Source organism: Bos mutus, chromosome 20, assembly GCF_027580195.1.
Source record: "Bos mutus isolate GX-2022 chromosome 20, NWIPB_WYAK_1.1, whole genome shotgun sequence".
Taxonomy (NCBI): domain Eukaryota; kingdom Metazoa; phylum Chordata; class Mammalia; order Artiodactyla; family Bovidae; genus Bos; species Bos mutus.
In genome coordinates, this window is record NC_091636.1 from 65,038,148 (window position 1) to 65,164,038 (window position 125,891).

General features: G+C 44.7%; 2 protein-coding genes across 7 annotated transcripts; one reads left to right on the plus strand and one right to left on the minus strand.

Annotated features, from left to right (window-relative positions):
• Nucleotides 1-71,362: 71,362 nt before the first annotated feature.
• Nucleotides 71,363-108,871, minus strand: MTRR (5-methyltetrahydrofolate-homocysteine methyltransferase reductase). Of its 4 annotated transcripts, none has more exons than XM_070357738.1 (15): nt 108,797-108,871; nt 106,511-106,675; nt 104,407-104,506; nt 101,631-101,748; nt 98,207-98,579; nt 92,669-92,791; nt 90,683-90,836; nt 89,490-89,578; nt 86,913-87,093; nt 84,546-84,588; nt 83,815-84,001; nt 81,630-81,748; nt 80,361-80,453; nt 80,064-80,246; nt 71,363-77,507 (listed from the first exon to the last, which is right to left on the minus strand). In XM_070357738.1, exons 2-15 carry the CDS (start codon nt 106,637-106,639, stop codon nt 77,366-77,368), a joined length of 2,034 nt encoding a protein of 677 aa, XP_070213839.1. In that variant the 5' UTR covers nt 106,640-106,675; nt 108,797-108,871; the 3' UTR covers nt 71,363-77,365. The 4 variants fall into 4 exon arrangements, with proteins under 4 accessions (XP_070213839.1, XP_005905190.1, XP_070213838.1 ...); XM_005905128.3 differs by having other exon boundaries at nt 104,393-104,546; nt 108,797-108,869; XM_070357737.1 differs by lacking the exon at nt 108,797-108,871 and adding an exon at nt 108,699-108,719 and having other exon boundaries at nt 104,393-104,546.
• Nucleotides 108,872-108,942: 71 nt separating this feature from the next.
• FASTKD3 (FAST kinase domains 3) lies at nt 108,943-121,020 on the plus strand. Of its 3 annotated transcripts, none has more exons than XM_005905129.2 (7): nt 108,945-109,063; nt 111,419-112,902; nt 114,236-114,321; nt 116,522-116,696; nt 117,951-118,020; nt 118,357-118,471; nt 119,576-121,020. In XM_005905129.2, exons 2-7 carry the CDS (start codon nt 111,465-111,467, stop codon nt 119,672-119,674), a joined length of 1,983 nt encoding a protein of 660 aa, XP_005905191.1. In that variant the 5' UTR covers nt 108,945-109,063; nt 111,419-111,464; the 3' UTR covers nt 119,675-121,020. The 3 variants fall into 3 exon arrangements, 2 of the variants coding, with proteins under 2 accessions (XP_005905191.1, XP_070213842.1); XM_070357741.1 differs by lacking the exon at nt 108,945-109,063 and adding an exon at nt 109,094-109,194; XR_011461477.1 differs by lacking the exon at nt 119,576-121,020 and having other exon boundaries at nt 108,943-109,063; nt 117,837-118,020; nt 118,357-118,435.
• The last annotated feature ends 4,871 nt before the right edge of the window (nt 121,021-125,891 follow it).

The following is a 125,891-nucleotide window of genomic DNA, read 5'->3' on the forward strand; positions in this document are numbered from 1 at the left end:
GCCTTCTCCAATGACCAACCTAGACAGCATATTAAAAAGTAGAGACGCTACTTTGCCAACAAAGATCCGTATAGTCAAGGCTATGGTTTTTCAAGTAGTTATGTATGGATGTGAGAGTTGGACTATAAAGAAACTTGAGTGCCAAAATATTGATGTTTTTGAACTGTGGTGTTGGAGAAGACTCTTGAGAGTCCTCTGGACTGCAAGGAGATCCAACCAGTCCGTTCTAAAGGAAACCAGTCCTGAATATTCATTGGAAGGACTGATGTTGAAGCTGAAACTTCAATACTTCAGCCACCTGATGGGAAGAGCTGACTCATTTGAAAAGATCCTGATGCTGGGAAAGACTAAAGGCAGGAGGAAAAGACGATGAGAGAGGATGAGATGGTTGGATGGCATCACTGACTCAATGGACATGAGTTTGAACAAGCTCCAGGAGTTGGTGTTTGGACAGGGAAGCCTGGCGTGCTGCAGTCCATGGGGTCGCAAAGAGTTGGACACAACTGAGCAACTGAACTGAACTGAACTGAACTGATGGGTTAGAATATGTAAGGTTTGTAATATTTATGATGCCAAGAAGGAGTGATCTGGGGCAGAGCCATCAAACGCTGTCTGGCTAGTGAGTGGTGGTGCTCACGGGATGGTCAGATGAGCCCCCTGGAGAAGGCTCTAGTGTAGCTGCTAAGGCTGCTAGTGCATCTTCTCTGGGTGTCCTGGGAGGAGAGTGGGTGGGAGAAAGGCAGGAGGTGACCTTGGAGAGTAGGGTCTCTCTCCAGGAGAGGGAGAATGATATACGTAACCATGATGAAGGCTCACTTCTGCATGGGGCTTCAGATACCACGTCACTATTTCCCTTGATACCATGTTCATCAGAACAGAGTGTACTTTCCTGAAACCCTAAAATCAAAATAGTGTCTACTTTCTCCACAAGACACTGCTGACCCCAGGAAGGCAAGTGATTATTGTTATAAACACGAAAATACCTCCACCGTGTGCTGATACTGAATAAGGCTTTTTAATGATCTTGCAGCAGATCCCATCCGCTGTTAGGTTCTTTACATTTCATTTGCGTGAATACGTAGTCAAAAATACGTCCTCTTGTCACTGCCTTTCATGGTAACTGAAAATATCATTTCTCTCCCCCTTGACCAGAACTTCCTCTGCTTAAACTTAGCATCTGTCAAGGCTGAAATTAACAGCAAAATTACAGGCTCTATTGTTTCCACTTCTAACTAGCTCTGTGCCAGGCTACCCATTGTTAAGTGCAACAATTGAACTAAATTACTGCTGCAAATTATCCTCATTTTATCCCCATTTCATCCACGCTATTGAAACCACACTCAGTGATTTGTTCTGTTTTGTCTTTCTTTCCTCTGCGTTTAGGGACTGAAGAGGTGAACAGATTACATGAGAACCAAATCGGGTTTTGATCTTGTTCATAAGGGAGTTGTGCATTACAGTTGGTTGGAGGTCTAGTCCTCCAGATTCTGGTTGTTTCTAAGCTGGGAGGTTGTAGGATAGAAAGGATCAGACGTGGGGTGTCTTCTGCAAAATGTGTATCTGTGTTTTAGCTTCTTAATGTCACTGAAAACATTTGTGTGTAGGCTAACTAACCTTGGGGTTTCTCTCACAGCTCAGCTGGTAAAGAATCCGCCTGTAATGCAGGAGACCCTAGTTCGATTCCTGGGTCAGGAAGATCCACTGGGGAAGGCATAGGCTACCCACTCCAGTATTCTTGGGCTTCCCTGGTGGCTCGGCTGGTAAAGAATCTGCCTGCAATGCAGGAGACCTGGGTTCAATCCCTGGGTTGGGAAGATCCCCTAGAGAAGGGAAAGGCTACCCACTCCAGTATTCTGGCCTGGAGAATTCCATGGACTGTATGATCAAAGGAGTCGCAAAGAGTCAGACACGACTGAGGGACTTTCACTTCACTTCACTTAACTAACAACCATGGGGGCTAAGAATTGTGACCATGTAGGTTAATTTTGTTTTCAGCAGTTATGGGAAAAGCAGATAGGATCCAAAAGATTAATAAAGCATAGAAAAGTGATGCATTTCCTTCACATAATGGGGGGGGGGTGGAAATCTCTAAAAGGAAAAGCTTCAGAAATCTAGACATGAATAGCTCAAGTTCTCTGCCCATTAAAATGCCCATCCAATGTCCATTATTGGATGAATCATCGAAGAATTCATTTGTATGCAACTCTACAACTACAAGGGACTAAGCCAAGAAATTCACGGGGCTTTGTGAAGAATGTATTCAGGACCTCAAACCAATTTTCTCCTGAGCTTTGTGACAAGCCTCAAAGATTGGGAGAAGCAAAAGATAGGATCTGGTTTGTTGTGAAAGCCACTGTCGCTTCCTGCATGAGCTTCAGTCTCGAGTAGCACGTTAGGAGGTTGGGATCTTGGAAGGGAGATGCAGACTCACTGTAAAGTTAACCACCAGAGCAAGCCAATAAGTAGGCAAGGTAAACCAGACAAAATTCCCATTGATAAATTACCTGGAAAATCAAGATTCAGCAAAGTAAAATGAATTTAAGATAAGAACTCTAGTAAAACCAAGAAAAATAGGAACATGCAATGAGCTAATTTAATACAAGTCTGAGTCACCTAGAAACGTAGTCATTGATCTCATATTTAATTCTGCAACCATTCTGTTATTATGATTCATAATATTTATTGAATAATACTGTGGAAATGTATGAAAATCAATGGCATGAGAAAAACATAGGTTATTTATGCAGAGTTTTCCATTGACAAGGGAGTCAGTACCATCACTCGTGTTTGGAAGAGACTCAAAGGCAGGCAGAGGAGTGCGAAAGGTTTTGTGGGGGAAGGACAAGAGACAGCTCAAAGGTGCCCATTGGACGATGTTGGTCTGGGGGGCGGGACGAAGCAGAAGGAGAGCATCCTGTGTGATTGGTTAGGGGTGCACATTTGGCTTTCTGTGTGTGTTTGTGCGCGCGTGTGCCCAACTTTGCAACACCATGGACTGTAGCCCTCCAGGCTCCTCTGTCTGTGGGATTCTCTGGTCAAGAATACCGGAATGGGTTGCTATTTCCTCCTCCAGGGGATCTTCCTGACCCAGGGATCGAAACTGTGTCTCTTGTGTCTCCTGCATTTGCAAGCAGATTCTTTACCACTGAGCCACCCGGGCAGCCCACGGCTTTCTCTGGCTTGTTCTAAGTTGGAAGCAGGGCAAAAGTTAGGGAAGCTGCTTCTTTAGAGCAGATGGTTCCAGGAGTTATTGTATGGTTATTGTGTGGTTGCCAGCATCAGTCCCTAGAGGTAGTCTGACTTCCTACCAGTCTGACACAGAGAGCAGACGCTTTCATAGAAAATGGGTTGGTTTCCTGAGTTGGCTACTGCAAGTTGTGGGTCGGAGTGCTATCTTTCTATCTGGTTAGCCCTTGTCCACTTGTATACTATCTCCCATTTTTCTATATTGTTGTGAAAATTCCAGTTTTACAGGGTAAGAAACAGAGGCTTCATCAGTTCAGGTTATGCGGCTGACCCACAGAGTAAGTGATGGGCTCAATGATTAGATTCAGGTCATCTGACTCAGAAGCCTGAGTTGGACACTGAGCAGGGCTCACAGGTGAGGTTGGTGGTACTTTATGATGAGGACATCGAGAGGTAACTGAGACCAGCTTGTCTGCCTGGTTCTTCGTTCTCCATTCTATTGGGGATTTTACTCCAATCCTCTCTCTCAGTGTGTCTTTGTTTTCAGAAGAGTAAATCAACTTCTACTGCAGTAACTAAGTAAGTATTAAGTGCTTCAGTCATGTCTGATTAAATGCAACCCCAAGGACTATAGCCTTTCCCAGGCAAGAATATTGGAGTGGGTTGCCATTTTCTTCTCCAGGGATCTTCCTGATCCAGGGATCAAACCCAGCTCTCTTATATTGCAGGCAGATTCTTTACCATCTGAGCTACCAGGGAAGCAGTGTGTTGATGTCTATAGCAAGGAAATGACCTGAATGCATGAGTCTCTTGAATAGAAGGCCATGGTAGGGAAGGGCTCATATCTTCCCAGGGAAAGAATGCCTCATGCCCACCCCAGGCTTCACCTTTCATTTTATCAACAATGAACGAACAACACCTTCTAGGCAGGAGCTCACGACACCCAGCACTAAAGTCTGCAGTAAAATTAAGTGAGAAAAGTGCTCAATTAAAAGTTTGGTAGAAAGTATAGTTGTTTCAGAAGAATGTGAGGACCTTTTAATGCCCCTTCTGAATAAATAGACCTTAAGTTGATATCCTTTAAAAGAGATATTAGAGAATATTAGAACTTGCCGTGCCTGGGAACGTGTGGCATGTAAAACAGAGGCTGGAGAAGAACACTGGCAGTGTGATTGATTTTGCTGCTCATTTACTAAACTTCTCTGAAGAAGACTTTGGAAGTGATCTAATTCAACCTCACTGTCTACATGTTAGTCTTAGGAAAGGTCAAGGTTGAACATAGGCGTACAACTAGCTAGCTTCAGAGATAGTACTAGAAATCACTCTTGACTCCTAGCACTTTGTGCCTTAGCGATCTCCCACTTATTATTTCATCCATTTCATCGAATTCCTTGCATGTCTTCAGTGTGACAACTATCCTGGGATCTGGATGTTAAAATGAGCAAGGAAGACAACTTCCCTGCGCTGAATCAACTCTTGACGTTCTGTCTCCAAAACTGCTCTTCCCTGGTTTGGACTGTTAGACCCAATATCTTCAGATTCTGTCCAGTACAATTTTCATTTCTTACAAAGGCTTTCTGTTTGTCTGTTTTTCTTATATATTATCATTTCTCCAAGATTAACCCGTAAGAATCTAAATAAAGCTAGACATTTCATTAGGCAAAAGAACTGCTCCTTGGCCCTTTGCTACCACTCACCTGTGGCCAGGTACTATTCCGTTTTCTTTTTGAAGTTTCAACAGTTGTTGATCTAAGGGCTCTGTCATTGAAGCCAGTTTAAATAAATATTATAAGGTATAGTGGTTTAAATGTTTTTTGTATCAGAGTCATAAAGACATGCAATGTCTATTTTTTTACCATCTTCTTGTTGCTTTGCTGCTGCTGCTGCTGCTAAGTCGCTTCAGTCGTGTCCGACTCTGTGCCACCCCATAGATGGCAGCCCACCAGGCTCCGCCATCCCTGGGATTCTTCAGGCAAGAACACTGGAGTGGGTTGCCATTTCCTTCTCCAATGCATGAGAGTGAAAAGTGAAAGTGAAGTCGCTCAGTCTCAGTCATGCCCGACCCTCAGCGACCCTATGGACTGCAGCCTTCCAGGCTCCTCTGTCCATGGGATTTCCCAGGCAAGAGTACTGGAGTGGGGTGCCATTGCCTTCTCCGTCTTGTTGCTTTAGGGGCAGAATAAGAAACTAAGCTGTTGAAGGAATGTAATATCTTTTTTAAAGTCATTTTGATGCTAAAATCCTTCATGGTTAAATGGAAATTTACTTTCCAAAATTAAAAACATATGCCTCTAAAGGCTTTATGGTCATTTCTCTTCCCTGTTGGAACCTCACCATTTGCTCTGAAGGACACCTGTCATTTTTGCAGTTCACCAGCCATCACCCCTCATTTTAATAACAGCTTTTTCAGGGATAAAATGAATGACTCTTTGTGACCTCACGGACTGATGTACGTCAGGCTTCCCTTCATCGGACACATGTGGACCAAACCAGATTGATCACCCCTCTTACCCTGGAGTGATACCCTGGAGCAGAGGGACACTCAGGGTCAGAGCTTCCCAGAGAGGTCTCTGGAGATGCTGAACCCGTTAATTCAGTTTCCTCTTAAATCACATCGTTTAAGTCATAGCCTTATAAAAACTTCCTTTATCCCTGATTTCACCAAGTGTATTTCCATCTCTTAAAACTGAAAATACTTCATCCATAAAGTATTTATGTATTTAAGTATGTACTTAGATACTATTACTTAAAATGAATGTTAACAGTACCTAAAATGTGCCAATCTGAGTTAAATGGAATGAAAATATTTGATATAGGTTATTTTTTATCTTTGTAACTTGGTACACCCATTACTTCATGGCAAATAGATGAGGAAACAGTGGAAACAGTGGAAACAGTGACAGATTTTATTTTGGGGGGCTTGAAAATAACTACAGATGGTGACTGCAGCCAGGAAATTAAAAGATGCTTACTCCTTGGAAAAGTTATGACCAACCTAGACAGCATATTAAAAAGCAGAGACATTACTTTGCCAACAAAGTTCTGTCTAGTCAAGGCTATGGGTTTTCCAGTAGTCATGTATGGATGTGAGAGTTGGACCATAAAGAAAGCTGAGCACCAAAGAATTGATGCTTTTGAACTGTGGTGTTGGAGAAGACTCTTGAGAGTACCTTGGACTGCAAAGAAATCCAACCAGTCCATCCTAAAGGAGATCAGTCCTGAATATTCATTGGAAGGACTGATGTTGAAGCTGAAACTCCAATACTTTGGCCACCTAATGAGAAGAACTAACTCACTTGAAAAGACCCTGATGCTGGGAAAGATTGAAGGCAGGAGAAGAAGGTGACAACAGAGGATGAGAAAGTTGGATGGCATCACCGACTTGATGGACATGAGTTTGAGCAAGCTCCGGGAGTTGAGGATGGACAGGGAGGCCTGGTGTGCTGCAGTCCATGGGGTCACAAAGAGTCGGACATGACTGAGCGACTGAACTAACTAACTAACTTGGTACAAAGAGAGAAAGTCTTTTTTGCAATTCTGCTGTATAAAAATGATCATTTACCTCTTTGCAAAACCCAACACAAATGTTGAATATTTTATAAATCCCCTTACTGATTCTCCAGTTAAAATAAAACTTAGGAAGAGTTAAGCAGCAAACTTTAAGACAATAGAATTACTCAAAGTATCTATGCAGTCACCATAATCACTACTGCTGCTGAAGCCACCACAGACTAGATGAGATAACCCATCGGTCAACTGTGGGGTGCTTTGCTGCTGTTGTTCAATCACTAAGTCGTGCCTAACTTTTTGTGACCCCATGGATGGCAGCACGCCAGGCTTACCTGTCCTTCACTATCTCCCAGAGTCTGCTCAAACTCATGTCCATTGAGTCAGTGATGCCATCCAACCATATGTGCTTAGTATTATTCTAAATACTCCAAGGGTACAAAATTGTAGGCTTAGCTCATAAGCTCAAGGAACTTTCACTGACTAAAAGGGGAAAAAATAGTATAAAAGCAGGGACATGTTGAGTTTGAAAGTTGAAAAGGACATTTTTATAAGTAAAAATGTAAATTGGTTTTCCTATGTTGAGTACATTAAGTTAGACGGAGGAGATACTACTTACAAAGGCAGTGTCTATGAATGAAGGATTTGAGATTTAATGATTTAACTGCCACTCCACAACACTGGGATTCCCAGGTGGCTCTAGTGGTACAGAACCCACCTGCCAAGGCAAGACATGTAACAGACATGGATTCAATCCTTGGTTTGGGAAGATTCCCTGGAGGAGGGCTTAACAACCCACTCCAGTATTCTTGTCTGGAGAATCTCATGGACCAAGGACCCTGGTGGGCTACAGTGCATAAGGTTGTCCAGAATCAGACATGACTGAAGCGACTTAGCACCCACCCATAAGATTCAGTTCAGTTCAGTCACTCCATCATGTCCAGTTCTTTGCTACTCCATGGACTGCAGCGTGCCAGGTTTCCCTGTCCATCACCAACTCCTGAAGCTTACTCAAATTCATGTTCTACAAGTCAGTGATGTCATCCAACCATGTCGTCTTCTGTCGTCCCCTTCTCCTCCTGCCTTCAATCTTGCCCAGCATCAGGGTCTTTTCAAATGAGTCAGTTCTTTGCATCAGGTAGCCAGATTATTGGAGTTTCAGCATCAGTCCTTCCAATGTATATTCAGGACTGACTTCCTTTAGGATGGATTGGTTGGATCTCCTTGCAGTCCAAGGAACTCTCAAGAGTCTTCTCCAACACCACAGTTCAAAAGCATCAATTCTTCAGTGCTCAGCCTTCTTCACAGTCCAACTCTCACATCCATACATGACCACTGGAAAAACCATAGCCTTGACTAGACGGACCTTTGTTGGCAAAGTAATGTCTCTGCTTTTCAATATGCTATCTAGGTTGGTTATAACTTTCCTTCCAAGGAGTAAGCATCTTTTAAATTCATGGCTTCAGTCACCATCTGCAGTGATTTTGGAGCCCCAAAAAATAAAGTCTACCACTGTTTCCACTGTTTCCCCATCTATTTGCCATGAAGTGATGGGGCCAGATTCCATGATCTTAGTTTTCTGAATGTTGAGATTTAAACCAACTTTTTCACTCTCCTCTTTCATTTTCATCAAGAGGGTCTTTGGTTCTTCTTCACTTTCTGCCATAATGGGGGGAGGATGTCATCTGCATATCTGAGGTTATTGATATTTCTCCCAGCAATCTTGATTCCAGCTGTGCTTCATCAAGCCCAGCATTTCTCATGATGTACTCTGCATTTAAGTTAAATAAGCAGGGTAGCAATATACACCCTTGATGTCCTCCTTTCCCAATTTGGAACCAGTCTGTTGTTCCACGTCCAGTTCTAACTGTTGCTTCCTGACCTGGGATCACAAGGAGTCAGACACTACTTAGGGACTAAGCAACAACAATTGAATGTCAGGAAAGTACATGGCATGAAGTCAGACTCCTTCTAATAAGCTTCTTTCTCCACTTTGCTGAAATCAAGACCTGAAGAAATGATCTCTCTTCTTTCCTTCTACACCATCCAGTGGGAAGCTGGCTGCCCCTCCTCTGAACTAAGCTATCACTTTCTACCACTCTTTTGGAACTCATCAATGACATCCTGGAATGTGAAGTCAAGTGGGCCTTAGAAAGCATCACTATGAACAAAGCTAGTGGAGGTGATGGAATTCCAGTCGAGCTATTTCAAATCCTGAAAGATGATGCTGTGAAAGTGCTGCACTCAATATGCCAGCAAATTTGGAAAACTCAGCAGTGGCTACAGGACTGGAAAAGGTCAGTTTTCATTCCAATCCCAAAGAAAGGCAATGCCAAAGAATGCTCAAACTACCGCACAATTGCACTCATCTCACATGCTAGGAAAGTAATGCTCAAAATTCTCCAAGCCAGGCTTCAGCAATATGTGAACCGTGAACTTCCTGATGTTCAAGCTGGTTTTAGAAAAGGCAGAGGAACCAGAGATCAAATTGCCAACATCCACTGGATAATGGAAAAAGCAAGAGAGTTCCAGAAAAGCATCTATTTCTGCTTTATTGACTATGCCAAAGCCTTTGACTGTGTGGATCACAATAAACTGTGGAAAATTCTTCAAGAGATGGGAATACCAGACCACCTGATCTGCCTCTTGAGAAATTTGTATGCAGGTCAGGAAGCAACAGTTAGAACTGGACATGGAACAACAGACTGGTTCCAAATAGGAAAAGGAGTACATCAAGGCTGTATATTGTCACCCTGTTTATTTAACTTCTATGCAGAGTACATCATGAGAAACGCTGGACTGGAAGAAACACAAGCTGGAATCAAGATTGCTGGGAGAAATATCAATAACCTCAGATATGCAGATGACACCACCCTTATGGCAGAAAGTGAAGAGGAACTCAAAAGCCTCTTGATGAAAGTGAAAGTGGAAAGTGAAAAAGTTGGCTTAAGGCTCAACATTCAGAAAACAAAGATCATGGCATCCGGTCCCACCACTTCATGGGAAATAGATGGGGGAACAGTGGAAACAGTGTCAGACTTCATTTTTCTGGGCTCCAAAATCACTACAGATGGTGACTGCAGCCATGAAATTAAAAGACGCTTACTCCTTGGAAGGAAAGTTATAACCAACCTAGATAGCATATTGAAAAGCAGAGACATTACTTTGCCAACAAAGGTCCGTCTAGTCAAGGCTATGGTTTTTCCAGTGGTCATGTATGGATGTGAGAGTTGGACTGTGAAGAAGGCTGAGCGCCGAAGAATTGATGCTTTTGAACTGTGGTGTTGGAGAAGACTCTTGAGTGTCCCTTGGACTGCAAGGAGATCCAACCAATCCATTCTGAAGGAGATCAGCCCTGGGATTTCTTTGGAAGGAATAATGCTAAAGCTGAAACTCCAGTACTTTGGCCACCTCATGCAAAGAGTTGACTCATTGGAAAAGATTCTGATGCTGGGAGGTACTGGGGGCAAGAGGAGAAGGGGACAACAAAGGATGAGATGGCTGGATGGCATCACTGACTCGATGGATGTGAGTCTGAGTTAACTCCGGGAGTTTGTGATGGACAGGGAGGCCTGGCGTGCTGCAATTCATGGGGTCGCAAAGAGTTGGACACGACTGAGCGACTGATCTGATCTGATGTGAATGTCTCCTGGGGTGGCATAAACACAGAATAAAGTACGAGCCTCTGGAAGGCACAGTCTGTGGTCATCTCAGATCCCAAACAGCCCCTGTGTCAGTCCTTCCCCGCAGTTGCTCACCCACGGTGTCTTCTTGAATGTAGAAGGATTAGTTCCAGGATCCTCACAGATGCTTCTTCCTCATCTCCATCCTCACCTGGACAGTGGCAGCCTATGAACAGCTCCCTCATGTCTAAGAGAGAAAATTCTTTCAGAACTTGGGAGGGAAAAAAAGCTGATATTTTTACTTGTCCCAATGCACAATTATGCTCCATAGGTCGGCTTTCTGCTTTTTTGATAAAATACCCTTGGCTCAGTCTATGGATGTTTATTAATGGCATGTCTTTGCTTCAGCACTCCTCGTTCCCTAGAATACTCCAAACCCACATCAAGTGCAGCAGAGCTCCACAAACTTATGCACGACCCAAAAGACAAGCACTGACACATCTCCTTGGTCCAGCTGGAAGATCAGTCTTAGGCAGTTAGGTAAGCGTGAGGACAGAGCCCTGCACGGGTCTGACAAATGGGTGTCTGTTGTTTCCTGAGGCTCAGAGCATTGCACGCCCTCTGCCTGGCTGAACTGGGGTGGGGGCCTTAGGGACCTGAGTGGCACTGATGGGGGGACAAGCCTGCTCAGACCCTCCCACATGGGCTGCTACAGCGTGTGTTAGGAAGGACGCGCACACAAAGACCCTATCCCAGGACACTGGATGTAAGAAGGGACCCCAGCCCTGACTCTGCCCCCAGTGAGACCTGGAGCCTGGGAAGTCACTTTGCCCTCCTGCCTCAGTTTCCCCAGGGGTGGGATGAGAGGGGCTGTGAACAGACTAGCTCCAAAGACAACACAAGCTGTATTAACTTTGTTCCTTAAAAATATTAGGGACCAGTACAGGTCAAATTGAGATTCATAACATTGTAAACAGGTCCAAGGGTTTCATAATATTGTAAAGGATGTGCCTCTGTCCGGAAAGACAGTTAAAATGAGATGTTTGCAGCGGCAGCCAGTCTCCTAGGATTGAGGAGCTTGTAGATGATCATAAATGCTTGTATGACAGGAAACACAAAGCAGAAGGCATCCCAAGATATCTACTCTTCTCCAGAGCATGGAAGCCAGAACCTGTGGAATTTTACATAGGGGTGTGGAATGACCCAGTGCAGTACAATCTAGGATTCCAGGTAGTTATTGGAGTAGAGCTGTGAATACGATTTTTGTCTGTTTTGTGCTTTGGGAAGATACACATTTTTAGTTCCTATCAATTATACTATCTTGAATCCAGGAGGAAATAACAAGGTGACAGGAATCATAAAGGCTTTTATCAAAACATGTTTCGATATAGCCACTGTAAAGCACAGAAATATTTTACATTGATTTTGCCAAAGATATTTTCTGAAAGATTATAAAAGTTTTATAAAGCTCTCATTGCAGTTCAGTTTCCTTTAATGGTACAATTTTCTAAAATCTAGAGTATATAAGTGCTGTTAGACACAGCTATCCTTCAATTATAATCTTCTCTGATGGGTTTATTGAAGCAGTAGAGTGTATGAAAGCCCCTTTGTGTTCAAGACAGTGGTCTATAGGATACTGTTAGGACATGGCCACCCCAGACTTCCCCTGGAGAAGCTACAGTCTGTGAGAGATGATACCCACATACCAATAACCACCAAATCAGGCAGCAATAGAGAAGCACTGTTGCAAATTTTCAGTCTACAAAGTCTTCTCTTAAATTCCTGCTTAAACTGCATAAGCTATTGCTGATTTTTCTCACCAAGTCTACAAAATAGAAGAAGGTGGGTACTATCACTCCAAATTAACCCACAGAGGCGCCAACTCAAGTCACCAACACCACGGTCATCAATTGAGAAATGCAGATTTTTACTTCCTCCTAATACATCAAGCTGTTCTTAGGACTAATGGGAGATACATGACATCCCCCAAGGTCAAGATGAGAAACTCAAGATGGTTTATTGAAGGTCAGCCTTCTGATTTGAGTCAGAAAGAGCAGGTGTGAGTTCTCTCAATGGAGTTGAGGCTGGTGAGTGTCTCAGAGGAGGAAGTGCATGGACAGAGGATGGACAGGAGGCAGTAAGGGATGCTCAAGGGACCTACGAGCAGTGAGCTCTGCCGGAAGGACTGGGTTCCTGCAGAGCATGGAGAGGAGACAGCAGGTCAGAGTCTGCAGTGTCCAAGGAGGAGCCTGGGCTGAGCAGTTTATTCTGCAAAAAGTTGGAATCACTGGAAATATTTACGTAAAAGACAGTGATAGATGGAACGGGTAATTTAGAAACAGTAACCTTGAAGAGCCTTATGTTGTGTTTGTTTAGTCACTAAGTCACGTCGGACTCTTTGCAACCCCATGGACTGTAGCCCACCAGGCTCTTTTGTCCATGGGACTTCTTAGGCAAGAATACTAGGGTGGGTGGCCATTTCCTCCTCTAGGGGATCTTCCCGACCCGAGGATGGAACATGCATCCTCTGTATTTGGCAGGCAGATACTTTACTGCTGAGTCACCTGGGAAGCCCAAAGAAAGATTAGAGTGTTAGTGTGTTAGTCACTCAGTTGTGTTTGACTCTTTGCGACCCCATGGACTGTAGCCCACCAGGCTCCTCTGTCCATGGGATTTTCCAGGCAAGAATACTGGAGTGGGTTGCCATTTCCTTCTCCAGGGGATCTTCCCGACCCAGGGATCAAACCCAGGTCTCTGGCATTGCAGGCAGATTCTTTACTCTCTGAGCCACCAGGGAAGCCCTTTCTCCTTTCAGTTCAGTTCAGTTCAGTTGCTCAGTCATGTCCGACTCTTTGCGACCCCATGAACCACAGCACGCCAGGCCTCCCTGTCCATCACCAACTCCTGGAGGTTACCTAAACTCATGTCCATTGAGTCAGTGATGCCATCCAACCATCTCATCCTCTGTTGTCCCCTTCTCCTCCTGCCTTCAATCTTTCCCAAGGAAGATCAGTTCAGTTCAGTCACTCAGTCATGTCCGATTCTTTGCTACCCCATGAATAGCAGCATGCCAGGCCTCCCTGTCCATCACCAACTCCCGGAGTTCACTCAGACTCACATCCATCGAGTCAGTGATGCCATCCAGCCATCTCATCCTCTGTCGTCCCTTTCTCCTCCTGCCCCCAATCCCTCCCAGCATCAGAGTCTTTTCCAATGAGTCAACTCTTCACATGAGGTGGCCTAAGTACTGGAGTTTCAGCTTTAGCATCATTGCTTCCAAAGAAATCCCAGGGCTGATCTCCTTCAGAATGGACTGGTTGGATCTCCTTGCAGTCCAAGGGACACTCAAGAGTCTTCTCCAACACCACAGTTCAAAAGCATCAATTCTTCGGTGCTCAGCTTTCTTCACAGTCCAACTCTCACATCCATACATGACCACTGGAAAAACCATAGCCTTGACTAGACAGACCTTTGCTGGCAAAGCAATGTCTCTGCTTTTCAATATGCTATCTAGGTTGGTCATAACTTTCCTTCCAAGGAGTAAGCGTCTTTTAATTTCTTGGCTTCAGTCACCATCTGCAGTGATTTTGGAGCCCCCCAAAATAAAGTCTGACACTGTTTCCACTGTTTCCCCATCTATTTCCCATCAAGTGATGGGACCAGATGCCATGATCTTTGTTTTCTGAATGTTGAGCTTTCAACATTTTCACTCTCCACTTTCACTTTCATCAAGAAGCTTTTTAGCTCCTCTTCACTTTCTGCCATAAGGATGGTGTCATCTGCATATCTGAGGTTATTGATATTTCTCCCGGCAATCTTGACTCCAGCTTGTGCTTCTTCCAGCCCAGCATTTCTCATGATGTACTCTGCATAGAAGTTAAATAAGCAGGGTGACAATATACAGCCTTGACGTACTCCTTTTCCTATTTGGAACCAGCCTGTTGTTCCATGTCCAGTTCTAACTGTTGCTTCCTGACCTGCATATAGGTTTCTCAAGAGGCAGGTCAGGTGGTCTGGTATTCCCATCTCTTGAAGAATTTCCCACAGTTTATTGTGATCCACACAGTCAAAGGCTTTGGCAAGGAAGATTATTGAACTCAAAATGTCCAGAAGTCAGATGGAAATGTAACCCTAGGGCATCCTACAAGGTCACTGTCAGAAGAGTTCAACAGTGGAGACTCTTGTGAGCTGAATGGTGTCCTCTCAAAATTCAGACCCTAAAATCCTAGCCCCAGGTGACTCTATTTGGAGAGAGCATCTTTTAAAAAATATTTATTCACTTATTTGACTATATCCAGCCTTAGTTTCTGCATGTGGGCTCTTCACTGTGGCATGTGGGCTCTCCAGCTGTGGCTTGTGGGCTTAGTTGCCCTGCAGTATGTGGGCTCCCAGTTCCCTGACCAGGGATAAAACCCACATGCCCTGCACTGAAAGGCTGATTCCCAGCCACTGGATCACCAGGGACATCCTGGAGATAGCATCTCTAAAATAGTATTTAAGGTACAGTGAGGCTTCCCTTGTGGCTCAATCAGTAAAGACTCAGCCTGCAATGCAGGAGACTCGAGTTCTATCCCTGGGTCAGGAAGATCCCCTGGAGAAGGAAATGGCAACCCACTCCAGTATTCTTGCCTGGAAAATTCCATGGGCAGAGAAGCCGGGTGGGCCACAGTCCATGGGGTTGCAAGAGTCAGACACGACTCAGAGGCTAAAACACCAACCACCACCAGGTACAGTGAGATCACTAAGGTGGACTCCGATTCATCTTATTGGTGTCCTTATAGGAAGAGGAAGTTAGGACACAGATAAGGACAGTGAGAAGACCATGTGAAGATACCAGAAAGTGATCATTGCCATGCTCAGGGAGAACCTTCAGAAGAAACCAGCTCTGTGACAACTTAGTCTTGGACTTCCAGCCTCCAGGACTATGAGAAGATGAATTTCCATTGTGTCAGCTGTCCAGTCTATGGTTTCTTACCGTAACAGCCAGAATGGACTTACACAGCAACTTCAGAAAGACTCTCCCAGGGATCACACTGGAGTTTGAAATTAGAATCTTGTGATTTCACATTTGTACCATTTTCACATTCCTGCAGAAGCTGTGTGAGATGCTCTGAAACTCTGTTCAAGTTGCAGCTTGATTTGAGCTTCACTGGAGCTCACTGTGCTGTCATTATTTGCCCTCAACTACCCCTTAAGTGACTCAAATTCTTTAACCTATATTTAGAGGAAAATTGCTGATCAGAAGAGGCAAAGAGGCCCCTGAAATGGGGCAGTTTGCTGGCAAGCCGCAGGGAATACCAATGGCTCATCAGTGCTATAGGTGTTATTTTTTCCCCATGAGGCTGCAGTCGTGGTTCTGGTCTCTCGTGAGTTTTTCTAGGACTTTGCTGCACCCCCTGCTTAGCTGGAGCAGTGTTCTCCTTCCCTTGACCGTGGGCTATTGCAGACACCACCTCTACGAATAGTGTGAGATGAAAGCGGAACTTTGGGGCCTGGGTGTCTAACTGTCAGACGCTCACCCTGGGAACCCAGCTGCTAGGTTGTGCAGAAGCTCAGGTCACATGGAAAGGCCACATGTAGATGTTTCAGGCCAACAGCCTGGGTTCCATGAGACAGTCACGCATGTGGGTGAATGAAGCTTCAGATGGTCCCATCCCAACCCTGCTACTTCCTCGCTCCCCCATCTTGAGCTGCACAGACTCATGCCAAGATTTTTCCTTGAAAATTCAACGTTCTAAGGCCACCTTTGAGGAAGGGGAAAGGCACCTTTTCTCTTGGCCTCTGGCCAGCACCAGACGGCAACCTGGAGGTCCGACAACCCTGAGACCTGGTGGGGGGTCTTCAGTGTCCCTGTGAGTCTAGGGCAGCAAGAAAGTCCTTCAGGGGCATTGCAGGCAGAGTTCGTGGTCCAGTGGTAATTGGCCCTCCAAGAGGCAGGTTTATTTGCGGGAACACATGGAGCACTCTAAAGACTTCCAGAAGTCATAAAGCATCCTCAGGGGAAAGAACTGAAGCTCCATTGCTCACACGGTGGGGACTTAAACCAGGGATGAGCCTGCTACCTGCTCTCCCACAAGCATGCTTCTGCCCCTGGCAGCTCCCATAATCCCTGAGTTGAGAGGTTTACACTGTCCACGTGGGCCTCACCTTGTGCAAACTATACACTCTCATATTCTCAGACTCAAGCAGAATTCTAGATGGTTGCCACCAGGAAAGCCATCAAACTTTAAAAACATAATCCCGATAAAGCTGACAGTATGCTCAGTAAGCATTTTGACACACTGCAGATGGAGAGAACTTTGCTAAGGAACAATTTAGCGATGACACCAAAAGCCTGACATAGATGCACACAAAAAATAATTTTTTCCCAGCAACTCTTTTATTTTTTTTTATTTTTTAATTAAACAAAATTCTTCTTACATAAATTACAGGTACACAAAATACTGATTCACAATTTTTAAAGGTTATACTCCATTTGTAGTGAAATAGATGTATCAATTCAATCCCGTAACTTCACTCACAGGACTGAATCTTAAGAATCTAGTCATGGATGTACACAAAAAAATCCTACAAAGACATTCACTGAAATTTGTTTTCAATAGTGGCTGTTGGAAACTAACTAAATCTCCAAAACAGAGATTGGGCATTCATGTAAGTGAAATCAATACAGGCACTGAGAGTGATCAGAATACCTATGCACACCTGCAGGGGGAAAATGCCTGCTCTAATGTCAGGAAGGACAGTACCTGGTAGGAAGCACTCTGAATCCATATGAACAGCTGCAACAGAGCAGGACGCTATGGTCCTTCCACCATGGCCTCTGCCTGTCTTTTGTCTGCAGAAAAACTTGAACCAAAGAACAAGTTTAATCAGAGAAGTGGGAACATGCAGAAACAAAGGAAAAGTCAAACAAGACCTAATAATAGCAGTTTAGCCGTTAAATACAATTCAGGACTTTAGCTCCTCCACTTCCCTGGTAACTCAGATGGTAAAAGCATCTTCCTGAAATGAGGGAGACCTGGGTTCGATCCCTGGGTGGGGAAGATCCCCTGGAGAAGGAAATGGCAACTCACTCCAGTACTCTTGCCTGGAGAATCCCATGGATGGAGGTGCTTGGTAGGCTACAGCCCACGGGGTCACAAAGAGTCGGACATGATTGAGCGACTTCACGAGAGCTGTAGCTAATATTCTGACCGTATCCTGTGAGCGCTATCTTGTAGACACTGTAACCCCCCACCAAGTGGAGAAGTTTACTACAGGATGGCCAGCCTGCAGCCAGGTCATAAGCTGCCACCATTCTGAGAACTGGCCTCAAAGGATGAAAGGAATGAATTGACCCTGGAACGGAAGACTAACTGTACTTAAAACAATCAAGATGACGCTGATCAGACCACAACATGACCGATTTCAAGACGACCTTTGGTGCTGACTACACTATTTCTGCACATAGCCCCTTCCCTCCACATAGAAAAATTCTTGTCCACTGATTGTGGGTGGGGGGAGTCAGCCTTTGTACAAGAGTCCACCCTTCTCCCCCCTTACCCCTCCACCCCTGGTGCCCACCTCTGAAATAAACCAAATTTCCTTTCCACTAACCTTGCCTCTGGAGTATTGGCTTTAAAGCGATGAGTCTCCAGACCGCATTTTTGGTAACACAGCCTCCTTATCGTAAGAAACACAATCAAACAGTTTGCCATCACCTTCCTCAGGGCAGGAGGAGAGCCCAGCCAGCTCGGCTGCTGGTCTTCACGTTCTTCTTTCCCACCCTCTTCCTCACTAACAGTCCCAATCGTGCTTGGATCACAGTGTGCAAAGCACAAAGGCCTCCACTTCCCAGACCTCCCCAAAGCTAGTCAAGCAGATGAAGCAGAAGGCAGCTGCAGACTTCTGAGAAAGCCCTGCTTTAGTGAAGGGCCCCCTTTTCTCCTTGATTTCTCTGAATTCCCATCCTTCCTTCTCTCCCTTTCTAAAATGCAAACATAATACTTAGAGCAGCTGTCTTTTGTCCAAAAGAGCGGATATCTTCAGGGGCCGGAGGATGAAGGAGCCCTGGTTTCTGAAGGCATTGCACTGGCCCTGGACCAATTATATGAGAAGGACAACCCCTCAGGACATCAGGCCACCATTTCTTGAGTCTCTGTTGTTGTCGTTCAGTCGCTCAGTCGTGTCCGACTCTTTGCAACCCTGGGGCTCTAGCCAGCCAAGCTCCTCTGTCCAAGGGATTCTCCAGGCAAGAATACTGGAGTGAGTTGCCATTATCTACTCCATGATTTCTGTTACTGCCTCACATTTTAAACCAATTTTAAAAAATGGGTAAAATGTTAAATGCAGAGTCAGTTTAAAAGATTTTTAATAAAATGTGCACAGGGCTGCCCTGGTAGCTTAGACAGTAAAGAATCTGCCTGCAATGCAGGAGACTCTGGTTTGATCCCTAGATCAGGAACATCCCCTGGAGAAGGGAATGTTCTTTCATGCTATGCTATGCTAAGTCACTTCAGTCGTGTCCGACTCTGTGTGACCCCATAGACAGCAGCCCACCAGGCTCCCCCGTCGCTGGGATTCTCCAGGCAAGAACACTGGAGTGGGTTGCCATTTCCTTCTCCAATACATGAAAGTGAAAAGTGAAAGTGAAGTGGCTCAGTCGTGTCCGACCCTCAGTGACCCCATGGACTGCAGCCTACCAGGCTCCTCTGTCCATGGGATTTTCCAGGCAAGAGTACTGGAGTGAGGTGCCATTGCCTTCTCCATGTTCTTTCATAATAGTGTTAAAATATATCATTTTCCTAAATATCTTTCTTATCAAATGTCTCTACTGTGTAAGCACCTCATTTAAAGAGTGTGTGATGGTTGGAATAAAAATGGACATTTCTGTTAGTACATGAAGGGTGATGTTTGCCATTTCCAGGCATGTTAGCTGCCAGGCAGCTGGAAAGCAATGACGACCCTCTTGTACAGTTTAATTGCTTGATCTGGAAAAAGAGAGCTACTTTAGCACAAGGCTCCGGAGCTAGCCGAAATGTACAAACACCATATCAGCAATGCTACCAAATTCTCTATACAAAACTGGAAAACGTTTTGTCTGGGTTGAAAACAAACAAAATATATCTATGGCTTTAGCATCCTGTGACAAACAAGTTGAAGTGTTAGGTTTCTCGGTGTTTATTCCATCTACGGAGCTGAAAACCGTACAGTTAGGAGTAAGCCCCACGGCACTGCCTTCAGACTGAAAGCAGCTCATTCCTGATTGACGTCAAGTAGCATCTCCAAACTCCCAGGCTCCTTAAATCTGAGACCGGAAAAGCGTTTAAGAACTTCAAGTACCGTTGCCCCCACAGGGCTGTCTCTCAGCCCCTCCTCCACCATATCTTTCAGTCTCCCTCTTCCATCTCCTTTGTCCCGTTACCAGTCATCAACCAATCCCCTCTTTCCTGGAGGAAGGAGGAGTGAGCAAATACTTATTAGTATTAAGACCCTGACGTTGGGAAAGATTGAAGCCAAAAGGAGATGGGGCAACAGAGGATGAGATGGCTGGACGGCATCACCAACTCGATGGACATGAGTTTGGGCAAACTCCAGGAGAGAAGGAAGGACAGGGGAAGCCTGGCGAGCTGCAGTCCATGGGGTCGCAAAGAGTCAGTTATGACGTAGTGACTGAACAGCAACAATGAACAATGCAAAGTCGAGTATCTGTTAACTCAGATTTCCGATGTTTTGGTGGCAGCTTCTACTCCCAGAATCTGTGTTTTAAAAACACTAAGTGACATTCTGCATCTTCAATCACCTGGTGGCCATCTTTATTGTACAAAGTAACATTTGACGAGTATTTTGAATATCCTAGGAGAAAGCCTGGACTCTTATACAGTCTGTATGAAATTTTCCATGTAACTGGGACCTAAATGCATTCCTTCCAATAGAAACTACATAATACGTGTCACTGCAAAATTTTTTATAGGTCTGAGTTGATGTCATATCAAAAGGCAAAAATGCACAGTTTCTGTCCAGCCCATGTTCTGGAAGTATACAAATCTATCTGTGTAACTGCCAGTCACATTTCCACCCAACAAAGTACAGTAAGCCCGCCACACAGGCTTAGCACTGCATGCTGAGAAAGTGGGGTGGGGGCTTGTGAGTATCCCCTACCAACCTTCAGATCATAACTTTTGCACAGTTTAAGGTGAATTCTCTGGTGAGTTCTCAGGGGCTTCAGTTTCTTTATGATAAAGGACTTGAAACAAGAGAGGAGCTGGCCCTGGGAGTATTAGAAGGGAGTGGGCAGTTCAAAAAGAAAGTCATGTGTGTGCTCCTTAGACGTGGAGCCCAAGACTGTCTTGTTTTGTTGCTGTTGCTCAGTCACTAAATTGTGTCTGACGCTTTGTGACTCTCATGGACTGCAGCATGCCAGGCTCCCCTGTCCTTCACTATCTCTGATAGTTTGCTCAAATCCGTGTTCTTTGAGTCTGTGATGCTATCTATCTCATCCTCTGCTGCCCCCTTCTCCTTTTGCCTTCAATCTTTCCCAATATCAGGGTCTTTTCCAGTGAATCGAATCTTCACATCAGGTGGCCAAAGTATTGCGGCTTCAGCTTCAGCATCAGTCCTTCCAGGGAATATTCAGGATTGGTTTCCTCTAGGACTGACAGGTTTAATGTCCTGGTCTGATAAATATTTATAAATATGCTTAGGGAATTTTTTCCCACAAATTTCACAAAGACCCACCAGGAATCAATTATTCAAAAAAATTTAAATATATAGGTCCCAAACAATTTCCCTTAGAAATGTTACTTCAACAAAACATACAGTTCAGAATTTTAACACATAAATCCATCATTTTTACTCTATTAATATTTCTGAATATTCAGTAATATACCTCTAGGCATGATTAGTTGCTGACATTTATTTTATTTGACCTGATGCATTTGTCAACATGTAGGGCTAGTATTAATTAATCCTTTCCTTCCTTCACTTCTGGCATTCCACATACCCTGCTGCATGCATATTCTTCAACACTTATGAACAAGTGCAGGGCAAGTAGCTATGTACATAAACAATTTGAAATTAATCATCATGCTCAACTGTTTAATATAAATTATATCTATGAACTTTTCAATACAGTTAAATTAAATGTTTTGAGTTTGAAGTCATTTAGACCAAAGAAATCATCAAAACTGTAAAGGTTTATCTCAAGGATTATGAAAATTGCTACTAGACAATTTTAGTTCAGCTGATGGAGATATCTCTGTTTAAGTGCCAGATGATTTTAGTTCTAGGCACTTTGTTAACTGAGGGTCTGGGGTGGAAAAAAATCAGTATGATTTTTTTTGTTTGTTTGTAAAATACAGAAGATGAAAATACTATCTACTGTCATGTCTGATCAGGAGGTTATTTTGAAACTAACAGGAAATGGAGAAGAAATCTTTAAAAATGTAAAGCATTAAGGGCATGTGAGATACAACTATGATAATCCCCTTGCTCTTTGTCATCAAATGTGTATGCTTTATGTCCTACATACAAATGCGGATTCACAGGTAATGATGGGGGCTGAGAAAACACAGAGGGAATTTTTGAATTCAAGGTCCTGGGTTACATCTTCATGAAAGTACTTTTGTCAGTCAAACCTTCCATTGCCTTTCCCTGGGCACTGGCCTTTTCCTACCAGCCACTCAGGCTTCCCCATTTCTGACAGCAGAGTCAATATTTCCATGGACTGATCCAGCACCATAAACCTTAAAGTCAATGGGGTTCAACTCCAGGACTTTGGTATTGGAATAAGCAAGGCTTCTTCCAGTGGGTGCTCAAGAGGAAGGGGTGTCCCTGAGGAGGGTACAGCTGCAGGGGACACTGCAGGAAAGATGACAGGAGCCTCATGCAGACGTGTGTGTCAGGGCACGAACACCAGGCTCTGGACATTTGAAACTGACAGATTTTTGCTCTCACAAGTCTGAGATGGGGGCCCTTGAACTTGCAGTAAAAGATCCCTATCTATTAATAACATGCATCTTAAGACACTACCAATTTTTTAAATAAATGTATTCTTTTTAGAGACTGTTATTAGTAAAATGATAGGTAATAATACTTAGGCCACCAAAATTTAATAGGGTAGGTCCTAAATTCATTCTAAAAATATACATGAAAACTCTCCCAAATGCCAAATAGAGCGCTACATTCAAGGCCATTTAAACATGTGGTTGGCAAAGGGATGAAGTTCAGAGTCATAAAAATCAGGACCATCTAAGGGCCCCTAGAGAGGAAATTTGCACTGAAACTGCTTTGTCCTGCCTTCCCAGCTACTAATGGCAAGTGTGTGTCAACTGATAAATGCAGGGTGTGCCCAGAGAGGGCCTCCCAGATTCCAAGTGCAGTGAGCTGGCTCCATTTGTATGCCCTGATGACCTTCAGGTACCAGCTACAAATCCAAGATACGGAAGAAGGGCACCAAATTCACCCCTGCTTTGTGGACAAGAAAGACAAAACAGAAGAAATCCCATAGCATGTTTTCTAGATCTTACATATGCATGTCTATGTACTTAGAATGTAGCTTGCCCAGGCATCCCACCTTTGGCAGTCCATCTAATGTTCCAGTTGGCTACTGGTCCCAGGTCATTAAGAAGGGAAATTTGATAGTAGAGTTTTGGTTTTGGTACTTGACAAAGACTGAGGGGGTGTCCCTCGTGGCTCAGTGGTAAAGAATCTGCCTGCCAATGAAGGAGACATGGGTTTGATCTCCTGTGTCTAGAATCCTAGACATAGACTCTATACAAGAAGATCCCCTAGAGAAGGGAATGGCAACCCACTCTAGTATTCTTGCCTGGGAAGTCCCATGGATGGAGGAATCTGCTGGGCGACAGTCCATGAGGTCTCAAAGAGTTGGACACAACTTAGCAACTGAAGAACAGCAACATGAGTGATGAGACCTGTCGGCATATCACAGACCAACACACACTTTGAACCAATGGTTCATAAACATCTAAACCAAGCATTTCATCTGAATCTGCAGTCAGACTCTCAGACATTTCAACTATATCATGAAATTTGATTTGAATGGCTCTAGTTTTCTAGGTAACACTGAAAAATCAAAGTATTAAAATTTCTAAGGCAGGCTATTCAACCTTCCCACAGAGAGTTATTATGTTTTCATATTCTACACAACTCATTAAAACTTCTTTATCCTCTTTTAATCTTAAGATGTTTGTTTAGGATCTTTCTTCAGCTCATGCATTTATTTTCTAGAATTAGGTTGACTTTTTTATCATTTGTTGCTTTTGTTTCAAATTGGAAATGGCTTTATTTTTCTTATTACAAATTTAATGGACATTTTCAGAAAGAAATCATATATGAAAATACTAAATATCTAATCTATCTTTCCAAAGTTTTTTCAAGCACACATACATTCATATACATGTAATTATACAATGGATTACAATACAATGTTATGAAGTGACCTTGGCCACACTGTGAGACACTCGGAATTTTAGTTTCCCAACTAGGTATCAAACCTGCATTCCCTGCATTGAAAGTGTGGAGTCTTAACCATATGACTGCTCGGAAAGTCTAGAACAGTATTCTCTAAAATTTTTCTATGGATCTTTGAGTTCTCATATTGAGTTTCAAGATGCTAGACTGATACATATGCATTTGCCTCCACCGCCCTCCAAATCCCCCTAAAATTACTGTTAAGCCATAAAAAGAAAAAAAAAAGCCAGAGAGATATACCTGGGAGGCATCTCCAAAAGTTTGGAGACTCAAGATGCTGATAGCCAGGTACCTGTAGTGAAACACACAAAGAACAAGTGAACTCACACCACAGAGCCCCAGCGCTAAGTGTGTGCCAACTCTTCAGGGGTGTTTGCCTCTTTGCCTACTCTGCTTCGTTGTTCACGAAGCTCTTCCGTCCATGGGATTCTCCAGGCAAGAGTACTGGAGTGGGTGGCCATGCCCTCCTCCAGGGGATCTTCTTGACCCAGGGACTGAACCTGCATCTCCTGTGTCTCTTGCCTTGGCAGGCAGTTTCTTTACCACCAGCACCACCTGGGAAGCCCCATATAGACCCCAAGATGGTCCAGGAATCAGTAGTGAGTGTGAGTGGGGCTGAAGAGAGGGATTGGTTATAAGTCTGTACAAGAAATGATTAAAGTCCCAAATTGCCTTCTTTACACAATGCAGTCAAACAAACACCAAGACCCCAAACCAGTAGAATATTCGCATTTCAATCCCCTGAGTAGTTGAATAGGAGACATCCTGAGTTCATGACAAGAGATGGCTGTAGGAGTGAGTATCATTATGAAAACAGGAGAGCTGAATGAAAATCTACTCTAAAAATGGTGAGTCATCCGCATCCCTTTCTATCTCAACTCGGAAAGCACAGGGAAAAGGCCTCATGGTCTAGGCAGGACCTGGAAGAATTCTCTTGGAGAACGCCTGCCCTGCTAAAAATCCTCCAGCTAGAAATTAGGTCTTTTGCTGCATTTACAACAGAAGTTAGGCTCCTACATGACTACCCTGTAGTGAAGTCCACCACTCAATAAGCCCTGGCTTACAGAACTTCCCCGGACTTCCCTGCAGGCTCAGACAGAAAAGCACCTGCCTACAATGTGGGACACCCGGGTTCGATCCCTGGGTCGGGAAGATCCCCAGGAGAAGGAAGTGGCACCCCACTCCAGTACTCTTGCCTGGAAAATCCCATGGAAGGAGGAGCCTGGTAGGCTACAGTCCATGGGGTCGCAAAGAACTGGACACGGATGAGCGACATCACTTTCTTACTTTCTTTTCTTTCACAGAACTTCCCAGTTCTGTAAGTTGCACGATGAGTATGTAAATTTATTTTTTAAAAACTGTCCATTTGTTTTGAAAGTAGTTAATCCATTTTTTTTTAAATCACCAATGACTTTGTACCACGTGTGACCACATATGTGTGGGCCTATTTCTGGATCTACAATGGTAACTTGAATTTTCTACCTTCAGGTCCTACTGGTCATTGTCATCCTACCCATGTTAAAACTCTTCAACATGTTATGATTTGAACACTCAGTTTTCTTTTGATGAGTTTAAACAATGAGAATATTTTTCTCTTTTTTTTTTACTATTTCCAGCATGTCTTATTAATTTATGTAGATCCATATTTCCACTGGGCTTCCCTGGTGGCTGAGATGGTATACCTGGGTTAGGAAGATCTCCTGGAGAAGGGAATGACTACCCACTCCAGTATTCTGGCCTGGAGAATTCCATGGACAGAGGAGCCTGGCGGGCTACAGTCCAAGGGGTCACAAAGAGTCAGACACGACTGAGTGACTTTCACTTTCATATTTCCATCTGGGAATATTTTTATTCTTCCTGAACAAATTTCACATCTTTTTTTATTGCAAGTCTACTGGTAATTAATTCTCAGCTTTGTCTGAAAAAAAAAATCCTTTATTTCATTTATAAAAGATCTTGTGGGGAAAATTAGAATTCTACCTGGAAAACTTTTTTCTTCCACCACTTTGAAAATGCCGTTCCATATTCTTCTGCTTCACATAGTTTCTGGAAAGAAATCTGGTGTAATCTTAGCTTTGTTTCTCTGTATGTAAAGTGTTTGTTTCTCCAGCGTCTTTAAAATATTCTTGTTATTACTAGTTTCAGAAATTTGATTATAATGTCCCTTTGTATGTATGATTTGCTTCATTTTTCTTCTGCTTGGGTTCCATTAACCTTCTTGAATGTGTAGGCTTATCATTTATATTAAATTTGAAAGAATTTTTGCCACTTATTTCTTCAAGTGCGTTTTTTCCTCCCCTTCCTCTCCTCTCTTCTGAGACTGCAGTTATAAATAACCACTTTGCTGTAATGCCATTATCCTTCAATTAAAAAATAAATAATAAAAAATAACCACTTTGTACCAGCCACCAGAGTTCTGTTATTTCTTTTCCAGTCTCTTTATTTCATTTGGAATAATTTCTATTAGTATGTTTTTTCTTCTGCAGTGAGTAATTTGGTTATAGATTTTTAATTTCGGGTATTGCAGTTTTCAACTCTAAAAATTCTATGTAGATCTTTTCAAATTTTTTACATTTCTCTCCTCATCATATTCATGTTCTTTTACATGCTCTCAAACATATGAGGAATATTTATATTCCTTTAACATTGTCTGGCAATTTCAGCATCTCTTTCATTTCTAATTATTGGGTTTCTTTTGGTTTGGGGGTCATATCTTCCTGCTTATTTTTATGTTTAATAGTTTTGAGTGAATCCTAGAAATTATGAGTTTTACTTTATTTTGTTATTTTATTACATTGTTTAGGTTTCTTTTTTAACATTCCTCTATGGAGGGTTGGCATTTGGTTAAGTTCCTTTAGATCAGTCTGATTGTCTTGAGATTTGCCTTTTGAACAATTTGATTATGGTGTCCCTTGATGTGTTTGATTTTCTTCATCTTTCTTCTGCTTGGGTTCCATTGACCTTGAATGTGTAAATTGATCACTTATACTACATTGGGAAAAATTTTTGCTACTTATTTCTTCATATTTTTTAAATAAATATGACCCCAAACCAGTTTTGGTAGTTTTATGGCCTATATGGACTAGTTTTTAACAATATATTTTTTAAAAACCATATATAGACTAGTGTTTAACAATTATTTCTATATTAATCTCTTTGATTACATGTAGTATGAATTAAGAACCCCAAACCAATGCATATTACAGGCTGGAATTTCTGTTTTCTCCTGGGCTCCTATGAGAAGCTTCTAAACGTAGCTTCAACTAGAGCTCCACATGGCACCGGGTCCCTGTTGTTGTTCAGCTGCTAAGTCATGTCCAGCTCTTTGTGACTTCATTGACTGCAGGACACCAGGCTTCCCTGTCCTTCACTGTCTCCTGGAGTTTGCTCAGACTCATGCCCATTGAGTCAGTGATGCTATCCAACCATCTCATCTGCTGGCATCCCCTTATCCTCCTGCCTTCAGTCTTCCCCAGCATCAAAGTCTTTCCAATAAGTCAGCTCTTCGTATCAGGTGGCCAAAGGATTGGAGCTTCAGCTTCAGTGTCAGTCCTTCCAATGAATATTCAGGACTGATTTCCTTTAGGATTCATTGGCTTAGTCTCCTTGCTGTCCAAGGGACTCTCAAGAGTCTTCTCCAGCACCACTGTTCGAGGGCATCAATTCTTCAGTGATCAGCCTTTTCTATTGTCCAGCTCTCACATCCATACATGACTACTAGAAAAACCATAACTTTGACTATAAGGACCTTTGTAGGCAAAGTGATATCTCTGCTTTTTAATACTCTGCTTTTAATAGGTTTGTCATTACTCTTTTTCCAAGGAGCAAGTGTCTTTTAATTTAATGGCTGCAGTCATGGGTCCCGAAGCATTGGGTCTCTAAGTTAAGGTATTTCTAGTCTTTTTATTCTGGCCTTTTTTAAAAAGTGGGCTTCCAGTTCCACCCACATGAAAGGAATATTGTCCTTGCAGGGGCAGTGAACACCTAGTATGTAGACAATATGTGTTTCTGATTATCTCATGCTTAATACTCTCAATGCTCACTCAGGCTCTGCATTTAAATCTCCCTTCATTTTAGGCACTTTGTTTCTTTTTTTTCCAATCTCAGCTCTGCATTCAGTTTTACATTGATCATATTTATTCAGGCTTCCCAGGTGGTGCTAGTGGCAAAGAATCCACCTGCCAATGCAGGAGACACAAGAGACGTGGGTTTGATCCCTGAGTCAGGAATATCCTCTGGAAGAGGAAATAGCAATGGTGACCCACTCCAGTGTTTCTACCTGGAGAATCCCTTGGACAGAGGAGCCTGGCAGGCCACAGTCCATGGGGTCACAAAGAGTCGGACATGACTGAGTGACTAACATTTTCACATTTTCATTTCCATTGTAATACAACTTAGTTGACGAACCTTTCAGTTCAGTTTAGTTGCTCAGTCATGTCCGACTCTTTGTGATCCCATGAATCGCAGCATGCCAGGCCTCCCTGTCCATCACCAACTCCCAGAGTTCACTCAAACTCACGTCCATTGAGTCGGTGATGCCATCCAGCCATCTCATCCTCTGTCGTCCCCTTCTCCTCCTGCCCCCAATCCCTCCCAGCATCAGAGTCTTTTCCAATGAGTCAACTCTTCGCATGAGGTGGCCAAAGTACTGGAGTTTCAGCTTTAGCATCATTCCTTCCAAAGAAATCCCAGGACTGATCTCCCTTAGAATAGACTGGTTGGATCTCCTTGCAGTCCAAGGGACTCTCAAGAGTCTTCTCCAACACTACAGTTTAAAAGCATCAATTCTTCAGTGCTCAGCTCTCTTCACAGTCCAACTCTCACATCCATACATGGCTACTGGAGGCATTTTTTAATAAGCACTTTGAGTGGTAAAGTGTTAGATGTCTGAATTTTTCCTGACTTTGCTTTTATTTTTATTTTCTTAAGGCTAGCCTTTGAGCCTTAGTAGAGTGAGCTGAGGGAAATGGAAGGCTTAGGCCCAGGACACACTGGTCACAGTATTTTGGAGGTGATACAAAAGCAATGTAGACAGCTTCCCCACAGGAACTAGTTTATCTCCTCAAAATTCAGCCTATCGCAAAAGAGAAAATCCAGTGTCACTTAGCAGACACAGTAAACTTATTCTCGAAAGAGACAAACACTGCAACCTTCTTTCTAACCTATCCATTTGAGAGTTAGACACATTAACCCAGTTTTCTGCTTCAGGCTGTCAGAATTTTGTAAACATCCATGTCCAGTTCTGGAAGGATGAATGGAGGATTGAGATGCGTTCTGGATTTTTGCACTCAATTCCTTCCCTTCTTTTGTTTCCCAAAATCTCAACTTTTTCTTCATATTCATAGGATTAAACTTGGGCAAAGTGGGTTAAACTCTGAGCCCTCCTGGACTGGATAATGACTCATTGTTGACTCCGAATGCTGGTGACCCTCCCTCACAAAGAATCACCTCCACAAACTCCAACACCTCATGCTGGCCCACAAGAGGACCCACTATTACCCAAACCCCAGATTAATTTTGTTACACTGCTGAAGCTTGCTTTCTGAAAAATCTTCCAGAAAAGAACCTGACTACACTATAGAGTTCACAGTGCTGGGTGAATGGATAAAGAAGTTGGGGTACACATGCACGATGGAATATTACTCAGTCATAGAAAAGAACGCATTTGAGTGTGTTCTAATGAGGTGGATGAACAGAGAGCCCGTTATATGAGTAAAGTCAGAAAGAGAAAAACAAATATTGTACAGTAATGCATATATATGAAATCTAGAAAGACGGTACTGATCAACCTACTTGCAGGGCAGTGGAGACACAGACACAGGGGACAGGCTTCTGGACACAGCGTGGGAGGGGAAGGGCGAGCAAATGGAGAGAGCAGCGTGGAGACACGTACACCACCGCACGTAGAGTACATAGCCAGTGGGAATTTGCTGTATGAGGCAGAGAGCTCAGATCCAGTGCTCTGGGACATCCTAGACAGGTGGGATGGAGGTTCAAGAGGGAGGGGACATACATGTACCTATGTAATATTTTGTGTGTGTGTTTACCAGCACAATATTATATAGCAAATATCTTCTAATTAAAAATAAATAAATTAAAAAAATAAAGTTCACAGTGATGCATTTTAAAATAAACTGGACAGTTGGCTATTTTCTAAGCACTGAGAGCTCACCCTGCATCCTGGTCTCAGGTCTGGCAATCTGACCTTTATTGGCTGCCAAGGCCAGATCTCCCATCCTTAACGAAAGTCCCATTCCTACCCAAGGGGCCTTTCACATTCCCAAGACAGCCACCATCTCTCCTTCTTTCTCTGCCTCTAGATTACAAAGCCCTTTTCACCAGCTTCACTGCATTTATTGCCTCCAGGTCTATGGAAGGACCATCTTCCCAGTGATGACTTCCGGGTGCTGTTCCTCCCGGAGTAGCAGTCTGGTTGGGGGTTTGGACAGTACCAGCTGCCCCGGGCGTGGGGAACAGCCTGGGAGAGGCAGGTGTCTCCACGTTCCAGCCCTGCCAGCTCCACTGATAACTGTCCTAAGTGTGCTGCACATACACTTTCATTTAAAAAGAAAGGAGCCACACAACGTAGAACAAAAGCAGGGACTTGCTTGGCGGCCCTGTGGTTGGGATGTCAGGATTTCACTGCGGTGGTCTGGGTTCCATCCCTGGTCAGGGAAGATCCCACAATCATGCATGGCACAGCCAAAAAATTAAAAGTTTTTTTTTTTTAAACTTTACATAATTGTATTAGTTTTGCCACATATCAAAATGAATCCGCCACAGGTATACACGTGCTCCCCATCCTGAACCCTCCTCCCTCCTCCCTCCCCACACCATCCCTCTGGGTCGTCCCAGTGCACCAGCCCCAAGCATCCAGCATCGTGCATCGAACCTGGACTGGCATCTCGTTTCATACATGATATTTTACATGTTTTTTAAAAAGAAGAAGAAAGAAAGAAAAGAAATTAAAGCCACTCCTCCAAGGGAGTAAGAGCTGCTTGTGATTTTGACAAAGCTTCCCAGAGCCCTGCCTGGGGCCCCCTCCTGACCCATCTAGCTTCTCCCCTCTCACCTCGCTCTACAGAAATGCTCTGTCCTGTCAAACTCTGCCTGTCCTCCCAGCCTCCCTGCAACCTGCCCCGAGCATCCTCGCCTCCCTTCACGATCAATACTGTGTGCTCTGCTACAACGTGAAGATGTTGGTCCTTCCTCTGCTCCGTTGCCACCTTTGGGGAGAGCGCCGCATGCCCAGGCTCTCAGGAGTCTCCCTTCCTCCTCCCTGGTTCTGGCAACTTCATGCAGAGCCCAGGTGCCTCCCCCTTCCAGATGTCCCAGGCTGTGTGCAGTACACTCAGCCCCTCCACACCCGACAGCTCCTCACCTGGTGCAGAGGAGCTACGTCTACTCAGGGACAGAGGAGAGTCCACCCAGGATCCAACAGAGTTGTCTCAGCATCATAAAGTCCCATTTTCCATTATTTTCGATGAAGATTTGCATTTTCAAGAAGGCATCTTCCTATAAGATTGCTCCTATGATGGAGGAGGTTTGTGTTTCGATTCAGCTGCTATAAGAGCGATCATTTTTGCTGAATTCCATTTATCCAAAGGCTTCCCACATGGCTCAGTGGTAAAGAATCTGCCTGCCAATGTGGGAGACCTGGGTTCAATCCCCAGGTTGGGAAGATCCCCAGGAGGAGGGCATGGCGACGCACTCCAGTATTCTTGCCTGGAGAATCCCATGGACAGAGGAGCCTGGCGGGCTACAGTCCATGGGGTCACAAAAGAGTCGGACATGACTGAGTGACAAAGAACAGCACATAGCACAGTACACGTCCCTATAAGTATTATAATTATCCCCATTATGCAGATGGGAAACTGAGGCATGTAAAGGTCAACTAGCATCCCAAGGTCACAGTAAGTGGCAAGGTCAGAGGATGAGCCCAGGCAGTCCCACCTGTGCCCACCCATTCAGCTGACCAATCTCCATTCCTACAAGAGGGCAGTTATAATTCCCTTGCACAACTTGCCAGATTAGTTTGAGGATATCAGTTTCTGAAGGGCAAAAGCACACTTTAGAAGATGTGTAAGTCAATATAAAAATGCAGAATATTACGCTGACACTTTGTACGATTGAGGGCTTTTTGCACTGCTTTCTCTAATGTTTACATGGTAAGTGCTTAGTTGTGCTTAGTTGCTCAGCTGCGTCCAACTCTTTGTGACCCCATGGACTGTAGCCCACCAGGCACCTCTGTCCATGAGGATTCTCCAGGCAAGAATACTGGAGCGGGTTGCTGTGCCCTCCTCCAGGGGATCTTCCCAACCCAGGGATGGAACCCAGGTCTATTGCAGATGGATTCGTTACCATCTGAGCCACCAGGGAAGCCCTTAAATGTTAAGGGATAAGTTAAATAATTTTTGAAATACTACTGAGTATATATAACAAAAGTTTGGAAAAAATGTTTCAGACTATGTGATCATAATCTCTCAGACTACCAAAATGTGAAATAGCCCCTTGGCCTGAATTCCTCCCAAAGATGTAGGAAATTACACTGAAGGTCCCAAAACCCACCCCCAACTCCCACGGCTTCCCACGTTGCATGGTTCACACTTCAGTTCAGTTCAGTTCAGTTGCTCAGTCGTGTCTGACTCTTTGTGACCCCATGAACCACAGCATGCCAGGTCTCCCTGTCTATCACCAACTCCCAGAGTCCACCCAAACCCATGTCCATTGAGTCAGTGATGCCATCCAACCATCTCATCCTCTGCCATCCCCTTCTCCTCCTGCCCTCAATCTTTCCCAGGATCAGGGTCTTTTCAAATGAGTCAGCTCTTCCCATCAGGTGGCCAAAGTACTGGAGTTTCACCTTCAACATCAGTCCTTCCAATGAACACCCAGGACTGATCTCCTTTAGGGTGGACTGGTTGGATCTCCTTGCAGTCCAAGGGACTCTCAAGAGTCTTCTCAGCGGTGCCTAATTCTGACCATGTAGTCATAGTTAATCCATAGGATCTATTTTTCCTAGCTGTATTGTGACCTTGAGAGTAGGTAGTGGAAATCCTTTATTTCTTTATATTAGCACTGCATCTCCAGGATTAATAAAAGTCTGTGGATCTGAGCTGGCTCTGTCTCCCTCTCCTCCACACACCCCAAGCTAGGAATAGTGAGTTTTCTGCCATATATTAGCATAGTGTGGTTGACAGATTCAGACACAAAATTGTATTTTCACTTCAAGGGGAGGCTTGCGTGGGTGTCTCCATTTCTACTGCTCTAGGCGCTTTGCTGGTACATGCTGGTTTTCAAATATCTTCAGATTTAGTCAGGTCAAAAATCCACTCAGAAGCAAAGCCAGACGGACCTCACAACTGATGGATGCTGGTCTTGCCCTGAGCATTTGGCTTTTGTTCTTAATAGAACGGCAGTCTTCTTGCTGTTTCTAAGCACAGATACACTTGCCCCAGGGGCTGCTGAATGCTGAAGTCATTGAGGTCAAAAGCTTGTCCTGGGAGGCTGAACTGATGGAAATGCCCCAGCCTGGCCCACAGCTTAGAGGCCGCCTTCCCACATGCATTGTTATATATTTGGTTATTTTGCCATCCACCTGCCGGTTCCCTGAATTATGACACACTGGGATCTAGGTACCCACTCTGTTCTTCTCTTTGGTCCCTTCTTTCTGAAACACTGCTTGCTATCAGCAGACTTGACCATGATAAAGCCTGTCCCTTCTCCTAAGTCCTTAGAAAAAGCATTGACGCCATCCATCAACAAAACCCCAGAGAACTCTCACTGTTCACCTTCGTAGGAATTGGCTGTTCACTCAGACCCTTCGTCCCCCTCACAGACAGCTGCGCTCATCTCTTTATGAACCATGTCTTCCTTAGCTTTTCATGAGCCAGTTAGAAAAAGCCTTTCCCATTTAGGAAATGTTGAGTGAATGAGGGAGTGAAGTCACTCAGTCGTGTCCAACTCTTTGCAACCCCATGGACTGTAGCCTACCAGGCTCCTCCGCCCATGGGATTTTCCAGGCAAGAATACTAGAGTGGGGTGCCATTTCCTTCTCCAAGGAAATGGTGCACATCTAAATAAATTACGTCTCCTGATATGTCAGCCATACTACATCAACTTCAAAAGTCCTGTGATGGATTAATTTTGCAAAAATTGGCATTCTCTATTTTTCCTGTTAGTATTCAATCTCTATTGGCTAAGGATTTACTTTATTTTCTCTGTCCCTTTTTTTCTCTTGTTCCTCCTGACATTAGACTTCAATTCTAACCGTGTCCGCTGGATTCATGCTCACTTCAGATTCTTTTTCTCTCTCTTTTTTTTTTTAAGCATTTCACTCCTCATTGAATTTTTATTCTCATACAAAACCAGTCAGTGACATCTTTGGATGCCTTTTGTCAGGGTCTGTAGAATAATTACCAGGACATCTGTGTCGGTCTTTAGAGTTTATTCACGAAAGAACATCTGTACTCTAGATGGACATCTGGTCACCCCAGCATAAGAGCTGACATTTCACACCTCTGCCCTTAGGCCTGATTGCATCTGCAGTAATGAGGGTCCATCCTGGGGTGACATTAAAGCCCCATTCAATTTTTTATCCAAAGACATCAAGTTCACATTTCACTCTAGAAACTTAAGCACCAGCAGCTATTAAATTGGGAAATATCCATCAGGAAAAGTTCAAATTAGCTCTCTCGTGACCCATATATCACACAGACATGTCCAACGGGCAGTAACTCCGTGTGGAGCTGCCCTGAGGACAGGTGTGGGTGGAGATCAAGACCATGCGGCAGTGACAGGGTCAGCGTCATGGATTCCGTCCACACTGTACTATTACTGTGGTAGCCATGCGTACGGGGAAACAAACTCACTCAGAAGAAGAATGCAGAGAGTGGAGTGCCATTTGTTACACCCGCAGGCCCAAGGCAGAGTCTCCTCTTAGCCAAGGACCCCGACCAGTTTTTGTGAAAACCTTATATACCGTAAGCGATCATGCCCAAACCCACCTCCCCAAATTCCCTGAAACTAGTCTGAACAAAGGAAAAAGAAAGATACAATCAAAGTTAACTCATGATTCATATGCCTTAAGCCTAGGTAGTTAACAGTAAACAATTCTCAATAGGCTTACAGTCATACCCCAATAAGCATAATAGAATGTCTGATTCTATTCGGTTACACAGATAATTAGGGTATTCTTTTAGGCGATGGAGATTCCTGGGGCTCTTCTTCCGGGGGCCTAGTTTTCCAGTTGGTATGTCATTTCCATAGGTACTGGGCATATAGCTTAACGTCCACAGTCCGGCCCAAGATGGAGTCCTGCTTTCAAGATAGAGCCTGTTCTGTTTCCTCCTTCATTGCAGCTGGAGAAGACCTAGGAAAGGCAAGGGCATATAAGCACACAGGGTTGCCCTAGAAAGAGTCAGTGTCCAGGACTGAAGCTTCAAGAGAAGGAGGCTCAGGTTGGTGTTCTAATCAGTTGTTGTTGTTCAGTCGCTGAGTTGTGTCCAACTCTTTGTGATCCCATGAACTGCACGCTGTCAGGCTTCCCTGTCCTTCACCATCTCCCAGAGTTTGCTCAAATTCATACCCACTGAGTCAGTGATGCCATCCAACCATCTCATCCTCTGTAGTCCACTTCTCCTCCCACTCTTTCCCAGCATCGGGGTTGGCTCTTCTCATCAGGTGGCCAAAGGATTGGGGCTTCCACTTTAGCATCAGTCCTTCCAATGAACATTCATGGTTGATTTCCCTTAGGATTGAATGGTTGGATCTCCTTGCAGTCCAAGGGACTCTCAAGAGTGTTCTCTAATCAGAGTGGCTGCCCACACCCAGATGGCTCAAAGGTCTCACAAGTCCCTGGTGGCAGAAGCAAATCCTCTTTCAGGCACACTTCTCTCTCCTCCCAGGTCAGATATCTGGTGCTCACCTGGCCAGGAACTACATCAGCACTATGAGGAGCCACAGTGCTGGTCTCAGCTTAGGGATGACCAGGAGAGCAAATCAAAACAGAAAGGAGGAAGTTGTTCTGCCTGGAAGTCTTATGGGAGCAGCACCCCAGAGAGGACCAAGTTTAACTTAGACTGAACCTCATGACCTCAACAGATCAGAAGAGCCTCTTAAAGGAGGTGACACAACCTCACTTTTTATTCCTCATCTGATGGCGACCACAAAGCAGCTCTTAGGCTCAACTAACCTAATGCAAATGAATTCGTTCACTTAACCACAGAATCCAGTGGTCAAGAGGAAGAGCAAAGAGAAGTGGAAAGAGAGAAGAGGTAAGGATGGTGGGAGGCAGGGATAGCATGGGAAAGACCACAAATGGTGAGTTTTAAGGAGTAGCTAATCCCTAAAATGGTCAGTGGGGAGCACTGTAGAGCCAAGCGTACTTGGCATCTAGGAGCCCTTGGTTTGGGGAGCTCTCTGGATGTCTCTGCCCATCAGCTCCCACCTGCTGTCATCTCAGAGTCCCTGACTATCCCTTCCCCTGCCTACCAGGATCAGCACCATCTTGCTTTGCTGTTCTGCCCTTCCACCTGGTCAAAGCCCAAAGGAGGATAATTTCATATTCTGTGTGTGTGCATGCTCAGTCGTGCCTGACTGTGAGGCAGCCCCAAGGACTCTGGCCTGCCAGGTTCCCATATCCATAGGATTTTCCAGGTGAGAATACTGGAGTGGGTTGCCAATTCCTCCTCCAGGGGATCTTCCAGACCCACAGATCAAACTCACATCTCCTGGGTCCCCTGCATTGGTGGGCAGATTCTTTACCACTGAGCCACCTGGGAAGCCCAGTTTCCCATCAAGCACCCTTAAAGTCCATATATTAATGCATATCTATGGAATCTAGAAAAGTGGTACAGGTGAACCTCTTTGCAGTGCAGGAATAGAGACGCAGACATAGAGAATGGATATGCGGACACAGTGGGGAAAGGAAGGCGAAATGAATTGGGAGGTAGACGTATATGTTACCATATGCAAAATACACAGCTAGCGGGAACCTGAAGTATAGCACAGGTGCTCTGTGATGACTCAGCTCAGTGCTCTGTGAGGACCTAGATGTTGGGTTGAGGGTGGGAGGGAGGTCCAAGAGGGAGGGGATATATGTATACATATAGGTGATTTGCTTCTTGTACAAATCACCTAACTAACACAACATTTTAAAAGAAACTAACACAACATTTTAAAGAAATTAACACATTTTAAAGCAACTATATTTTAATTAAAAAAAAAAAAAAGACAACCGGCAAGTTTGAAAGAAAAAAAGAGAAAAGCTATAAAAACACATTAGAATAGTTGTTTATATGATAAGAAAATGCCAACATCTGTTTCGGCGTATCCCCAGAACTGGCAGACTAATTTGCTTAGCAGTTTTCTATCAGGAGTTGATGATATTTGAAAGGTTAAATGAAAACAATGAGACTGTGTTTTCCATAGCTTGACTCAATCGCTAGAATGGAAAACAAGGTAAGATATTTAAATTCTGATGTCTGAGCTTGATCGTTTTGGTTTATTGATCAATAGTGCCATGTCCACAATTTTATAATTTCTGAATTGAGATTTTTTATTTTAAAAATTGATATTTTTAATACAAGCCATCAGGTTTTATAACACTTATGATAAAATCTTAAAGCTCAATCAGTTAAAGGTAAAAGCAATGACAATCTCTTACAAATGTCTCAAAATGTCAATCTAGACCTGCATACTATTTTACCTTATATGGAAAAGTTTCCAACCCTCTATGTACTTTGTTGTGTAAAACAGGCCTAAAATCTCTCAACTTATTTTTTAGCATTTTGATAGATCAATGTAATACTTTTAACTCTTTAGAATAAAAATTATACAGAAAGCCCAAATCTCTCTTTGGAAACACAGGTACAATCTCCAGTGTTCAAGAGGATATTTCTGTATTGTTTAGTCACTCAGTTGTGTCTGACTCTTTGCGACCCCATGGATTTCAGCACGCCAGGCTTCCCTGTCCTTCACCAGCCCCCAGTTTGCTCAAATTCATATCCGTCAAGTCAGTGATGCCATCCAACCATCTCATCCTCTGTTGTCCCCTTCTCCTCCCGCCTTCAATCTTTCCCAACATTAGAGTCTTTTCAAATGAGTCACCTCTTCACATCAGGTGGCCAAAGCACTGGAGCTTCAGCTTCAGCATCAGTTCTAGGATTTGTCTTATATCTGGGAAAGATTTCAGGCCATCACCATAATTTAGAAAAACAGAACAGTTTACTGGTTTCTTGAAAGGAGTTCAGAAGTAGATACTGCATTTGAACTAAAAATCTGTATGCAATTAATGAGACAAAATAATGACGCTGGGGCTGGTTTCAGTCTCTCTCTCTCTCAGCTGTCTCCCTTGGGTTCAGGAATAAGGATGCCTGCCTCAGTTAGGGTCCTTACAGCCGCCTTTTCCCGTCCTCTCCCCTCTCTAGGTCACCTAATTCTGGGACCCCCACACCTCCCTAAGCCCTTCACTCTATTTTATGGAAATCTCCTGAAACCCCTTACCCTCCCTGGACTGATCCCTCAGCCATTGCACGTTTACCAAAACCCCAAGGTCTGCTGGCGCCTGCTTTCCCACCTGACTGCTTCCCCACCCGGAGGAAGGAGGGGAAGTTTCTTCCTCCTGCTGCCGGTGAACAGTGTCCGCACATGGCATCATCGCCTTTCCCACTTGTCTCTTGGAAATCCCAGGCCACACGATGACTCCCTCTTTTCTCTCCAGCAGCGCCGGCACCTGTGTTTGTGCGCATGCTCAGACTTATCCGCTTCTTCCCGACCCGATGGACTGTAGCCCCCCAGGCTCCTCTGTCCATGGGAATTTTCAGGCAAGAATACTGGAGTGGGTTGCCATTTCCTCCTCCAGGGGATCTCCCTGACTCAGGGATCGAACCCCCGTCTCACGTCTCCTGCATTGACGGACAGGTTCTTTACCATTAGCACCATCTGGGAAGCCCTGTGGATTACTCCTCAATTCACTGTTCCTCTCTTGTTTGGAGATCTGCTTCTTGGCTACTTCTCATCTAACCTTTCTAACCCTAACCCTAACCCTAATTTGCCAGCATGAGTTCTAGCACCTCCGCCTTTATGCTTCACCAGTGATATGACATCAACTCCAGTGACAACTAGCCCAGGTGTTTATTGTCTTCAGATGGCACGGTCACACCTCAGGTGTCATTACCCAGGATGGTTCCACCTTGAAAGAAAGAGACCTAAAATTCCCTACTATGGTAACAGCCCTCTTTCTGCACTCTCTCCCCGTGCACTATAGCCTACTCTTAACTGGCTGAAATTGATTCCTTATATTCTCTGGGCACTCTTCCTCTCTAGCAGTCCTTCTTCTATTAACTATCTTTTCAACTTCATTCTTACAAATTGCACACGAGCTTTGTTTCAAGGGTTGTACTTCTTACCTTCATGGTGGTGATGACTTCACAGTGCGTACATATGTCCAAACTCATCAAATTGTATACACTAACCATATACAGTTTTTTTGGTTTATAAATTATACCTCAATCAAAGCCATTACAAAACAAAGAGATAAATGTTTTTATGCAAGGAAGAACAGAATATGGCTTTCTGGAATGAGCTTATGGTTACCAGGGTTGGAGGGGAGAGAAGGCGGGGATGGGATAGTCAGGGAGTTTGGAATACACGTGTACACACTACTATATTTTAAGTGGATAACAAGCAAAGACCTGCCATACAGCACATGGAATGCTGCTCGGTGTTATGCGGCAGTCTGGATGGGACAGGAGTTTGGGGGAGAATGGGTACACGTATGTGTATGGCTGAGTGCCTTGTCTGCTTACCCGAAACTATCACAACATGGTATACCCCAATATAAAAAAAAAAAAAGAATATGGTGTGCCGGAGACAGGGTGAGTGTAACAGGACTTAATAAATGAATCATCAACAGGACCAGATACCAACCTCTTGTAAATTAAAAATCTGATTGGCTTTGTTTATCTAGTATTTCCTTTTGCCTCTGAAAATAACTGCAGAAGTTGTTTACGACATCGCAGAACCATCACAGAGCTGGTTGGTCACGTCGGAGCCTCACCCAGGAGGCCTCATTCCTGATTCCACAGGTGCACAATGTGGGGTTTACCCCGGAAGGCAGCTGCACCTTCGCTCTGACAAACGTGCTTTTTAAAGGTAAACCAGGATCTTTAAGCTGTGGTCATGCCTCAGTGAATCTGGGGATACTGGGGCCACTGAGGAGACGCAAGGGGAAGAACCATCAGATTGCTTCCTAAATGGTAGGATTTATTTCAATGCTCACACACAATGCAATGAGACAACCTGTTTACATAAAAGATAAGTACAAAGATATAATACAACTTTTTCTGTACATATCAGGTACATATCTAGTACATTACTATACATATTGTATCCCCCAAAGGTTGGCAGATAGAGATGAGGAGGGGGCCGCTGTGGAAGGAAGCTTGGGGGACTATAGGACCTGGGATCGTCCTTCATGAATTGTTTATAAAGTGTAACACAATGCAGCAGCTTGGGTTCTAGAACCTGACAATTTGCCAGGAGCAGCGAGTGAGCAGGATACTTGCGCTTTTAGGGTACCAGCTCATTTTTACCTTGTACACATGCTTCTTTTCCTCAGTGTTAAAGCTGGGAGCTGGCGAGAGTCGGTCTCCACTGACTGGCTGTGTGTCCCCCATCCACCTCGCCCCTGAATGTCTATCACTGATCCAGGGCAGCGGGCAATGGGCTTCCTGCCTGGGCTGCCATACCGGTGTCTTATTCTGATTTTGAAAACAGTGTTATCTGTCTGGTGTCATTAGACAACTTTCTTAGATTTAGACCCGGACAGTCTCCAGTGAGCATTTAAGACCAGCGAACTGATGAACAGCAAAGATGAAAGTGAAGATCACTGGAAATCTGGATAGCACACAACCTGGTTTCCAATGACTGACAATTAAGATCACAAGAACCGAGAGTGAACAGTACCTCCAATGCCCCGGTGAGGAAATACCAGGCAAAACTGTCACATTCCAACAAGACGAACACAGTTCCGTTCTCTCCTTCAGTTGAAGGTGAAAGGCAATGCTATTTCATTCCACAAAAGCTCCACTGTAACTAATAGAGACTGCATTTTTGTTTAATGCAATTTTTGAGAAAAGTGAAGTTAGTAGTTTCTTGTGCTTTTCACCAAGGGTCGAAATTGGCTTTAGAAAATGTTCAATAACAAAGTAAAACAATTCCAAACAGATTTACTGTGTCACAAAACAGGAACAGAATTAATACAGAAAGCATTTAGTGGGCCTTCCCTGGTAGCTCAGATGGTAAAGAATCCACCTGCAATGCAGGAGACCCAGATTTCGTCCCTGGGTCAGGAAAATACCCTGGAGAAGAGAATGACAGCCCACTCCAGTATTCTTGCCTGGAAAATCCCATGGATGGAGGAACCTGATGGGCTACAGTCCAAGGGGTTGCAAAGAGTTGGACACAACTGAAGCAATTTAGCAAGCATGCATGCATGGATTTGCCTGAGGAGAACAGTAATAAAGCTTTTAATTTCTATGTACACCGCACTGACATCCCTACTACAGAACCTACACTAAAGGGATGTGGGGATTGTCTTGTTTGTTGGTTTGCTTTGGAAGATACAAAAGTTGGAGGGATGTCAGATTCTGGAAGACAGTCTGTGTTAGTCTAAATCCTGAACAGCCCATGACATCTCTTCTGGGGCCACAAGGTGCAGAGAGATGACGGGCACATGGGTGGTTGTCTGTTCCTGAGTTCAAGGAGAGTAACAAGAACAAAGTTATTTAAAGTACAGCCTGACTCTTTGCTTCTGATTGATACCAATAACATCCAAGTGGAATGATCAATCATCATCTTAAACAAGGCACTGCCAACTTTTTATAAGAAATTAAACTGCTGCTGCTGCTAAGTTGCTTCAGTTGTGTCCGACTCTGTGCGACTCCAGAGATTGCAGCCCACCAGGCTCCGCCATCCCTGGGATTCTCCAGGCAAGAACACTGGAGTGGGTTGCCATTTCCTTCTCCAATGCATGAAAGTGAAAAGGGAAAGTGAAGTCGCTCAGTCGTGTCTGACTCTTAGCGACCCCATGGACTGCAGCCCACCAGGCTCCTCCGTCCATGGGATTTTCCAGGCAAGAGTACTAGAGTGGGGTGCCATTGCCTTCTCCGAAGAAATTAAACTATTTACATTAAAAAGAAGGAAGCTAATAGAAGAATAGTTTGGATTTTCAGAATTCAGATCTCCTTCTGAGCTTGTGAGCCTTTAACACTGAGCTTTTTAACTTGCAATCACTTTTCAAAATCCAGATGCATATCCAAATTATCTTGGAAGTTTTTGAAAAATACAAATGCCCAGGTATTGTTTTTTTCTCTAAAGCTCCGGATATGCTTCTAATTAGCAGCTGTGTTTAAAAATGACTGGACTGTATGATGATCTTTTACTTTTATTTAGTTTGTTTCACTTTTTCTATTTCGTATTCAGAGCTCTCATTTCATTTAGTTTATGTTTTCTAATTTCTCCATCTCTTTTCTTTTTATATTCTTTATCAAGCATAGTAGAAAAGGCTATATATATGTGTGTGTGTGTTTATAAATAAATATATATATATATATATATATATATATACACCATGTATAATGGTGATTTGTTTTGGAAGATATATATATTCATCATATATATATATATATATATATCAAGCTTATTTTTATATATATACATAATAAGCTTGACTTTTTCACTGGCAGATCTAATATGATCTTTCAAAAACACTATATGTGAGGTGAATTTTCTGGGAACTGAACAAGGGGTGTCAGGCTCCAATTAGCTTTTTATGGGGCTCTCAGTCATTTTGCTATGGGGACTATATTTTCAAAAGAGAACAGGTCTCTATTCCTGTTGCTTCTGATACAAAATTTCCACTAATAAAACTGTATTAAAGTTGAATCAAACCTTATTCCATCTGCTAAAATGTATAATTCATCTTTAATATAAGTTTATTTTTAAAAGAGCATGGGATACAGTCATTAAAAAAAAAATCACTGCTGACACTTCAGCATCACAGAGAGGCAACTGAGCAGGGATAATATACCTCATTCATTGTTTTCCAGCATCCAAAAGAGCAAAGAAGCAAAGATTAGAGCAATATATTTTCTCTGATTTTGTCATTTCAAAACAAGTAACCTGAATGCCTTGGTTCAGTATTTATTGAGTTACAAAACATCCTTAAATCAATTACCAACCAATTATTATTAGTGATCTCAATAAGGGAGAACAGCAGAAATAAATTCCAAAATAGTGCTCAGGCTGCAAATATTTTTAACCTACATGGTAATGCCCTGTGCAATATTTCATTTCCCCTTTTGTGCATTTCTGAGGTCAAAGTAAATATTATTGTACTTTCTCTCATTTCACAACCACTGACCAGAGAAGCAAGGAAGTCAGAAAGGCTTTCTGGCATCTACTATAGATAATTCACTAGTGGGTAATCAAACATTCATCAATATTAGCTCTGTTGTGTCAACAGACATCTCCAAATACACCATGAATGAATGGACACACTGGACATGCAATCATTTTTAAAAGAATAGCAAAGACTCTGCATAGGAGTTGATTTAAGGGCACCATCTGAATAGCCTACTTGTATGGAAATTTACTGCTGGAGCTGTGGTACTTGAGCAGCACCCCCATCCGATATGCAGAAGGGTTGCCTTGAAGCCGATGCAATTGAGTCATTGTAGCCACTCAAGGTAGCTCCTGATACTATCTACTGTACCCCAGAGCCAGTCTTTTGGTAGAGAAATGCTGCATTTGGACAGAAGCCATGAAGCTACCTTTTAAATGCAGGCACTATAAACCTCGATGGCGTGTAAAAGACATCCCGGGATTAGAGATAGTTGATGACCATGGGGCAAAACTCAAAGCTGAAAGTGGCTTGACAGTGTTGGGAAAATGTTTGTGATTGATTCTCAAAGTGAGGAAAATGTCAAAAAGGAGCATCAGGATATTTGTAAATGCAAACACTATGAAGGCGGCACCTCCAATGTGCATTAAGGGAGTGTTTACACAAAATGACTAGCTGAGCACAGACTTGACACATTTTTTAATAAAATTTCTTTTGACCTGTGGTTCCACTAACACATCCTTTCAGGAAGCCCCTGGGCTGAAAATTTGTCCATAACTCTGAAGGCATCTGACTCACTAACTCAGCCAAGGACTCCTGTGTGAACTCTGACCACACAGGCTTTGATGCCCATGAATTCACCCTTTTCAGATAAATGAGGAAACAGAGGCACCTTCACCTGCACTCTGGGCAGCTGATCCCGGAAGATGCAGGAATCAGACACAGGACTGTGTGAGATGATCACAGTCTCCACCTGGGATCATCCACAGCCCTGGGCTGCGAGGGACCAGAGTCCCTTCTTCACAAGGCCACTTTCTCCCGAATTCACTTCCTTTCTCTTTGACATCACTTGTGAGTCAAGGGGCCAGACCCCTGGCTCTCGCTGACCCCGTGGGCTGACCATCCCTGGGCACAGAGGTTTCTCCATGTAGGAGCCCTCACATCCGCTCACCGCTTACCCCTCTCGGTTCCTTTAGGCTCTCTGTCCACCCTCCACACACACAGGGAGCCATCTTTTCCCCCAGGATTACTGCCAATTCTAGTCGGAATCGAAAGGCTTAGTGACATGTCCCTGAAAGAGCAGGAACCTTCAGATCCTCCTGTAAGTCCCAGGGGCAGCAACACAGAAGCAGGCCTAGAGCAAATCAGGCAATCGGGGAAGAAAAATCCCAAGTCCGGGGATCCTGGGTCTTCACGCAACACAGCTTGATTCTGTGTCCCCAGAATCCACAGAGTCAAGGTCGTCCAGGGAGACAAATCCCTCAGTGTCATCAGAGCCATCATCTGCAGAGCTACTCTGAGAGGCCACCTGCTATGCTGTGAGCAGGGAGCCTGGGGCAGTGTGGGTTGGTGTTAGCCAGTGACTAGTCTAATCTAGACAAAGCACCCAACACTGGGAATCAGATTCCAAAGAATTTCAGTGTGAGACTGAAGCCCGTTTCCTAATGAGAACCAGCCAAACGTCAACTATATCTAGAAGCAACCCTAGAAATTAAACTGTGATTAATGCCACTTGACATTTAGTTCCTTTAGCATGATCAACATGCTTGATGCAGCTTAACAGTATTTATCTCTAACTGTTCTTCTTATAATAAAAATGAAAAAAACAAAACAAAAACAAAAAAAGCGGAAAGCTCACACAGAAATTTGAAATGTGACAAGCATCCCCAGAAGGTTTTGGCAGGAATCCCAAACATCTCAGCCCGAGGAAGAGCTGCTGTGTGAAGAAGGTTCCAGCAAAAGTGGTAGACGCCACGGTGAAAGCCCACCACCACGAGGGGCTTAATGAGGGGTTCGGAGGGGAGGCGAGACACGTGAGCAGCAGCTGTACACGGACGGGAAAACAGGAGGCTAAGATGCTTAGACCATAGCTAAAATTATTCTAAACCAGTTGATCCTCTGTTAAGTAATTATTTAAAATGGTAGCAACAACCACTCCATTAAGATGGCTAAACTCCAAAGCTTGACAAGACTGATTACAAGGAAGAATGTGAAGCAACAAGAACTCTCACTCATTGCTGGTGGGAACGCACAGCCATCCAGCCAATCTGGAAGACAGCTTAGCAGGTTTTATAAACCTACCAGATCGACCAACAGGAAGAAGCAAACTGATTGGAAGGAGGTTTAATTACAAAAGGACATGACATGGGAAGAACGGGAGACAGGATGGCCAGTCATTTCCTTTTTTTTTTTACTATGTGGAATAATAGATTTTATTTTATGATTTTTTTTTGTTATTGTGAAGAGCTAATTCTTTTTTTTTATTTTAATTGGAGGCTAACTACTTTACAATATTGTATTGGTTTTGCCATACACTGACATGAATCTGCCACAGGTGTATATATGTTCCCCATCCTGAAACCCCCTCCCACCTCCCTCCCCATCCCATCCCTCTGGGTCATCCCAGTGCACCAGCCCCGAGCATCCTGTATCATGCATAGAACCTGGACTGGCAATTCATTTCACATGTGATCATTTACATGTTTCAATGCCATTCTCCCAAATCATCCCACCCTTGCCCTCTCCCACAGAGTCCATAAGACTGTTCTATACATCTGTGTCTCTTTTGCTGTCTCGCATACAGGGTTATCATTACCATCTTTCTAAATTCCATATTTATGCATTAGTATACTGTATTGGTGTTTTTCTTTCTGGCTTACTTCACTCTGTATAATAGGCTCCAGTTTCATCCACCTCATTAGAACTGATTCAAATGTATTATTTTTAATGGCTGAGTAATACTCCATTGTGTATATGTACCACAGCTTTCTTATCCATTCGTCTGCTGATGGACATCTAGGTTGCTTCCATGTCCTGGCTATTATAAACAGTGCTGCAATGAACATTGGGGTACACATGTCTCTTTCAATTCTGGTTTCCTCAGTGTGTATGCCCAGCAGTGGGATTGCTGGGTCATAGCTCTCCAACAAATGCTAAAGGATCTTCTCTAGGCAGGAAACACAGAAAGGGTATATAAACTCGAATCCAAAACAATAAAGTAAATGGCAACTGGATCATACTTATCAATAATTACCTTAAATGTAAATGGGTCGAATGCCCCAACCAAAAGACCAAGACTGGCTGAATGGATAAAAAAACACGACCCCTACATATTCTGTCTACAAGAGACCCACCTCGAAATAAGGGACACACAGACTGAAAGTGAAGGGCTGGAAAAAGATATTCCATGCAAATAGAGACCAAAAGAAAGCAGGAGTAGCAATACTCATATCAGATAAAATAGACTTTAAAACAAAGGCTGTGAAAAGAGACAAAGAAGGATACTACATAATGATCAAAGGATCAATCCAAGAAGAAGATATAACAATTATAACTATATATGCACCCAACACAGGAGCACCGCAGTATGTAAGACAAATGCTAACAAGTATGAAAGGAGAAATTAACAATAACACAATAATAGTGGGAGACTTTAATACCCCACTCACACCTATGGATAGATCAACTAAACAGAAAATTAACAAGGAAACACAAACTTTAAATGATACAATAGACCAGTTAGACCTAACTAATATCTATAGGACATTTCACCCCAAAACAATGAATTTCACCTTTTTCTCAAGCACACACGGAACCTTCTCCAGGATAGATCACATCCTGGGCCATAAATCTGGCCTTGGTAAATTCAAAAACATTGAAATCATTCTAAGCATCTTTTCTGACCACAGTGCAGTAAGATTAGATCTCAATTACAGGAGAAAAACTATTAAAAATCCCAACATATGGAGGCTGAACAACACGCTGCTAAATAACAAACAAATCACAGAAGAAATTTAAAAAATCAAAATATGCATAGAAATGAATAAAAATGAAAACATAACAACCCAAAACCTGTGGGACACTATAAAATCAGTGCTAAGGGGAAGGTTCATAGCAATATAGGCATACCTCAAGAAATAAGAAAAAAGTCAAATAAATAACCTAACTCTACACCTAAAGCAACTAGAAAAGGAAGAAATGAAGAACCCCAGGGTTAGTAGAAGGAAAGAAATCTTAAAAATTAGGGCAGAAATAAATGCAAAAGAAACAGAAGAGACCATAGCAAAAATCAACAAAGCCAAAAGCTGATTCTTTGAGAGGATAAATAAAACTGACACACTATTAGCCAGACTCATCAAGAAACAAAGGGAGAAAAATCAAATCAATAAAATTAGACATGAAAATGGAGAGATCACAACAGACAACAGAGAAATACAAAGGATCATAAGAGACTACTATCAGCAATTATATGCCAATAAAATGGACAACCTGGAAGAAATGGACAAATTCTTACAAAAGTACAACTTTCCAAAACTGAACCAGGAAGAAATAGAAAATCTTAACAGACCCATCACAAGCACGGAAATTGAAACTGTAATCAGAAATCGTCCAGCAAACAAAAGCCCATGTCCAGACGGCTTCACAGCTGAATTCTACCAAAACCTTAGAGAAGAGCTAACACCTATCCTACTCAAACTCTTCCAGAAAATTTCAGAGGAAGGTAAACTTCCAAACTCATTCTATGAGACCACAATCACCCTAATACCAAAACTTGACAAAGATGCCACAAAAAAAGAAAACTACAGTCCAATATCACTGATGAACATAGATGCAAAAATCCTTAATAAAATTCTATCAATCAGAATCCAATCATTTCCTAAGACAGTGTTGTCTCCTATTTACAGGTGGAGACGTGGAGGGTCAGAGCACAGGAGCGACTTTTCTCAAGGCTACACGGGTCAGGTAGATCCAATATTAACTAACGTCCCTCGTGCCCTTCTGGGCACTGGAAAGAGACTGGCTTTCTACACAAAAATGTCTGGCTCAAAAACTGGCTTAATAGCTCATTGCAGAAGGAAAAAAATAACAAATGCACCACCTCGTTGCCTCATAGGGAGTGGGGGGTGGGGGTGGGAAGAAGGACATTTTCTGCACTTGAAAAAGAGTTGGTTGAAAACAGCGCAAATGTTGTCTCGGGGCGCTCTCTAGTGGAAAGTTCCTGAAGTGACATCCTTTTAGGTCTTCATTTCTTGCATTTCCCTTGTTCCTTTAGAATCTACCTGAGGAAGGCCATGGGCCTTGGTTTCACAAGCAAAATAAAGAAGGCAGTTCCTCATGCGGGGGAGGGGCCTTTATCCTGACCGTCACCTGCGTCACCGTCACAGCTTTGCCAGGGCTTCCCGCATAGCTCAGTTGGTAAAGAAATTGCCTGCAGTGCACGAGACCCGGGTTCAATTCCTGAGTAGGGAAGATCCCCTGGAGAAGGCATGGCAACCCACTCCAGTGTTCTTGCCTGGAGAATCCCATGGACAGAGGAGCCTGCAGGCTACATGGCCTTGGGGTCGCAAGACTCGGACACGACTCAGCAACCCAACCAGCACTAAACCACCGCCCAGGACCCACCTGCCTTCTTGGCACACCTCAATGCAGCGGCGGCTGTGGATGCCCTAAGCTGATGGCCTCCACCGGGTCACCCGTGCTCAGGCTGCTGCTGTTGTGAGTTCTGCAAGAGGCTGGCCTCAAGGGGATGGATACTGGTTCCTCTGGCAAGAGGCGTGGCCCTAGGATGGACGGTGATCACTTAGACCGCAGGTTCAAAGCCGTGTCGGTTCTCTTCCTTCTCTTTCTCCCCTCAAGTTTTTCCTTTTTCCCGCATCCCCTTTTCCTTCAGGGCAGAGCCAGGGAGGCATTTGAAGTTGGCATCCAGGCACTATGGGGCGAGCGGGCAGCATCCGGGGCTGGGCAGGGGGAGGTCATCCCAGGGCTGGGCAGCCCCTCTGGGAAAGGGGGTGTCTCCTGAGCACACCGAGGACGAGGAACGAGGTCCCCAGACACAGAAGGAGATCCCCTGGGAGAGGCTGCCTGCAGGTTTGTGCCCTGCACCCAGGTCCCCGGGCCTGTGCCCTTAATCACCCAGGCTCTTCTCGAGGATTCTCTGAGCCTCCTTCGCCTCACCTGTGATCTGCAGCACACGTGAGGTATTTCCTATGTGACCCTAACCCCAGGCGGCCCCCTCCAAGCAGGGCCCCTTTGATGTTCCAGGACACTGTTCCTCCCGAAGCACGCAGCGGTGGATTGGCTCCCAGAGGTAGATGGACACCTCTGGGTCTTCTAGAGCCTCTAACGAACATGAGACTCCAAGATCAGATCAGATCAGTCACTCAGTTGTGTCCGACTCTTTGCGACCCCATGAATCGCAGCATGCCAGGCCTCCCTGTCCATCACCAACTCCCGGAGTTCACTCAGACTCACGTCCATCGAGTCAGTGATGCCATCCAGCCATCTCATCCTCTGTCGTCCCCTTCTCCTCTTGCCCCCAATCCCTCCCAGCATCAGAGTCTTTTCCAATGAGTCAACTCTTTGCATGAGGTGGACAAAGTACTGGAGTTTCAGCTTTAGCATTATTCCTTCCAAAGAGATCCCAGGGCTGATCTCCTTCAGAATGGACTGGTTGGATCTCCTTGCAGTCCAAGGGACTCGCAAGAGTCTTCTCCAACACCACAGTTCAAAAGCATCAATTCTTCGGTGCTCAGCCTTCTTCACAGTCCAACTCTCACATCCATACATGACCACAGGAAAAACCATAGCCTTGACTAGACGGACCTTTGTTGGCAAAGTAATGTCTCTGCTTTTCAATATGCTGTCTAGGTTGGTTATAACTTTCCTTCCAAGGAGTAAGCATCTTTTAATTTCATGGCTGCAGTCACCATCTGTAGTGATTTTGGAACCCATAAAAATAAAGTCAGACACTGTTTCCACTGTTTCCCCATCTATTTCGCATGAAGTGATGGGGCCAGATGCCATGATCTTCGTTTTCTGAATGTTGAGCTTTGAAGCCAACTTTTCCACTCTCCACTTTCACTTTTATCAAGAGGCTTTTTAGTTCCTCTTCACTTTCTGCCATAAAGGTGGTGTCATCTGCATATCTGAGGTTATTGATATTTCTCCCAGCAATCTTGATTCCAGCTTGTGTTTCTTCCAGTCCAGCGTTTCTCATGATGTACTCTGCATATAAGTTAAATAAACAGGGTGACAATATACAGCCTTGATGTACTCCTTTTCCTATTTGGAACCAGTCTGTTGTTCCATGTCCAGTTCTAACTGTTGCTTCCTGACCTGCATACAAATTTCTCAAGAGGCAGATCAGGTGGTCTGCTATTCCCATCTCTTTCAGAATTTTCCACAGTTTATTGTGATCCACACAGTCAAAGGCTTTGGCATAGTCAACAAAGCAGAAATGAGACTACAAACAGACCCGCAATTCCTGCAGCAGGCTCCTCCTCTTCATAACCTGAGGCTGGATAATCCCAGAGGGCATTACTGGAACATTCCACAAGTCTCACCTGCTCCCTAACATCCAGACCTCCACCTACTTTTCATTTCTCCATTATTTGGTCACTGAATTAACAGAGTGGAAGGAATCCATAAATCTGTAGTCTGTCCTGATTTTGTCAGAAGCCTCCATGGCTGGACAGTTCCCAACCTGGGACCATTGGGTGAAGCCATGCAGGGACCATTGCACCCGCAGCGAGAAGCTTTTACTCTAACCCTGAAGCAGTCCTCAAGAGAAGCAAGAGCCAGATCTTATACCTGTCGTCATTTCTCCATGTGTTAGCCGTTTGGATCCCCGGGGTCAAGGCCATGTTCAGATAAAAGGACTTCTGCTGCACTGGTAACAAAGTATAACACGTGGAAGAAGTATGAATCTCTCCACATGCAGATACTTTGTCATTAGTCGCGTGAATCATCCCTGCAGGTGCCTGGGGAAGGCTGGGGCCAGCTGACATGGCCGGATGATTGTATAGTCTCTGTGTCTCACACAACTAAAAACAGCTAAGTTGGAACATTTCAGTAGGCCTACATTTTTTCTGCCTAAGCAAAAATCGTGCCTATTAAACCTCTTGAATCCGCTTAGTGTGGCTCTTTGCTTTAAATACGCTGCTTGCTGTGATTGGTCAGTAAGCTGGCAGGGAAATCCCACAGTTAAGTTAGGTGGCTGATATTCTGGGCAAAGTCTAATGATATCTCAACAAACAGAAGGGAGAAGTACATATTGTCTCCCAGAGCATCCTATGATGTTGGATAATTGCTTGTGTTTACCTGCCAGTCCTAAAATGAGGTTGGCCTAACCTCTCCCCTATCTCCCTGCTGATGTATTAATACAAGCAGCCTAAAGAGTTAAGACATCGTTTCTGAGGTTTACAGACTCAGGTTTCTGTACATTCAGTCAATATCCACTGGCTTTGTAGCCAGTTGGTCAGTCTGGCTCAGACAGACAGGAGCTGCATTTCAGGATGGGATGGAGCCTTGCCTTATCTCATCCTGGGTGCTTAAGGTCCTTAAGGGACTCCTCTGTCTTAACCCAAGAGGGCCAGTCGAGGGGAAGATCTGCTGGTCAAAGTCAGGCCTCCCGTCCAGCTATGATCATTACACAGGCACGTGCTGTACAGTACGTGGGTGACTCAGATGAGAAGTCCAAGTCTGTAACGGATGTGAACATGAGAATGTGTTTTTTGTCATCCAGGACTGTAGAAAGTTTAAAGGATGTAGACAAAACCTCATGCCTCATTATAGCTGAGCCACCCAGAGGCTGGAGACTTAGACCAGCTGCAAACTGAGTGAAACTGTTAGTCGCTCAGTAACGTCTGACTCTTTGAGACCCCATGGACTGTAGCCCGCCAGGGTCCTCTCTCCATGGGCTTCTCCTGACAAGAATACTGGAGTCGGGTGCCATGCCCTCCTCTAGGGGATCTTCCCGACCCTGGGATTAAACCCAAGTTTTCTGTGTTGCAGGCAGATTATTTACCATCTGAGCCACCAGGGAAGCCTCTAGGTGATGTCTTGTTGTTGAGTCACTCAGTTGTGTCCGACTCTTTGCAATCCCATGGACTGCACACCAGGCTTCCCTGTCCATCACCAAATCCTGGAGCTTGCTCAAACTCATGTCCACCAAGTCGGTGATGCCATCCAACCATCTCATCCTCTGTCATCCCCTTCTCCTCCTGCCTTCAACCCTTCCCAGCATCAGGGTCTTTTCCAATGAGTCAGTTCTTTGCATCAGGTGGCCAAAGTATTGGAGTTTCAGCTTCAACATCAGTCCTTCTAATGAACATTCAAGACTGATTTCCTTTAGGATGGACTGGCTGGATCTTCTTGCTGTTCAAGGGACTCTCAAGACTCTTCTCCAACATCACAGTTCAAAAGCATCAATTCTTCAGTGCTCAGCTTGCTTTATAGTTCAACTCTCATATCCATGTATGACTACTGGGAAAACCAGAGCTTTGACTAGATGGACCTTCATCAGCAAGATAATGTCTCTGATTTTTAATGTGTTGTCTAGGTTTGTCATAGCTTTTCTTCCAAGGAGCAAGTGTCTTTTAATTTCATGGCTGCAGTCACCATCTGCAGTGATTTTTGAGCCCCCAAAAATAAAGTCTCTCACTGTTTCTATTGTTTCCCCATCTATTTGCCATGGAGTGATGGGACCAGATGCCATGATCTTCGTTTTTTGAATGTTGTGTTTTAAGATAGCTTTTCACTCTCCTCTTTCACTTTCATCAAGAGGCTCTAGTTCCTCTTCACTTTCTGCCATAAGGGTGGTATCATCTGAGGTTATTGATACTTCTCGTGGAAATCTTGATTCAGGCTTGTGCTTCCTCCAGCCCAGTGTTTCTCATGATGTACTCTGCATATAAGTTAAAAAAGCAGGATGACAATATACAGCCTTGATGTACTCCTTTCCCAATTTGGAACCAGTCATTGTTCCATGTCCAGTTTAACTGTTGCTTCTTGACCTGCATACATGTTTCTCAGGAGGCAAGTCAGGTGGTCTGGTATTCCCATCTCTTGAAGAATTTTCCACAGCTTGCTGTGATCCACACAGCCAAAGGCTTTAGCATAGTCAATAAAGCAGAAGTAGATGTCTTTTTTGAATTCTCTTGCTTTTTCTGTGATCCAACAGATGTTAGGAATTTGAACTCTGGTTCCTCTGCTGCTGCTGCTAAGTCACTTCAGTCGTGTCCGACTCTGTGTGACCCCATAGATGGCAGCCCACCAGGCTCCCCCGTCCCTGGGATTCCCAGGCCAGAACACTGGAGTGAGTGGCCATTTCCTTCTCCAATGCATGAAAGTGAAAAGTGAAAGGGAAGTCGCTCAGTCGTGTCCGACCCTTCGCAACCCCATGGACTGCAGCCCACCAGCTCCTCCGTCCATGGGATTTCCCAGGCAAGAGTACTGGAGTGGGGTGCCATCGCCTTCTCCTCTGGTTCCTCTACCTTTTCTAAATCTAGCCAGAATATCTGGAAATTCATGGTTCATGTACTGTTGAAGCCTGGCTTGGAGAATTTTGAGCATTACTTTGCTAGCATGTGAGATGAGGGCAATTTTGCAGTAGTTTGAACATTCTTTGGCATTGCTTTTATTTGGGATTGGAATGGAAACTGACATTTCCCAGTCCTGTGGCCACTGCTGAGTTTTCCAAATTTGCTGGCATACTGAGTGTAGCACTTTCACAACATCATCTTTTAGGATCTGAAATAACTCAACTGGAATTCCATCACCTCCACTAGCTTTGTCCTAAGGCCCCCTTGACTTCACATTCCAGGATGTCTGGCTCTAGGTGAGTGATCACATCATCATGGTTATCTGGGTCATTAAGATCTCTTCAGCACTCTTGCCTTGAGAACCCCATGAAGAGTATGAAAAGGTGATGTAACAGTTCAGTTCAGTTCATTTCAATAGCTCAGCCATGCCCAACTCTTTGCGACCCCATGGACTGCAGCAAGCCAGGCCTCCCTGTCCATTACCAATTCCCAGAGCCTGCTCAAACTCATGTCCATTGAGTCGGTGATGCCATCCAGCCCTCTCATCCTCTGTGGACCCCTTCTCCTCCTGCCTTCAATCTTTCCCAGCATCAGGGTCTTTTCTAATGAGTCAGCTCTTCACATCAGGTGGCCAAAGGACTGAAGCTTTAGCTTCAGCATCAGCCCAAAGTATTGCCACCTTTGCATCAGGTGGCCCATGAGTGTCCAGGAGTCTCCGGCAGACGAGTGGGTCAGTGGTGGCCTGCTGCAAGGTCGGGGCACAGTGTAGGGGTGAGTGCATGGGGCGTTTTGAAGGAGGTCACCTTTATCTTCATTAGCTCCACAATAGTTTGGTCTCAGGTCAAACAATGTGAGGGAACACTGCCTTGCCCATCAACAGAAAATCGGATTAAAGATTTACTGAGCATGACCCCACCCATCAGAACAAGACCCAGTTTCCCCCACAGCCAGTCTCTCCCATCAGGAACCTTCCATAAGCCTCTTATCCTTATTCTTCAGAGGGCAGACAGAATGAAAACCAAAATTACAGAAAACTAATCAAACTGATCACACAGACCACAGCCTTGTCTAACTCAATGAAACTATGAACCATGCCATGTAGGGCCACCCAAGACAGATGGGTCATGGTGGAGAGTTCTGACAAAACATGGTCCACTGGAGAAGGGAATGGCAAACCACTTCAGTATTCTTACCTTGAGAACCCCAAGGTGATGTATAGGTGTTAATTACTTAACACTTACATTTATGTAATTAACATTCAAAGTATGGGGGATCCATGAAGGGTCTTTAGTCTGTTAATTTTGGCCACCAGAATAAATAGTGGGACTTTCCTGGTGGCCCAGGGGTTAGGAATCCGCCTTGCAATGCACGGGACACAGGTTGGTTCCCTGGTTGGAGAGCTAAGATCCCAAATGCCATGGAGCGACTAAGTCCACAGGCTGCAACTAGAGATCCCACGTGCTGCAAGGAAAGATCCTGCACAATGCAACTAAGGCCCAAAGCCACACAGCTAAATATTAAAAATAATAAGAAGAAGAGATAGTTTATAAAAAGAGAGGAAGAGACATGATCAGAAAATATCAGAAACTGAATAGTTGGTTGAGGGGGAAAAAAAGGAAAAGCAGGCCTTCTGCCTCTTCAGGGTACTGAAAGCACAAAGTTCATGAAAGGACGATGATTTTAAAGCTTCTCTTTAAATAGACCTGTTTGTGGAATCCTGTTGTTGTTCAGTCTCCAAGTTGTGTCTGACTCTTTGCAACCCCATGGACGGCAGTACACCAGGCTTCCCTGTCGTGGAATTATGGAATACTACTCAGCAATAAAAAGGATAAAGTACTCATCGCACATAGTATGAATACATTTAAAAATCATTTTGATGACTGAAGGAAGCCAGAAAGGGGGGAATACATAGTGTATGATTCCCTTTATAGAAAGTTCTACGAAAAGTAGCATGGAGTGACATAGAGCAGATTCGTGGCTATTTGTGATGGGGTATCAGGGTGAGATGAGTGCAGTTGTGCATTGCACTCATCTCATACGCTAGTAAAGTAATGCTTAAAATTCTCCAAGCCAGGCTTCAGCAATATGTGAACCGTGAACTTCCTGATGTTCAAGCTGGTTTTAGAAAAGGCAGAGGAACCAGAGATCAAACTGCCAACATCTGCTAGATCATGGAAAAAGCAAGAGAGTTCCAGAAAAACATCTATTTCTGCTTTATTGACTATGCCAAAGCCTTTGATTGTGGGGATCACAATAAACTGTGGAAAATTCTGAAAGAGATAGGAATACCAGACCACCTGATCTGCCTCTTGAGAAATTTGTATGCAGGTCAGGAAGCAACAGTTAGAACTGGACATGGAACAACAGACTGGTTCCAAATAGGAAAAGGAGTTCGTCAAGGCTGTATATTGTCACCCTGTTTATTTAACATATATTCAGAGTACATCACGGAGAAGGCAATGGCACCCCACTCCAGTACTCTTGCCTGGAAAATCCCATGGACGGAGGAGCCTGGTAGGCCGCAGTCCATGGGGTCGTGAGGAGTAGGACACGACTGAGCGACTTCACTTTCAGTTTTCACTTTCATGCACTGGAGAAGGAAATGGCAACCCAGTCCAGTGTTCTTGCCTGGAGAATCCCAGGGATGGAGGAGCCTGGTGGGCTGCCGTCTATGGTGTCCCACAGAGTCGGACACGACTGAAGTGACTTAGCAGTAGCAGCAGTAGCAGAGTACATCATGAGAAACGCTGGACTGGAAGAAACACAAGCTGGAATCAGGATTGCTGGGAGAAATATCAATAACCTCAGATATGCAGATGACACCACCCTTATGGCAGAAAGTGAAGAGGAACTCAAAAGCCTCTTGATGAAGGTGAAAGTGGAGAGTGAAAAGTTGGCTTCAAAGCTCAACATTCAGAAAACGAGGATCATGGCATCCGGTCCCATCACTTCATGGGAAATATATGGGCAAACAGTAGAAACAGTGTCAGACTTTATTTTTCTGGGCTCCAAAATCACTACAGATGGTGACTGCAACCATGAAATTAAAAGACGCTTACTCCTTGGAAGGAAAGTTATGACCAACCTAGATAGCATATTGAAAAGCAGAGGCATTACTTTGCCAACAACGGTTTGTCTAGTCAAGGCTATGGTTTTTCCTGTGGTCATGTATGGATGTGAGAGTTGGACTGTGAAGAAGGCTGAGCACCGAAGAATTGATGCTTTTGAACTGTGGTGTTGGAGAAGACTCTTGCGAGTCCCTTGGACTGCAAGGAGATCCAACCAGTCCATTCTAAAGGAGATCAGCCCTGGGATTTCTTTGGAAGGAATGATGCTAAGGCTGAAACTCCAGTACTTTGTCCACCTCATGCAAAGAGTTGACTCATTGGAAAAGACTCTGATGCTGGGAGGGATTGGGGGCAAGAGGAGAAGGGGATGACAGAGGATGAGATGGCTGGATGGCATCACTGACTCGATGGACATGAGTCTGAGTGAACTCCGGGAGTTGGTGATGGACAGGGAGGCCTGGCATGCAGCAATTCATGGGGTTGCAAAGAGTCGGACACAACTGAGTGACTGATCTGATCTGATCAGGGTGAGAGGAGGCATATCTAGAGCAACCAGATCCCACTTTCCATAACAGTTGCACAGGTTATGTTCCAAGTCATCAAATTGGGCACTGTAAAAATGTGAAGTTTATTATATGTCAATTATACTTCAATAAGGGTGTGAATAAATAATTTGTTTCTTAAATAAATTAAAAAAATTATGATTCAATAAGCATTCTGGGCCCAGCTGTGTTCAGAAACACATTTATGAGACTTTACCCCAGAATGTGACTATATTTGGAGATGGGCCTTTCAAGAGGGAAATTAAGTTAAAATGAAGTCATTGAGGTGGACCCTGATGCAGTATGACATGTGTCCTTGCAAGAGGAGAGAGGGACACAGACACACAGAGGGAAGGTCATGTGAAGACACAGGGAGGAGACAGCCGTGCACCGTCGAGGAGAGTGGGACAAACGGGGAAAGGCGCGTTGACGTACACACTCTATTGGGTGTAAAACAGAAGCCGGTGAGAAGCTGCTGCACAACACAGGGAGCCCAGCCTGGTGCTCTGTGATGACCTAGAAGGGTGGGGAGCAGGGAAGAGGAGGGAGGCTCAAGAGGGAGGGAACATGCGTATACTGATGGCTAAATCGGGTTATGGTATGGCAGAAACCAATACAACATTGTAGAGCAATTTTCCTCCCATCAAAAGATAATTAAAAAAAAAAGCAGGGGTGTAGCAGTTTCTCAATGAGCATTTGTTGGATGGATGAGTGAGTAGATGGGTGGACGATGGTTGGATGGATGATGAATGGATGGATGATGGTTGGACGGATGATGGATGGATAGATGGACGATGGATAAATGGATGACAGATGGAAGATGGATGGATGCAAGGGTGGATGGAAAAGGTGGATGAGGGATGGATGGATGAATAAACATGAACATTAACCTAAAAATACAGTTCCCAGCTTTGTAGCTGGGGTTCCTAGCTGCTCCACTCCTCCTAGGCTGTCTCTGCCTGAATTTCTCCAGACTCAGGACACTCCTGACCACCCAGCTTTCCAGGCCAAGTGATGCTGAGGAGGTGGAAGGGTCACAGCACCCACTGTTTCCCACAGCCCCAGGGTGGAGCGTGGCAGGACCCCTCACCCGCAGCTTGGAGGGAACCGGTGAACTGACATCCTCAGATCACCCTGCCCTCACGTCCTCAGGCTCCAGACATGATTCCTTGTTGTCATCAGCACATCCTTAGACGCTGCGAGGGTCAACACTCATCACAGAGACACTCTGTTAATAGGAGCTGCTGCCTGTCTTTATTTTATTGGTCTGAATATCTTGGTCCCTTGGTCCCAGCAGCTCCTTCCCTCCACCTCTTGCCAAACCAAAGCAGCTAAGTCACAAAGGTTGATAAACTCCAGAAAATTGTTTTCTTCTGAGAACCATCTTTGACCAGAAACTCTTCCACAAACTAGCCTACCATAGGCTGACCCTCTGGCTTCATCAGGAAAACTGAGAGGAGCAGGATTCTAATAGCTGTCCACCTGAGGACTCAGCTCAGGCCAGCTTTGGGGCATCGGTAGGAGGAACTGAGCCATATTTAGGCATGTTTGAGTTTCTCTAAGAGAACCAGAGCAATGGATGGGGAAGTATTTGGAATTTTGGCTACTAATACTTTATTCACGCAGCAAGGGGAATGGCAGTTCTCAGGAAGAAGGTGAGAAAGGGAGAAGGTGAGTCTAAGGAGAAGGTGAGTAAGAAGCATCTCCCTTTGCTTCTCCCTTGATCTTGTAGATTTCATAGTCAACAACGTCTTGTGGAATTGGGACAAGTGCTGAGCACTGGGTCTGAAATTATTAAAGCACGTTAGTGCATCTCCACAGGGCTGCCTGGTTGGCAGTGCGCTCCCAAATCTTATTGGAGCAAGTCACACTCATCCTCTGGGGTTTTCTAGTCCAGCTCGAAAGAAGCCTTCCCTAGCCCATCCCCTTTGACAATTAAGTAAAAATGCAGGTGAGTCATTTCCTGCTACTACTGTAGCTTATTCCTTTGACTCTTTGCGACCCTATGGTCTGTAGCCCACCAGGCTCCTCTGTTCACAGGATTTCCCAAGCAGGAATACTGGAATGGGTTGCCATTTCCTTCCCCCGGGGATCTTCCCAATCCAGGGATCGAAACTGTGTCTCCTGAAGCTTCTGCATTGGCAGGAGGATTCTTTACCACATGAGCCACCTGGGAAGCCCCTTATTCATCTGTAACTTCCACTAAATAGGGTGCAAATGAGAAAATAATCTGTGTATGTGGCTAAGTCCCCTGGCTGCAGTGGTTCTCGCATATTTTCACATATTTTCCTGAGAAACTTCATACGAAGAAAATACAACCTTCTCAGTACTTTTCCCTTGAAAATACTAAAGGAAAACAGAAATAACCTACAGATATATTGTGAAATAAGGGCAGGATTTAGCTGCTCTTAGACACAATGGAGTCACGCTGTTTGGTGAAAGTCATCCGTCTGGAAAAATAGAAACATGATTTAGACCTTTTCCAAACTGTTCCTTTACCTGTTAACATTTGGACCATGAATTAAAGCTGGTGAGAGGTGCTGAGTTAACGGCTGTTGAATGGAGAGCCGTGGAGACAGACGTTTGCGCTGGGACCAGGCAGTGGGGCGGGCACTTGCTGGGCGAATGAGAAACACAGCAAAGTGAGCTGGCCATAATCAAACGCAGCCCTGAAATTCAGAGCACTCCCAACAGCGAAGCAGCGTTGCTCCCAGAGTAATGGCAGAAGAGAGAGGAATAGAAGAGACAGCAGCAACAGGAGTGGTATTAGTGCTACTAATAAATAGAAACACGTTGTAAATCCTTATTTTGTATCAGGTGTAGCCCTAAGGACTTGAAATCTGTTAATTTTTCTAAGGGACAATTGTCAAAATTCCTGTCCATTTAGGTTAAACTTTCTCCCCAGTTGCCAATATCGATGAAGATTTAATAATCTTCTCAGAAGGTAGACGGTGTGATGCAGGCTTTCCCGAGTCTACTAGGCAGAGCTCTCTGTCCTGTAAAGGCAAATAGACCAAAGGTACTCTTGCCCTCGAGTGTCATGCCCTGCTGTTTATCCAGAGCCACCAGCTCAAAAGATGGTCGGGATTCTTTGCAGAGAAAAAGATGCAAGGTAGCACTCTGTCTACATCATTGACTCTATGATTAACCACTAAAGAAACACCACACAATTCAGTCTCATCCTGCACAGAGCAAAAGAGCGTCCTGTTGCCTGTTCAGAAAACCTGCATCCAAGTGTGGACAGAGGTGTGAGGAGAACTTAAGCCATAAAGACCCATGAAGTCTCCGGGCTGTTTTAAGTCACATTTGTCTTACACAGTTGGAGGAAATAGAAGACGTCTTTTATAACAAATATTGCCCTTGTCCTTGGCTTATTGTCTAATATTGATAACAAAAACCAGATTTTCTTATATGTATCTGAAAACCAGAGTTAAAAATACGTGAATATTCAGAAACTAGAAGAAATTAAGATGTACAAAAGGAACACCATCTTATATTTTCTTAATTTGATGAAATTTAAAAAAATCCAAAGCTAAAAAGATCCTGGGCAGACTGCTTTGCAATATCTGGATAAAGAGCTGAATGGAGATAGTTGGACACCATGGAAATCAGTGCCTTGCAGTCACCAAAGCCCATCCAAGCTCATGCCAGCCACACAGGCTTTCAGGAGCATATGTGTGTGACGACGACTGTCCATTCCCCGGAAACTTGACCTTCACAGCTGCCAGGTGGCTCCATCAGAGTCAGCAACCAAGTTACAAGCCCAAGGGAACAAACAGTCCTGACCCAATGCCCCTTCTGACCAATCTTCTGACCAATATATTACAGCGGACATGCAATTCCACTTCAGCAACCTCACACCAACCAGGGCACATTTGGAAGCCGTGCAAGATGCTAAATAATTCAGAAAGTCCCCCTTTTTTTTTTAAGACAGAAATAATGAAAGCAAAGGAATGACGCTCATGTGCTGGACATTCTGAGTTCCAATTTCTGTGTCTTAACATAGTGGAAAATATAAAGCATGTTAAGAAAATGGTAAAATTTTAAATCTTTTCATTCTTTTTTCATTAGTTTTTTTTTTTTTTTTTTTTTTGATGGAAGACTTCTTCCTCTGCAACAGAAAGTGCCTCCCCCAGAAAGCTATGTTCTGTACTATTATGACCCCATGATGCTCCCTCTTTCTGAAGCCAAATTTCAAGTCAGTGGTGGTAACACATCAGGCATCTGGTAGATCATGGTTTACCATCACCTTACTGGCTCAGATGGTGAAGAACCTGCCTGCAATGAGGGAGACCTGTGTTCGACCCCTGGGTCGAGAAGACCCCCTGGAGGAGGGCATGGCAACCCACTCCAGTATTCCTGCCTGGAGAATCCCACAGACAGAGGAGCCTGGCGGGCTACAGTCCATGGGGTCGAAAGCAGTTGGACACGTCTGAGCAACTAACACTAACTAACCTCTGTGTGACAGTAATTTTCACTAGTAACTGCGTAGTGAAACATAATGACGAGAGAAACACAGTAAAAATTTCCTCTTATTGATCTTGATATACATATAATTGGGGCTTCCCTAATGGCTGAGATGGTAAAGAATCTGTCTGCAATGTGGGAGACCCGGGCTTGATCCCTGGTTTGGGAAGATGCCCTGAATAAGGGAATGGCTACCCACTCCGGTATTCTTGCCTGGAGAATTCCACGGGTAGAGGAGCCTGGTGGGCTACAGTCCATGGGGTCGCAAAGAGTCGGACACAACTGAACAACTAACATACATATACTTTTTAATTATAAAAATCAAAATTAAATATTATAAAAATTATAAAAATATAAATATTTTTAAAAAGATAAATAGCAATCGATTGCTTCTCTTTAATTGTACCAAGTCATTCTTTGAAAAAAGGGGGTAAATTTATAACTACATATGCATCTAATGGCTTAACAAATCACAGCATTTATTTCAATCTGTAACTTCTGCATATTTGTCAAAATTAACATTCTTTGCATATTCATGTTCAATGGACACGTAACAAGATTTGTCATGTCACTTCACCCACAGTTAATTGAAAAACACTTCTTTTAAAATTTCTCATTCTTTTTTATTTTATTTAACTTTACAATATTGTATTGGTTTTGCCATGTATCAGAATGAATCTGCCACAGGTATACATGTGTTCCCCATCATGAACCCTCCTCCCTCCTCCCTCCCCTTACCATCCCTCTGGGTTGTCCCAGTGCACCAGCCCCAAGCATCCAGTATCGTGCATCAAGCCTGGACTGGCGACTCATTTCATATATGATATTATACATGTTTCATTAAGTTCAGAAAGTTAAGTTCAGAAAGAAACAGATATGTGAATTGTTAGGAGAAGTATTAAATATAAGGATAAGCTTGTCAGAGATCCATAAAAAAAATCATATTTCACAATGAATTCCAGAAACTGAAATACTGTTCCTGTCTTTGTCCCTTCAGGACTGAGTCTAATGGTTTTCAAATGTCTCTGCAATAGAAGAATTTCCCCTAATATATCTTCACCATAAATTTCTATTAAGTGAAGATGTCCAACAGAGTCTGAGAAAAGAGCTGGATGTTAAGAAACATTGAGGATGTTTAATCCACTGATTAAAGCCACTGCTTTAGAAGAACTGTCCAGTTCTTGGTGAAATTAATAAAACACTCAAACAAGCCTTGTGGTCCCTTCCAGCAACCCAAGGCTGGCCTCTTTGGTCCTTCCCCTGACATTCTTCCTTAAATTGGATTCTTTTTCTGTGTAAATGTCCATTTACTTACACTTTATTGTTACATAGTTATCAATAAAATTTTGGTTTAAATTTGTGGTTTTCTCCACAATCTCTGATCTTCAGGCAGTTTTAAGGCTTGAGCTTCACTATATCATTTTTAAGGTTGTTTCTGACTGTCTATAAATATTTCTGTATCTGATTTAAAGTTTACACCAGGAAAAAAAAAGATGGCTCAGGAAAAAATGATATATCTCTACATATAGTAGAGAAGAAAATCCAAGAATGACCTGCTGTGTCCATGTTAATTTTCAGATGGCAGCGCACTGCAGAGGTTGATGTGGACATCTAGACCTGTCTAAAGCCCGTGTAGAACTTCATGTGAGCACATTATATCAACAGGGAGAGTCATTCCAGGCTATACCCAGATTTCAAAGCATTTTTTACCTATAAAGTGAGACTGAAGGAAGTAAGTAATTGTTTCCCAATTGTTTTCCAACATTGGAAAAGGCTTCACTGGTGGCTCATTGGTAAAAATCCACCTGCCAATGAAGGAGATGCAGGTTTGATCCCTGGGTTGGGAAGACCCCTTGGAGGAAATGGCAACCCACTCCAGTATTCTTGCCTGGAGAATCTCATGGACAGAGAAGCCTGGCGGGCTACAGTCTATGGGGTCACAAAAGATTAGGACACAACTTAGCGACTAAAACAACGTTAAAAAGAAAGTCACCATGAAGGAAAACTTCGAGTGGTCATACAGAGTAACAAAACTGAAATAACTCAAGTTCTATCTGTTTGTGTCCATCATCCCCATGCCATCATTTTAAATTTTGACTCTTTTGTTCAAATATGGTAACACCTAATGCAGCAGAGATGGAAGATGGGGCCATCCTAAAGCTCTAATGAGGCTGAGCTCCTATTGATTTACTCTCAAAATAAAAACAGGAGCTCGCAGTCATCGCTGGTGGGAACACAAAACAGGACAGTCACTTTGGGAGGTAATTTGGCAGCTTCTTAGAAATTTTTGTTTACAAAAGGAAAAGAAAAGCTTAGCATCCAACCCAGAAATCCTACTCCCACATATTTATCCAAGTGAAGTAAAAAACTTACGTTCATGCAGATTTTCTTCAATAGGTAAAGGAAAAAACCATTCTAAATCCATACAACAAAATACTGTGTAGCAATAGAAAAGAACCAGATATCAAGTCACACAATCACATGAATGAATCTCAAAGACATTTTGCTAAATGAAAGAAAGTGAAAGATGAAAGTCGCTTTGTGAGGGTTGACTCTTTGTGACCCCATGGACTGTAGCCCACAAGGCTCCTCTGCCCATGGGATTCTCTAGGCAAGAATGCTGGAGTGGATTGCCATTTCCTTCCCCATGGGATCTTCCCGATCCAAGGACTGCACCCAGGGACTGAACCCAGGTCTCCTGCATTGCAGGCAGATTCTTTACCATCTGAGCTACCAGGGTAGCCCTAAGACTCACCCAAAAAGCAGCCCTTTGTATCATCTAATCATGCCTCAGTCTGGAAAAGCCAAAATTAGAGAGGTGGACAGAGATCAGTGGTCGTCAGGGGCTCTCTAATAGAAGGAACTGGGGCTCTTTGGGACAATGTTTAACTGTACCATTGGGGCAGTGAGAATACAAGATAATCATGAAGCAACTCAGAGCGCCAGAAAGTAAAGAAGCACTTAGAGAACAAAACCGAGGGGCGCATCAAAGGGACTGAGAGATCTTGCAAAGGCCAAAGATGAACAATTTGAGCAAAAAACCAATATTAAACTCATAGTATTTAATACTCGAGTCTATCTAATAGGAAGAGATAATAAAAATAAAATAAATAACTTGGGAGAAGGGACAAAATTTTTTTATTTTTTCCCTACAAAAGCATAAAAATAATATATATAGATACTCCTTCAGGAGGTCAAGCTTAATTTCCCTCCCTTTTAATATGGGTTGGACTTAAGTACTCATTTCCAAATAGACCGAAAAGGAAAAATAGGAACTTCTCAGTGGAGAAACGTAGCAGGTTCCATCGGAACCAAATGACAGGCTTAACTCACAGTGACTAACCTCACATGCTATGCCATGTGCTAAAGAAGGTGACATCTCACCTCTCAAAAAACCATGACACTAGGGCAACCATAAGCAGTGTGCTCAGCGGCGCAGTCGTGTCCGACTCTTTACAACCCCATGCACTGTATCCCACCAGGCTCCTTTGTCCCTGGGATTTTTTTCAGGCAAGAATACTGAGGTTGCCATTTCCTCTTCCAGGCGATCTTCCCAACCCAGGGATCGAGCTCTTGTCTCCTGCATTGCAGGCCACTCTTTACTGCTGAGCCGCCAGGAGTTACAGGGTCTCCTGTAACCAGTAACTGTAACTCCTGTAGCCAGTCCAGTAACCAGGAGTAACTACCAGAAAACCCAAATCAAGGGGCCTCCTATAAAATACCTGAGGTCTGCTTTTGAAAACTTAGGGTCATGAAAAACAACAAAAGACTGAAGAACGGTCACAGGCTGAAGGAGACCAAAGAGATAAGAAGATTGAAAGCAACAGTGTCCTGGGTGAGGCTGTGCACAGAAAGATGTTAGTGGAAAAAGTGGCAAAATCAGAATAAGGCCTGAAGTTTAATTTTTAATCTGATTAGAATTAATTACATATTATTACTGTATGGTTTAGTAAAGCTATTTAATATTATTTGATAAATCTACTAAATTCCTATGGTTAGTATTATCCAAGTCCTATTTCCAAACTGGACTTTTTCAAATTCTAGAAACAGATTTACTTAAAGTTTTTTAAAATGTAACTTAAGAATCACAGAATCTAGTGTTCCTAAGAATAAAACGCTGTGTGGAAAAAAAAAATTACAAAACTTTACTGAAGAACATTACAAAAGATTTAATCAAAATGAGAGAACCATTTTCCTGATAGTAAGCAACAATATGGTAGAGATTTCAGTCCTTCTAAAATCTATTCAAGGCAATTCTAATTTAAAAATCTCATCAGGATGTTGTTGATGAACTCCAAACGCTGATTCTAAAATCCACAAAGAATAACAAAGACCTGAAAATAACCAAGACGCTCATTTAGAAGAAAAATAAGATGGCATGTTTATGGGGCTGTTAAATCTTAGCCAAACCTCCTCATTTGCAGACTAGGAATAACGGCACATAGCTCACAGCTCAGTGATGACTACATGAAGTCCACAAGGGTTGACACGCAGGAGTAGGTGAGCGCTGTTAACCCTGGGATGAGAAGCAGGGTGGGCGTGGGAGACCAAGGAACCCCGGGTCCTGAGCTGAGCTTCTCAGATCACACAACCCACTGCTTACAAATGTTATATTCACACGTACGCTCAACATCATAAATGCTGAAGAGAGACTGATCTGACAGTGAAATGCGTTCAGCATTCTTCAGCCAACTCTAGTTTAACATTCTTACCCTAAAAGAATACTTCTAAAAATAAAAGTTGTTCTAACCTTAAAAAACACAGCTGAACCTCTGGTCATGAAAATTTAATGGATGTCAAAAGCAGTGTTTGGATTTCCATGAAATGTCAACCAACTCCACTTAAAAAGAAAAACGTTAGCTTTAAACGAAGCATAGATGAAAGCCTGGAAGAATCGATTTTGCAACAGAATGAGTAACACTGCTTTTAATAGTGTTCAACTTAATGTTCCTTTCTGAGTGGGGAAAATTAATCATATTTATTCAAATACTGCAAATCTATTTAAATTACCTCAGTTTTCAACTTTGATGACAATCAGTCACTTAGACCTGTGATGCACACGTGCATTAGATAAACTGCATCCCCTGGGTGATTAGAAGAGCTAATCTCTGTGGCTCACAGAGTGAGAGGGAAACCAGAACCAGCCGGATCACGGCACACGGGACATCCTACATGGCAGTCGGGCTTCCTTGGTGGCTCAGTCGTAAAGAATCCACCTGCCGATGCAGGAGACATAAGACAGGTTCAGTCCCTCGCTTGGGAAGATCCCCTGGAGGAGGAAATGGCAACCCACTCCAGTATTCTTGCCTTGGAGATGCCAGGGACAGAGGAGTCTGGCGGGCTACAGCCCACGAGGTCACAAAGAGTCGGACACGACTGACCGAATTTCACATCACAGTGCCCCTCAAGCGCGTACTGAAGGTGAGCAAAACTCTCCATAACCAAACATGAAAAAGAAAATCACCGCAGTCTCTAAAGCAAAATAAACTAAGTACTTCAATTAAAAGCGATAAACAGATAAAAACTTAAAGTACAAATCCAGATGAAATAACTTTATAATTAGTGTGGTGATTAAAGAAGTTAAAGCTTAAATTTATTAATGTGGATAGCCTTTCTGGTATTTTATTAATCTGACTGATGAAAGAGGAAATTGAAGTACAGTCCACTTAGAACATTTCAGGAAAATTCAGTTAAAACCAAGTCATGTCCAGTGGGGGGAAAAAAATCCAGAGCAGAGACATAGGGTTCTGAACAGGCAAGAAAGCAACACAGCTCAGAAGCTCCAGGTTATTGGAAATCATGCCACTGCACTGGGGATTTTAAAGCCAAGGAATAGTTTGGGTACTTGGGAGCTTGGGAAGTCAGAAGAACACCCTCAAGTCTGATCAGAAAACCCAGGTTTAAACAATACAGTATACTAACGCATATATATGGAATTTAGAAAGATGGTAATGATGACCCCATATGCGAGACAGCAAAAGAGACACAGATGTAAAGAACAGACTTTTGGACTCTGTGGGAGAAGGCGAGGGTGGGATGATTTGAGAGAATAGCATTGAAACATGTATATTATCATATGTGAAATAGATCACCAGTTCAGGTTTGATGCATGAGACAGGGTGCTCAGGGCTGGTGCACTGGGATGACCCAGAGGGAGGGGATGGGGAGGGAGGTGGGAGGAGGGTTCAGGATAGGGGACACATGTACACCCATGGCTGATTCATGTGAATGCACAGCAAAAACCACCACAATATTATAAAGTAATTAGCCTCCAATTGAAATAATTATTTGAAAAAAAAGAAAACCCAGGTTTAAGACTTACTTAGACTTCCTTAAGGTAATTGTTTATTTTTTATGTAGCAAGTTTTAAAATTCAGTAACAATCTGATGTACAGGAATAGTGTCCTTTATTTCATCCTAAGTGATCATATTTTGCTCATAAACCTCTTAATCCAGGCTTGGTAACCAAACTGTTTTCTCTCATAATATGTCTGACACCACATGTACAGGATTTTTCTTATGCTGAGATACATTTCCTCTACACCCAATTTGTTGAGGGTTCATATCATAAAAAGATGGTGAATTTTGCAAAGCTATAAAATATAAATGAATGAAACTGTGGAAGACACAAATAAATGGAAAGGCAGTCCATGCCAATGGACTAGAAAAAGAAACACTATTAAATGTCCTTACTAGCTGTAGTGATCTACAGATTCAATGAAACCCCATTCCATTTGCACTTTTCATCGAAATTGAGAAAACAATCCTAAAACTTGTAAGAAATAACAAAATATCCCAAATAGCCAAAGCAATCATGAGCTGAAGTGGCTTTAAGGCCTTGGTAACCTATGTAAGATTGAAGGCAGGAGGAGAAGTGGATGACAGAGGATGAGATGGTTGGATGGCATCACTGACTCGACGGACCTGAGTTTGAGCAAACTCTGAGAGCTGGTGATGAACAGGGAAGCCTGGTGTGCTGCAGTCCACAGGGTCGCAAAGAGTCGGACATGACTGAGCGACTGAACTGAACCAACGTAAGCCACCAAAACTTTATGTAGTGCCTCAAGGTTAAGAAATCAAACCTAAGGACATACAATAACAAACAGCCAAATAGACTTCCCCAAATAACTCTTAAGCCATAGGCCGTCAAGGAATTTCCTTGCTTCGCTTCCCCATCTTCCCTGTAAGTCTTCTCCCTAACTTCTGTAGGTGGAACACTCCTAGAAATTTCCTGTTAGGAGTTTGTTTTTGGGTGGGTGGGGGCATGCCTCAAGGCTTGAGGGATATTAAACCTGGGTGGGCCCTGGCAGTAAAAGCATCAAGTCCTAACCACTGGACCACCAGGGAATTTCCTGAATTGAATTTTGCTCTTAAAAGTTTAATATACCTCTAAATAAACACAACAGAATGTTCCTCAGTCATGAGAAAGAAATTCTGCCATTTGCAACAACATGAATGAGCATAGAAGACGTTATGCTATGTGAAATAAGCCAGACACAGAAAGACAGAAATTGTATGGTCTGACTTATATGTGGAATCTAAAAAGGACGAAGTCAAAGTCATAGAAATGAAGGGTAAAATGGTGGTTACCAGGGGCTGGGGGCTGGGGTAACAGGGGAGAGCCAGTCAAAGGGCACAAGCCTCCGGTTATAAGAATACGTCTGGGATCTAACACGCAGCATGGTGACTACAGTGCGGCACTGGATACTTGAAATGGAGTAAATCTGAAACCTTCTCATCACACACCCTCAAACATGGTAACAATGTGAGGCAATGTGATAATTAACCCGACTGTGGTGATCACGTCACAAAGTCCACACAGACCAAATCATTATGTTGTACATTTTAATTATATACAATTTTGTTTCTTAATTGGGCTTCCCAGGTGGCTTAGTGGTAAAGAGTCTGCTTGCCAATGCAAGAGAATCAGGACATGGGTTCAATCCCTGGGTAGGGAAAATTCCTTGAAGGAGGAAATGGCAAGCCAGTCCAGTATTCTTGCCTGGAAAAGTCCATGGACAGAGGAACTTGGCGGGCTACAGTCCATGGGGTCATAAAGAGTCAGACATGACTGAAGCAACTCGGCACGCACACATGCCAGTTTTCTTGCCTGGAAAATTCCATGAACAGGGGAACTTGGTAGGCTGCAGTCCATGGGGTTGAAGAGTTGGATAAGGTTCAGCTACATGCATGCACACTATTGTTAATTTTACCTCAAAAAAGCTGGGAAAAAACTTAAGACAATTAACATTTGCTTTAACATTGGTTTCCTCTATTGCTTTTTTTTTTTTTTTCCCATCGGCATCTTCTTTTATCTTTACTGCATTCTTTCAAATGTTTGGCATTTAATGTACTGGTCCTTTTCCAACTTCCCAGTATTTAAGCTTAGATCATTGATTTGTAAGCTTCTTTAATTTGATCAGAATTTAGACACAACTGTTTCCCCCAGAGCACTGGTTTAGTTGCAAACTTCAAATTTTGAAAAGTCTTTTCTTGTCTTCATCAAAATATTTTCTAATTTCCTTATGATTTTTTTCTTGAGTCATAGGTTACTTTGTGTTGCTTATTTTCCAAAGATTCGGAGGTTATTCTGGTTTCACTTAGCTATTTTTAGTTTAATTCTCAGAAAACCTACTGTACAGCTTCCATCTTTTTGAAAGTTGGTGTATTCTGGTATGTATTCAACGTAAGCTGGAAGATATGTTCTGTTCTGAAGTTGTTGGTGTTAGTGTTTTACGCATGTCCATCAGCTCCTATTGTGTTAAGTCGCTTAAACATTTACGATTTTGTCTGCTTGTTCTCTGTGTGGTATGTCAACTTCCCCATCTGTGATTTTGGATTTGCCTTTTCCTTTTAGTTTGAGTTTTTGCTTTCCATCAGTATATTGAGTTGGACAAAAAGTTCATTCAGGTTTCTCCACAGCCTCTAATAGCAAAATCCCAAAAGAACTTTCTGGCCAACACAGTATTTTTATGCTTTCTTACTAAGTGCAAGCATATTTAGGATTTTCATGTCTTTCTCATCAATTGACTCTAATCACTATAAAAATATCCATCCCCTGCAATATTTCTTGAAGCTTCCTTAATTTTAATAATTTTTATTATTTATTTTTGGCTATGTTGGATCTTCATTGCTGTGCAGGCTTTTCTCTAGTTTGTGGTGAAAGTGAAAGTCACTCAGTTGTCCCTAGACTATACAGTCCATGGAATTCTCCAGACCAGAACACTGGAGTGGGTAGCCTTTCCCTTCTCCAGGGGATCTTTCAGACCCAGGAATTGAACCCAGGTCTCCTACACTGCAGGCAGATTCTTTACCAACTGAGCCACAAGGGAAGAGTGGGTAGCTGCTGGGGTCCAGCCCCAGCAGGATCCAGGGGTACCCTCAGGACGACGGCATAGGCGAAAGGATAGCAAAGCAGACAGAACAGAGGCTTGATCTTCCTTGATTAACGCAGAAAGCCAATAAAGCTCCTGTATTCCAAGGAGTCATCCTGAAAGAAGAGAGAGAGAAAAAGAGAGAAAAGGAAAAAAAGCATGACACGGGGAGACCAAGCTTCGGTGAGCGAGGCCCATAACTTTATTTTCAAAAGGAACTTTTATACCTTGACTTGTACATAGAGGGAAATGAAAGATGCAAAATCTTACAGAGTCAGCCCAAACATTACATCTGTTTTGTCTTTATCAAAACCAGGATTTCTTCTGCATACCTTTCGCATAAACAATGTTGTGTACATTATCTTCTGGCCTTGGAGGCCTGTGGACATTTTATGACCCTTTTTTGATAAAGGCTACTCAACCAGAAAACTTATTTTCCCTTGAAGTGTTTTTTCTTTATATTTCTAATCTATGTCAGCCTCAGAAAGTGCTAAACAGACTTACATTCTCACGGAGCAAAGGTGCAATGAGTTACAACAAAGAAAGAACCAATTAGCTCAGAGGTCTGATGTGGGTAATTCCAAGGCTGCTGCTTGTTTTTTTTCTTACATTCCAACTATGTTAACCAATGCACTCCCAGGTGCACAATGGATAAGGGATATGGGAACTTGGCAGCAAGCATTGGCCCAACAATGAAGCCCTTTACCAGTACTATTTTAATAATTTTTCACCCCTTAAAGGACTCTATGCTCATTAGGACTTTTAGAATGTTTTGGCTTCCCGTGCCTTTCAAGGTTGGGGAGTTGTGAACAATCATGTGTGTTAACTGCAAGAGTATGGATAAACCTGTCAAGCAAGCTAGAAAGCCATCAGAAGGGTTTGAATTGAAACACTCCTATCATGCCCAGGAGACTTATTAACTAAAGCTCTAAGTTGACTTTTTCCAGAGAAAGGTGGTCGGGGATAGCCCTCTGCTAATGTCAGAAGAGTTGGTGAAAGGCATAATACAATAAACAGTAGAGAGATTTTGGTTTTGGAGTAGATGCTTGAGCAGATCCAAGGGGTCCCTTGAGTTCTGATCCGCCTTGCTCATCAGATCTCTTCCACATGACCTTCTCATGGGTGGGATCTCCCGTGGTGGCTCCCGGCAGGTAGCCTTTCCCTTCTCCAGGGGATCTTTCCGACCCAGGAATCGAACCCAGGTCTCCTGCATTGCAGGCAGATTCTTTACCAAGTGAGCCACAAGGGAAGCCTTGTTGTGGTGAGTGGTGGCTACTCTCTAGTAGTGTGTGGGCTTCTCATTGCTGTGACTTCTCGTTGTAGCTCCCGGACTCTAGAACACAGGCTCAGCAGTTGTGGTACATGGGCTCAGTTTCCCCCGGGTGTGTGGCATCTTCCCAGACCAGACTGAACTGGAGTCTCCTGCATTGGTAGGCAGATGCTTTACCACGGGGTCACCACAGAAGCCCTCTTGAAGCCTCCTTGTACACTAATTAAACTACACTCCCTTTTGTTTCCATGGTATTTTGTTGTTGTTCAGTTACTCAGTCATGTCCAACTCTTTGCAACCCCATGGACTGCAGGATGCCAGGCTTCCCTGTCCTTCACCATCTCCCAGATTTTGCTCAAACTCATGTCTATTGACTCGATGATGCCATCTAACCATCTCCTTCTCTGTTGCCCCTTCTCCTCCTGCCCTTAAGCTTTTCCAGCATCAGGGTCTTTGCAAATGAGTTGGCTCTTCCCATCAGATGGCCAAAGTATTGCAGCTTCAGCTTCAGCATCAATCCTTCTAATGAATATTCAGGGTTGGTTTCCTTCAGGATTGACTGGTTAAATCTCCTTGCAGTCCAAGGGACTCTTGAGAGTCTTCTCCAGCACCAATGTTCAAAAGCATCAATTCTTTGGTGCTCAGCCTTCTTTACGGTCCAACTCTCACATCCGTACATGACTACTGGAAAAACCATAGCTTTGACTGTACAGACTTTTGTCAGCAAAACAATGTCTCTGCTTTTTAATATGCTAAGTTTGTCATAGCTTGCCTTTCAAGGAGCAAGTGTCTACAATGATTTTGGAGCCCAAGAAAATAAAATCCTGTCACTGCTTCCACTTTTCCCCATCTACTTGCCACAAAGTGATGGGACCAGATGCCATGATGTTAGTTTCTTGAATAGAGAGTTTTAAGCCAGCTTATTTTTTAATTGAAGGATAATTGCTTTACAGACTTTTGTTGTTTTCTGTCAAACATCAACATGAATCAGCCACAGGGGTACATTGTCCCCTCCTTCTTGAACCTCTCTCTCATCTCCCTCTCCATCCCACCCCTCTAGGTTGATTTATTTGCAAGGCAGCAATGGAGAAACAGACATAGAGAACAGACTTATGGACACGGGGAGAAGGGAGGAGAGGGTGAGATGTATGGAGAGAGTACCATGGAAACTTACATTACCGTATGTAAAACAGATAGCCAATGGGAATTTGCTGTGTGTCTCAGGGGACTCAAACAGGGGCTCTACAGAGCCAGATTTTTCATTCTTCTCTTTCACCCTTATCAAGAGGCTCTTTAGTTCCTCTTCCCATAACCTTTATTATCTTCTCAAACATCATAATATTTTTTCATTCATTTATGGCTCTCCTCAGTAAGAATGCAAGTTCTGAGAACAGAGGTTTTTTATCTATTTTCTTCACTGCTGTTGCCACAGTACTTCAGGACCTGGTGAAGTAGGCACTGAAAATACCTGTGAAATGGATGAAATTTCCCTCTGGGTATTGCTTTGGCTGCAACTCATGTGTATGTTTAGCATTCTGGAAGAAATCAGTCCTAAATATTCTGTAAACCATTTTCATTTCCTATGTCACGCATCATTTGCATGGGTTTAAAAATTCTTCAGTGTGGCCTCAGCGGGCTGATTATAGTTGCTTCTTAACTCTGTCAAGACCAGCAAACAATGCCTTATTTCACACCATCTGTTGTCTCCCTTTATGGCCTAGTTCATGGTCAATTTTAAAACTGTCTCAAGCATCTGAAACCAGCGTGGGTTTCAGATGCCTGGATGCAGCTCACATGTCATCTAGTTTGCCGGCTGTGAAGTTCACATTCCCACATTTTTTAACCTGACAGTTTATGACTAAGTAGATTATGTCCCAGTATTATGGTGTCTGGAATTTAGTTTAGACTGCTCCAGCGCAGATAACTAGGTGTGTTACGGAGTAAGGAACTCTCTGGGTGCAGTCAGCATTCTAATGAGGAAAACCATACAGCCAATGGCTACCTCAAGCTCTTACTAATTTCATCACTGATCAGCCTTATGTTACCGAAAATAATGGGTCCAACAGCAGCTTCTTACAATAACAGGTTAGAAAGGGGTTCTTACTGAACACTTAGTGGTACTAAGATATGATGGAGCTTGACTATATTAATCAGAGGTACTCCCCACTGCTGGACAGACAAGGTCAAAAAGGACTTAACCAGCAAGACTCTTGGGGTAGTGCCTGAGGCGTAACCCCAAAACAGCACTGTGTCCAGCCACTGGGCTGGGGGTGGGGGGGCAGTTTATGATGCTGAGAGGAACAAAAGTCTGCCCTTTTCATACTCACAACCACCTTGATGTGAAACTTTTTATGTAAGACGTGGCCAGGCCACCTAGAGAGATAGTGCTGGAACTTCGTTAAGCTTACAGGCCTGGCTGTAGGAAGCGTTAGTGCCTGACTGCTAATAAATAAAGAAAACTGTTCAAGAGCTGTGTGTGCTGCAAAATCTGGCCTGGGATCTAGTTTTACCCTCATCTGCTGGCAAGGCTGTGAGGGAGCAGCTGATTAACTCTCATCTGAACCTGGTAACTCGCAACCTAACAGAAATAACCCGGATGTTGGGCACCAACCACATGGCTCGGGCTGGGATCTGAGGACACTATGCACACTCTTCAGTTTCTCTTTAGGGGTCTGTCAGTTGTGCGGTCACATATAGGCTTCCCGTATGGTCCAGCGGTGAGGATTCCTGGTCTTCACCCAGGCGGCCCGGGTTTGACTCCCACTATGGGAACGTGGTAACTTGTAGGACTTCCCTGGTGGCTCAGACTGTAAAGCGTCTGTCTACAATGCGGGAGACCTGGGTTCAATCCCTGGGTTGGGAAGATCCGCTGGAGAAGGAAATGGCAATCCTCTCCAGTACTATGGCCTGGAAAATCCCATGGACAGAGCAGCATGGTAGGCTACAGTCCATGGGGTCGCAAAGAGTCAGACATGACTTCATTTTCACTTTCACAGGCTTCCCTAGTGGCTCAGACAGTAAAGAACCCACCTTCACTGCAGGAGACCCAGGTTTGATTCCTGGGTTGGGGAGATCCCTTGGAGAAGGGAATGGCAACCCATTCCAGTATTGTTGCCTGGATAATTTCATGGACAGAGGACCCTGGCATCCTACAGTCCATGGGGTCACAATGAGTTGGACATGACTGAGCGACTAACACTAACACAGCAACATGGACGGACAGCACTGGCACAGGACACACGTTCTCAGCTGTATTTTCTTGTTAGAATGATTAGCAAGGAATATCGTTCTTTGTCCCTTTTCATGTTTTCACCTTAAGTCTATTCTGGCTGACAGATATTAATATATGCCCATAATTTTGCTTGATATGTTGTCTTATGCCTTGTAAGTTTTTCCAGAAATATTTCTATTGTAAAAGACATGAAATATGTAACATTAGAGGTTGTAACAAACTGCTTTGAAGTCTTAACAAATTTTAAGATTATATACCGTATTATTTTAGATATTTATTTTTCAAAATGACCAGAACCCTTTGACAGGTAGAGATTTTTTAAATGCCAATCTCTTTAATTAAAAAAACAATATATACCAGAGACTAGGAGAAAAAATTTCCATATCCCTTTTAGACTTTGTTTTCTGTTCCGACAAATACTAAAAGAGAATGGGTTGTTGGGAATTATCTTAGTCCGGTAGTCCATTTGAGCTGCTGTAACAAGATATCATGGGTAGCTTATAAACAACAGAAATCTTTCACAGTTCTGCAAGCCAGAAGTGCAGAGCAGGTGCCAGTGTTGCTGGGTTCTGGTGACGGCCTCAGGGTTGCGGACGCCGACTTCTCACTGTGTCTTCACAGGGCAGGAGGATCAGGGAGCCCTGTGGGGCGTCTTGAAACAAGGGCACTGATCCCATTCCTAAGAGCTCCACCATCATGACCTTGTCACCCCACAAAGGCCCTAGTACCATCATATCAGAGGTGAGGATTCAAACATATGAATTGGGAGGCAGCGGGGGAAGCTGGGGGACATAAATATTCAGACAATAGCAGGAATTTATGAAATACAAGGGTACTAAGTAGGTATTTTAAGCCCAGGTTACAATCACAGAAATAACAATAAATTATGTGGGAAAATTTAAAAGTACATCAAAAGGGGCAGAAATCAAAAGATGGGAAATGGATCTATAATCTGAATGCAAATTTCTTTAAATTCTGGAACTGTGATACTAAGAAGAAATGACCATGCTAAGTATAAGTAAATCATATGCCAGAGTGGAATTTCAAAATACAGTTTATATTTCCAGCATCATGAAAAGAATCACTATAAGCATTACCTTAAAATGTTTTTATCAGAAATATAGTTTTGGTAATAAACCATCTGATAAAATTATATATAAACATGTAATCAGATATACTATACATATGTAATTTTAATACACTCATATGAATACTCTATGGTGTATTTTGTATAAAATAAAATTTAATTTTAGATTATTAAAAAAACTGGCAACAAGTTCACAAGACCTGACCACCTACCGGGTCAGCTCCCACGCTCACATCCTGCGCTGAAAAGCTCTCACACGCACCAACAGAGAAGCCCAGGGAGCCGGTCAACGTCCCTGCAAAATTTCTCCAGGATGTGGAGGTGGCCTGTGAGGTGCTAGTGGAGAAGTCAGAGCCGCCTTTCTGCTCAGGGTGGTTTGGGGAGGGGGTAGGGGGAGGTATGGAAACCCGAACTGAAAGTTCCCCGTATGGTTAAAATGGTCCACGCCCCACCCCACCTCCTCCAAGAAATGTTGAAAAAAAAATTTTTTTTTTAAATTTAAACGTTGAAAATCCCAAGCTTCAAGTCAAGTTTCATGTCAGAACTTTCAGCCAAAAAAAACCTTAATTCTCTTCTTTTACTTTCTAGGTTTATCACCAAATATCCTGAAGATACCGCTTTTCTTCTTTTAAAGTGGCCAATGTTTTCATTGCCTCTAGTTTTTCAACTCCAGTCTCTCTGCTTATTATTTCCACAAGGGCATCGTGGACATCCTTGGCCATATTCTTAGCATCTCTAGAAAAAAATGAGTAACAGCATTCTGTTTAAGAACAGGAACTGTGCACTAAATCCTCCTGCATTCACGAATCTCAGGCCGGGCCTGCGTCACCACACTGCAGCCCCCTCCATCTCTCTGGAAAGTGACCCTGAGGTCTCCAGGCACTGGTCACCACCACACCCCCAGCCCAAGGCCAGGCCTTTGCCCAGGGACCACCAGCACATGCATTGCTGACCACCCCGTTCACAGCTTTGAGTCCTTCAGCAGGCTCTGAGCTCCAGGAGCAGCCGAAATCTTGACGTGCCTGAGGGCCTCACGCACTGGGCCCTCCTTGGCTCTGCCCTCCCTCCACTCTCAAGGCCTTCCTGGGGCAAGGAGTTCCCCTGAGAGTCTACGCCTGCATGCCTGGCAGGCACACAGGCACACAGTTATCAACAGACACATCACTGAGAACTTGCTGAGGGCTGCCCCTTCTCGGTGCAGTTCCACGGCCCAGCTCTTTCACTGCAGGCCAGGCGAGGCCCCACGCAGCCCCCGCTGCACCGTGAGCACTGCTGCCCGGCTCTCCCACTGGGAGCGGTGGCTGGCACGGAGAGCACCTTGCCCACCTCCCGTCTCCAGACACCTGCACGGGCCAAAGCGCCGGCAGGCACTGTGACATCTGCGGCATGAGTAACTGCCAGACAGGACTCCACTGTGCTGGGAGCGGAACTCGCTCTGCCCCTTCCAGCGAGATTCCTTGAGAAAGACATAACAGCTGCTCCAACGTCCTCCTCCTGCTCTGCCCAAGCACACCGAGAGCACCTCAAGGCCACCCCCGTCCCCGCCCTTCCTCACGTCCAGGGCTCCAGCTACCACATCTCCTGGGCCCTGCGTCGTCTTCTTACTTGACTCTCAGCAGCAAAGGCTCCCCCTTGAGACAGTGTCCCCTGGGACGAGGGACAAGCTCGCACCTTCCTCGGTGGCTGTCCTCCTCAAGGTCCCCTTTGTTTGGTCCACACTAGAAGCCACGGGGCGTTCACTCTGAGCCCTCACCTCGGACCTCAGACCAGCTGTGAGTGTATCAACCTCACTTCACGGATGTGAAAGAATGAGGCACCAGTGATGGTGAAGGGTTACTTCTGGGCTAACATTTTAAGATCTCAAGTACCAGTTATTCATATACTTGTACATGTATGTTTGTACACGGACTTCACCTCCATTATTTTAGGGCTGCACTTAAAACTTCAGCCTAAATCTGACAGCACTCTCCTCTGCAAACAAAAGGAAGACCAAACACTTCACTAGAAGCTCCATGAAAACATAAACCAACACAACATCCAGGAGCTCGGTCGTTTCTGACCTAAAGCAACTTTTTCTATCTGAGGAGTCATTAATGGGTCGTGAAATCAACTTAGGAGCCAAAGTCAGCTTTCTTTAAAAATGATACAATGAACAAATAGACATTATCAGAATGTATCACAGAGAGTAAGTCCAAAAAGTAAGTTCTGTTTTATAAATCTTTTCAATTATCTCCAGGTCATTATGCCAATATTTCTTTTTCTGTGTCAGTTTTAGAAATTAAAAAAAAAAAGTGTAGTTTCTCATTTCAAAACTCCTTTTTAATTAGCAAACATTTTGAGTTCCATTAAAACACGTAGCCAGTTACTAAATTTTTTTTCCCCTATGGTGATCTTGGGTTTCTATAATGGCTCTTGTCTCAAAAAGTAGATGAAATGCAAGAATGACTCCTGGTGTATGTCAACTTTGACATTACAAATTATGTCTTAAGAAAAAAATCCTAAATTCATAATCTCAGTGAAAAGTGAAAGTGAAAGTTGCTCAGTCTGTGTCCGACTCTTTGGCAACCCCACGAACTACACAGTCCGTGGAATTCTCCAGGCCAGAATACTGGAGTGGGTAGCCTTTCCCTTCTCCAGGGGATCTTCCCAACCCAGGAATCGAACCCAGGTCTCCAGCATTGCAGGCAGATTAATTACCAGCTGAGCCACAAAGGAAGCCCAAGAATACTGGAGTGGGTAGCCTATCCCATCTCCAGAGGATCTTCCTGACCCAGGAATCAAACCAGGGTCTCCTGCATTGCAGGCGGATTCTTTACCAACTGAGCCATGAGGGAAACCATTCTCAGAGTCAAAACCGAAGCTCTTTTCCTAGGTCGACTGCAAAAATCACACGTTTAGTATTCACTGATCAAAATCAATTAAACAATGAATTAGGCATAGCAAAAACAAACAGAGAAACCTAATTTAAAAGAGCACAGAGCAGTCTGCAATGCACGAGTTAATTTTCTTTTGGGATCTTAGCTCCCCAACCAGGGACTGAACCTATGCCCCTGCAGCGGAAGTGTGGTCTTAACCCCTGGACCCAGGGAAGGCTGCGTGAGTTAATTTTCACTTTCTTTTCCTGAGAACAACCTCTTGGCTATCGAGGGTACATGGAAACAGCTTTAGAACCTGTATTGCTACCCCTGTACTTGAGAATCACATCTTCCACCTGTACAGGTCCGGGTCGTTAACCAACGGGCCCCTGGTTTCTTTAATGAACACCACTGACTGTCCCCCCCCTGCACTCACCCACACACGTAGACATAACCGCTGTCCCGGAGGAGGACCCCCGCCACCTGCTTGCTGTGACGCTGGAGGCTGTCTTGAACATACTTGGCTGGGCCTTCCTCCTCCCCCACCGCAACATCTCTTGAGAAGGAGACTTCCAAGTGAGTGAGCACTCCACACTTAAGGAAGTGTCTGAGCTCGTCTCTGAAACACAATACGTAACGGGTCACTGGAAGATTTGTAATTTCATGTTGGAGAAGTCTGAGATGACAACTGTAGAACATGGCAAAGCCTTACAACACGAGGGCTGGCAAGTACCTGAACAAATAATCCCTCTCCTTGTGTCTGCAGCCGAAGAACAGCCACGTGGCTCCAAAGTGGCCCCCTGGGTGTTGTTCCTGGAGCTTCTCTCTAAGGGGAAACGAAAGCTGAGGTCTGGTAGAAATAACAGGTAACAGCAACCTCTTTTTTGCCTCTCCAGGTAGGTCTATAAAACCCAACTCTGCAGTCACTCAAAGTCCGTTTACTGAATTTACACTTCATTGTCCACAGGGTAAGTCGGCCACTTCAGTGGATGCTAGAGAAAGTAAATTTACCTCTGGGCTGAGACATCTATGACCTTTATATGACATCTCCAGAGCAGGGGTAATTCAAATGACCACACTGTGAAACCTTGACTAATTTCTACACTAAATACTAGCAACAATCTTATGACTAAAAACTCTCAGTTAGTGTAATAGAAAAGAGGCACAGGGCTTTAAAGGTAGAACAGTCTGCTGTGCAATTTTCAGACATGGTTGACATGCCCCACTTTTTTGTTTTCTTAACAACACAAAAAAGAAAGCTACACAAAGATTTTGCCCAAAGCATATTACTCCACCACCTGGGGAACATTACGTAAGAATTGTTATTTTACACACAGGGAGAGAAGCACAATTTTATTTGTATCAGATAATTATGCCCTGATATGAAGATACATGAATTAATATTATTCTACTGAAAATTACTGGCGTTAGGGGTTTGACTTTGAAATGCTGAGTGTACTTGGGTCTTTGTGATGACCCAGTTAAGGAATAGATGGATGCTGGGAAAGGCTGAGGGCAGGAGAAGGGGGCAACAGAGGATGAGATGGTTGGATGGCATCACTGACACAACGGACATGAGTTTGAGCAAACTTGGGGAGATAGTGAAGGACAGGGAGGCCTGGCGTGCTGCAGTCCATGGGGTCACGAAGAATCGGACACGACTGAGCGACTGAACAACAACAACAAAGGAACAGATGGGGCAGCCGCACGTCAACACAGCATGAAGATGTGCTTGGAATCTGTCCCCAGCACTGCAGGGCTGGGCGGTGCGGGCAGTAAATACTATAGTAAAAAAGAAGTTCCAGCACAAAGCAAAATCTCTGGACGATATTTTCACTTTTCCCACAGTGACAAGTTATGCTATGCTATCACACATTTCATAATAATTTTTTAAAATAAAAATTTTACAACTGAAGTCCAATATCCTAAAAACCCCAGAAGAAACAAACAAACAAAAAAACGCTCTATTATCCTCCCAGCCAGGTCCACGAGGGATACATACCTGTGTTGCAGGAAGCCAATGAAGGGGGCCACGCCCGCTCCTGGACCCACCATTATGATGGGGACTGAAGGGTCATTTGGTAAGTGGAAAGAGTTTGTGGTTCGAGGAGAAATGGATATCTGAAACGTTAAGGCAATGCTCATAAGTTTGGAAAAAAAAAAAAAAGAACCTGAACAAAAGCACATATCCAAGCTGCTGTCTGCCAAAGAAATCAGAAAGTGAAACTTCCCCTTAATTTCATCACTTCCCCTTCCCCTTAGAAGCATCACAAAATTAAGTAGCGGCATTAAGTCGTACTGAAACCACAAACACATCTGTCAACGCAGAGAAATAAACAAGTCTGTCTTGTAAATTTTTTTCTTTCTAAATCAAAAGTATTTTTAAAATGACAGGGCTTTTTCCGAGGTAGAACACTGAATAAATAAATAAATAATGAGCTATTTTTCTAGGCCCAAAGTAGTGGGCAACCCATCATACGCATCATGAAGAAATGCACACACAAAATGAAGACAGGGTCCTTCGCATCAGGACATAAAGGGGCAATGCAGACGAACGCCAAGAAGGGGTGAAGGGTTTAAGCGGAAACTAGGCAAGCGAGACAGAAACGAAGGGGCTGCCCTAAGGATGCCAGAGCACCACACGACCTCTGCTCCTGTGCATCCAGGGTTTGCTGCAAAGCTAGACTAAGAAATGAGATACAGATAAAACTTTTTGCCACAATTTCAAAAGGGTTTTCTTCTAAACCATGTGCCAGGGACACTTACAAGGAATCAGCTTGTTAACATACTTGACTCTCAGTTTCACTCTGCCATATGCTTCAGTTACACTGAGTGATACTAACACTTAAGAATGACGGGAATCGTCCCTACGTTGCATACAGATATAATCGTATATATTTTAGCCTTTGATTCAAGGGAAGCTGTCTGAAGTCCATCCACAGGATGGATACAGCACTTTTTAAATGGAGAACTGGCAGAGTTGCGTCAAATGGCTGTTCTCGTCTTGGAGGGAAGCTGTGATGGATATTACATCAGCCTTATTCACTTGATTCATCCACCTAACAATTTCACTGAAGGTACTCAATATGACAAGCACTTAGGATGGAGAAATGAGCAAACCAAATCTATGTCGATGGGACGCATATTCTACTGTGTGAAAAAGACAATAAACAAACATTCATCTACAGAAAAACAGATAATAAGTTAAGTTCCATGAAGCAGAATAAAACTGCTGAAGAGACCACACTCCCATGTTCCAGGGACGGGGAGGAGACGGGAGAGTACTAGTCGGCTCCTGCTGCACACCTCCAGGGCCTCAAAACTGGGTAGTCAATAAAAATCTGTTACAATGGGGAAGAAGCGGGAAAAGGACAGGAGGAAAGAAAGGACACGTGAGAGGCACCCACGCTTGGTGTCTGTAATGCAAGTGTCTCAGTATGCTGTCTTTAACTTTTTGGAGACCTGCTATTTCATGAGACCATGAAGTGACACGATACTTGCGTGTCAGCACTATTACTACAGCATTTCTTTCCAAAAGAGAAGTTTCTCGGTTCTCAAAATTTTGTGGAGGTAAGGAAACACACACGGTAAAGCACCTGTTTCAGGCAGCAGACTGGGAAAACACCAAGTTCAAGGGCAATTTTAAGCCCCAGTCTTCTCTTAAGCTCTCTCAAGTATATATCAGAAGCCTTAATTCCCCCAAGGGCTGTCAACTTTTTAATTTCAGTAACAGAGCAACCAAACCAGGAATAAGACATTATAAATGTCTTATTTTTCAAAACCATGGAAAAGACTTCATGATAAAGACTCAACTTTTTTTTTCGATTTCAACCATTCTTATGGGTGAAGAGGGAGAATGTAATTGTTCCCTTTGCATATAGTCTCAAATGAGATTTTGACAAGTGTGAATCAAAATATAAAACACAAAAGGTCTTCTGTTTACGAATGTGATGAGCAAGGAGTGAATACTGTACTGTATACAATTCATACTTTACACATTGAGGAAACACACGGACTATTTAATACTGAGTGAAAATTATGTTCTCCTAACTTTCCAAAAGACTAAAGCTCAAGTGTGGCATAGAGTTTCCTTTGAATGGTTTGTTGGTAACGAATGATGCAGGGGACATTTTTCCAACTAAGCAATGAACGCTTTCCACGTCACCAAAACTGCATTCTCCTCATACCTTGGGAGCCAGGGCTTTCTTGCCATCTACATGGTTTGCACACATGTATGGCTGAAGAATTGATTCAACCAAGGTGGCTAGCCAGCCCGTGCACACGCCTCTCCGAAGAATCACCTCCGTGGTGTTAGACAAAAACTCCACGATGTTAAAAATGAAATGAAGCTTCCCTGGGTGAAACAGACTTGAGCTGCAAAGACAGAGGCGAGTTTTTAAACTCTGCACCAGGACTAACACACACAGGCCAGACCAGGCCTTTTTTTATGCACTGAGGGGTATTTCTGCGTGCGCACTCTTCAGAGAACAGCTCTGCTGCTTGCTGCAAAGTCAGCCCTGCCCCCAGCATCCTGGTATCACTCAGGACAGTTTCTGGTTACCTGTGTGCCCCAAAGACTAGATGAGATTTATACAGAACCCCTCCCTCTCCCCTTCCTCCTCCAGCCCAGCAAGCGGCCAGGCACACCAATAAGGCCACAGGGGGAGGACTTGGACGCTCGCTAAGCAGGGACACGGTTCTGGACTGCAAGAGCCACGAAGATGCCACGCCCTATGCACTCTGGGAGGACGGGGGTCCAGGTCTGGTGTTCTTCACTCCTTATCACGTCTGCTGCCGTCTTCCACAAATCTGGTAGGTTTTCAGTAAATGGACCTGTAGCTAGCAAGGATCTGAAGGTCTGAGTTTCACTGTATTTTAGGAGAAAGATGCTATGTATGACGTTAATAAGCATCAGTACCTTGCGCAAGAGTACGGTCTGGGTTGGAGCTTAGGAAGATGTTCTAGAAAAAAGCAAAAACAGGCAACTATTAATTCACTCCTACTGAAAATAAAGTATATGTATACACGTAAACTACATGTAAAGGTCTGACTTCTAAGTGTTCTCTTATTTAAAATATTCAAAACAACTGTTGTTTCCGTTTTCATCATACTTTTAAGTACCTATACATTCACTGTGAGTAAGCAGACCATTACTAGATGCCACATCCAAATCTTAAAGACCAAACAGAATCCGTTTCCTTAATGTGAAGCCAGTAATTTCTACCTAAAGGCGTTTGGTTTTTTTAAAACAGCAAACAGGAATAAGAGTAAGGTCCACAAATGGGCTTCAGAGTCAAGGAACCAACTATATTGTTTTCTGGGGTGTCTCCAGAGTTTTCAGACTTGAAATACAATTGTGACTCAAAGATGATTAGACTATGGAAAATACTGAGGCTGAAAATATTTTTCCTTATATTTATAGGGTTATAACAAAAAACTGGAGTGTAATGGTGAACACTCTTAAATCAAGTTACCCAGAAATCCAGTGATTTCAAGACACATAGGTACTCTTTCAAAAGGAGACTAAGAGTCAATATTTGAATTATCCACTAATAAAACTCTGGAAATTTTTGTGTTCAGTGTGTTATCATTTTGATAGTTATGTAGCAAAAATTTAGAAAGCCCTTTCTAAATGTCTTACAGTTGCAATGTCAGAATAAGATTTAAAAGAGGGCTCAACACAAACCCCTAGGTGTATTAAGTTTTCTCATAGACATTAGGAAATAACTGAAGTTTCTGTAAGTCTCAATTATAGAAACTTCTAAAGTTTATAAGCTGAAGCGTCTATACTTTGGTCACTTGATGTGAAGAGCCAACTCATTAGAAAAGACCCTGATGTTGGGAAAGCTTGAAGGCAGGAGGAGAAGGGGATGACAGAGGATGAGATGGTTGGATGGCATCAGCATCTCAATGGACGTGAGTTTGGGTAAACTCCAAGAGTTGGTGATGGACAGGGAGGCCTGGCGTGCTACAGTCCATGGGGTCGCAAAGAGTTGGACACGACTGAGGGATTGAATTGAACTATTAGCTCAAAAGAAAGAGGATAAGAGTGTTCATTTGAACAGGAAAATGAGAAGAGCAGCCTCACCACTTGCAGGAGGACAGAGAACACTAAGAAGTAAAAAGGGAGCACGAGCCTCACTTGTAAAGGAGCCTGACTTGTAAAGGCCTCACTTGTAAAGGAGCCTGACTTGTAAAGGCCTGACTTGTCAAGGAGTGCCCTTCACTGTACTCGGCATCACAAGGGACCTTGCCAGCCTAACAGTACAAAGTACAGTACATGCTTTCCTGTCACTATTCGTCACTGCAGGAAAACAGACAGGAGATGACAAAAGTACAAACATAGAAAGTATTAAATAACAAAGGTTTTAAAATCCTATAAACACTTACAGTCACCATCCCTGGTAAACGTCTCCAAGTCCGGACACCAGGTCCTTAAGGAAGATCTGAAACTCTCTTCTGCTGGAGTACAAGGACCAGAAGGCATGATCGGGGCAAAAACCAGGGTGACCTTCTATCTGGATGCCTGTCTCCCCAAGTCCACACTCGGAGGCACCCTGAGTAAGGCCACTTGTTTATGCTGGGCCAGCACTAGACCCTTGGGCTCTTGAAGAACCAAAATCTGGACCTGCCCAGGTGGGACATTTCTGAACCCTGCTCACAGAGGGCACACTTCATCACACTCCGTCAATTATCACTATCCTTAAAAAAGATACTTTTCTTGGAAAGTTCATTTTTAGATAAAATTTGGCTAAGTGCTTTCTGAAAAACAGATTCTAGGCTGAAGGCTGAGTGAAAAAAGAGAATTACAACTGATTCTATTAATGGAGAAAAAGAGCCTGCTGCTGGGAAAGATTGAGGGCAGGAAGAGAAGGGGACACTGGCGGGTGAGATGGTTGGAAGGCATCACTGACTCGATGGACATGAATCTGAGCAAACTCCGGGAGACAGTGAAGGACAGGGAAGCCTGGTGTGCTGCAGTCCATGGGGTTGCAAAAACTCGGACACCTCTTAGCGACGGAATGACAATAATACTGAGAGATCAAATGACAGTGACAATGGTAGGAAAGAAAACTGAAAAAGCAAACAAAACAAAACAAAACGGGAGAGAGATCCTCTGACCTCAGGAAGGCAGTTCAGCTGGATAAGGCCCCAGGAAGCCCAGCCGTGAGACGCTTGCTTACTGACCAGTATGGAAACGTGCCCCCACAGGCCTGCAGGAACTTGAGGTGCCCTTAGCACAGAGGGGCTGCCCGGGGAGGGGGCTGTGACGGCGGCCACTCACCGAGCAGGAGGCCAAGCGGAGGCTGGCAGGACGGGAAGGCCCGCAGCAGGTCGGACAGGCAGGCGCCGGCCTCCCTGACGAAGCGGGTGTAGTCGGCTGCCCCCTGCCTGCTGCACAGCTCCTGCAGCCGCCGCCTCTCCGCGCTGTCGCCAGTGTGGTCCGCGAGCGCGCGCAGAAATGCCTGTGGCCAAGAAATCAACAAGTCACCACGTGCTCTGTGGTCACAGCGTCAGAACACGGGGTTGGTGTCCACCTGGGATGTGCCCAACTATAAAAAAAAAAGGGAGTGTGGCCACCAGGAGTGTGACCGGGAAAAGGGTATTTCGTTTCATATTTGCTCTGATGGCAGCCCATCGAAGTGGGAAGACCCATTTTTATTTTTTGGTCACCTTCCCTGTATCTTAAACTGACCTAATCAGTCATAAGTATGGTCTCAAGTTACATGACAGCTATATGTGAGTAAGCAGGAAGTCAAGTCTCCCAAGCAAACTTTTTTTTTTTTTTAATATTTATTTATGTAGCATCTAGTTCCCCAGCATGTGGGATTTAGTTCTCTGACCAGGGATTGAACCCAGGGCCCCTGCATTGGGAGCCCAGAGTCTTAGCTACCAGACCACCAAGGATGTCCCTCATTAACCAAATGTTTTTATCTCAGGACACAATACCTGTTCCTGTCTTAGCTGATGACTACAACCTGGATTTCGACACTTATTTGAGCACCATTAAGAGCTTTTTCTGACAGGCACTGGGTACAAGAGGACACCTAACTTGCCCAAAAGGCTTCACAGGAGAGCGGGAGCAACAACACTCCCTGAAACAGAGTGGGCACCACTGCATCCCAGGCCTGGACACCCTTGACGGGGGTGATGAGATCACATTCCCGTGGGGTCACGGGTCTCCACCGACTAGCCAAGAATCCCTGCCCAACCTACCCAGAGACCCACCAGCTACAGGAGCGCAGGAGCTTACCAAGAACACTTCCAGCCAAACTTTCTCAAGTCAATAAACCCTCCTAAATTACAGGCTAAAACAGTAGCATATTTCTCATTTTACACTTAACAGAAACTTCACAGTACTAATAAAGGGAATACTGTATTACGTGGAGAACAAGTTGACAAACGTTACTAAAACTTAAATTCTAAATATTTTTAACACAGTAATTGTACTCCAAGGAATTTATTTTTAAAAGAAAATTTAGACAGGTGTATACAGATGCAAACAGAAGGTTGACCTAAATGGGTTTTTAATAGTGAAAAACTGGAAACAATGGACTGTCCTTAATCAAATCAACAAGTATAGCATCTTTTAATAAGATCTCCAGTATGTTTCCACGTTGGGATATGCAAACTCATGATTTCTTTTTAATAAAAGAAGGTATGTTACAGAACAGCATATATACTAGCAACACAAATCCAAATGTTAACTGCAGTGTGACGGTGGCTCAGTCGTGTCTGACTCTACATCCCCATGGACCACAGTCCACCAGGCTCCTCTGTCCTTGGGACTCTCCAGGCAAGAACTGGAGCGGGTTGCCATTTCCTTCTCCAGCAGATCTTCCCAACCCAGGGACTAAACCCAGATCTCCGGCTTTGCAGGCAGATTCTCTACTCTCTGAGGCACCGAGGGAAGCCCTGTTAACTGCAGGTGTCTAATTAAAAAGCACTTTTGCTTCCTGTATTACTTTTGTGTCCAGACTTTTTACAAGCATACTGCTTTTGCAGTAAGACAAAATACATTTGTAAATATACACATTGTGAAGTTTTCAGAAATGGTAGAGTTGAACTAAAATTGTGAAATTATGCAGGAAATTTTCATCACAGTGCATCGTAAATTTACTCAAATTATACCTAGGACTAAGTCTCTCTATTGAGCTCACTTCCCGAAGACTACAAATGCAGTCAGCACCTTAATAAAACAGAGAATGAACACTGCAGTGTGAGCAGTGTAACGTGATCATGTTTTTATTCAATGGCAATACAAGTTCGGTAAAACAGCTTGCAGAGTTCACCCATTAACATCCCTCAACGGGGCCAGAAAAACGGCGGTGGCGGGGGCACAACACAGACACCTAGTGGGTCTCCACCCCCAAGCCTGTCTCAGCGTCAACACGACCCTTCGCCTTTCCCTCAAGAATCTGACGTAATAAATTAACTACCGACTTTTACACAAAAAGGGGTCTTCCCAACCTTACATGAGTGACAGGTGAGGGAAAGCCCCACTCCCCAAGCCTCCTGTCAACTAGAGAAAAAGTGTCCGTGCACAGCTGGAAAACCCATGTCATCGAGGGCCACTTTCATCCCTGGTTACCGCGCAACATCGAGTTAACGTCTAGTAAAATAAGATTAAGGAAAAGCCCTACTTGAAATTCTTGTTTCAAAAGAAAACATAACATTTCAATACAAGAGCAATTTAAAAATATTTGTCCATGACATCACAAAGACACAGCATGGCTTGGGAACTATTCTGAACACAGGCTATGAAGACCACATTTTCCAAGCCTTCAAATGATTGAATAAGCTCTAGAGAGACATAAGCATATTTTTAAGTAGATACCAAAAGAACTTAAAAAAACAGTACCTTCTTGGGAACGGCTCGTATTTCGAGGCACCAGGTGAGAAGGAACTGGAGAGAACACCTCTCAGGTACGTGCTGGGGCAAGGCTGCGCCTGTCCAGGGAGATGCGGAAGAGTTCACAACAGAAAATAAAGATGTTTCCAACCCCTAGAAACACTAACAGCTGTAATCTTTTACACTGTAGTGCTATCAAAGTACAGTATGACTTTGGTCAACGTTTATTCAGTCAAAAGATTTCCTCAGCAAGAGTGTGAAAGAAAAATCCACTTTACAAAAACAATTTTATTAATTCAACAGTATTACTATATCAGCCATACCTATGAAATCTAGGTTTACCAAACAAAAGGAAGGGAAATTATCTAAAACCAAAGAACAAAAAAGCCCAGGAATCGAACTGGGGTCTCCTGCATTGCAGGTGGATTCTTTACCAACCGAGCTATCAGGGAAGCCCCTCCAAAAGATGGCAGTGGTCACATAACACTACCTGTCTTCCTCAGAAAGAATTTTAGAGCTGCCTGAGCTCTAGTTCCAGATTCTAAGCAAATCACTGAAAAATAATTTCCCTTAATCATGGAAAAAGCAACTATTTTCATGTATTAAATAAGCAACAACAAATAGGCCATGAGACACAAACATGAAACAACTACCTTTTTTTTGGCCATGTCGTGCAGTTTGTGGGATGGTCTCCCACCAGTAATTAAACCCGGGCCCCAGAACTGAAAGCCTGGAGTCCTAACCACCAGGGAACTCCCAACAAAAAGCAGTTTTTAAAACAGATTCATATAATATAGTTTTTCTGCATGACAACTCTAGTGTTCTAACTCAGAAACAAAGCAATGCTGACTGAAAAGAAACAACCTAACATATTGGCTCAACTAACCAACCTGCTTTTCTGAAACCACAGTTATATTCATCTTTGTGTTTCCCAGATTGCTGTAAGCTTGCTGATGTCTAGAGTTCTGGAAAAGTTGATTCTTCAACTTCATTTTTAATGTTTGTAAGCATCCAATAAGCATAAACTCGACCACCACCTCATTCAGGGTAACTGACTCGCCCAGGGCACCTGCTGGGGATGCTAAGGACTCCCACCCAAGACCAGCGAGCACCTGTGTCCCGCCCTCAGGCACCCGTGCAGACTTGCCCTGTCACCCCCGTGCCCCCAAGGATGTCCGGAGCAGTAAGACACAGGGCTGCACCTTTCTTCCTCGTGTCTGCCTTAATCCTCACGGCAACATGGTGCTCTCTCCTGTCTGCGAGCTGCAGTCTCTGCAGCAGGAACTGCACTTCAGAGTCGCTGTTGGGACAGATCACGTTGAAGGCATCTCCAGGCTGGTAGGAAAAATCTGTTTTCTAGAGAAGAACCAACACGAAATAAAAAAATGCCACATGAGTTAAGAGTTTTAGTTGTGGGGCAACCAACACAGTTTTTCTTATATGAACATTTGAACATACAAGTTCGTTTTTTGCAATTAGAATTATTTTGTTTCTAACAAATAAGACCAATTAACTAAACAAGCATACTTTTATTAGGAGTTATTTTTTAAAAAGAAATTTTGTAATTATCTAATGTTTTGCTTTATATCGAGTATTCACAGACTAGAAATTAAAACCTGCCTCTTCTGGAGATTAAGGTGTCCTGGTAAGTAGTGTTTCTAATAATCCATGTAAAAACCCTCTTTTGAAAATATACACACACACTTTAGGAGCAAAGAAATGACTCTTCAGTGGTCTCTCCTTACTTCTTTCCTTTGGGGAGGAATGGGGTGGGGGAGACCACTTTTCTCCCTTTAGTGACGTGCAAGATTAAAGCGTCTGCCTTGGTCGTGGCTGTGCACAAACTCAGGCTCCAGGTGGAGCCCCCTCCCACAGCAGGTCTACGCACTCTGCATAGAGTGGGATAGGGGTGTGGAGGGCTCTGGGAAGGGGCCTCTAACCACACATGCTCACACCCCTAGCCTGTGAGGAACACAGACACAGACTGGACCCACCAGTCTGCCAAACCTCACCTCTTTATGACAAAAGTGTGTAACAGAAGTGAAATGCTTTCACATATACAGGATATTTAACAGCAGGGATGAAAATGCAATTACTCAATAGTATGAGAGTCCCTTGGACTGCAAGATCAAACCTTTCAGTCAATCTGAAAGGAACTCAACCCTGAATATTTACTTGCAAGGACTGATGCTAAAGTTCCAATCCTTTGGACACCTGATGCAAAGAGCCGACTCACTGGAAAAGACCTGGATGCTGAGAAAGATTAAAGGCAAAAGGAGAAGGGGGCAGCGGAGGATGAGATGGCTAGAGAACATCACCAACCGACTCAATGGACATGGTTTGACCAAACTCCAGGAGACAGTGAAGGACAGGGAAGCCTGGCATGCTGCAGTCCATGGGGTCGCAAAGAGTTGGACACGGCTTAGCGACTGAACAGAACAATGGTATGTAAGCAAAACCATCTAGTTTTGATGCCTGCCATATTTCTTTTTTTTCTATCAGAAATTCAACTAAACCTCCACCAACAGCCTTGACACACTCTCTTCTGAAAGTTCAGCCCACTGAGCTCCACAGGACCCACACCCAGGGCTGAGCCGCACGACTGTGAGCAGGTCCAGTCACGGCTTCCCACCTGAGGCCAGCGGCTGGGGCAGGGGCTGGGGGAGGCTTACGGATGGGGCTCCAAGAGCCAGCACAGATACCCCCTAAAACTGTGTGCAAAATGCTTATATATAATCATTCTTCTGGAGGGGGGTCCATGATTTCTCCCAGATTCTCAAAGGAACAAGGACCACCACTCTGAGAAGTGACCGTCACAGGACGGGCTAGCCTGGGCTCGACTCCCCTGGCCGCTGACCTCAGCTTCCTTGCCTGGGGCTCCTATATGCCAGTGCTGTGCTGATTCCATTATTCTTTCGTGGCTTAATGAGTAAGGCAGCAAAACTACTCTCTCCAAGTGGAATCACCTCCAGACACTCCTCATTTCAGCCCCTCCTTGAAGTGAAAAGAAAACAGGGATGAGACAGAGAGACAAAATGATGGGTCAGGAATAAACGCGACGGGCCAGGTGGCTGGCCGCTGTCCAGACACCTCCTCCTCCCGGCGCGTGTGGGTGAGGACACACCACGGGCGAGCCTCTGCACTGACTGGCAGCATCCCTGCGCTCAGAGACATATTCTGGAACTTACCGAGATGTCCAACTCTATCAGAAGAGTGGTTTTTATGGCATCATTCGTAGTCAGCTGAACTGCCTTTGAAACTGGAACGTGAAACACTGGATCCACCAAACTCACAGATGCGTGACTTTCCTCCTTGAGAAAGAAATGTGATAAAGTGCTATAAGCGCGATTTTCAACTATTCTTACCACTGCTTCACTTAGCGGCAACATCAGAGCTACAGGATCTTTCAACGTTCCCTGATGAGATTTCAGAATTCTTCTCTAGGGTAAATGGCTACAGACAGGCCTCTCAATCTTTCAGAAGAGAAGCTCATCTATATTTTAAACTCCCTGTCTACTAGACTTTAAAATTTCTGAGATTATATGGAAAACATCAGATACTAGCACTTTCCACGGAAAAGTCTAACAGTCTTCCTAATGAACTATGCAAAAAGAGTGTGTGTGCCCATTTCAGAAGGAGATTCGAAAGGAGTGACAGATGTTTACAGTCGAAAGCTGTCTGCACAGATGGTGACAAGAGCCCTCAGAGCAGCGGGCGGTGCTGTTCCACAGAGCTTTCTAGACGGTGGGAATGCTCCATAACCTCACTGGCCGATACCTGACCACTGAGCACTGAGGCCTGGAAACATGGCTGGTGTGACTCAAGAACTGAATTCTTAATTTAATTTTCATTAATTAATAGTAGCCACACACAGATAAAATTAGACAATACAAGCCTTAGGAAACTAGAAAGAAACTCAAATCTTGGTCCTACCTCACCAGATTCATAACTTGCTGCTTCTAAGTTCTAATAAAAATAGAAACTTACATCTCGGAAAGTGCTGGTCAGTTAGCTGTGGATGAGTGGCTGTGTGGGAAGGCCATGGAAGGCCAGGGCTGAGGGTCTGAGAGTTGTAGTGACAGGGACAGGGGGACAGCCTTCGGCAAGGCTGCCAGCAGTGCTCACAGCGGGCCCCCAGCCCCTCGCCGTCACCTCCGAGGATCCTCTGAGCACTCAAGGTCACACCTCCGTCTAGAGGCTGCCCATAGCCAACAACATCAACGATTGTAAAGGTCCAGCCCCTGTGCACAACCCAGGACAACCCTGAAGGACTGCCCCGGCTTCAGAGAGCCCTGCAGCTCCGCTTCTTCTGTGCCCCATCTGGCTCCTGCCCCCTGACATCCCGGGGTGAGGAGGAGGCCCCAAAGACCATCTCACAGTGATTCCCGGTAGCCCAGCCTGGGACAGCCAGGGCCAGAGTGGCCCAAGAAAGTCACTAAAATGGGCGTGTGGCGCTGGAGGGCTGCCAAGGCCGGCAGTGAGAACACACCTGGGGACAGGACACCAGCTGCTGCGGGACACGTGCTCGGGACCAAGGAGGGCGCGGCACGGATCGGGCCGCTGGGCTGGAGGCCTACGGCTAAGCTTCACCGACACTTTTGGAAAAAAATGCAAAAAGCCAAGAATAATGAGGCAACAATTAAAATCTACCAGTGAAAGCCAGAGGACACTCTTAGTAGCTTACACATGAGCACTCACCTGCCGCAGCCTGAGGGCAGAGAAAGCCAGGGATGACAAGGCAGGGAAGAATGGGGGAGCGACACCTGCGTGAACGTCCTGAATCCGGAGACAAGCCCTGGCACCTGCGGAAAGGGCCGCTCCTTCCGTAAGGGCAAGAGCTCCCTTCTCGCGTTAAGACAACACAGGGGCTCCACCTCGCACCCTATCCCTCCTCCTGGCTGCTGGACCAGTAACTACAGTTAAGAAGCAACAGGCCTGGCTGCCCGTGTGCTGGGCCACCTCCAAAGAAAGGGCAGGACAGCACCATGCATCAGCAGAATACGTGTGCCCCAGACAGGAGGCCGAGGTCCCGGGCCAGGCGGGGCGGGACACAGGTCTGGATGAAGGGCTTTCTAACTGGGACGCTCTCCCAGGACTCAGGCTTTCCTCACCCTGCCAGAGCCCCAGAGATGATGTAAACACGCGGACAGCAGGGCGACAGGGCAAAGAAAAAGCGAAGTGGGGCAGAAATGCCAAGACACTGGAAGACAGGATTGAAAAGCTCAGAGAAGAGGGCCTGCCAGAGTGGACAAAACCACGCAAGGCCAAACCCACCAGCCGACAGGTGCTCCCTGGAGCACCCAGAGACCACCTCACTGCCAAGGCCAACAGGACCGTGCCGGTCAGGGGGACAGCCGCACCACCGAGCTCACCTGCTGACCAGAGCTCACAAAGCGGACACCCCCACCCCCGGGCACCAAGAACTGAGGGAGGTGGGAGCACTTGCCAGGAACGCCGGGGGAGGGGTGTGCACAAGGATCACAGTGAGTAGAAAAGCTGGGGGGCGGCCGGGGGCCCAACTCCCAGAAATAACAAGAATGATGAGCACATGGCTTCCAGAGGCTCAAAATGAATGGGCAGCCAGCAAGGGCACTGGACCAGTCCTTACGAGGACAAGAAACCAAGACGTTATGAGCGGGAAGCTGTCCAATGAGAGCTCGAGACCCCCTGTCCAGCTGCTGGACCTGAGTCAGCTGTCAGACCCGGAGCCCTCCCATCCGACGGCAGGAGCAGGCAGGCCCCCAGGAGAAGCGACTCCGCGAGGCACAGAAACCGCACTCACTGACGCCGCCCCCAGGGATAAAGGTGCACTGGACTCAGGGACGGCGGGGAGATGGGGCAGTGCGGCTGCTGGCCCGCACAGCCCTGAGATCTGCGGCCGGGGCGACCGGAGTCCAGGGGTAAACAAGCACTGGACTCGGACAGCAGGGAGAAGGGGCAGTGCGGATGCTGGCCCACACAGCCCCGAGGCCTGAGGCCGGGGGTGACCGGGGTCCAGGGGTAAATGAGCACTGGACTCAGGGACGGCGGGGAGAGGGGTCAGTGCAGCCGCTGGCCCACACAGCCCCGAGGCCTGAGGCCGGAGGTGACCAGAGTCCTGACCCAAGTGTGGCTCAAAGGGCCCAGTCAGTGGCTCACCTGGCGGTTAGCAGTGAAATCCTGGCCTGTGGGCTACGAGCCATCACAGTGGGGAGGGTCAAGAAGAAGCCTCTAAACCTGACACCTCTCTCTCTCCATCAAGATAAAAGATGAAAATTAGACTATCCTGGGGAGAGCGATAGATATCAAAACAATCCTTAAAAAGCTGAAGGACACGGGAGGATGTCTATCATGGCTCCATGGAGTTCACCAATCGGGCCCCTGGAAAAACCAGACAGCTCCTGGGGGATGACCCTGAGCCAGCAGCAACCCAAACAAGCAGCAGCCCCAGGCGCGCCCGGGCAGATGGTTCTCTGATAGAGCAATTATTACAGCCTCTCGTGCAGGGCTCATCCAAGAGGATGTGGCCAATGTGCTCTTTTCCATCTCCACCCACAGAGGACCAGACGTGCTCACAGGCACGTACTGTTTACCATTTCGCCCCAAGACTGTGACAACGCTCCTGCTCGCTGGCACAAGACAGCGTGAGGACACGGGGACCGTCTGGACACTCAGCAAGCCTCGCCCAGCCCTGCCACGTCAACACCGTCACGCCGGGGAGACGACGCTGGCGTCCCCACGGCCCGTGGAGACTCAGGGCTCGTGGTGATGTCCGGCTTGTCAGGACGTCCCCTCCCGAGGAGAGGATGCACTCTCTCCTCCTGCCCTTCGCCGGGAGAGGTGCCTCCCGCCTGGCAGGCCCCAGCAGCTCAGAGCCGCACACCCCACCCAGACACTGGGCGACACGGGAGGCTGCCAGGGCTGGGGGCCCAGGGCAGGGAAGGGCTCTGGGCAGGGCCCCGAGACGCGCCCACTGAGGCCGTGCGGCACGTAGCCCGCAGTCCAGGTGGCCCCACAGCGGTGGGGGCGCCAGGGACGGGGAGACAGCGCTGGGTGGAGGGAGTGGACCGGCTGTGGGCTCTGTTAGGGCTGCACTGAAGCTCTGGCTTCCCAGGTGGCGCTAGCGGTCAAGAACCCACCTGCCAATGCAGGAGATGAAAGAGACGTGGTTTCGATCCTTGGGTCGGGAAGATCCCCAGGAGGAGGGCATAGCAACCACTCCAGTATTCCTGCCTGGAGAATCCCATGAAGAGGGGAGTCTGGCGGGCTACAGTCCCTGGGGTCACCAAGAGTCGGACAAGATAAGTGACTGAGCGCGCATGCACCAAAGCTCAGCTTCCGGTTCTGCCCAACCAGGCGCCATCCTCCCCTCCCCTCCCCCACCGGCCCCTTTCCCCAAGGGGGTTATCCCAAGATGATGCCCTAAAACAGGAAATTTATTTTCCTCAATCCCTTATCCTCTAGGTATATCCTTTAAACAGATTTACACAAGTTTCCATTAAATAGTTGAGATTTTAAAAATTCTTTTGAAGACATTACCAACAACTCAAGCCTATTTAATGACACCTATCATAAAAGAAACTCTCAAGCAGATCCTAAGTGAAGCACCTTGTCATATCAATCAGAGATCAACACCCCTGCCACACACACTCACCCTTGCAGCGGAAATCCGGGGCCGGCTCGCCACCCTGAGCCCACCCGCCCGGCACATTTACCACAGCCACGCCTGTCCCCAGTCCTGACTAAGACGTACTTGTTGTGATAATCCCTTTTAATAAAGAATGAAACATGAGCGTGAAAACAATAACCCAGGGAAGGTCATATAAAAACCTACCTGTTTAAATGCATTAGAAAAACACTGTAAAAATATGATGCTGAAAACACTGGTATGCATATCAAGTGTTCGCAAACAGTTTTCAAATAAACTAGAAAGTGGCACTTAAACTGTTTCTCAAATGTCTTTCCTCATTTAATAAAAAGAAAAGCAGAAACCAGAAACCATGACAGTTGCGTTAAGAATGTGGTTTAACTGAGAAAGCCCACACAGAACTCCCTCTGAACAGAGAGGGGTCAGCCATGCGTCACAAGACCGGCTGCCCTGGAAGTTTATTCCAAGCACGTTGGAAGAAATTTCAGGGAACCATATATGACAATCGTGGGGTAATATCAGCTATTATTCAACTTGATGCTCAGAAATGTACAGATCACTTTAAAGTCATTTATTTACTGATAGGAAAGATACGCAAGGCATAGAAAAAAAGATTTAAACAGACAAAAACAGCTCTATAAAATATTATGAACAGAAAGAAAAACCCCTAAAATGGAGTATCCCAGGACAGCAAAGATCCACACTGGAAAAGTGATCTTACTGTACCTGACTCAAATTAGTTGCTGAGATAGTTTTCTCAGAGCCCACAACTCGCCCTCACCTGACTGACATCTAAGGCAAGAAGCCAAGACGTTACTTCTCCAAAGGAATGGAGAAACTGAGCTCATACCCATTTACTTCTTCAAAGAGAAGCCAGGTAATAACACAAGCGCCATCTTTAATGCCTGGAGGTAACGCCTCTTTGGGAGCTACTCAACTCCACCACTGCAGTGCAGAAGCAGCCTTGGATGGACATGGCTGTGTTCCAATAAAACTTTATTTACACAAGAGCTAGTAGACCACATTCACCCAGCACGCCATAGTTTGTTGGCCTCCACCATAACATAATTTAAAAAATACCACCAACATCTCTGCTTACCTGGCCAAGGGCCTCCTCCAGATGCACCTCTAAATATTCCGGTGGTAAAGAGGGAATATTCAGAGAGGCTTGTGAAAGTGGGGGTACTGAACGGGTAAGCGAGGCCTCAAAGTCTACAATCAAAGTACTTGATTGACTGCTGTTCACTGCATTTTGTTCCAAAACTTCAGCAGCCTTTCCTCCAGAATCATCTAATCTCAGAAGTCCAACTTGTGATTCCACGTGTAATAATTCCGGCGTCACGGCGTCACGGGAGGCATGAGATGCCATCGTGAGAGTTTCACTTGTGTCCTCTCTTCCTCTGTTCGACAGAAAATGCTTCTCGAGGGCGGCCCAGAGTCCGTTAATCCATGGCTCAACCACAAGTTCTAAACTGAGTTGTTAAAAAAATAAGAAAAAAGAAACAAACACTTTAAGTTCTTCATTTAAACACATGACAATGGGATAACGGGAGAAACTGTCCACTTGACAGAATGCTGTACAACTGTCAGAAACATTTGCTGGGGAACAACTGGGCTTCTAGGCAGGCCGGGGCACACAGCACTGCCCGGCGCGCTCCGCTCAGGGGCTGGCTGGTTCCCCTGCGCTGGGGCTCCGCTACGGAGCCCAAACGCATGGAAGGAAGGCCCCCCACACCACATCCACACACACGTCTCTGCTCTGGAGGAGAGCTCCGGGGAAGCCCAGTAAGAAAAAAAAAAAAAAGAAACATTTGCTATGAAGGCTATTCAGAATACAGAAATACTTATTATTTAGGTAAAACATTACTGTGTTCATTAGCACTGAGCTATAAAAAAGTATGAACAAGCATAAAAGAGAACAAAAATGAAGATGATTTAGTAAAAGGTAATAGGAGTATGATTCCACTTAACTTCCTAAAATAGAGTTGGTATTGTAAGAAGACATGGTTTTAAACAGGCATGATAAATTCTGATGAGGCTAACAGGAACATACTCAAAATCCAAGTCTACTCTAATATCATAAATGATAATTACATCAAATGCACCACCAAGTTTTGCCTAGTCAATTTACTGATCTTTGTTTCCTACAGACTTAAGATACCACCAAGAAACCACTCCAGATTAATGCTCTTTGACTAAGAGCTCCACCCTTCAATCATCCTTTAGGAGAGCTGGATTAACCGTAAGTACATTATAAAATATGCTAATCTACTGACTACTGGCTGGAGAAGGAAATGGCAACCCACTCCAGTATGCTTGCCAGGAAAATCCCACCGACAGAGAAGCCTGGCAGACTACAGTCCTTGGGGTCGCAAAACAGTCGGACACGACTTAGTAACTAAATAACAAACTGACTACTGGCAAAGTATGACAATAGTACCATTCCCTACACTCTGTTCACAGAATGAATGGCTAAGAAGTACTGCATCAAGACCTTGAGAAGGACGTCTCTGTCATTTTCAACCACAACTCCAATGCGTGATCAGTTACGTTACAATTCATAGAGCTAAGTGACAAGAGGAGACACTTGTGGACCTCTGTCTTATCGAGACTTTGGCTATAATTTCATTGTATTCATTTACTGCTCACGTGGCACATAGTTAAAAGTTTGGTGACACAGTACATCCATTCTCTCAGGAACATTTGGAAGAGCAAGCGTATAAAATTAATGGCTCAATAATGATAGCTACATTTAAAACACCATTCTCAGAACTCAGAAATACTAATATGGTAATACTCTTACAAGAAAGCTCATGCCCACTGAGTATGCACTGTATGGCAGGCGTTGTTCTGAAACAAGTTTTATTCGTTCATTTGATGCTTCAAAGAATCTTAAATAATATATACTGTTATTATCCATTTCACAAGGGGGAACACCAAGACACAGAAAGTTTAAGTAATTTGACTTATGCTTCATAGTCAGTAAGTGGGGAAAACCAAGGATGTGAACGCGGGTATTTTAACTCCAGTCTACATTCTTACGGAGAAGGCAATGGCACCCCACTCCAGTACTCTTGCCTGGAAAATCCCATGGATGGAGGAGCCTGGTAGGCTGCAGTCCGTGGGGTCGCTAAGAGTCAGACACAATTGAGTGACTTCACTTTCACTTTCATGCATTGGAGAAGGAAGTGGCAACCCACTCCAGTGTTCTTGCCTGGAGAATCCCAGGGACGGGGGAGCCTGGTGGGCTGCTGTCTATGGGGTCGCACAGAGTCGGACACAACTGAAGCGACTTAGCAGCAGTGAGCAGCTACATTCTTAACCCCTTCAATGTGGTGGTACAGTAAGCCAAGATGTCTCCTTGAAAACATTCTAATTTTAGAAGAGTACTTAGGCTGAAAATTTTAGAGATGCAGGCTGCTGAAGTACACACTGAACAATTTTAATGGTCAGGGCAATAAATCAACAGTGAACTCAAAAGCCTCTGAAGTAAAATATGAGGTGAGCAATCGGAATAATGGATTTATAAGCATTTAGCATTTAAACAGCTCACACAGGACAATAAACATGTAATGCCAACAAGGTTTTTCGTGGGGAAAAGAGCCCAACACAGCGAGACAAAACTGAAAGGTAACAGGCAAAGCAATGTGGTGGAGCTGTCACTATAAGGGACATGTGCCCTGGGGCAATGGAAAAAAACTCACAGCATCACTGCTGCAGAAAATGACGGACGCATGGACTCACAAAGGTGAGTTGCGGGCAAACAGAAGTGTCTCCAACATGCCCATGCAAGGTGGTATATGCAGGAAAGCACAGCCTTTGCTGAACTTGTCATGTTGCATAAGCCCAGATCTAGTGGGTGAGATTTACTTAATACACAGAGCCAGCAGAAAAAAAGATCAAGTGCATGCCTGTGCTGTTATGACAGAATAAGGACAATTCTATAAGGTCTTTGAGTTCACACGTTAAGAGGATTTGTAAGGTGGCACGTAGGGTGAAATACTGAACTGTAAAGACAAGAATAAATTAATGAAACAGAAATTATATTCCTGGTTGGCAGGGTTGTAAATGACCATGAAGACAGGGAGGGAGAGTGCCAAGGAGCCAGGGTGCCAGGAAGGCCTGTGGCATGCCTTCTCCACCTGTAATGAGCGCCCTGCACGGGGAGGTCCAGAGTCCAGTCACTCCCCTGCAGGCACATGCTTTCCAAGTTCCTAAAGAAAACAATGACTTTTGCAAACAGCTGTACACTTCCAAGCCTGAGGTAACTGTACTGGGCTACCTTCCTAGTGTCTTTTCCATTAGCAGACACTGAGATGGACGGGGCACTTAAAAAAAAAAAAAAAAAAATTCAGCAAAACAGATAAATCAAGCTCTAGAGGATTTTCTTTGGTCCCCAAACTAAAATAGGACTCTCAAGACTGAAAGTTAATGCTAGTTCAAAAGTGAACCCCTTTTGTAAACTGACTTACATCATGTACAAACATGCTTTACTGGAAATGACAGAGGTACATTGCTCTTACCCTACACAGTCATCCGCGTGGCCAGTGTCGTAGAAACGCTGGGCTCCAAGCTCCTGAAGTCGTTTATCAATTACCTTCCCCCCGTTACAGAAGTACGTGTATTCTGAATCACCCAGACCTAGAGTCCAAATGGGTTATTAGCATCAAGTAAGGTTTAAATTTAACCATATTCAGAAGACAGAAACAAAACATTCAGAAGAACACCATTCAAAGCTCTTCTTGACGAAACAGGAAATAATGTGTAGCTTCGTATTTTCTTATTTTTTCCTTGAGGAATACTAACTATGCAAACAGAAACAAAACAAGTACTTTGGACCACTGTTAACACAAATATATCTCACATTTTTGTTTCCACGAATCTGTGTAAAAATATGGTAATCTGAAAATAAGGATTAGCATACTAAATGAGAGGGTAACAGGCAGGAAGGCCAGGGGTCTCCAAAGGGAGGAAATAGGCTGCAAGTGTCAGACACTTTTTCTCTCTCTCTTAAGCAGCAGGAGAAAACATACTAGTGTTAGATTTTTTCCCCTGCTCTATACAGATTTAAAAAGAGGTTTCTCTTAAAATTCTGTGGTGCCATGAGGACACCTGGCTCCACCAGAACTTAACTTTTCTCAAACCTTGAGCTAACCAATGCATTTTTCTTAGGAAATGCTTGTCTTAAGCTATGGTAATGAACCATGTATTTATCTTAGACTCTTTCCTCTTAGGACTTAGAATGACACGGGCCCAACAAACCTGTGTGTCCTACTCATGCATTGTTCCCCTAATCTGTAACTGTTAATGAAACTACATATTTTCTTGGAAACCTGCCTTTCTTCAAGATTCATGCCAATCGTTTTATGGCCCGGGATGAGTCTCCTGGTGCCAACGTTATCTCAAAATGCATATTGTGGGTGAGGGCTTGGTGCCATTCTCTAAGTTTTGGGACATCTCCTTTCTCTAATTAGCAGCCTGTTGACAGGTATACAACATACTGCTAAAGGCTAGCAGGGGGGCACTCTTTCTGTTCCCTTCTGATGTCTATGTCAGAAGTCTTCTCTATCTGTTTAATACTTTAATAAAACTTTATTACACAAAAGCTCTGAGTGATTAAGCCTTGTCACTGGCTCCGGGCTGAATTCTTCTCCTCTGGAGGCCAAGAATCCCAGCGTCATTCTTGGTTCAGCAACAACCTTTGCTCCTTTCACAAGAACATGCAATATCTGTATTTTCAGGCTTTTCTGATCCCACTGCAGGGTCTGCAAACTATAGCCTGTGTGTGGGCAATTACCATCCATTGTCTCTGCAAATAAAGTTTTATTGGAACACAGCCAGGTCCACCTGTTCACACCTTGTTAAGGCAGCTTTCAAGCTCTAACAGCAGAGATGAATAGTTGCTAGATAGACCAGTGACTTACGAAGCCTAAAGTATTTACTATCTGGTCCTTTATAGAGTTTACTGACTCCTAATCTAGAACAAGAGCTACATCCAAAACACAAACGACCATTTACTTGCTGTTTCTGTGTTGATATATTAAGAATTGCTTCTGTGTTTCCTCTTAAGAAATGGACTAACACTTTCATACTTGTTGAAAATTTAAAATTAAGAGCTTAAATTTTGCACTTGTTTGTCTCCCTGGATTTTTCCTACAAGAACAAGGTGAGCAATCCATTGGTGGGCCCATGTTGCTGCTGCTGCTAAGTTGCTTCAGTCATGTCTGACTCTGTGTGACCCCATGGACTGCAGCCTACCAGGCTTCTCCGTCCATGGGATTCTCCAGGCAAGAACACTGGAATGGGTTGCCATTTCCTTCTCCGGGCCTAAGATTGACTAAAATGGCCAGACAGGCTTCAGTCTTTCCTTTTAAATAATTTTGAGGAATTTTTAAAGCAATATGTACATGTTCACTCTTCTAAATAAATAAATTGGAAAAAATGAATTAAAAAGCTATACACACTCTAAAATGCTCTCTTGAATACACTACACACGACAGATCTCGGCCAGGCCAGTTACTTATCATCACACATTCCATCCTTTCTAGATACCCTCCCCAAAAGTGCTCTCTAAGGAGAACAGAGAGCGTGAGCCGGGCAAATGAACCCTCAATTCCCTCTTTGGTGCAACTATCTCACTGCACTGGTCCTTCTGAGCCTTTAATATTTTAAAGCTATTCTTCACAGAGCCCTACCCTAGGCCAATGCTTCTTAAGTTGGGGTACATAGTAGTCACCTGAGAGCTTTAAAAAACAATGATCCCAGGACCCTACTTCAGAATGATTAAGTCGGAATCACAGTGTGGTGGGCAGGAAGGGGGCACTCGAAGCAATGACACTGGGAGGAAAACTCCCAGCGGGTGCTAGTGTGCGGCCAGGCTGGAGAACCAGCATCCTAGGCAATGGTCGTCTGCTAAGGAAGTCGTCACATAAGACCTTTGAGGGAAAAAAAAACAAAAAACACAGCATGCAGAGTTGCTCCTTGGGTTTTGGCAGATTTGGGGTGAGGCCCAACCACTAACATTTCAAAAATGTTTCCCAGTTGAATCTGGTGTGCGCCCGAGGTTAAGATGCAAAATGGGGCCCTCCAGAGGAGCTGCTGGTGGGTGATGGCTAGGAAACAGTACCTGGTTTACCCTCAAATATTATACACACATAAAACACATCAAAAGTCAAGAAGGACAAAATCTATACAATGATGCACCATGGTTTTGAAAAACACATTTAGATACTAGTGCTAAAGCCAGCAGTAACATTCCAGTAACTACACAAAACACAGTCCACACCTAGTAATCCATACCGCAGGTGAGCCAGGAAGTCAGGCGGCAGCGTCTTGTCCTTAATGGCTTTAACAAACTTTCGGGCTGTGTCAGGCGGGTCTCCGTTGCCCGTGGTAGAAACTACCATCACAAGAGGGGCTGTTTCAGTTTTCAGATCATACTATAAAACAAGGGTGTCACGTCAGAGATCTACTGCTATGCAGACTCAACATACCAGCAAAACAATCAGCTTCATTTTCTGTCCTGTGGTCTGTGTCACATAATGGCAGAGAGGCACACAGAGCATTTTAAATGGCAAAGTGAAAGTGTTATTCCTCAGAGATCAGGAAACCTAGCTGTCAGGAAGGGCCTGACCACCTCAGGGTTCCAGAGAGCCAAGAAAACGGAATACTGGGATCACTGGTGTTTCCAAGTCTTAAAATTCACATTTCCTTATTCTAATTCTCACCTAAATTTCAAGTACTCCCAATTAAGCACTTCACTCTCTCTATTCACAATCATGAGCTCTATCACTGGGCTCTGAGGTATTCACTTTATTTTTCATGCTGACGTTAACAGGTGAAGATTTGAGCTGACATCTTACCAGGCAACTCAACGTTTCTACAACACAACTCTGCAGTTTACAGTGAGTGACTTTACCTTAAAAAAGACAACTGATTGAGGAGGGCAGAGAGCTATTGAGTTAAAGTTGGATGAGGAACAACTGGAGAAACCATTCAGCTGAGGAGAGCAAACAACACGACTACCGGGGTATCAAAACCAACTCACTACTCACTTAACTTTTCAAAGAGCTGCTGGCCCCACCGGGGTCACTGGCGAGGGGGCCATGTCAGGGCTAGTTGTCTGATGCTGCTGACTCTGTTTCTGGGGTTAGTAACAGATTTGGATGGAGCTCCATCCTGTGGCACCACAGCTTACTCTGAACGTGCTGCAGGATCACGGAGCCCATGACTGGCAGTGCCCCAGGACCCTCCCGGCTGGGTGACTGGCTCCCCGGCGGGACCCTCCTGCCTGGGTGAGTGGCTCCATCAGGACTCTGCCTGACCCGGCTACATCAAGGAACTTTGTGGTTTCCCTTCTAGGAGCTGAGCTTATAATTCACCTCTGTGGCTGACAGGCTAGTCTTTCCAACCAGACACATGGGAAGGAACAGAGGAGGTTGTGAACTCGAGCAAGAGTGCATGGCCGGGTGGTTTTTCAAGTACTGAGCTGAATCTGAGGACTTAGGGGCTGGCACATCACCATGTGTGTTATAAGAGCCCTGCTCGTGGCTCAAGCCTGAATGAATGTTAGTCGCTTAGTCGAGTCCGACTCTCTGCAACCCCACGGACTATAGCCTGCCAGGCTCCTCTGTCCATGGGATTCTCCAGACAAGAATACTAAAGTGGGCTGCCATGCCCTAAGGCCTGAAATGCGTGTGACTATAACCTGAAGGCCTCAGACTAGGTATTCTAAGCACAGATCTGTTAAGATCTCATGTAAACAACTCAGTGAACATGAGTCTGAGCAAACTCCAGGAGGTAGTGGAGGACAGGGAGCCCTGGCATGCTGCAGTCCACAGGGTCGCCAACAGAGGGACACGACATAGCGCCTGGACAACAATCCTACGGTGGGAACTTCTGCAGAGACTGAATACAGAAAGACAAGCAGCCCCCGAGGCTCCCGCAGATCCTACACCTTCACTCTAGATTCTGTCTTCACAAAAGAATTCAGTGGTTCTGCACTTGGAAGAACTCTGGCACAAATGACAAGGTCATTATTTCAGGGAAGTTTGTACAGGGCACCAGGATTCATGAGGTGGAAAGCTCACATGTTCCTGTGAACACACACACCTCAATTGTTCCCAAGCACCCAGTGAGAAAAACAAGGCAAATATACTAGTTCCATTTATAGTTGAGAGTGGTTAGTCATCCTAGTTTTTAAGACCATGCAGTTTAATTTAACACACACACAGAGAAAAAAGTTGGCAGAAGTCTTACAACACAGTTGATAAAATGAATTTCTAAGTGTTTAAAAAAACAAAAAAAGGATCATGGTGGCATTTAGGGTCCCACTTCGTTTTTTAACATCAATTCCCAACCAAGATACTTCAAAGCGTGAAACACAGTAAAAACCATGACTTACCTTATCCGACTCACTAATACAGTGGAGATCTGCATAAAAACCATATGTAACTGCTTTTTCACTTATCTCTTCGGCTATGGCCTTTGCTTGTCCTCGTTGTGTAGCATAGAGTAACAAAAACCTCCTCATCACCTCAAGGCATATGCTACAGCTCTAATAGTTACACTGTAAAACAGAAAGAGGAAAAGGGATTTCTCTCTTTAACGGAGCAGTAACAACCTGCAGGTATGAATTTTCTTAATTAAAAATGGACTGCAACAATATCCAGGGATAATATGAAACAGACTTACTAACTTTTTTAGCATTAATTCTTAAGGTCTAACAAAGACAGTATTCATGAAATCAAGGCAAATACAAGGAAAGCTCTAATGCCACAGCTCAGAAATCAGATTCTGGGGCCAGACTACCGGGGTTTGAATCCCGCCAGGAGTGACCATTCACAGGAGGGGAACTTCAGGCCGGACTCAGGCCTACTGACCAGTTTCTTGGTTCTCGCACCTTTAGAGTGGGGACAATGACGGTACCTACCTGACAAAGACAGCAGTGTCCAATAAATGTCAGATACCTTTTCTCTTTTAAAAAAAGGTAAAATTAAAAATTCACTAAAATGGTAAAAACTCAATTAAAATTGATTCCTACTTGATCCCAGTGGTAAATAAATCACAGTACTCTAGTTAATACCTTTCTTATTTAATTCAATTTCATATACATCTGCATGCATGTGTATACATACATACCTATAAACAGAGAAAAACACTTCTAATCCACTCAAATCTTTTACTAGTTTTACGTTTTTTCCTGAACAGATAACCAGGAGTAAAATAAAGGGCTCACAGATTTTTCACCACACCTCAAGTGTCTAAACCTGAGAGACTGTCAATATGTAAGGATTCAGGCTTCCCAGGTAGAACTAGTGGTAAAGAACCCACTTGCCAACGCAGGAGATATGAGACGCCTGGTTAGATTGCTGGGTTGGGAAGATCCTCTGGAGGGCATGGCACCCCACTCCAGTATTCTTGCCTGGAGAATCCCATGGACAGAGGATCCTGGCAGGCTACTGTCTATGGGGTCGCAAGAGTCGGACACGACGTAACAACTACACTACTACTACTAGGCTCCTCTGCCCATGAGATTCTCCATACTGGGGTGGGCTGCCATGCCTGGCGGGCTACAATCCATGGGGTCACGGAGAGTAGGACATGACTGAAGCAACTTAAGCACGCATGGCAAGCTGAAACTCAAACCCCAAACTTGGCTTTCGGGAAACGAACCGCAGATACTTTTTTGCTCCTCTGGCCAATTAGATCTGAGGACAACTTAAAGCCACGAAGGAATTAAACGGCAGAATCACAGTATTAATAAGCAGCATGCTAAAAAGCAGGGAACAACCTGCGGAACAGAACCGCGCTGGATACAGCGGGTACGCAAGAGGTTAACTCTGGATTTAAAAAAAAAAGCAAGCTTCCCGCATAGCTCAGTCGGTAAAGCATCTGCCTGCAATTGCGGGAGACCTGGGTTCAATTGCTGGGTCGCGAAGATCCCCTGGAGAAGGAAATGGCAACCCACTCCAGTATTCTTGCCTGGAGAATCCCATGGATAGAGGAGCCTGGCGGGCCACAGTTCATGGGATCGCAAAAGCCGGACACGACTGAGCGCTCTCTTTCTTTCTAACTCTATATAAATGGATAAGGGGACGACGTGGAGACAGTACACACCGAGCTGATCCAGAAGCACGACAGCGCAGTGATGGAAAGGGCTTCTACCACTATCCAAGCCAGGGACCCAGGGCACTTCGCAGGAGCCACAGGCACCGTCCGAGATGCTCGCTGCGTGAGACCCTCGGCCCCTTAACCACCTTACGGAGCAGGCACTGCAGCCCACGTTCCTCAGGGGGTGGGGTAGGACAAGGTCGGGGCGGAGAACCAGCGCGCGCAGCTGGTCCGCGTGCCCCGCATCCCCGCCTCCCGCGTCCCTCCCCCTAACCCGGTGCCCCAACGTGCCCTTAGACCCCTGTCTAGGAAAAGTGTTTGGAACCATAGACCCCGATCGGGGAACGGCCCACAAGGACCTGCGGGACCGGCTCCGCCGTTCTGCACGCCCCGCGGCGCCTCCGGGAGACGACGGTGAGGGCGCAGGGCCGAGTCCCCGGCGCAGTCAGCCCTCCACCCTACCAGGCCTGAGTCCTGACCTCCTCCCCGCGCGCGTCCAGCCTGGGCGGGAAGGAGGGACGCGGAGGCTGCCGCCGGTCGCCCAGATCTGGCAGCGGCGGCTGCGGGGTACACTCACCTGAAGGAATCCGGCGGGGTTGCTGAGGGAAAAGCTCAGGGACGCGAGCCCCGGCTCCCGCGCCTGCGCACACCGCCTCGCGCCGGGGACCAATAAGGAGGCTCGGGAAAAGGAGCTGAGGCCAATCACCGCGCGCCTGGACGTGGGGCGCCCGCCCCTTCCTGGTGCAAGCGCCAGGGGCCCCCTCCGGTGAAGGGCGAGCGTACGGAGGCCGCAGAGGCTGCGGAGCCGCGTGGGTTGCTGGAACCCAGGCGCGCGCGGAGTCCGGTAGGTATCCAGACGGGCTGTGGGCTTGGCTGTCCCGGCCCGGCGTGCGTGGCCCACGGCTTCGCTGAGGCGCTCGCGCTCGCTCCCCGGCTAGCCGCCCAGCTCTTCGGACGCGGTTCCCGCCGTTCCCGGTGCGTGAGCGTAGGATTCCGCGGCGCCCGTTTTGGGGGCGCCCGGCCCGTCAGGTCCTTTCCCTCCAGAGAAGACGCGGCTCCCCCCTCGGGGCGCTCCGTCCCCCGCTGCCCCGCACCCTCGTGTTCCCGGGTCTCCCACAGCGGGGCTGGTCAAGCAAGTGTGGACGGGCTGGCCCACCTTTCCCCTTCGTTGATAAGCGTTTTTTTTTTTTTTTTTCCTCCATCTGCAAAGCTAGACCTTCTTATTCCTCAGTCCTGTTTAGATCCTAACTCTGAGGGGAAACTGACCCCTCGGAGACCTTGAAGCTGCTCTTTTCACCCTTGCCGTGTGAATTAATGGTCACTTCAGTTGTGTGTTTGAGAACGTTGGACCAAGTGCAATTCCTTTCGTCAACCAGCACATAGGAGGCGTGCGAAGGAACCAGACTACCCGAGTTGAAGTCTGGCTCAGCCGCCTACTAGCTGTGTAAACTGGACAACATGAGATCTCTGTGCTTCGGTGTCCTCATTTCTAAGATGACTTTAAAGTACTTAATTCATTGTGTTGTTGGGACAATTAAATATAACATTGTCTGGCAAATGATAGCGATGATTATGAGATCCAGCAGCTATTCTGTAACATCTTGGAAAATCTCCACACTTTTCCAAAAACAGTTGGAATAATCCTCCCACTCATTAGCATATGAAATTACCCATCCTATAAAAACTAACCACACCTAATTTCGCAGCCACGTTCACCCTCTGCAATGGCCCACACTCTGTGGAGTGTGCTTCTGTCTATCTGAGTAAATCCACTTTTTACCTATCACTTCATTAGGGCCTGAAACCCAGTACTGTGGGTTTTGGCTGGGTTGGAGTTCCGGCCATGTGGGTTGAAGTCCCAGTAAGGGTTTTGGCTGGGTTCGAGTCCCAGCCATGTGGGTTGAAGTCCCAAGCAGGGTTTTGGCTGGGTTCGAGCCCCAATCTGAGGTAAACAGTTGCAATTCTAAGCTCTAGGGTGCAGAGTCACTGCTCCTCTAGTACTTAGGCCTTTTTGCTGTTGTTTATTTTCATTGGAGTATAGTTGTTGCTTTACAACTATATTGTGTTAGTTTACAACTATATGTTGTGTTAGTTTCTGCTATACAAGAAAGGGAATCAGACACATGTATACATACATCCCCTCTTCTTTGATTTCCTTCCCATTCAGGTCACCACAGAGCCCTGAGTAGAGTTCCCTGTGCTATACAGGAGGTTCTCATTTGTTGTTGTTGTTCGGTCACTCAGTCATGTCAGACACTTTGTGACTCCATGGTTTGCAGTAGGTTTCCCCTTCCTTCACCCTCTCCCGGAGTTCACTCAAACTCATGTCCATTGAGTTGGTGATGCCATCCACCCATCTCATCCTCTGTCGTCTCCTTCTCCTTTTGCCTTCAATCTTTCCCAGCATCAGGTTCTTTTCCAGTGAGTTGGCTTGTTGCATCAGGTGGCTAAAGGATTGGAGCTTCAGCTTCAGCATCAGTCTTTCCAATGAATATTCAGGGTCGAGTTCCTTGAGGATTGACCGGTTGGATCTCCTTGTAGTCGAAGGGACTCTCAAGAGTCTTCTCTAGCACCACAGTTCAAAAGCATCAATTCTTTGGCACTCAACCTTCCTTATGGTCCAACTCTCACAGCCACACGTGACTGCTGGAAAAACCATAGTTTGACTATACAGATCTTTGTTGGCAAAGTAATGTCTCTGCTTTTTAATACACTGTCTAGGTTTGTCATAGCTTTTCTTCCAAGGAGCAAGCATCTTTGAATTTCATGGCTGCCGTCACTGTCTTCAGTTATCTGTTTTATATGTAATATCAGTAGTGTTTATATGTCAACCCCAATCTCCCCATCTGTCCCACCCCTCCTCCCCCTTTGTTCTCTATGTCTTTGTCTCTGTTTCTGCTTTGTAAATAAGTTCGTCTATACCATTTTTTAAATTTCTCATATATGCATTAATATAGGATATTTGTTTTTCTCTCTGATTTACTTCACTCTGTATAACAGTCTCTAGTTCCATCCAAGTATCTACAAATGGCACAATTTCGTTCTTTTTTTACATCTGAGTAACATGGTACTAATGTTTGAGTGGGAAATGTTTAGTGGGAATGACTCCTTTTGGATACTCATCCTTAGTTTCATAAGCATTGATGTTGAATGAACCGTGTTCTAATATATTTGACTACTTTTTTTTTTTTTTTTTTAGTCTTTTAACATAGTTGTAACTCAAGAGGAGCTGAGACTCTGATGGCATGGCTTTAGTTACCTTACGGAGGAACCTCTATCACTTATCTGATTTTCGGATACATGGAGCTCTGGCTGCTCTGAAAACTCAGCAAGTAAATCATGTTCACAAGACAGTCAAAGAGCATCTGTGTCCATGGTTCTGGTCGCAGCACCCTGGGCCCATCAGGGTCCGGTTCCATCATGCCCATTGTAAGAAGTTTCATTCAGAAAACGGAAATGACCTCTATCCAGTTGGGGAGCCAGGGTTCTCTCAAGTACACAACTGGGACAGGTTTGAACACAGTGTTAAAAATGTGGACGAACAGATGTTTTACAGGAAACTAAACAGCTTCACTTCATCAGGAGAAATCTTACGTTTTGTAAGCACACTGGAGACTTTGCCCGATACTATGATGGCAGGAGCCTTACATCGTATTTGTGAAGTGGAAAGAAAAGATGGTGATCAAAGGTTGCCGAAAGAAATACTGGAGAGTAGTGCCTTTCAGGCATTGTGTGATCGGTTTGGACGGGATCCCTCGGATCTGTCAAATGCGGGTTTGGTGACTGCTTTTCAAGCCCTGACTCTGTTGTGTGGCGATCCCCAGAGTCACTTGCTGATGAACCTGGAGGCGGAATGCCAGCATCGTCTTGAAAGGGGCGGCCTGGACGTTCACAGTCTTTGTATTCTGGGGGAAACGCTAATTAAACTGCACGGTCCGGGCTGTTCGATGCTAGACCTGATCATATATCAGCTGCAAGGGGAAAGTTTGGAAACATTTACCCCTGAGGATATCGTGACCGTTTACAGACTGTTGCAGGCGAGTCCTGAAAAAGCGGACCAACAGCAGAGGTTCTTAAATAAGATCAATCACTTTTCTCTATCACTAGTTTCCAACCTGAGTCCTAAATTGATGAGCCAGATGCTCACTGCCCTAGTGGTCCTTGATCAGACTCAAGCCCTTCCCCTGGTTATCAAACTGAGTAAGTACGTCGTGCGGCACATCGCTCGTTTCACTAGTGAAGAGCTCAGAAAAGTCTTAGAGGCGCTCATATACTTTGGGCACAGTGACAGATTCTTTACAGAAACCCTGGAGCAGCATGTCGCTTCACTGTGTCTCACTCTGGATCCTGAGCTTGTCAGCAGAGTCATGGAGTACTGCAGCAGAAAGCTGATTCTTTCAGAACCCATCTTCAACGCAGTGGCAGAAACTTTTGTTTGTCAAGCAGAAAAATTTTCACCTAGTCAGACTGCCAAGTTAATCGAGCCATTTGGAAAACTCAACTATCTGCCACCAAATGCTTCTGCTTTATTTAGGAAGCTAGAAAACATGCTGTTAACCCGCTTCAATCATTTTCCCCCCAAAACACTGCTGAGACTTCTCCATTCGTGTTCACTTATTGAGAGCCATCCGGTCAATTTTATGGCCAAGATATTCAGCCCATATTTTCTTCAGCAGCTGCAAGGTGAGTTGGTTATGACTTCTGAGAATAGAAAACTTACAATTTGACCTTGATGTTTTCAAGTCACATATATAGCTTTTTTTTTTTTTTGGAAAGGGAAATGGCAAGCCACTCCAGTATTCTTGCCTGAAAAATCCCACAGACAAAGGAGCCTGACGGGCTACTCTTCAAAGAGTTGCAAAGACTTGAACACGACTGAGCAACTAAGCACACATACACAGCATGTACCTTTTTTATTGAGCCTTTATTTTTTCTTCCACTATGATCTGAAGAAGAGATCTGAAGTTGCAGATGCTAACATAAACACAGGGTTAAAGACCAGTAGAACATTGCTCAGAGAGAAAAAACATTTTGGGGTAAACAGACTCCACTGCCCTAGCTGAGAAACTGAATCTTCTTGTAGAGATCTGGTGATGACAATGGCAGTGTCATAATAACGTGTTAGGAGCTTTGATGACAGCAGCTGTATCACTCTTTTGCCTTTATTAACTGGCCACATGTGGAACTTCCTGACCAGGGATCAGACACATGCCCCCTGCAGTGGAAGCCTTGGGTCTTACCCTTTTATCCACCAGGGATGTCCTGGCCTTTTTTTGAGAGATGTTCATCTTAATTCAAGACCACCCAAATCTGTAAGAATCTAGATCTCCATAGGTAAAAGGAATCCCCACTAATTCTAATTCTAACATGTATCTGTCACTTTTAATTATATTCTCCAATTAGGAGCTTGCATTCTTGAAAGCCAGAATGAGATTTCATTGAGATGACAGGCAGGAAGGCATAATTAATTCTAACAAGTTATTTCCCTAGTGTCATTTAAAGGTACCTTATTAGAGTGAATTAATTAACGTTGTTGTGGTTCAGTTGCTCAGTCATGTCCAACTCTTTGAAACCCCATGGACTGCAGCACGCCAGGTTTCCCTGCCCTTCACCATCTCCTGAAATTTGCTCAAACTTATGTCCATTGAGTCTATGATGCCATCCAACGATCTCATCCCCTGTCATCCCCTTCTCCTCCCACCTTCAATCTTTCCCAGCATCAGGGTCTTTTCCAAGAAGAGTTGGCTCTTCACCTCAGGTGGCCAAAGGATTGGAGCTTCAGCTTCAGCATCAGTCCTTTCAATGAATGTTCAGGACTGATCTCCTTTAGAATGGACTGGTTGAATCTTCTTGCAGTCCAAGGGACTCTCAAGAGTCTTCTCCAACACCACAGTTCAAAAGCATCAGTTCTTCAGTGCTTTTTTATGGTCACAATTAACGTGTGCATTCTGGCTATTCTCTGATTATACACAGCAAAATTCAAACTTAACTCTGACTGAGATGCTTTGTATTTCAGGTGCAGAGTCCTATTTGGACAGACTGAGCCTAGCACAACTGACCCAACTCTTCTTAACCTCAATTCTAGAATGCCCGTTCTACAAGGTAAAAGTATGAGCTCGTTGCATTACTTCCCTACAGGGATGGGTTTCTTTGCTTCCTTCTTCCCTTCCACCACTGCCCCCATCAGCCCCCAACCCCCAGTCCTCTTTTAAGTTCCTTCTCTTTTGAGCTGAGTAACCTCATTAAAAAACAGAGTTTTCATTCACTTGGAGTCAGTTGCCACCAGGTACTTTTTTCTAATCCACTCATCATGGATGGACTTACAGGCCTTTTCCAATACTTGTCTCTTGATCAGCCATACTGTCATAAACATGCATACCTACCCTTTCATACTTAGCCCTTTTGTTGTTTTAATCTAAGACTAGATTCCTGACCATGGATGTTGCTGTTCAGTCGCTCAGTTGTGTCCGACTCTTTGCGACCGCATGGACTGCACCCCAGGCTTCCCTGTCCTTCCCCATCTCCCAGAGCTTGCTCAAACTCCTGTCCATTGAGTCAGGGATGCCGTCCAACCACCTTACCCTCTGGATGGCTGGACTAATTTTTTGGCAGGCACTGATGGATTGATTTCCCCCTAATAGTTGTAGATGTCTCATTTCGCCAGCAGTGAATGGAAGTGACTGTCTCCCCCCATTTCTGTCGCAGTATGTTCTTAGTGCCTTTAATTTTGTCACTTGGCTCAATGAAATGCCATGTCCCATGCTTCAGTTGCGTTTTGATGAGAGTAATGAAGTTGGACGTATTTTCACGTGTTTATTGCTCATTTAACTTGCTGTGAATTGCCTCGTTATGCCTTAATTCTTATTTCTCAGGGTCGTTTGTCTTTTTTGTCTTGTGTTTTGTCCTAGTGAAAGTGAAAGTCCCTCAATCGTGTCCAACTCTTTGCAACCCCATGGACTATACAATCCATGGAATTCTCCAGGCCAGAAACTGGAGTGGGTAGCCTTTCCCTTCAGGGGATCTTCCCAACCCAGGGATCAAACCCAGGTCTCCCGCATTGCAGGTGGATTCTTTACCAGCTGAGCTATCAGGGAAGCCCTAGAACACATTGTAAAAGACATTAACTATTATGTGTGTTGCATGTATGTTCTCCTGGTTTGTTGTTTTAAATTTTTTTAGTTTTAATATTGTTTACGATGCCTTTTTGCTACACAGAAATGTTTCTTTTCTGTAGTCAAACAGTTCATTTTTTATGGCTGCTGGGTTTCCTGTGTTGTTTGTGAATATTTTGTGACTCCTAAGATAGTATAAATATTTTACTGAATTTAAAAAATACTATTTTCCTATTACGTTTAGATCTTTAATCTACCTGAAGTTAGTTACAGTCTGTAATGTGTGGCAGAACTCTAGCTTAGTTCTTTTCCAGATGGATAACCAATTACTAGCACCATTATTACATAGCTTTCCTTTTCTTACTAAACTGAGATGTCAGCTCTGTCACATTTTCCACTATTAAAAACTCAGCTGGGTGGCCTCAAGCCCCTTAAAGCAGTTCTAAGAGCTCTAGGGATGTTTCTTAAGCTGGCTTGCTTTCTTTCTCTTCCTTCCTTCCTTCCGTTTTTTCTTTTTGTGACCACTGATTACATTTAAAACACGTTTAAGATGCTTTGAATTACTGGTCTTGAACTACAACAGGAATACTTGGCCTTGTCTCACTGGCAGCGACATGGATGGACCTAGAGAGTGTCACGCCGAGTGTGGTCAGGGAAGGAGAGGTGTCGTGTGACAACCCTTATGTGTGGAATCTAAGAGACGATATAAGTGGACTTACCTACAAAACAGAGACTCAGACTTAGAGAGTGAACGTACGGTTGCCAAGGGGGAGGTTAAGGGGAAGAGGTAGTTAGGGTTTGAGTTGGAGATGTACACACTGCTGTGTTTAAATGGATAACCAGCAGGGGTGGGACGGACACTGCTCAGTGTTACATGGCAGCCTGGAGGGTGAGGGAGCCTGGGGGAGAATGGACACTTGTGTGTACGGGGCTGAGTCCCTTCCCTCTTCACCGGAGACTGTCACAACTATCACTGTTAAGTCAGCTATACCCCGGTTCAAAATAAAACGCTTTTTACAAAAAGAATATTTGGCATTGCCATTTTGAGAAAGGTATTTGTGCCGAGTCTTAAGGGCACATATTGCCTACAAAGTAATCTTGGATCAGATGTTTATACTCAGGCAGCATTCATTTTGTTCTCTGATTTTGTATCTGATGTTTCTTTCTTACGTTTGCACATACATTTTCAGGGTCCAAAACTTCTTCCTAAGTTTCAAGTGAAATCCTTTCTTACTCCGTGCTCTTCCCTGGAGACCCCCATGGATTTTCACCTTTATAAATCTGTGATGATTGGACTAATGGACCTGTTAGGAGCAAGACTGTATTTTTCTTCGAAAGTGTTAACACCTTATTGCTACACAATAGGTAAGTAATAGGGAGTTTGTTGTTACACAGTCCTCTGATGGAACATGTGGGCCTTAGCAGCCACCACAGGTCTGGAAACAGAGTGGAGCTGGTCCTTCTGAAGGCAAATGGGAACAGGGGTGGGCAGTAGGGTTGAAGGGTCAGTACTCTGTGGGTGGAGTCCTGCAGGTTAGCCTCATGCAGCAGAATGTCTTTGGACATCCTTTCGGGGCATTCATTCAGAGGAATAGTGACCCAAAGTAAACAAATGAAGTAGCTCAGACTAATACCCAGGACACAGTAAGTGCTCAGTAATTATCAGCTATTCTTGTCTTCTCAGGGCTGCCCAGGCAGCTCAGAGGTAAAGAACCCTTCTGCCGATGCAGGAGACATGAGTCTGATCCCTGGATTGAGAAGATCCCCTGGAGAAGGAAATGGCAACCCACTCCAGTATTCTTGCCTAGAAAATTCCATGCAAGGACAGAGGAGCCTGGTGGGCTCCAGTCCCTGGGGTCACGAGGAGTCAGACACAACTGAGCATGTGAACGCTTGTCCTCCAGGCTGCTGCTCTCCAATACAGTAGCCACACATCCTAGTTGCTGTTTAAATTTAAATCAGTTACAATTGTAAAAGTTCACAGTTCAGGCCCCCAGGTGCGCTAGCCACCCTTGAAGTGCTCCGTATCTGGTATAAGTGTTTCCATCATCACTCAAAGTTTTGCTGGACGGCACTGCCTAGAGAGTCAGAGGCCTTCTCTTTTCACACTGTTGCGTCAAGGACAATCAGCCCAAAGAGGACAGTGTTCCTGGGCTTCACACGGTCAGGTCTCACTCCCCTCCTTCATGAGCTCCTTTTACAGGGAAGGCCGGGGAGGCTGCGTGCCCAGGGCCCATGTGTCAGGGTTCTGGCTGTCTCACCGGCCCCTGGGGCACTGGAGCTCGGGGATGCCAGGTGCCAGGATGTAGGATCGTCTTCACTGTTCCACCATCTGTTACCAGGAGAGTGAAAGTGTGTGTGGTTCACGTCGTGCCCCAGGGACCCGGAGGGCCCCCTCCTTGTTCAGGTGCAGGCGAGCCCTCATAGTTTACCCTGATGTGGTTGGGCAAAGCTCTGATTAAATTAAAGTTCTCACCATTGTCTGGTGTGGTTGTTACTTTGCAGCCTTCTGCCCAGTTGATAAACGCAGTGCGGAAGAAATCAAAACAACCAGAAGGGAAGGAAGCTAGTGTTTGTGAGGGTATCACACGAAGACTTTTTCCTTTCTTCTCTCACCAGATGTTGAGATTAAATTAGACGAAGACGGATTTGTATTACCATTTACAATTGATGAAGACGTACACAAAAGGTAAAGAAAATCGTTGTGGTCTAGATGTTACGAGACTTGTCCAGGTTAATACATAAGGACTGTTTCTTAGGAACGTGAAAAAGGTAGACACAGTTCTGGAGATAAACACTATGGCATACCAGTTTTAGAAATTCCTTGTAACATTTTATGAACCTTAATGTTGATAAAGTTGAGTGCTTTTTTCATCAAATCATTGGATGACAGTCATGAGTCATTTGAAAACAGTATGGGCACAAAAGCATAGCCAAATCCCAAATAAACTCTGGCAACTAAAACTATGTGAATATTTTGGATTGTTATGAAAATGAAGTTCCTCTCTCCTCTTCCGTTTTTTAGAGTAGCACTGTGCATTGATGGTCCAAAAAGGTTTTGTCTGAATAGCAAACACTTACTGGGGAAGGAGGCTACTAAACAGAGACACCTGCGCTTGCTTGGTTATCAAGTTGTCCAGGTACGGTTTTGCCTTTGTTTCCCCCAGAAGCCATTTCTAGTTCAGATTTGCTTTTCCCAGGGTCCTAAGTGGTGTGGCAGCCCAGCGGACCAAGACTAATGTCTAGTTATACGTCAGCTTTGTTCGTTACACTTGTCTCTTGATTTGTATTTTGAAACACGGTTTTTCAACTTGTTTTCCAAAAGTGAGACATCCCTAAATCCTATATAAGCTGTGCTTTACTTTGCTTTTAGAATTGCTAGATTATTAGAATATCTATTATTTTAATTTCCCTTGATATAATGAATAAAATGGACAAGATGGCCCATTAAAGCCAGGACCTTCATCAACTCCTAGCGTTTAAGACTCTTACTAGTCTTTACGTTGAGGGTCACTAACAGGGTCTTCAGTGAGGAGTCACCGTGTGTAACGGAGGTTTTCTGTCATCCAAGCTGTCAACCACCCTGCTCTCTGCTTTCCTGTGTAGTTAACTTTTTTCCACTCCGTCTTGTACACACCCAGATTAACTTTTCTAAAACAAATCATTGCCAGTGTGCTCAGAAACCTTCCTTGTTTCCTTACCGCTTACGGGATAGAGTCACACTCCTCTGCACCTCAGCATTTCGGACGCTCCTTGGTCTGCCTGCGGCCGGGCTGTCTGCTCCGAGCGTGGCGGTCTTCCTTCCGGCCTTTCCCCCTCGCCCAGGCCACTCAGGTGGTCTCCCCCTCTCAGAGTGTCCCAGTTCTAGGTCTTCATGACTCCCAGTGAGGCCGACCTCTCACCCTAATGAAATGTCAGAAACTGCCTCTCAATACTAAAGCATGATTTTCATTGTATGTTCTGCTTACGTTTTGTATTTATTGCACATTTTAAGTTGGTACCTGACTTGTAAGCTCCCTGGGGACAAGGGTCATGTTGAGCCTTGTGTAGTCACCCCCTTCAGCGCTGGCAGCACCATCGCAGGCTCTGGGCACACGGGACGCGCAAGCCGGCTCTGACGTCCTCCCGCCAGGAGCTGACGCTCTGCCACGGGGGCGGGCGTGACAGACAGACAGGCACCCCCAAAGCCAAGGTGATTTCAGATCATGAAGGATCATGATGGCTTTATTTTCTTCTCTTCACAGATACCCTACTATGAGATTGAGATGCTAAAATCAAGACTGGAATTAGTGGACTATTTACAAGGAAAACTGTTTTCTCAAAACTCAGGTGGTCATTGGTAATAAGAACGAATACTGACTTCTGAACTCACATAGTGAAAGAACTTGCAAATTAGCCATTTATTTATGGAATGATCTGGAAAGGGTCTCTCGTATACACTTTTGTTGTTGTTTAGTCACTAAGTCGTGTCTGATTCTTTGCAACCCCATGGACTGCAGCACGCCAGGCTTCCCTGTCCATCCCCAACTCCCGGAGTTTGCTCAAACTCATTGAGTCAGTGATGCCATCCAACCATCTTATCTTCTGCTGCCCCCTTCTCCTTCTGCCCTCAATCTTTCCCAGCATCAAGATCTTTTCCAGTGAGCCAGTTCTTCGAATCAGGTGGCCAAAGTATTGGAGTTTCAGCATCAGTCCTTCCCATGAATATTCAAGGTGGATTTTCCTTGAGGATGGACTGGTTGGATCTCCTTGCAGTCCAAGGGACTCTCAAGAGCCTTCTCCAACACCACAATTTGAAAGCATCAATTCTTCGGTGCTCAGCTCTCTTTATAGTCCATCTGTCACATCCAGACATGATTACTGGAAAAACCACAGCTTTGACAGTATGGACCTTTGTCAGCAAGGTGATGTCTTTGCTTTTTAATACGCTGTCTAGGTTTGTCATAGTTTTCTTCCAGGAAGCAAGCGTCTTTTAATTTCATGGCTGCTGTCAGCATCCACAGTGATTTTGGAGCCCAAGAAAATAGAGTCTGCCACTGTTTCCTTTTTTCCCCCATCTTTTTGCCATGAAGTGATGGGACCTGATGCTGTGATCTTAGTTTTTTGAATGTTGAGTTTTAAGCACTTAACCAGTAGCAAATTTAAAATTAATCTTTATTTAATACTAGTGTCATAGATACTTTTATACATCAAACAGAACTGATCAACTACAATAAAGGAGTGAGTAAATGTCATTATTTTTTTTTAAGTCTTGTGTCTTGTGATGATTGTCTGCTAACTGAAAATATATTCTTGAGAGACTTTTGCTTGCTCTTCTAACAAATGTAAGAAATTTTATCTCCTATTTTTTTCTTTTATATTTTATTAGAGGAAGTAATATATGGTAAGAAAAGGAGCAAGGAAAATAGGTTTGTGTATGAACATATAGAATTATAGATTTACACAGACATAATCCTTTAGTTAATAAAATTTTTTATTGGTATGGGAGCTTTCTTATTCATAAAGGTATAAAGATGTGAAAAAGGCGACTTAAGCAGGCTTGCGGGGTGTTGGAGGGAGAAACTTCTAAATCTAGCGTGGCTTCAAACTACCTAGTTCCCTGTGTGTGCTTCACTGTCCCATTATGGTAAGTTAAAAGTTTCGGGGATAAGAAGGGTTCTGCACCCAATTAGAATGTGTGTGTCGGGCAGGGGGATGGGGCTGTGCTCCAGCACCTGCTGAAGGTCCTACAATTGAACTCTGACCGTGTCTGCCTGGAGAGAGCTCCAGATCCCACAGGTGGAAGGCTCAGGCCCACAAGACTGTCCCCTCACCCCCACCCTTGTGACAGTTGTCACATGACTTGACCAACTGGCTGTAAGTCAGAGGCTCCAGTATCCCCCTCCTTCAGTTCAGTTCAATTCAGTCACTCAGTTAATGTCTGACTTTTTGCGACCCCACGGACTGCAGCATGCTGGGTTCCCCTGGCCTCCACTATCTCCCGGGGTTTGCTCAAACTCATGTCCATCGAGTCGGTGATGCCATCCAACCATCTCATCCTCTGTCGTCCCCTTCTCTTCGCACCTTAAATTTTTCCCAGCATCAGGCTCTTTTCCAATGAGTCAGTTCTTTGCATCAGGTGGCAAGGTATTGGAGTTTCAGCTTCAACATCAGTCCTTCCAATGAATATTCAGGATTGATCTCCTTTAGGATGGACTGGTTGGATCTCCTTGCAGTCCAAGGGACTCCCAAGAGTCTTCAACACCACAGTTCAAAAGTGTCAATTTGGCTCTCAGCCTTCTTTCTGGTCCAGCTCTCACATCCATACATGACTACTGAAAAAACCATCGCTTTGACTAGATGGACCTTTGTTGGCAAAGTAATGATGACCCCCTCCTTGGGTTCCATCAATTTGCTAGAGCAGCTAACACAACTCAGAGAAATGTTTTACTAACCAGAATGTAGGTTGATTATAAAAATGTAACTCAGGAACAGCCAGAGGGAAGAGATGCTTGGGCAAGGAATGGGGATGGTTGTGGGGTTACCCTGCCCTCTCCAGGCACCACTCTCCCCTAAGCTCCACCTGTTCACCAACCTGAAAACTCAAACTGATCCTTGTGGGGTTTTATGGAAGCTTCAGTACAAAGAGGTTACAGTAGTTTGTTATATATGCTAGGAAAAAACTAAAACCTTTTCCATCTACCTGAATTCCCATCCATTGGGTCTTTTATTCATTATTTTTCTAATTGGAATGAGACACTGGTTCTGCACTGTTAGTAGTAATGTGCTCTGCTGAGCCTTTGTCTTACTGGGCTCTCCCTTACTCTCGTCATTCATTCATTCACTCACCAAACATTCATTAAAGAGCCCTGATAATGCTGGGCTCCCACTGAATGTCAGCGCTCCGGAGGGCAGCAGCAAAGAGCCCCAGCCTGGAGAGGCTCCACGTGGGGAGAGACAAACGAGGAAGTGATTATAGTGATGAGCCCACTGGCAGTCCTGAAGCAGGAGCAGGACTCTGGAAGGCAGATTTCAGGCCTGCCTGGGGGGAGAAAAGAGGCTTCTTGGAGTAATTTGTGAGCTGAATTCAGAGGACAGAGGCAGGTTTCTGATTGCCATGCCCAGAGTACCCAGCACAAAGCAGACAGGGTTGCCATAGGAAATGGAAGTGAAAGTGAAAGTCGCTTAGTCCTGTCCAACTCTTTGCAACTCCATGGACTGAATTCTCCAGTCCAGAATACTGGAGTGGGTAGCCTTTCCCTTCTCCAGTGGATCCTTCCGACCCAGGAATCAACCGGAGTTTCCTGCATTGCAGGCGGATTCTTTACCAACTGAGCTCTCAGGGTTGAAACTAAATGACACTTTGTTTTAAAGAAAATTTTAATCCTGAAAATGTGTGGGGATATGTTAGGAAAACAGTTTAGGCTAACAAATAGATATGAGATTGCTGATTTCACCAAATGGAGTAAATTTGGCAAGCTCCATAAGATTATAAAGCCATGGGTGCTTATAAGCTGAACCCTCAGGCCAGTAAAATTTTAATGTCTACCTATGTAAACGATGTGAATTTTCTTGTTGAAATTACATATACAGTATGACAGACCATGGTGCCATGTATTAATAAAGTTTTTAAATAAGACATAATCTTGATGATGTGTTTTAAAAGCAAAGGGGGAAAAAAAAAAAAAAACCAAGAAAAAAATAGGTGAAAAAAGTTAACTTGCAAGCCTATATCCCCTGAAAGCAACAGTGATTATCTTCAGATCAGACACTAGAGGGCAGCAGAGGCTCGGACATTTATTGGCTTCAGCAATGGAACTAACTATAAAGCAAGCAGAGAGTCGAAGGATTGATGCTTTTGAACTGTGGTGTTGGAGAAGACTCTTGAGAGTCCCTTGGACTGCAAGGAGATCCAACCAGTCCATCCTAAGGGAGATCAGTCCTGAGTGTTCATGGGAAGGACTGATGTTGAAGCTGAAACTCCAATACCTTGCCACCTGATGCAAAGAACTGACTCATTGGAAAAGAGCCTGATGCTGGGAAAGATTGAAGGTGGGAGGAGAAAGGGATGACAGAGGATGAGATGGTTGGATGGCATCACCGACTCAATGGGCATGAGTTTGAGCAAGCTCCAGCAGTTGGTGATGGACAGGGAGGCCTGGTGTGCTGCAGTCCATGAGTTCGCAAAGAGTCAAACACGACTGAGCAACTGAACTGAACTGACTGAATGGAATCAGATGGTCCCTGGTACATGTGTGTATCGCAGGCCGGAGCTGTGGAAGCGTGACAGTTTTGCCTGAATAAAATGCAGTTTTCTTAACCTCGATCTAAAGAAGGAATGTACTTTGGCTGAACCAGGCCTATCAGAAGAGCATAGGTGGTATCTTGGGATAAAGAGATCCCGGCTGGTTTCTTGAAGACGAGGATCTGACCTACAGAATTTCTGTACACCTGGGTGCCTATGGAGACTTGCTAAGTATTAGGTGGAAGAAAAACTAGGAAGGAGTGGGATTTAGCATATTTAATATAATTCCAGGAGTAGGGGGAGATCTGCTGCTGCTGCTGCTGCTTAAGTCACTTCAGTCGTGTCTGACTTTGTGGGACCCAATGGATGGCAGCCCACCAGGCTCCCCCGTCCCTGGGATTCTCCAGGCAAGAACACTGGAGTGGGTTGCCATTTCCTTCTCCAATGTGTGAAAGTGAAAAGTGAAAGTGAAGTTGCTCAGTCGTGTCTGAATCTTCGCGACCCCATGGATTGCAGCCTACCAGGCTCCTCCGTCCATGGGATTTTCCAGGCCAAGAGTGCTAGAGTGGGGTGCCGTTGCCTTCTCCGGGGTGGGGTGGGGAAGATCAGTTCCCTCAAAAAAAAAAAAAAAAAAAAGCTGGACCCACCGGAAGACTGTGTACAAATTCAGGGAGGGAGTCTTGGCTCCACGGTGACGAGTTAACCTCCGAAAGCTGAAATTTCCCCAACTGGAAACATATCCAGATCCACTTGAAGTCTGAACACGTACTGTAGGGTTGTCATGAAACCAAACTTGGGTCTGCTCACCTGTGCAGAAAAGCCAATCAACTGACACTGGGTTGTGCTGAAGGGAAGTACAGGGTTGGTTACAGGGCAGCAGGCAAGGAGTACAAGCAGCTAGCGTGCTTCAAAGACCTGAACTCTGATGGACTTCAGCAGTTCAGTTCAGTCACTCAGTTGAGACCCCATGGACTGCAGCGCACCAAGCCTCCCTGTCCATCACCAACTCCTGGAGATTACTCAAACTCATATCCATTGAGTTGGTGATGCCATCCAACCATCTTATCCTCTGTCATCCCTTTCTCCCACCTTCAATCTTTCCCAGCATCAGGGTCTTTTCCAATGAGTCAGCTCTTCGCATCAGGTGGACAAATACTGGAGTTTTGGCTTCAGCATCAGTCCTTCCAATGAACACCCAGAACTGATCTCATTTAGGATGGACTGGTTGGATCTCCTTGCGGTCCAAGGGACTCTCTAGAGTCTTCTCCAACACCACAGTTCAAAACCATCAATTCTTTGGACTTCAGCAAAGCGTTTTTAAAAGCCAAGTGAGGGAGAGGGACTCGCAGGGGCTGTGATCAGCTCATGCATAATTCTGTGCTTGGCTGATGCAGACATAAAGAGGCCTTGTTGCAGGGGTTAACGGAATCAATCCTCAGGCGCCAGTAGGTCTGGGGGCTAAGTGCTCAGGGTCATCAGGTGGCTAATTTCTTCCATTTGGTGGTGGTTTTAGCATCTGTAAATCAACTCAGGGAGTGTGCATCAGATGCTATTATCTAGGCACTTCAGAGAAGAGCCACAGCAGAGGGTGTCGGGGGAGGGTCTGTCCCGGGAAGGCCCCTTAGGGTCCTGCCCGGTTTCAGGATCATAAAATAAGACATTCCTTGTCAGCTGTATGACAGGAACTGGAAAACAGTAAATCCCCAGCGAGCCACGCGGGCTTTTGTTATTAGTATGTGAGTTATGGTGCAGTCAGACCTCCTTGTTACAGCTGCAGAGATGGAGCCTGTCAAAGACGCTCAACAAGGAGCAATATTGAAGAGGAAAAGTGAAAATTTTTACATAACCTCCTGCTTGTCCTGCCTCTGTAGCTCAGCTTACTCCTTACAAATTCTGGATCACGTAGGTCAGGAAGTCTCAGAAAGTGGGGACTTACAATGCTAGGAATTGGAGCTTATCTCACTCACCCTCGTCCTGCAATCGCCCGGCCCCTGCAAACCTGCTTAATCATGCCTGTTCATGTAAAGCTCAGGCATTCCCCTCCCCGTCAAGATTGCTATTCCGGCTCGCGAAACTTCTTAGTTTAAACCAGCATATAGCAGCTAGTGCTGCCCACTATCGTCTATAAAAACCCTGTAACTTCTTTGGGCCTCAGAGCTTGGAGTGTTGACACATCTGGGCCTGCCCGCGTGATTAACCTGAGTTCTCCACCTCTCCGAGTGTGCTGCTTGGTTCCCGCGTGATTAACCTGAGCTCTCCACCTCTCCAGCGTGATTAACCTGAGCTCTCCACCTCTCCGAGTGTGCTTGGTTCTTGTGATTAACCTTCCCCACCTC

Bases quoted from the DNA above. Each gene is read 5' to 3' on its own strand.
- MTRR (XM_005905128.3), bottom strand. From the start codon at position 106,639: ATGAGGAGGTTTTTGTTACTCTATGCTACACAACGAGGACAAGCAAAG. The intron at 101,749-104,392 runs GTGTGGACTGTG...TTTGGACTCTAG, and splicing joins CCTGCGGTATGGATTACTAG to GTCTGGGTGATTCAGAATAC. The intron at 81,749-83,814 runs GTATGAGGAGAA...TTAACGTTTCAG, and splicing joins AGAAAGCCCTGGCTCCCAAG to ATATCCATTTCTCCTCGAAC.
- FASTKD3 (XM_005905129.2), top strand. From the start codon at position 111,465: ATGGCTTTAGTTACCTTACGGAGGAACCTCTATCACTTATCTGATTTT. The intron at 114,322-116,521 runs GTAAAAGTATGA...ATACATTTTCAG, and splicing joins TAGAATGCCCGTTCTACAAG to GGTCCAAAACTTCTTCCTAA. The intron at 118,472-119,575 runs GTACGGTTTTGC...TTCTCTTCACAG, and splicing joins TTGGTTATCAAGTTGTCCAG to ATACCCTACTATGAGATTGA.